General features: G+C 35.5%; 2 protein-coding genes, 2 long non-coding RNA genes and 1 other non-coding gene across 6 annotated transcripts; 2 read left to right on the top strand and 3 right to left on the bottom strand.

The window, feature by feature from the left end:
- Window positions 1-22,326: 22,326 nt before the first annotated feature.
- On the bottom strand, window positions 22,327-103,735 carry LOC127791655 (protein STRUBBELIG-RECEPTOR FAMILY 1-like). Its single transcript, XM_052321632.1, has 7 exons — window positions 103,347-103,735; window positions 102,498-102,627; window positions 102,336-102,407; window positions 102,118-102,183; window positions 22,691-22,751; window positions 22,532-22,603; window positions 22,327-22,437 (listed from the first exon to the last, which is right to left on the bottom strand). Exons 1-7 carry the CDS (start codon window positions 103,459-103,461, stop codon window positions 22,327-22,329), a joined length of 627 nt encoding a protein of 208 aa, XP_052177592.1. The 5' UTR covers window positions 103,462-103,735.
- Window positions 78,451-81,662, top strand: LOC127791936 (uncharacterized). 2 transcript variants are annotated; one of them, XR_008021030.1, is made up of 4 exons: window positions 78,451-78,868; window positions 80,289-80,432; window positions 80,523-80,600; window positions 81,370-81,662. It is a non-coding gene; the product is annotated as an uncharacterized LOC127791936 (long non-coding RNA). The 2 variants fall into 2 exon arrangements; XR_008021029.1 differs by having other exon boundaries at window positions 78,451-78,881.
- Window positions 101,403-101,810, bottom strand: LOC127791937 (uncharacterized). Its single transcript, XR_008021031.1, has 3 exons — window positions 101,752-101,810; window positions 101,592-101,663; window positions 101,403-101,507 (listed from the first exon to the last, which is right to left on the bottom strand). It is a non-coding gene; the product is annotated as an uncharacterized LOC127791937 (long non-coding RNA).
- Window positions 103,736-107,026: 3,291 nt separating the features above from the next.
- LOC127791654 (uncharacterized) lies at window positions 107,027-108,028 on the top strand. Its single transcript, XM_052321631.1, has 3 exons — window positions 107,027-107,460; window positions 107,593-107,767; window positions 107,831-108,028. Exons 1-3 carry the CDS (start codon window positions 107,027-107,029, stop codon window positions 108,026-108,028), a joined length of 807 nt encoding a protein of 268 aa, XP_052177591.1.
- Window positions 107,432-107,538, bottom strand: LOC127792711 (small nucleolar RNA R71). The gene has a single exon (XR_008021183.1). It is a non-coding gene; the product is annotated as a small nucleolar RNA R71 (small nucleolar RNA).
- Window positions 108,029-143,095: the final 35,067 nt, after the last annotated feature.

Below are 143,095 nucleotides of genomic sequence, written 5' to 3'. Positions count from 1 at the left end.
AGTTCGTTCCAACCCTGTCCCAAGTGAGTCACATAACATTAATTCTTAGCACACATCCCGAGTGCTATCACTCAAGTGCCACACACAGGTTGACAACCCACATCCCATATAGACAATCACTGTAATGCCCCATTTTTCAGGGCGCGTTATAACTTGGTACAATTCTGAGATAATAAATTTTTTCCTTTCAACTAATCCTAACTCTCATCATTCCTTGTATCTGTCCCAGAATTCCTGCACATATATCTCGAAAAAAAATCATTATACACATCAAATGTGGAAGCAAGGATTGAACCTGATATCTTAACATTATCGAAATTCAGATCTTACATCATTGTTCCTCAACATAACTTAATACAAAGCATAAGTCCTCAACTAACATTAATCCAAAATAAGGTTATACATCATCATTTCTTAAAACATTCAAAATTTTAAGTAGCAGAATCTAAATATATGGGCTATATAACATACATTTCAATCCTCATACACTCTACTAAGTGCCATTTCATGCCTCATTTATCCTCGTATATGTTACAATCTCCATATGGAACGTTTGAATATTCTACGGGTAAAACCCAAATTAGATGATGAATCATCTAAGTAAGGGTACAAAAAATATATTTCGTGCATGTATGCAATGTCTTACTCATCGTAGGTGTCAACTACACCCTTTGTGCTACTCACCATTTTTGCGACCACCTTTTTTGAAGCCGGGGTGTATGGGTGCACTCTTGGTAAAGTAGCGGTGCCAGTTCGTACTCCCTACGACCACAATGCCCGTGATCAATGATATCAACATGTACATATGCATTTCATAGCATATCATGTATGCAGTGTACGTGATGAATACATATCAGAGCATGTTAATATGATGAAAGCATTCTCGAGGATCAGGGTTTGAAGCATAAATCACCTACAACCAGCTATTTTCCATAAAACTAAATACAATTGGGAAGTATCATTTACCTTCTCAAGCTCATCGGAATATCTCGATATTCGCGCATGTCTTAAAATTCGTGCATCGCCTCGATTTGGGTGCCAATCTCAAAATTTCACAAGTCTCTTCAATCTTTAGCCTTAAAGCATCCTAATCACCATATTTATTTAAATAAGCATTAAAACCTACTTTTTTCATAATTTCTTGTATTTTCTTTATTTTTCTCTCTATTTTTTCCTCAATAAATCCAAACTAAATATTTTTAAAATATTTTCACAAATAATATTCTAGAATTTTTAAAATTTTCTAGAAAATTTTACTTACCTTGACTTAGCCTCTCCGGCTTTCTCGGTATGCGTGCCATATTCCCGAAAGGCGTGCTCAAACCATTTTCAAGTCTAAAATCTCTGAAATATTAATAATTATTCATTTCCTATTTTTTGGAATTTCTCGAGAATTTTTTCTATTTTTTCTCTATTTCTTTTATTTTCTTCTCTTTCTTCTTCTTCTTCTTCCTTCCTCTCTCCCACCTGCAACTTCCGCTTGCACGGCGCTCGTGACCCCTCTACTTGCCGGCCTTGCCACCGCCAACCGCCACCACGGCCACCACCTTCACCGTCGGTTGCACCCCGCTCCACTGCGCACAGCTGCAGCCACCACAGCAGCCAATCAGCCTCTCGCGCGTAGCTGCCCAGTCGCAACTACCATGGTTGTTTCCATGCACACCGGTAACCTCCTCGCCGGCCTCCGCTGCTGCCAGCGCCTCTGTGCTCCTCCGCTGCTCGCGGCTGTTTTCGCGCGGCCATGGCTACCGAACAACAGCTTTGCTGGTGTTGCCATGGTCGATTTTGGCAATTCCAGGCCTCTCCCTCTCGGCTCCAGCACACACACTCTCTCTCAATCTCACAAGCTCTCTCTGCATCTCTCTCTCGGCCATTGGCTTACCCGAGCTGGCTACCTTCATCTTCCATTTTCTTACTTCTTTCTTCTTCAATTCTCATCCTATTTATAGGTAAGTCAGCGCCCCAAACCTGCCATGGCCATTTCTCTTAGCGTGAGAAACACTCCAAAAATCTTGCAAAGGCGTGGCTATGAAATGTGGCATTGCAGGGCATGGAATGAATTACAGAGGTATGGGATGGGCATGGCACACATAGCACACGTACACACACGCAATCTATATACATATATATATAATTCTATATTACATCAATATATATAAAAATTACACTTCAAACCCTAATTTTCATTCTTATCATACTTGTACAATTTCTTAATCGCAACTATGCCCTTAAATCTCAATTTAATTTGCATTTCAATACCGAAAATCTACAATTAATAACTTTAAAGTTACTCGATAATGGCGATTTTGCCCCAGTGTCCTCATCGGGCTATCGTTTCATCCTGAAACCACTGAAGAATTGCTTATTACGAAAAATCGGAGCTCTCCTAGAGTTTCGTTGATTTCCCGAGAGTCTCTTACAACAATTCAGTTTTACAGCCTAAATGAAAGCTCTATTTTAGCTGTACCGAAACCTATTCTCGATCCAAATTCTTTTGACACCATAAATCTTATCTCGGAATGCTCATTGAGACCCTATTATTTTTCTTAGATAATTTCACTCTGAGACATTCCCTGCAGTTGATTTGGTACTTATAACTGCTATCAAACTAATTTTTCAGTATTCTAAACCCATCGAAATTACGTGACAACCTTATACGAACATGGAGTATTATAATCACATAACCATGCCAACGTCGCAACAAAACATACATCACATAAACTCAACATTTCAAAGCATGAATTTATAACGCACGAAATTCAATGCACATGCATAAAACGTTTAGGGATAAATCGCCCTCATGAAAACAACCATCACAGGTTAAACTGTTCACATGCGATAAAACACCTTTTGCATGTAATCAAATGAATTTTAGGGCAAGAACCCTCACAAAACCAGGTTTTTAGGTTAGAACACTAATCTTCGACAAATTTCAGAATGCCTCGATTAACATGCACAACCTTAATTTTCATGCCAACCTCAAAATTCGCATAAATCACTTCACCTTAAGCCTCAAACAACCCTAATCATAATATTTATTTAATAAACATAAAAAACCTAATTTTTCCTTAATTTCCTCTCATTTTCTCCCATTTTTTCCTCACTAATAGTCTAAAATAATTATCTCCCAAACTATTTTTCCCAAATCTTTTTGCACCAAAAATCCTAAAATAATTTTTTAAGAATTTTACAAAAAAAATTAGAAAATACCTCAATGGCACGCACCTTGTGAGTGAAACCAATATGTGAAGGCCACGCTTTGTCCTTCTTCTCCGGCGACGATGGATCTTTGTACCTCGAGAATCCTCACCCCCAGTTGATCCTAATGGCCTGCCTTGATGCTTGAAAGGATGGTCGGAAGGCCCCCAACCGGAGGCTTAAAGCCTCGGCTAGTCCGACCGCCTCGTTTTTTAGGTGAGCTTCAAAACCCACTCGATCCTTCTCTTTTGCTCACCAAACTCTTCAGAATTGATCTCCTACCTCAAAGGATCAAAATCCCTCTATCATGGATGCCTGATTCACCCTCTAACGCCCTTGATTTGAAGCTCCAATATACAAAAATTGTTGGCCACTTTGCTTCTATTTATAGGCAAAATCGACCTTCGAAACACCCATGGTCACTTGCACCGATGCCCTAAATTCCTCAAGTTCCCCTTGGATGACCCAAAAGTAGTGACAAATGGCCTCGAATACTCGATTACAGTGCCTAGACAATCCGGCCATGCTTTCAATCGAAAAATCTCAAAAATCCAGCACCCACGAGTTTGTTGACAGTCCAACTTGGGTCCTTGAGCTTCCTCAACTAGCCTTCTCGAGTTCCCGTGGTTGGATGGCTGTGCTCAGCTACCGGTAACAGCTGCTCGGCCATGGCAGCTTCCTACTTTGGCTTATTGCACTTTTGCCCCTCTAATTTTGATTTTTTCCATTTTGCCCATTTTCATCAATCCCTGAGTTTTCCATCATTTCCATTGAGACCCTTATGTTCTAAAATCTTCATTTCATCCCTGAAAATTCTGAAAAATCATCTTTTTGACCTCTCTCGGGCAGTTTTAAAAAATTACACTTAGACTCGAATTTTTATTTTGATTGCAAACCCTCCCGTTTCAACCCGAAATCACTCAAGTGTTGATCTACACAATAATTTGAAGTCTCTTAAGGTCTCCGATGCCTTCTTGAAAGTCTCCTATGATAATTCAATTTTTTAGCCTGATCCGAAGTTGTACCGAAAACTGTTATCTATCCAATTTATTTCGATGCCATAAATCACTTCTTAAAATGCTCGTTAATACTATATCATTTTCTTTCAATATCTAAGCTCCAAAGCACTTCCTGCAGTTGATTCGACGATTTATTTTACTATCTAACCCACTGTTTGGTATTTTAAACTCATCTCAATCATGTGACAACTTTACGCAGAAGTGGAGTATTACAGTCGTAGTCTTTTTAAAAAAGTAAAAGTAAAAAGGATTATTTTGGAAAAAAGTAAAATTTCATGAGATTCAAAGTTTATGAATTACATAATCAATTACATAATCAATTTATTTAATATCAGCAATAAAAGGGTATTGTGACTAATTTTAAAATATTTAAGTATTGATTAGATAAATTTTAGAATTTAACACATATCCAAGCCAAATACTAAACATTAAGGAGATATATAGTGAAAAGAATTGATTAAAAAGTGAAACAGATAGCTAATGTAAATTTAGTATCTAGGAGGGGTGAAAAAATAACATGAATTTTGTAAAATAGGAAATAATATAATTTCAGAACATGAGAATATTAATTAATATGCAATGAAGTCAAGTCAAGTCAAATATAGAGTGCAATTTATTTTAAATAATATAATATTAATTTTAAAATATACATCTTAACTTCTGACAATGATTTATTTTGAATTCATTTATAAAGTTGACAATAAAATCCAATTATCCCAAAAATTCAAGTAAAAAGAAATGCCCCTTTCGAATACTCAGTTCAGGAAAGTTGTTGTACATTACAAGAAAAATGTATTTTAACGATGGAATTTAGTAATAGAATTATTCTGTCACTAATTTTTTATTATTTTTTTTAATTTAGCGAAGAAAATCCCTTGGCTAAAAATAAAAAAATATTAAATAAAAAATTAAAATTTAACAAAGGAGTCAACCCCGTAGCTAAAAGATAAAAAAAATTAAAATTTAGCGACTGCCTCAACTCCGTTGCTAAAAAATAAAAAATATTAAATAAAAAATTAAAATTTAGCAACGGGGTCAACCTTGTCACTAAAAAATAAAAAAAATTAAAATTAAGCCCTGTCGTTAAAAAATAAAAAAAAATTAAATAAAGAATTAAAATTTAACTATGGACTAAATTTTAAATAAGATTAAAAATAATTTTTTTAAATAAAATTAAATAAAAAAATTAAAATTTTGCGACGGGCTCAACCCCATTGCTAAAAAGTAAAAAAAAATTAAAATTTAGCGATTGGGTCAACCCCGTCACTGATTCGCGATGGGTACAACCCCCGTCGCTAATTCCATCACTAAAAAAATTCCATCGCTAAATTTCAGCGACGCCCTTTTTAGCTACGAAAAGGTACCCGTCACTAAATCCATAGCTAAAAAATTTAGTGACGAATTTTGATATTTTAGTGACAGAATTTTTCGTTGCTAAAACGTTAATTTTTTGTAGTGGTAATTATTAATTTTGAACCTTCCAGGCTATTGCCATAGCTATCCATTACGTGGAAATTATTATTTTTTGTGATAGAGAAGGATAAGTAAGATAAAACTTGGGAGGGTTTGGGGGGTGGGCTTAACTAGGTTTTTGTCTCTAAGGTGAGGGTCAAATTCTTGATCTACTTGGGAGGGGGAGGGGGGTGGACTAGGTCTTTCGGGTTTTTTTTTTTTTTTTTTTTGGGGGGGAGGGGGTGTTGGGGAGGGGAGGGGGAGCCTCTAAGGTGATCGAATAACTATAGCATATCCTTTATATGATTGATCGACCAATACCCTTGGGGCAATGCCTCTGGCCTGCCTACTTCTAGCCCACTCCTTTGATCCCTTGGCATGGAAGGCAAAATTGCCAATACCAAAACTATAAATGATAACACCATCGCAACAGTTGACTTCCAAACCCTTGTTAGTAATTCAACAAATAGGAAAAATTTGAGACGATAAAAGTACAAGTATTATTCGAATTGATATATTTTAGATACGGTAAAAAATTCGATCAAATATTTTTCATACAAAAAATATTCGGGAGAGACTTAATTCGTGTTTAATATGTTCAAACTGAATAAATTCGTCAATAAAAATTCGGCATATTATATATATATGCTCACAAACATATTCTTGATAAAAAAACAAATAACTCATTAAACATAAAAATATAATTTATATTTTCACCAATATTATAAAATGAGAATTTCATTCATATATGCACACAAATATATTCTTGCTCAACAAGCAAATAACTCATCAAACACAAAAAATAACATTCAATACATATATTCAATACCTTTACAAAGGATCAAACTATGAGATAATACAACTACTCAAAAAGTCAAACCATAGATACTAATTCACCCACATTGATAGTTTTGGATGTTGCTAATGCTCAGTGCTGATGATATTTGCTGAACATGACGGATCCAAGTTCATCAACATCACCTAGGAATGGCCACTGATTGCTGCTAGTTTTGATTAAGTAATGTTGTGAACAAGCCTCTTGAAAATAAGAAAACGACACATTTTCTACAGGGATAACCGGATTTTCAAAATTCCAAATACGGTGTGGATCATCTACGAGTAAAGATCTATTGTCACAACATGGGTTTGAATTAGTTTATGGGTGAAATCAATTTTGAACATTGAGAGGATTTGTATAAGAGTTTGTAAATAATAATTCCTCTAATAAAGTTAGATGAAATTGCAAATTGATAACCTATTGTTGGAGGGAAAAAAATATAAGAGACACAACCGTAAATGAGATCTTGAAACCTAGTTAGAGCTTCAGTGAAACGGTGGCCCCATAGCGGTCATTTACCGGAAGCTATGCCAACAGCTTAGAGGCATTATTGACACCAAAAACCTTATGGATGGCTTCAAAATGAGTAGATCCTTCTTCATAGTAGAAGTAAAGGACAAAGACATATGATTAGGTATATTTTCTTCTTAATACTTTGCAGGCACTGCACGGAGAACCGGGTCCTAACATGATCTAGTTTTTTTTTTCGAAGACTAGGTAGATCTGGGTAGATTTATCTAGATCTGGGTACTGGATAGATCTAATCGGATCTAGGTAGATCTAGCTGTAATACCCCATGTTTGTATAAAGTTGCCACATAATTTCGATGTCTTTAGAATACCGAAAAATTGGTTTGATAGCAATTAAAAGTACCGAATTGACTGTAGGGAATGCCTTGGAGTGAAATTGTTTAAGGAAAATGATATGGTCTCGATATGCGTTCCAAGTTAAGATTTATGGTGGCGAAAGAAATCGAATTTAGAACGATTTTCGGTACAGCTAAAATAACAGCCGCCATTTAGGCTGTAAAACTGAATCGTTGTAGAAGACTCCTGGAAGAAATCAACGGAACCCTAGGGGGGCTTCGGTTTTGCATAATGAGCAACCCTTCAGTGGTTTTAGGATGAAATGACAGCCCGGTGAAGACACTGGGACAAAATCGTCTAAATCAAGTAAATTTAAAGTTATTAATTTTACATTTTCGATATTATAATGTAAATTAATTTGAGGTTTAGGACCGTAGTTGCAATTAGGAAATTAAAGAAGTGTAATAGGGATGAAATTTAAGATTTAATGTATAATTTTCTTAAATTAAAATGTAATATATAATTTATATAAACATATTTATATATATAAATGTGGCGCATATGTGCGGCCATTTATGGCCATGTCCTGCATATCTTCACCCCTATGCCCTACAACCTGAACCCATGCCCCTGCCACTTGATGACTGTCAATAGTGTGATCTCCACGTTAAGAGGGATGGGCAAGCGGATCCCTGGCAGTAGAAGCGGCTATAAAAGGGCGAAGAAGGAGAGGGAAGATGTGGGCTTCGGCTAAGGGAAATGGCCGAGAAGGAGAGTGGGGTAGGGAGCTTGAGGGAAGAGAGATTGAGAGAGAGAGAGAGCTTGAGTTGAGCATGGCCAAGGCAAAGAAGAAGATCGAGAGGACGAGCTGGGGTGGCCATGGCCGTAAGAAGCTCACAGCAGCTGCGATCGGCAGCCATGGCCGTAAGAAGCTCGCAGCAGCTGCGATCGGTAGCCATGGCAGCGGTTGGAAGTAGTTGTTGGACGCACGAAGTAGGCGGCGAGGCTGGTGGCAGCATCTAGGGTAGCTGGGGCGAAGTCGGCGCGATCGTGGGAGGCTCGGGAGGCGGCTGGGGAAGACAGGTGCGGCCATGGCAGCCATGGCCACAAGCGACGGCTAGCGGCGGCGCAGCAGCTGGGGAAGAAGGCGAAGGCTGGCGACGGCGATTGTGGTGGCCGGCGGGCGCTGGAAGGAAGGCCGGTGGAGCTCGGCCATGCGCGCGCATGGCAGCACACGCAGCAGGGGAGGAAGAAGAAGGAGGAGGGAGGAAGAAGAGAAGGAAAAGAAAAAAAAGAAAAAGAAAAGAAAAAGAAAAAGAAAAAGAAAAAAAGAAGAAAAAATAGGGAAATGATGGTAAAAATTCTAGAAAATTTTGAAAAAAATAGGAAATTATATTTCGATGATATTCCAGAGATTTTGGTGAGAAAAACAACCCGGGCACGCGTTTTGGGAATATAGCACGCATACCGAGGAAGTCAGAGATGCTAAGTCAAGGTGAGTAAAATTTTCTAAAAATTTCAGAAATTCAAAAATATTATTTTATGAATTTTCGTAGAGAAATATTTGAGAAAATAGTTTTGAAATAATTAGTTTGGATTTATTGAGGGAAATTAGGAAGAAATAGAAGGAAAATTAAATGAAATGCCAGAAATTATGGAAAAAATGGGTTTTAATATTTATTTAAATAATTATGGTGATTAGGATTCTTTGAGGCTAAAGTTGAAGAGACTTGTGCAAATTTTGAGGTTGGCACGCTAATCGAGGCAAGGCACGAATATCGAGGTAGTCCAATAAGTTTGAGAAAGTAAGTGGTACTTCCTCAAAAATATTTTCATCATATTGACATGCCTTGATAGGTATCTATCACGTAGACTGCATACATGACTATGAAATGCATAAATACACGTTGATATCATCGATCACGCGCATTTGAGGCTGTAGGGAGTACGAACTGGCACCACTGCTTTACCTTGGTGCACCCATACATCTCGGTCTCGAAAGAGGGGGCCACAAAAATGGTAGGCAGCATAAGGGTGCAGTTGACACCTACGATGAAAGACATTGCATACACACATGACATAGCATTATGTATCCTTACTTAAATGATTCATCATCTAACTTGGGCTTCGCCCCTAGAATATTCAAACGTTCCAAGTGGAGATGGTAGCAGATACAAGGATAAATGAGGCATGAAATGGCACTTAGCTGAGTGCATAAAGAGTGAAATGTATGTTGCACAATCCATGTATTTAAGTTCTGTTACTTTAGATTCTGAACGTTTGAGGAATGTTGAATTTATTTACGATTAATGTTAAGATAGCAGGTTTCGATCTTTACTTCCGCATTTGATGTGTATAGTGATTCTCTTTCGAGATTAATGTACGGGAATTCTGGAACGAATTCGAGGAATGATGCGGTTTAGCTATCGGGTTAAAAAAAAAAAAATTTGTCCCGGAATTGTCCCAAGTTTTAACGCTCCCGAAAAAGCGGGGCGTTACACTAGCTGGATGTTGGGACTTGGTAGATCTAGCTGGATCTGGGTAGATTGGGCTGGACAAATAGACAGACAGACTTAGAGGCCATATTTGGACAGATTTGGCTAATGAACATGCTGGATCTGGGTAGATCTAGCTAAAGGTGACACAATGGAGATGAGAAAGATGCTGGAGATTTGAGGGAGAGGCAAAGAAGGGACACCGTGGCTTTGATGGAACGGTGAACCACGCCATGGATCTGATGGAACGAAGAGGCGTTGAAAATACGATGAACCACTGCGGCAAATAGGATTGATTTGATCAATGGAACGATGAAGACACGATAACACACATCAAAACGAAACGAAAAAAATATATTTACTTGAGCCTGAAGATGGAACGGCTCGGGAATAGTAAAGATGATGACTGTGGCGTCAATCGATGAAGACAACGCTGATAACAAGAGAGGGAACGAAAGAGTGAGAGAGAGATAGGGGTATTCAGGTGAGTGGAGAGTGAGAGAACGACGGCGACAATCGGCGGGCTGATACCAGAGAAAACAGAGAGGGTTTTGAAGGAGAGAGGCCGAGAGAGAGGATCTGATGGAACTGTGAACCACACCGTGGAAATGGGTTGGCCTTTTAATTTTTTTTCTTTTTAAGAATAGAAACGAAATTTGCACAGTTTAAAATTCTAAGCTACCCAATATCACAAAATGAGAATTTTTAAAGTCCAAAATCCAAATACTTAAGTCAGTTCCTTGATTGAATTAAAAAAAATCATAATTAAATGATTGAGATATAGATGATCCATTGCTAAGTCTTCTATCAAGCCATGAAGTATCACCAACATCAATATTATCTGTTGCATTCTCCTCAAGACCTTCATTTGCAGCCTTCTCAAGTATTTCATTAACAGTTTCATAAAGCTCCACAAGATTTTCAAAATCAATTACTTTTCTATCATGCATCTCAAAATGAGAGGTGGGTGAAAAGTGGGAAACCGATGGAATCTTGTTAGCAGCAGAGCCATTAGCCATAGTCATAATGAGTCATCATGAGCCATTAATGTCATTACAATAATTAAATTTTTTTTTATTAGACAAGGTATTTTTGCTCTGCACATGGTTTTATGGGAACACGCAATTGATTTTTTAGCAGAATTTTTGAAAAATTCGGCTAATACATGTTTTATACTTTTTAGATTTAAAATACGTGATTTATTTCAAATATTTTAAAAATACGTGAGTATAATACTTTGAATAAAAATATGAAATAATTCACGTATAATACGCGAATAATTCGACGAATTACTAACAAGTCTTTCATTAACATTTTCATCTATCTCCACAAGATTTTCAAGATCAATTACTTTTCTATCGTTTGTCTCAAAATGAGAGGTGGGTGGAAAGTGGGAAATCGATGGAATCTTGTTAGCAGCATAGCCATTAGCTATTAGTCATAGTCATAATGAGTCATCATGAGCCATTAGTACCATTACAATAATTAAAAAACTTTTTTGATTAGACAAGGTCTTTTTGCTTTACACATGGTCTTATGGGAGCACACAACGGATTTTTCAGCTAAAGTTTTAAAAAATTCAACTAATACACGTTTTAAACTTTTAGATTTGAAATATGTGAATTATTCTGAATATTTTAAAAATACGTGAGTATAATACTTTGAATAAAAATAAGAAATAATTTGTGTATAATACGCGACTAATTGGCAAATTGCTAACAAGTCTTTCATTAATATTTTCATCTATCTCCACAAGATTTTCAAGATCAATTATTTTTCTATCATACATCTCAAAAGGAGAGATGGGTGAAAATGGGAAACCAATGGAATCTTATTAGCAGCAGAACCATTAAGCATTAGTTAGTCATAATGAGTCATTAAGAGCCATTAATGCCATTACAATAATTAAAAAACTTTTCTGATTAAACAAGGTATTTTTGCTCTGCACATGGTTTTATGGGAGCACGCAACGGATTTTTCAGTAGAATTTTTGAAAAATTTAACTAATACATGTTTTATATTTTTTAGATTTAAAATACGTGAATTATTTTGAATATTTCAAAAATATGTGAGTATAATACTTTGAATAAAAATATGAAATAATTCATGTATAATACGCAAATAACACTACAAAAAAATTAGCAATTAGCGGCGGTTATTCTAGCGATTTCTGAAAACTGCCACTAAATGCTCCGCGACGGCTAACTTAGCGGCGGTTTCAAAACTGCCACTAAAATTAAAATTTTATTTTTAAATATTTAAAAATAATAATATTTTAATTTTAGCGGCGGTTTCAAAATCGCCGCTAAAATTAATAAAAAATTAAATTGTTAATTTTAACGGCAGTTTTGAAATCGCCGCTAAAATAAAAAATTTAATTTTTTTACAACCCGCCCTGCGCCCGACCCCCCCTTGTGCGCCACATGGCGATGCTGGAAATTAAATCCAGTCATGCTCTCCCCAAACCGCCGCTAAAATTAAAAATTTAATTTTTTTACAGCCCGCACAAGCCAGCCCGCCTTGCGCTCGACCCACCCTTGCGCGCCACATGGCGATGCTGAAAATTAAATCCAATCATGCTCTCCCCAAGTTTCGAATCCAAGACCTCTTGTGCGCGCGCGCACACGCAAACCGCCTAATCTGCAAAGAACTCCTTAACATATATGCACATATATATATATTATATACTAATCTAACAACTAATTTTCAGAATTATATTTTATATTTTTTAATATATATTAAAAATATTTATTAATTGATTATTTTTAAAATAATAATAGAATAAATTAAAAATAAATTAATTGAGTTAAATTAAATAAATTAATTGATTAAAAATAAGAAAGAAGATTTTATATATATTTTAAAAATTATTAAAAAAAATTTAAATTTATTTTTATTTTTTAAATTATATTTTTAATGAATTTTTCTATTAATTTAAATGATTTTTTATATTTATTTTTAAGATTTTATATTTATTTAATTTTTAATTATTTTCTTAAGCAAAATTTAATTTTTTAATGAAAATAATGAATTTTAATATTTTAGATTTTTATTTAATTTTTTTCCCAATTTAGCAGTAGTTTTCGAAAATCGTTGCTAAATTTAATTTTTTAATAAATTATTTTATTTTATTTTTAATTTTAAATTATTTAATTTTTTAAATTTTGCGGCAGTTTTTGAAAACCGCTGCAAATGTTAATTTAATTTTAATTTTAAATTATTTAATTTTTTTAAATTTAGCGGCGATTTTTGAAAAAGCGCCTCTAAATTTAATTTTTTTTGAATTTTGCGGCGATTTCTAAGAAACCGCCGCGAGAAATATTTTTTTTTATTATTTAATTATTTTTTAAATTTAGCGACGGTTTTTTGAAAACCGCAGCAAAAAAACATGTTTTGCTGAATTTTGTGGCGATTTTTTGAAACCGCCACAAAATTTTAAAGAATTTGTCTCAAAAATCATATTTTGCGGCGGTTTCAAAACCGTCGCAAAATACCATGTTTTGCGGCAGTTTTTAGAACCGCCGTAAAAAATCAATTTTTTTGTAGTGTAATGCGACGAATTGCAAACAAGTCTTTCATTAACATTTTCATCTATCTCCATAAGATTTTCAAGATCAATTACTTTTCTATCATTCATCTCAAAAGGAAAGGTGGGTGAAAAGTGGGAAACAGATGGAATCTTGTTAGCAACATAGCCATTAGCCATTAGTCATAATTATAATGAGTCATCATGAGTCATTAGTGCCATTGCAATAATTAAAAAACTTTTTTAATCAAACAAGGTCTTTTTGCTCTACACATGGTCTTATGGGAGCACGCAACGGATTTTTCAATCGAAGTTTTAAAAAAATTGACTAATACACGTTTTATACTTTTAGATTTAAAATATATGAATTATTTCGAATATTTCAAAAATATGTGAGTATAATACTTTGAATAAAAATATGAAATAATTCGCGTATAAAACGCAACTAATTGATGAATTTCTAACAAGTCTTTCATTAACATTTTCATCTATCTCCACAAGATTTTCAAGATTAATTACTTTTCTATCATACATCTCAAAATGAGAGGTGGGTGAAAAGTGGGAAACCGATGGAATCTTGTTAACAGCAGAGCGATTAACCATTAGTCATAGTCATAATGAACCATTAGTGAAATTACAATAATTAAAAATCTTTTCTGATCAGACAAAATCTTTTTGCTCTGCACATGGTCTTATGAGAGCACGCAATGGATTTTTCAGCTGAAGTTTTGAAAAATTTGGCTAATACACGTTTTATATTTTTTAGATTTAAAGTACATGAATTATTTCGAATATTTCAAAAATATGTGAGTATAATATTTTTAATAAAAATAGAAAATAATTCACATATAATACGAAAATAATTTGGTAAATTGCTAATAAGGATCCAAACTACCCTATTGGTAGTTTTTTATTTTTTTTGCATCTTTTGGCATTTGATTCCTCACACGGTCCATCAACATTTCCCCCTGGAGCTTTTCCAGAACATGGTGGCCGAGGAAATGGAGGGGCTGGAGGTGATGGTGGCCCAGAAAATGGTGGGGGTGGAGGTGGTGTTGTTGGGGATGTGGCTGAAGGTAATGGAGCAATAGTAGTACTGTTGAATGGATTCCCATCTTTTTTGCAACACAAAATAAAATTGGAAATTACGAGTATAAAATAACAAATTTAGATTAATCCCTTAGGTGTCCCCTTTGCAGATCCTAAAAGCTTTGCGAAGACCAAAAATTAAAAATGAAAGAAAAAATCTGTATTCCATTCAAATTTCTGTGGTATTAGGAATCGACAGACCTATATTTTAATAATATAAAGCCTGCATCTATATGGTTTTAAATTTCTCTTTTGAAAGAAGAAGAAGAGGGGGTAAACTCACATGATGTCTTAGTTTTGAATTATTATTTACTAAAAGAATAACAGTAAGATGGATTTTGGAATTGTTTACCTCTTAGAGGTGTGTGTCTATGCACTTGAATGGGAGCAAAAATTCACTCTATTTAGTTTTAGGGAATATGTGAGTGAAGACTTATTCAGACCCTATTAGCTTATTTTTATATAATTATTTAATTTTAAGTTAATCATACTTGAGAAGGTCTAAAAATTAGGTTTAACAAGTCAATCCTTGACTCATATTCATGGAGAGTAAAAATGAAAATATGAAAAAGTTAAGACTTCAGTGTGTAGATTCACCCAATTTACTAGACAACTTTATTAACTGAAGCAACTTAGATGTATTAGGATTTCTCAGTAGTAATATAAAAGGTTTTCCATGCATTTTACATTTCATATTTCTCCAACAACCAAAATTAAAACATAAAATGGTATGGGTATTAAAACACCAATCTACAATAAAAAGGTAAAACACTTATACTCATGTTCTGGACTCATTCTGTAACAAATACAGTGAGCTCCCAAATTAACATTAGCCACCAAGGAACCCAGTTGACGAGGTAAATTGAATATTGAGAAATATTCTTAAGTGTTAAGATTTATGTATTTAAATTCATGAATTTGGTTGCTCATGTGGGCTAAGTGTTTAAGGTTCATGAATGTGTTGGGTTTAGAGAAATCATATGGGCCTAAAATGAATTGGGCAATTAATAAAGAGGGTATGGGAATTATTTATGAGTGCATATCTTGATGAGGCAAAAATTTATATAAATAAATGATGTAATAAATTTATGGATTGGTCTTTGGAATACTTGTGTTGAGCCAAGGGGAGACTTTTTATATGGCAAGTGTTAAATGGTTGTGAAGCCCATTGGGTTTAATGTTATGTTGATGCCCTTTTTGGTGGGCTAATGGAAATGAGCCATTATAATTAATTGAGCCAATGAGTTGGGCTTGGGCCTATGTAAGAATGTGAATGGATTTTTGAATTGGGCTTAGGCCCATGTGTAAAATGAGAGAGGATGGAAATTAATAAATGAAATTATATATATATATATATAAGGGTATTTGGTGGATTAAAAGAAAAAGAAGAAAAGAATTGTAAAATTGCAAAGTGACCAAATGGTCCTTGCTTTATTGAAAAAGGTAAGGGCAATTAGGGAATTTCATAAATGGTATTTATTATAAATGAATTTATGGATATTATGGAATAGAAAGGAAAATGAAAAAGAAAAGAAAATAAGGTAAATGACCAAAAGGGGTTTAATGAGTTGTGGATTGTGTTTAAAAGAGATGGGCAAAATGGTAATTTGGCTAAGGGGGTGGTTGGAAAACTGGTTGGTGCCCATCCCTCCCCCATGCTTTCTTTCTTTTCTTTGTCTTTTCTCTTTCTTTCCTCATTCTTCCGATCAGTTTTCTTCTTCTTCTTCTTCTTCATTTTTGATGTCCATGAAAGCTTGAAGTAAAGTTGCAGCTGGGTGCATTCTGCTCCTTGGATTTTTCTTCATCAAAGGCAAGTTCTTCTTGCATTTCTCTTTTGGTTATGCAAGTTATTACTTCTCCTATGTTTATTTCGTTGCAAAATTATGTTGATCTTCCTTGTTAATAAAGCCTTGGGCCCTTTTCTCTTGGGTCAAGTTGGTTTCCTTCTTGGTTTCCTTGTTTTTGAATCTTCTATTTTTTTAGGAGATCAAATCATGAGTTTATATTGATTGGTGGATTAGTTTCTCATTCCGTTAAAATCTTGTGTTTTGTCATCAATGGGTCTTTTTGTGAGTTTTCATTAGGGTTTAGTCCACCTTAAATTCTTAAAGGAATGACACTTGATTGATTAGGAATGTTAGAGAAGCAAGATTTAATGTATCTTGCTTGGGAGGTTGAATTTTGTGAGTCATCGTTGTTATTTTTAAGTTTCAGATCTCTGTTGGTCGACCAAGTATTTCTATCGGTCGACCAAGTATGTGTTTTGTTCTTCAGTTGGTCGACCAAGCATTTCGATCGGTCTACCAAGTAAGTATTTTGTTCTTTGGTTGGTCGACCAAACATTTCTATCGGTCAACCAAGTATATGTTTTGCCTTCTGTTAGTCGATCAAGTGATTCAATCGGTCAACCAAGTGTTTTAGTCGGTTGACCAAGTGGGCTATTAGTCGACCAAGTGGTTTCAGTCGGTCGACCAAGTGATAATATAAGTCTCTGTTAGTCGACCAAGTGTTTCAGTCGGTCGACCAAGTGACAATTTAAGCTTCTGTTAGTCGACCAAGTGTTTTATTTGGTCAACCAACAGAATGCATTGATCCTTTTTTTGTGGTCCGATTCTTTTCTAATGCTTGTAATTCTTCGCCAAAACTCTTGTGATGTTCTAGTTGGCGTCAAAAATCATCTCGTCAATATGTTAGTGTTCCAAAAATGGGGAAGTTATTTAATGGTGGGAATTAAAAATGAAAATCCTGAGTTTTAATGGTGAGTTCATGTAATCAATTTATTTGACCTTGGGGAATGAGTATGAAATGAATCTCAATGAATATTACCAAATCATATGATGAAAATATTATTGACTCATGAGAAAATAAAACCTTGAAATGTTTAAAGTGTGCATGGTGTCCATGATGAGAACATTTCTAATAATGAAGCATGCCAATATGTTACTTGAAAACCTTCATGACTATTGCATAGTACTATCCTTTGTGATATGGAAAATGAATCTCAAATAATGATGTGAAATCATGTGATGAAAATACCATTGGCTCATGTGAAGATATAATCTTGAAATGTTAAATGTGCATGATGATCATGATGAGAACATTGCTAATAATGAAGCATGTTTGATATGTTCATTTGAAATCTACATGAGCATTGCATGGTATTATAATTTGTGCACCTATTATTTTGTGCGGCGACTATGTACGGCGAGGGAGAAAGGATATCCTAAAGAGCGCCTGACGCGGGAAAGGTGGCCATAGACTCGGTCGGCGATGCTCAAGCCAAATGAATGGCTTAATGATGTTTCTATGTATATGTATACATGCATGTGAATGAAAGGCCTTAAGGGCCGATGTGATGCATAAAATGCATAATGATGATGGCATGGAAATGATCATATATTTATGAGAAATGAAATTGTAATACCCTATGTTCATATGAAGTTGCCACGTAATTTCGATGAGTTTAGGATACCAAAAAATTAATTTTATAGCATTTTCAAGTACCGAATCAACTGTAGGGAATGCCTCGGAGTGAAATTGTCTAAGGAAAATGATATGGTTTCGACGAGCGTTCCGAAATAGGATTTACGGTATCAAAAGAAATCGAATCGGGAACAGTTTTTGGTACAGCTATCATTTAGGCTAAAAAATCGAATCGTTGTAGGAGGCTCTGGTTTTGCGTAAGGATCAACTCTTCAGTGGTTTTGGGATTAATCGATAGCCCGGTGAGGACGCAAAGGCAAAATCGTCTATATTGAGTAAAATTTAAGTTATTAATTATGGATTTTTAGTATTGTAATGCAAATTAATTTGAGGATTAAGGGCATAATTATAATAAAAGAATTTTCCCTAATGATATTATGAGAAAATTAAAGATTAATATGCAATTTTTTATATTTATTATTGTAATATATAGTATATATATATATATATAAATGGATGTGTTGTGTGTGCATGGGATGGCAGTAACCCATTCCTCTGCAAATCCATATCTCTATCACCCCCCATACCCTGCAACTCTAATCAACCATGCCCCTTGCAAGATTGAGTCACGTCTCTACTTGATTTGGGAGATTTTGCATGCAAGGTAGAGAAATGGGCAGAGGGTTGGCATTGGCTATAAATAGAGGAGAGTTTGAGAGGGTTGGGCAGAGCAAGCAACAAAGAGTTGTAGAGAGAGAGAGAATGAGAGCCATGGTCGAGCGAAGCAGCAAGCATGTCGGTGGCAGTGGGCAGCTTTAAGCTGCTGATCGGCCAAGGGGGTGGCTCGTGGTGGCCCGAGGAGGCTTAAGGGACGAGCAGTGGCGGCCGAAGAAGCTCGAGCCAGCCGCACAGTTGTAGGCGGCCATGGCCGCGAGCTTCGCGGTTGGACGTGAGGAAGCTGCTGCGATGGCAGCTCGCAGTGGCGAGAGTAGCGCGGCTGGTGGAGGCACCAAAAGGCAGTGAGGAAGGCGATGCCGGCGATGGCAGCGAGGGCTGGCGGTGGCGGGCAGCCATACGCGAGCAGCCGTGGGAAAAGAAGAAGAAGAAGAAGAAAAAAAAAAAGAAAAAGAAGAGAAAAAGAAGAAATAAAGAAAGAAAGGAAAAAAAAAAAGAAAGAAAAAATGAAGGAAGAAAGAATGGAGAAGAAAGAAAAGGAGTTGCAGGCGCTGGAAGAGAAGCTGAGGTAGGAGATGGAGTGGAAAAAGAAAAAGAAAAAAATAAAAATAAAATAAAATAAAAGGAAAAAAGGAAAAATGAAATAGGAAAAAATATCAAAAAATTCTAGAAAAATCTCAAAAAATAGGAAATTATATTTCAGTAATATCCCAGAGATTTTAGCAAGGAAAATGACTAGGGCACGCTTTTCAGGGATATGGCACGCATATCGAGGAAACCGGAGATGGTAAGTCAAGGTGAGTAAAATTCTCTAGAAAATTTTAGAAATTCAAAAATATTAGTTTATGAATTTTCGTAATGAAATATTTGAGAAAATATTTTTAGAAATATTTAATTTGGATTTATTGAGGAAAAATAGGAAGAAATAGAGAGAAAATTATAGAAAATGCCAGAAATTATGAAAAAATAGGTTTTAATGCTTATTTAAATAAATATGGTGAATAGGATGATTTGAGGCTTGAATTGAAGTGGCTCGCACAAATTTTGAGGTTGGCACGCAAATCGAGGCAAGTCACGGATATCGAGGTAGCCCGATAAGCTCGAGAAGGTAAGTGGTACTTTCTTGAAAATGTTTTCATCATATTGACATGCCCTGATATGTATCCATCACGTAGACTGCATACATGATTATGAAATGCATAAATACACGTTGATATCATCGATCACACGCATATGAGGTCGTAGGGAGTACGAACTGTCACCGCTGCCTTACCAAGGGTGCACCCATACACCTCGGCTTCGAAAGAGGTGGTCACTAAAATGGTAGGTAGTATGAGAGGTGTAGTTGACACCTACGATGAAAGACATTGCATACACTCATGACATAGCATTATGTACCCTTACTTAGATGGTTCATCATCTAACTTGGGTCCGCCCCTGGAACATTCAACGTTCCAGTCGGGACTTGCAGAGATGATTCCGAGATTGGTGTTATGTAGTGACGTGAGACGTCAAGAAGCGAGTAAATGTACCATGTCATGTTGTAATATGAGTAGTTTAAGAATTATGTACATTGTATTTATTGTCAGACGCTTATGAATTAACTTTGTAATGAATATCATGTTGAGTTATTATTACCATGAGTAGGTTCGATTCAGCTTCCGCTTTGTATTTATTTTCTAGTGTAGATATCTCGCACTAGATAAGGTCTTAGGGAATTTCAGGATAATGTAAAGATAAAAAAAAAAAATAGACCAAATTTCCTAAGGCATAACACGCCCTGAAGAAGTGGGCTGTTACAGAAATGATGCATAAAATGCATAATGATCATGGCATGGGAATAAGCAAAATGAATGAGAAATGAAATAATGCATGAATTCCATAATGCCAATGGCATGGAAATGATCATAATGATTGAGAAATGAAATGATGCATGAATTGCATAATGCCAGTGGCATGGAAATGAACATAATGATTGAGAAATAAAATGATGCATGAATTGCATAATGCCAATGGCATGGAAATGATCATAATGATTGAGAAATGAAATGATGCATAAAATGCAAAATGCCAATGATCATAATGATTGAGAAACGAAATGATGCATGAAATGCTTAATGACAATGGCATGGAAATGACAATAATAATGGAATCAAATGGGAAATGTTACTCGTACTTGGGAAGTCGGGTTTATTCCATTTTGGCTTATCCATGCCTTGACTCTATTGTCTTTATTGTGGTATATATGTACTTGCTGAGCCTTATGGCTCACCTTGCTTATTCCTGTCATTCCAGGTAAGGGTAAGCTTTTGCTGAGGGCGATGTCCAAATGAGGCTAGAGCCCGGGTTTAGTTGTGTACAGGGATGTCCCAGCCTCAAGATCTATGGGGGTAATATTAAGGGCAGGAAGTAGAAGGTTCAATTTGTTGTTAGAACCTTAGTGCCATTTCTATTTGAAAAATGTATGGAATGTAAGCCCAAGATGAAAATGTTAAGAGTTGTAATATTTATTTTGAGCTCTTGTGGATAGTGAGCAAATGTGAAGATATTTTATTTTGACTCTTGATGATTAGTGAGCAAATAAAAAAAAAAGTAATATAATAAAATGGTGTTTATTTTGAGTTTATTGTTTTTGTATCCATTTTGTGACGACCTTCTTTCGGACGTCCTATGCTAGCGGAATGATCCGGGAAAGGGCTGCTACATTTCTCATAACATCTTCCAAATTTGAATCAAATGCTTCAGGAGAAATAAAAAATCTATCAGAAACTTGTCATATTTATTCCAGTGACTCAAAGAGAAGTCATAAAAGCCTGACTGAAATTTCTTGGTAGACCATGTCATAAACATCTCGCATGGTCTTAATATTGATAAACTACACACATAATGAGATGTAAGCCATAACAAAATGGTATTAGATAACATATTTTAATCAATTAGGAGAATATGAACGGTGACATTAGACCAAGTGCACCATTCTATTTGCAATGCAATTTTTCAGCAAAGCATGGAGCAAAAATGAATAAAAACAGTAAATTATAAAGGTACACATTTACATGTATGACTGGGTCAACATAAAACGACCTCTTTTTATTTATTCAGACAATTACACATAAGTGCACATTTTATGACATTGCTTATGTTCCGAGGAAAATGAATAAAAACAGTAAATTATAAAGGTACACATAAGTGTACACATAAGCTAGTCTACCAATAAGTGCACATGTTATGACATTGCATTCAACATAAAACATCTTTTTATTCATTCAGACAATTATATATATGACTAGGTCAGTATGAGAGTGCCCAAGGTCTAATGTGTCTACCTTGTGTTTTACGACACTTTACTTTTTTGAAACTCACTAACAGCACTCCAAAATTTGTTCATTCAGAAAATATGAAAGCTAGGAATCTCATATGCCATGAAGACTTCTACAAAATTGGGAAACAAAGAAAAGTGTTCTAACAAATGTTAAAATAATCTCCAGGCATCTAACTGCTTATCCTTTATTATGAGGTGCTTTCCATAACTACGCCCAGTACAAATAACGAAATTTTTAGAGAAAATAGAATATCAAACATCTACACCAACCTCATATGTTAAAGAATGCACAAAAAGAAGAAATAAGCCAAAATTTTAGAGCTAAGGCTCTTACTTGAAATTGGGAATGCTCAGCAACTTATCAAGTATAGGACCATTGAATAGATTATTCTATATATTCTTGTTCAAAAGAAAAGGAAAAGAAAATGTAGGTCAAGAAACTATAGGCTAGCGGTATCTCACCCTACTAACTTAGTTATACAGTTATTTTTCTGGGAACATAAGCATTCCATGAAAGTGTCCTGGTTGAGAAGAGTACAAATCTTTGAGTGTAAGATCTTGTAGAATATCAAGAGTCCTAGAAAGCTGATTATTCTGCAAATGACTATCAAGTCAATTACAATCTTAGCTTCATTCACACAGAAGGAATGGGTGCAAAGCAAGTGCATGAATGGGATAAATTACTCACAGAGTGGTCAGAGATGACAAATTTTCCAGTGAGGGTAGGAGTTGCCCGCTCAAATTGTTGCTCGATAAATCTCTGCATCAAGCTCAGTAGTCTAAGAATTACCAACAACTAGGAAGTAAAACATGACGATAGACATTTGCCAAAGAAATAAAACCTTACATATTGAACAACCCTATAAGGACTCGAAAGGCCTCCAGTCAATTGATTGCCATCGAGAGACCTGAAACATGAATAGAAATATTGTCAACAAACCAAGCTCTTTGCAACAAGCAACCTTGATAACATAGAGAAAAGTGGGAGAAATCCTACATAGCGAATAGTTGAGTTAGAGACGACAAAGAACTTGGGGTGCTTCCACTTAGCTCATTATCTGAAAGGAAACTGCCAAAGGTGAAGGCTATTATATGTTCTGCATAAATGGATAGAAAATGCTAAGGAAATTCAAGATCATAAATAACCTGAAGTACAAAATGAAAGAAATCCAACATAATATAATATGGCAAGGTCACTGGAAGATTGGAAGGAATGCTACCCCCAATGTTGTTGTTGCTCAGTTGTCTGCAACAAATAATAGCAAAAGCATTGGGATGTCATTAATAGAGAAATTAAAGTGCATGCATGCACACGCATCATACCCTCTGTGTGTGTGTGTGAGAGAGAGAGAGAGTTGCAACATACATTTCTTTGATCGAAGAAAATGAGCTTAAGCAGTCGCCTAGCTCTCCTCCCAAATTTGCATCGATAAGAATTCTGAAAAATTGTACAATTGTATGAGGATTGAAAGTTGACATTGTTGACAAAATCATATCTCAAGACGCAATAGCAGAAGGGTTTCCATACAATGAACTAATATCTGTATTGTTACATAGAACTCCTTGCCAAGACTCAGTGCATGGGTCTCCACCATTAGGAACCCATCCAGGAAGCAACGGGCATCCAAGTGCAGCATATAAACCATTAATTGCAGCAAGTGATCCAGCATAGAAAATGAAGGAATGTAGGAGGCAGTTAGGAGAACGTTCCCAGAAAGGCAGATAAAGTTTCGGGGAACGTGAAACATGAAAAAGAAAATGACATGCCATTCTTTTCATTCTCAAAGGAAAAAACAAGAGAAACAAAGGAAGATATAATACACCACGTTTGTGAGAAAATTTCAGTAACTTATCAACTTTAAACTCCAATGGAGGGCATAAAGCAACAACCAGGAAAATAAAAATAGCCAAAAAAAGAAAAAAAAATTACTCCAATTAAACTAAGCAAGCACCACCCTCTAGCTTACTATGCATGAGCCTTCGGTTTTAAGGAGGCATGGTAATAGAAGCCTCTCTCTTTCTTCCTTTTCTTTTCTTTTTTTGTTTTTGTTTATTTTCTTCCCCTTCAATTTCTAATCAACCAACCAGCACGAGAAAGTAAGAAGTACTTGAGTGAGTTCATCCTTACCGTCGGCAGGATTAGTTTATCCATGCAAAAGTCGTGCCGCATAGATCAATACAAACGTCGTAAAGACCTGTGCACAGCTCAGACAATTTATAGCAGATCTCTTGCTAGCCATCATTCAAACCCAGGCTTTCTCTTCAATTCCCTCTTTCCAAAAAGCCACCTCTCATCACACGCCCACGGTCCAACCTCCAATCTGAAAAAGCTAGCCAAGCAAAAACAGAAATTAAAGTGATCTCATCACAGCTCTACAAATGATGGCACTAACAGTGATTAGAGAATTGATTTGTTTCCACTAAGGCAGGTATTTTGGCAGAGATCAAGCACATAGACGCAAGAAGCAAGAAGCAAGAAGCAAGAAACAAGAAGCAAATTAAAGTACACCTGAAATTGCTCACAAACGCACATAAATTTTAAAGTCTTTAAAATTTATTCAGTTGAATTGTGCCATGGGTCTACAATTCAATCCATACTACCCTAATAAATAAACTTTTGTCATGTACTCGTGGAGATGAGTAAATTTGTTGTCCCTATGTTTAGATCAAATGGCAAGTCACAATTATAATAAAATAATATAAATTAATAATTTAATTAAAATTAGTTAGGCCTAAACATATTAAATAGTTGTACAATTCACTCCATATCTCTCTTACGAAACGAATGGTCCACAACAAATGTAATATCCCGAAGTTTGAAAATAAATAATAATTATTTAAATCGGTGTTTGAGGATATTATTGAATATTTGGGAATTAAAGAGGAAGTTTGTATTTATGTGGTTTTGAGGAAAATAAGGAAATATTAATTTATTTGAGTATTTGGTGATTTAAGAGAAATATATATTTATGTTGTTTAGAGAAAATAATTATTTAATTGGGAAGTATTTAGAAAAATAATAAAATAAATTAAAGTAGTGGAATTTATGGAAATTGTGGGGTGTTTGTGTAATTAAATGTGGGGTGCAAGTGAGATTTTTAAAAGTTCAAGAGTGTTGGTGTAAAATTCGAAAAGTGGCTGAAAGTCACTTTAAATTTAATGGAAGGCAGTATATAATCAGGGATGATAGCTAGCCAAGCGGTCACGAGCGCGAGGAAGGTGCCGAGGGTCGCGGGTTCGAGCCCTGCGTGTGTGCGCGCTGTGTTGGATTTTTGGCTGGAATTTTCCAGCCAAACCTTGCCCAAAACGACGTCATTTTGGGCAAGGCGGTGGATTAAATTGAGCCGCCATGCGGCAGCTTCTGGCAGCCCCTCATTTGCTTCTTTTTTTAATTCGTTTGCAGCGTGAATCAGCCAATTTCAACAGCAACAGTGAAGAGAAAAATTGGAGAAGATGAAGTCGTGCGCGGCCATGGAAATGAGGGGGGAAAAATCAAGAAAAAATAGAAAAGATGCAATTTAATTAAAGTTTATAAATTCAGGTAAGTTGTGTTAGTTATGTGAATAAATTTTTACGGTTAAAATTTAATTTAAAGTGCGAATTTATTAATTTTTAGTTAAATTAAACTAATTTGCAGCGTGTATTAATTTAGCAGCGAGTAAGCGTGTAAACACCGGGAACAATTAACTTAAGGCAAGCTCTTCACTCCCTTCGTGATTCTCATTTGATTTATGAATTTTATATGCTTCCTCAACCCGATTTGGTTATAGAAATTAATTGTGAATGTTATAGTTAATTATATATGTAAATTGAAGATGCTATTAGTGTTATTTAATTTTAAATAAATATAAGATATATTGAGATTTTATTTGTGGTATGCCTACGTGAGATTTTAGGCGGTTAAATCATTTATATTACACGATTAGAATTAATTAATGTGAGCCACGGGTTTTATTAATAGTTATTAAACGCTTTACTTCGCAGCGGGAGTGCAAGAAAAAGAGGAAATGGCCGTGTGAAGGCAAGTTTCTAACCCTCTCCCCGTGTTCTTTAATTCCCGTGAGAGACTTCGTAGTTTCTCGTATTTTATCATCTCCCTTACTTTAATTCGGCACCTGGCCTTATTTGTTGAATTATTATTTATTGGGTTTAATTTAAATTAAATCCAGGACTTTTAGAGTTTATTTGTTATGAGTCTACGGGGGTTTGTATCGCCCCCCATTCATTTGGGAATGATGCTGAACCAACTTGGGAACTAGGTTCCTAGACGTGCGGGTTTGTTTACGATTTTATCAGGTTTATTTACAATTTTTCTCGGGTTTATTTATGGTTCGGTTAGAGCTATCAAGCAGTAGGGCAGGGGTCGGTTGTTGGTGACATTAGGGTAGACTATTGTACGGCCTTGAAATGGACCGTTGGGTGGACACTCCTTGTCACTGGCCGTTGACCGGTGCTGGGCACTGCTGACTAGCTCTGCCAGTATGTGATTTTCTGCACGTTTAGATTTATTATATTACTGTCCATGATTTGATATGCACATGGGTACGGGTTGCATATTGGGATATTTATTTATTGAGTATGCTTGGACACGGACATGCTAGCTTGGTTAGGTTGCATCCAGCACGGGCATATGCATCGCGTGTAGTTTACTATGTGGGCGGAGCATGGCCTGATGCCTGGATGTATGGGCGCCTTGTATCACGTTGATGCTCACTACGCCATTGCATTTTATGTGCATTGCATGGCTACTGGTAGTATTTAGTTCTCGGATGGGAGTACCGTTCCGAGGGAGCCTATGGCTCGGCTGTCGGGAGTACCGACAGGGATACTGGTGACGGGAGTACCGACCCGGGATAGCGTGCACAGGATGCTGTAGGTATTTGTTACCGTCCAGGGCAGCGACAGGTTGGTATGGGACTTGGGTGCCAGGTATCTTATGTGGGCCCCAAGGACTGATATGTGCTTTGATTATGCTATACTAGTGTGTTGTAGCGTCTCATGGCTTGTGTGTATTTGGGGGTTAGTGTTCTGGGAGAAGTTTATTGGCTTTGTGTAGCCTTCAGCCTTTCGTTTCTTATGCTTGCTGAGTCTCTCGACTCATCTTGTTTTTCCATCATTCCAAGTAGTAGCAGTGTGGGCCATGGCTAGGGAGTCATCTTTTAGCGGCAGAGTCGGTATGGTGTACAGGCAGTCCCGTTAGTCTCGATCAACTCTGATGGTTGAGTAGAATTTACTCTATTATTCTTACTGTGCCAGGTTATTCCTCGAGTCTTGTGTATGTCGGCACAGGAGTCTGTATTCATTTAATTATCATGTGACCGTTGTGATAGCGGGGTACCCGTAGTGCATGCATGTGTCTAGCTTCGCTTCCGTTGTTTTTATTTTTGTGTATGCATGCCAGGGTGGTTTTTTGGTTGTGTCTCATTCTTTCTCCTCCCGTAAGCGCTTTCGTTCGGGTAGTCCGGGTGGTTGGGGATATCCGGGCGGGGGTGCTTACAACAAATATGACACGAATCTAAACAACTCAAACCTAATTAAACTAATCTACAATTATATTTTTTTAATAAATCAATTAAAGAACAATATTAAAATGTTTAAGCAACTTTTCAGATATCTACCATATATATTTGAATTTAAGGATATTTATATATATTTATGATAGCTGTTACGGGTTTTTCTCGCTCTACGCTGTGTGGGCTGGACTTAATGCAGTGATTCGACCCAAATGCTCAAGGCCCAGTAAACATCAAACTAAGTTTGTTAAAGTGAGCTCATATAGTGCGGGAACCAGGTTTCAAACGTCGAGACCAAGTGAGCTCTCGATAACACCCCTAATTCGTCAGCGTATTCGTGCGGGCTCCCAGCTATGTTCGGAGCAAGTTCCTAGCGATCTCTTTAGCTCGTCAACTCAACCCGTCAACTCACATTTTTGAAAGAACATATGTCACGATATAGCGGCAGGCCAAGGGCTGCCCTGGTTGGACCATTTGGGCCATTCTCTCGGTCCATTTGGCCGACCCATGCCAGTCCCATCCTGGTCTTCTAGCAACAATATCATTACAGTTGCACCTGGATTTTCAGATATCCATCTCAGATCCCATCCTCATTAATGAATGTCTCATCGACACCTCGCCGCGGCAGAGGCGCCCCAGCCCCATGCTATTCCGTCCCATCGCCTGTACAAGTACGAAGCATGCAAAGAGGCTTCTGCTCAAATATATATCGATCAGCCCTCTTGAGGGCCGGGGGTATGTACTCTTTTCTGCCAACTTACGAACACCTGATATACTTGCTTACTTGCTCACTAACTTGTGTTTCGATATACCTTGCAGGGACGGGCCGACGACTCAGCAAAGCAAGCTGGATACCTCACTACTCCTCTCTCGGATCTACCACACCAGTGCGGGCCAATGAATTTTCGTCGACCAATTCCAAACGTTGACAATACCAAATTACAAGATGTTTTAGTAAAATTTATGTAATTAATTATTGAAATTGATATGTCATATCAAAGCATGTAACCTCTTGAATAAAGACAATTATTATTCTCGTATGATTTAATGATGATTATTAAATTCAAATTTAATATAACAAAAAGCAATACATATATCCCTGATATCTCCACACATAAATATAAAATAATTTATTATGCATAAATGTTCTTAATGCTTAGTTATTAGGAAAAAAAATCAACTAGTTGATACCCTAGTTTCTAGTTGAAATTAGATGGAACCATTCGATGTGACTGAAAAATTAGTTACTAGTTGATACCCTAGTTTGGTTAACGTATAAAAATCAACTATCAAAATAAATGGTCTGATTCAATAGTTATTTATTCCTCAAATGACATTTCTCCTTCGTAGTTGAAAAATATGGCCATATTTTTCCTTACGTATTTTTATATATTTTTTTTCTTGTGATCATCTTAACTTTTTTTTTTTTTATTTTGATTATGTCATTATACTTGTATTTTTTAATCAATTTAACCCTCATGTATTTTGACATTTTTTCTTGTATAACAACTTGAATTTTTCATTATTTCAATTATATCCTTATATCTGCATTTTTGAATCAATTTAACTTTATAATTTGGTATATAAAAAAAAGGTAAAATAAGATGATTCAATACTTTGGACAACAACTTTGGTTGATTTGTCAAGTTAGAAACATTGCCAATAATTATTTTTTTTTTCTTTTTCATACTCTCTTACTTTTTTCATGAGAGATATTATGATCCTTTGGATATGATCAGGCAAAAAAGTATTAACCCATTGAAAAAAAAAATTGCAAGCATCATTCTTCGACATTTTTTTTATAAGATTACAATTTATTAATAAGAAAAACTTGATAGAATACGAGAATAACAATACAAGCTGAAATTACCCCATTTTTTACAACCGTAAAACCTTTTCCTAGGGTTCGTCTTATTATATAACACCTTCAATTGCAGTTACCCTATAGTGGGAAGTAACAAGTCAATATGTTTGATTATTTTCCATTGTTGTCAATGGTCGCCAAATCTAACTTCCAGTTAGCAGAGCTACTACTTTAATACTCCAGAGATTAGATGGAGAAGAGAGAGTAAGCTGAAAGAAGTAGAGGGAGACAAAGAGAGATAGAAACAAATTGCTGACTTATCTTACACTTTTTTTTTTTACACATCAAAATATAAGAATTAAATTGACTCAAAATTATAAGTAAATAGTATAATCGAAATAATGAAAAATTTGAGTTGACATAAAAAAAATTAAAATATAGAAATTAAATGACTTAAAAATGTAAGTGAAGAGATGTAATTGAATAAATGAAAAGTTCGAATAATTAAAAATAATAAACTTAAAAGTATAAAAATAAAAATATAAATTGTAATTAAAAAATATAATTGAAAGAAAGATGAAAAATGAAAAGACCCAAGACATGGCATTTACCAGTAATAATAGTGACTGTAACGCCCCATAAATGTCAAATTAATTTAATTTTGGGGTAATTGGATTTAAAAGAAATATTAAAATAAGTTGTTGGGATTAAATAAAAATTTAATTATATGATTTTATGGAAATAAGAAATTAGGATAATTAATTTTGTTATTTTAGGAATTTCTGGGATTTTAAAAAAAATTAAAATAAATTAAATTCTGTGATTTTTAGAAGTTTTGGGTGTTAGTGTAATTATTATAGGGGTGAGAGTGTAATTTATAAAAGTTTGGGGGTGCTGGCGTGATTCACGGAAAGGGCCAAAAATCACATTAAATATAACATAAGTTATATACAGGTTAAATAAGGCGTGTGGCGCGGGTGGTTTGCGGGTGGGACGGGCGGATGGGCGATCGTGGGTTCGAGCCCGCGGGTGTGCGCGCACGGCAAGGAGAATTTGGTTGATTACAGAGAGAATTTGGCTGATTTTTAATCAGCCTAGGCGTCAAAACGATGCCGTTTTGTTAATGAGGTGGTGGCCTCCTGCGGCTGCCACGTGGCGCCTCCTCCTCCTTTCATTTTTTGGCCAATTTAAGGCCGTTTTCTGCCTGATTCTTCGCTTAGTGATCAGCAAACAATTGTAGAAAAATTCCAGCGAGCGCGCGAGCGAAAAATTGGAAGATTTTGGAGAAAAATCAAGATTAAATCAGGTTTAATCAGTGATTTAAATTACCAGGTATGTAGAGCAGCTAATAATTGATATTCTGTACGGTCAGAATTTCTTTTAGGGCCCAATTTTATTAATTTTGGCAAATAATTGGGATATTGCAGTTGGTATAATTTTTGTCGTGTTTGGTTGAAACGAGCCTAAGGATATCTCTGTAAAGGCAAGTTCTTTGCACCCACCTTGTCGATTCTTTCGTTATCAAATTATTTGACCTCCCTTCGTTTGATTCGGTTGTTAATAAATTATTGAATTTTTAAACGGTGTGTTTTAAAAATTTAATTTATTAACCGGGCCTCGAGAGTTTTATTCATTGATTTCCTACGGGGGTTTGTATCACCCCTAAATATATGGGAATGATGTCGTACTCACCCAGTGCTAGGTTCTTAGCTATTGGGTATTATTATTGGATTTTTGGTTATTTATTGGCTAGAGCAGTTGTGCAGTGGGGGCAGGGATTGGCTGTTTGGTGTAGGTGTGACTATCGTACGGTCTGTCTTAGGCCGTCAGATGGTCCCTCCTAGTCACTGACCACTTACCGGTGCCAGGCACTGCCGACTAGCTCTGCCGTTATGTGATTATAGCATGCCTGTCTATATTTTATTCTTGTACATGGTTTGGTGTGCACATGGGTGCGGGCTGCATGTTGGGATTATCATGATTTGGCTATGATTGGTCATGGACATTCTAGTTGGCTAGGTTGCATCCAGCACGGGCATATGCATCGCGTGTGATTTACTATGTGGGCGGAGCATGACCTGATGCCTGAATGTATGGGCGCCTTGTATCACGTTGATGCTCACTACGCCATTGCATTTTATGTGCATTGCATGGATACTGGTAGTATTTAGTTCTCGGACGGGAGTACCATTCCGAGGGAGCCTTTGGCTCGGCTGTCAGGAGTACCGGCAGGAATACGGGTGAAGGAAGTACCGACCCGGGACAGTGCGCACAGACTTATGGAGATATATGTTGTCTTCCAGGGTAGCGACAGGTTGGTATGAGACTTGGGTGCCAGGTGTCTTATGTGGGCCCCAAGAACCGGTATGTGTTTTTATTACACGGCACTATTGTTTGGTTGCGTCACATGGCTTATGTGTACATGTGGGTTTGTATTTCGAGGTGATCTCTTCTTCGATTCTTGTTATAGCCTTCTTTTCCATATAAACTTGCTGAGTCTTATGACTCACCTTGCTTTCCATCATTCCAGATAAGGGTAAAGTGAAGGCCGAGGGCGAGGATCGCTTCACCTAACAGCCAGCCGTGTTGATAAGGTGTACAGTTAGCTGCCCCCGTCATCTCTGATGTCTTGATAGAGTTGCTGTCTTTTACTTTTGACTGTGCCAAGTTGTCACTTGTATCTCCTATTGTTGGCACAGGGTCAGTATTTATCTTTATATACTCCATGACCGCTGTTTCAGCGGGGTACTTGTGGGCATGCATATTTACCGTTTTGCTTCCGCTGTTAAATTTCTTATTTATGCATGTCAGGGTATTTCGTCTTGTGTTTATTTCTTTTCTCTTATGTAGGTACTTTCGTTCGGATAGACCGGGTGATTGGGATATCCGGGCGAGGGTGCTTACAGTGACAATCATTTATTGTTGAACAATGACAAATAAAAAGAGCTAAAAGAATCATTCTTGCCCAAATTAATCACTTCCACCTCTTATTTTGATCCACCAAATAGGTTTATCAAAACCTTTATCACTAAAGAGTGGAAGGAATTAAAGTCCAAAGAGAAGAAAGATTCTCAAAAAAGGCAATAGATTGTTCTATTTCATGAATTTTTCTGTACATGTAATGCATCCATGTAACATACATATATATAGGATTAGTAATAGTTTGATTTAATTTTGATTTTTATTAAAATCATAATTAAACTAAATTTAAACTACTAAAATTAAAACTAAATCATTACCCATTTGATTTTAAAAATTAAAAATCATAACCAAATCATTCAGTTTCGATTTTAATCATAATTTTTTTAGTTTGATCCATACTAACAAATAAAAATAAACTTTTACAAATAGTATTCATAAAAATTTTTGATAACTCCACAATCAACAAAGACAAATTCTAATAAATTTACCTTCTTTTTACATAAAGTTGCAAATTAACTTCAAACTTCTTAGATGAAAAATCATGTAACGCCCCATAAATGCCAATTTAATTTAATTTTGGGATAATTTAATTTAAAATAAATATTAAAATAAGTTGTTGGGATTAAATAAAAATTTAATTATATGATTTTATGGAAATAAGAAATTAGGATAATTAATTTTGTTATTTTAGGAATTTCTGGAATAAGAAAAAAATTAAAATAATATAGGGGGTGAAAGTGTGATTTCTGGAAATTGCAGGTAGCTGGCGTGAATTACAGAAAAGCCCAAAAATCACTTTAAATATAACTTAAGTTATATATATATCGAAGAAGCGTGCGGGTGCGAGCGGAGCGAGGGGCCGGTCGCGGGTTCGAGCCCGCGGGTGCGCCCGCGCGAGGCTGGAATTTTGGCTGATTTATTTCAGCCATTGGACGTCGAAACGACGTCGTTTCGACTGAGGCGATGGCCTCCTCAGCGGTCGCCCCAGCACTGCCACGTGGCTCCCTCTCATCCTTTCATTTTTTGCTTAAATTAAGCCCGATTTCGGGTGTGATTTGGTGCATTTGAACAGCAAGTAATTTTAGAAAGCAGCAGTGCGCATTCGAGAGAAATTTGGGATATTTTGGGGTCCAAAATTCAGATTAATTCAAGTTTAATTCAAGATTTAAATTGCCAGGTATGTAGAGCAGCTAGTAATTAATATTCTATACAGTCAGAATTTCTTTTAGAGCCCAATTTTATTAATTTTGGCAAATAATTGGATATTGCAGTTTGTATAAATTTTGTCGTGTTGAGTTGAAACGAGCCTAAGGATATCCTCGTAAAGGCAAGTTCTTTTCACCAACCTCATCGATTCTTCCGTTATCAATTTATTTGACCTCCCTTCGTTTGATTCGGCTGTTAATAAATTATGAGATTTTTAAACGGTGTGTTTTAAAAATTTAATTTATTAACCGGGTCTCGAGGATTTTATTCATTGATTACCTACGGGGGTTTGTACCACCCCCAAGTCTATGGGAATGATGCCGTACTCACCCGGGGCTAGGTTCTTAGCTGTTGGGTATTATTATTAGATTTTTGGTTATTTATTGACTAGAGCAATTGTGCAGTGGGGGCAGGGATTGGCTGTTCAGTGTAGGTGTGATTGTCGTACGGTCTGTCTTAGGCCGTCAGATGGTCCCTCCTAGTCACTGACTGCTGACCGGTGCTAGGCACTGCTGACTAGCTCTGCCGTTATGTAATTATAGCATGCCTGATTATATTTTATTCTTGTGCATGGTTTGGTGTGCACATGGGTATGGGTTGCATGTTGGGATTATCATGATTTGGTTATACTTGGTCACGGACATTCTAGTTTGGTTAGATTGCATCCAGCACGGGCATATGCATCGCGTGTGATTTACTATGTGAGTGGAGCATGGCCTGATGCTTGGATGTATGGGCGCTTTATATCACGTTGATGCTCATTACTCCATTGCATTTTATGTGCATTGCATGGATACTGGCAGTATTTAGTTCTCGGACGGGAGTACCGTTCCGAGGGAGCCTTTGGCTCGGCTGTCGGGAGTACCGGCAAGAATACGGGTGACGGGAGTACCGACCCGGGACAGTGCGCACAGGCTTATGGAGATATATGTTGCCTTTCAGGGCAGCAGGAGGCTGATATGGGACTTGGGTGCCAGGTGTCTTATGTGGGCCCCAAGGACCGGTATGTGTTTTTATTACACGACATTATTGTTTGGTTGAGTCACATGGCTTGTGTGTACATGTGGGTTTGTATTTGGGGTGATCTCTTCTTCGATTCGTGTTATAGCCTTCCTTTTCATATAAACTTGCTGAGTCTTGCGACTCACCTTGCTTTCCGTCATTCTAGGTAAGGGTAAAGGAAGGCCGAGGGCGAGGATTGCGCTAGTTAGAAGCCAACCGTGTTGGTAGGGTGTACAGTTAGCTGCCCCCATCATCTCTGATGTTTTGTTAGAGTTTCTGTCTTTTATTTTTGACTGTGCCAGGTTGTCCCTTGTATCTCCTATTTTAGCACAGGATCTGTATGTATTTTTATATACTCCATGACCGCTGTTACAGCGGGGTACTTGTGGGCATGCATGTTTACCGTATTGCTTCCGCTGTTAAATTTCTTATTTATGCATGTCAGGGTATTTTTGTCTTGTGTTATTTCTCTTCCCTTATGTAGGTGCTTTCGTTCGGATAGACCGGGTGGTTGGGATATTCGGGCGGGCGTGCTTACAAATCACATCTCCAAACCTATACTTATTAAGATTAATAAATTAATATTTGCATAATTAAATTGTAATTTAAGCTAAAAAATTTTAGTTACAAAAGTTAATACCTTCATCAACAACATTAATATATTATTCGTAAATTGATGCATATCCATTCGAAATGAATGAGCCAACTCCATCTAACAAAAATATAAATATAAAAAATCAATTAATATGAAAATGTTAAAGTCCTAACAATAAAAAATAACTACTAAATGAAATAAATTCACCTTTTCCACTTCATTTGACGACCAACTTTGGGCACACATCAATACTTCTATTGTCTTTGGATGAAGTAGATTACGATGAGGACTCACCAGTCTCCCACTAGAACTGAATGCCGACTCCGAAGCAACAATAGATATAGAAATGACTAATATATCTCTTGCAATAGTTTGCAAGGTAGGATACTTCACCCTATTCACTTTCCACCAAAGTAAAATTTCAAACTGACCATTATCAACTATAACATCTTCATCCAAGTAAAGCTCCAATTCAGTTCTGAAACTAGTAACCTTAGTAGTTTTCCTCTTTTTAAAAAAAGATTGATATTCATCATCAAAATAAATGAAATTTTCTCTTAGAGTGACGCTCTCATCCAATTTACATTCTTAGTTATTCACTTCACTTTATTTTTTTTTAATGTGATATTCCTCCATCAAATCATAACAAAGTTACTTGATATTGCTAATTTGTTCATCATAGTCATAAGGATAGACCTTATGAGAGTAAAAGTCAAGGAAAGTCATTTTATACCTAGGATCTAACACTGCAACAACACCCATCAACTTATGAATCACATTCCAAGATGCATCAAACTTATCTGACATGCCTTTTGTCATTGTAGTAATCACTTCATTAACAGACTTGACCTACTCATTCAATATCAACTTAACCTTACAAATTATTGAAAAGTACATATTAGCAGTTGGATATTTTGTCCCAAAAAATAACTCAATTATATTATAAAACAACTCTAATATTCTATCACAAACATCATTTGCAGTTTCCCAATCCCTGTCACTTGGCATATTCTTATACTGTGATTATACTGTGATTCAAATAATTTAAGTCGAGGAAACACAAACTTACAAACCAAAGCAGTTTTAAGTATCAAATAAGTAGAGTTCCATCTAGTAGAACAATCCAAACCCAACATTTTAGCATAAGACACTTTCATTTGTCGACAAACGTCCTCAAACTTTTCTATTATTTTTGGAGATAATGTCCAAAAAACTACACTTTCCCTCACATTATCAATGGCATGCTTAATCATATCTAAACAAATCTTGACAATAAGATTCAAGATATAAGCAGAACAACGTATATGCAATAAATATCCATCATTGAAAAAACATCCAACATTCAATTTTGCTTTAATCTTACTAATCATACTATCATTGGTAGAGCAATTATCCACTGTTATTGTGGATAATCTTGAGTCCACATTCCACCCAAGCATAGCATCAATTAACACATCGGTCAACACATCACTTGTATGAGGGCAAGGGACATAAATAAACTTAAATGACATACAATTATACATTATTAGTAAACTTAAAGTTTAAAACTACAATTATCAAATTTAACAACAATAAAACAATATAATAAATTAAAAAATGCTTGTCATACCTCAAAATTTTGCTATGCAATGTCCAAGACTTATCAATGAAATGTGCTATAACAGCCATAAAACCCTTTTTTTGGTTACTAAAAGTCCACATGTCCATTGTAATAGCCATCCTACTATCAATATTTTCAATCAAACTCATCACTTTATCCCTCTCTTTATTGTCAATCCTCACGATATCATTCTTCAAAGTATTAGGAGAATGACACTTGAAAAGAGGTTAAATGGTACTTGTGAAATCTTTGAATCCACTATGCTCCACCATCAAAAGAGGATAATCATGCATAATGACCATCTTTCTTAATTTCTCTCTTTTTTTTCTTTTTAATCATGTGGACTGGAAGAGATCTCTGCTTTCAAATTAGATTTTATAAACATTGCCTTATATCTCCTACTAATCTTCTCTTAGGACACCTATTGAGATGTTGCTTCATAGTAGATGTACCATTCGTTGATTTACCCACAAGTAATTTCTTACAATAGTTGCATTGGGACTTAATTTCTTTATTAATGATCACTCTTTGAAAATGTTTCCACACATCACTTCTAGTCCTACCACCAATTTCCTTATCAGAAGCATTTACCTCTTGAGAACTCTCCACCAGTATTGATTGATGAGTTCGTTCACTGGATGAAGATCCGCTCACAAAACATTGTTATGTGCTATCACTTTGAGAACATGCCATATTCTGTAAAAATTTGCTCAAAAAAGACAACAACTTCAACAACAAATCAAGCATAAGTAAGTAAAAAAAATATGGCCGAAAAATAGAAAAACTACCTAAATTTAGTTGTCAATTGAGAGAATCAAAGAACTAAAAGAAAAGAAACCATACCAGTTATACGGATTTGGGCATAAATGAAGCAGATCTGAAAGTTTGGAGGGGTAAAATGGAAACCTAAAATAGAGGCAACAAGCAAGAGTGATGTCGATCGGTCGAGCCGAGAGGCAGCGAGGGCCGGAGGGTGAACAAGAGCAAGAGAGAGCCAGTAAGGACAAGTGAGAGCAAGAGAGAGGCAAAGAGCGAGGGCGAGCACGAGCGGATGAGCAAGAGAGAAGGCAGAGAGCGAAAAATGAGCAAGGGCGATCAAGAAGGCAAAAGTCGAGAGGCAGCGAAGGCGAGTAAAAGCAAGAGAGGCAGAAAGCGAGGGCGAGGACGAGCAAGAGAGGCAGAGAGCGAGGACAAGCATGAGTAAGAGGGGTCGAGCCCTAGCGAGAGCAAGACGCAAGAGAGAGGCAGAGAGTGAGGGTGAGCGCGAGTGGACAAGCAAGAGAAAGGAGGCAGAGAGCGAGAGGCAGCGAGGGTGAGAGAGAGCGAGAGTGAGGTCGAGGTCGAGAGAGAAAGAAAAAGATAAGGGTTTTTAAGTGGGCTGGGTTGGGCTGGGTTTGCAGGCAAGTGAGCTGGGTTTCCCAACCGCCACTCTTATATATAATATATATTATATATATTTGGTTCAGTTTGGTTCAATTACCCATACATTTGGTTTAGTTTTGGTTCGGGTTTTGATTTGGATTTAATGAAAATGATAATCAAACCATACCTATTGAAATAGTGTTCGATTTTTCTTCAAACCAAATCATTACCCAGTCAAATAATTTTTAACCGCATTGACCGATTCAATTTCAATTATATTCCTTATGATTTCAGTTACAATTACCATCCCTATATAGAGAGAATGTGTAATACCCCAAGAGCCCAGAGAAGTTAGTATATATCGAGGATAGTGTAAGAAATGAAACAACACTAGCTGGATATCTTTTGGGCTGAATGTTGGCAAAGAACTCCCAAATTAAGAGTGCTTAACCTGGGGTAATCCAGGGATGGGTGACCCCCCTGGGAAGTTCGTGTAGGCCCATCAGGGTAAGTTGTTCTGGTCCTTCCTATCGCTCGATACGGGATGTTACAAATGGTATCAGAGCCGACCCCCGAGTCTCTGAGCGCGGTGGTGGGGCAAACCTCAGCGAGGAGGCTGAGTCCCGAGAGGGGCGTGAGGCCCCTATGGGGGGTGCGTGTAGGCACCTTAGGTGAATCCCACATCGGCCATGCAAGAGGGGAGAGATCTGGGACTGGTTGTAAGGTCGCATGACGGGGACGTCATGTGCTTAAGGGGGGGAGAATGTAATACCCCAAGAGCCCAGAGAAGTTAGTATATATCGAGGATAGTGTAAGAAATGAAACAACACCAGCTGGATACCTTTTTGGCTGAATATTGGCAAAGAACTCCCAAGTTAAGCGTGCTTAACCTGGGGTAATCTAGGGATGGGTGACCCCCCTGAGAAGTTCGTGTAGACCCATCAGGGTAAGTTATTTCGGTCCTTCATATCGCTCGATACGGGATGTTACAGAATGGGAGACTCTCAGTTGATGGTACACTCAATGCATTGATTATGCTACACCTGCCATCTAATGGTAGTTGCATATGCCCCAATATTTTTACTTGATCATTGATAATCACTCCTCTCCCTTTTTTTAATTGAATATTCGGTTTCATTTTTATAACAATAGTCATAATTTATTATAAATAATTAGCAACCCAACCTCAACCACGAGAGAACTCTATTGTCGTATACATTCTTATTATTCCTCTTTCTTTAATGGTAGTTTCTTCTACTATCTTGCGAGTTGTTTATTAGAGTTGATGTGATTCAATTTCAGCGTAAAAATTACTCTTGTTCGGATTTTAATTTGTGAAATTTTTTATAATCAGTTTTCACCCCTAGATTTTGGATTTTGATTCAAAATGAGAGACCATCCTGCCCTTTGTTTCAAAAAAAAAAATTGAAAAAATCATTATTTTAAAAAGGCAAAAATAAATGTAGGAAAATATTTATAATATCTACAAATACCAATACTCTATATAATACAAAACTAGTAATTTACGACACGAGAAATATATTATAAACACAAAAATATATCATACAACTATACGCATGTCACATTTTTACATCACAAGAAGATGTTTCATTTATATAATGCCCCATTTATATTGTACAAGATATTTTTTACATTACACCAAATACCAACTCGATTGGATGTCATAGAATTTCCAATAGGTGGAAGAAATTGGGAGTGAGTGAGGAAAAATAAAAATGTTCAAACCGACTTAAATCACCAAATCTTTAAATTGTAAAATAAGTGATCAATTATAATGAGGCCATTTTTAAAATTGCCTAAATTTATTTAGCTTATGTTTTGTGTTTTGATCGATCACAAAATTAAATTTTTTATTTAGTAAAATAATAGATTCATAATTAAAATAAAAGTTTTAAATGAATTAAAATATCATTGATTTTTTTTCCCTCACTATTAACTGAAAATAAAAATATTATTGCTGATATATTTCTTATTTTTTTATTAATTATTACTAATTATCATAATTAAAATGACTTAAATCTCTTAGACCACTAAACTATAATATGAGTAATTTCAAGTATAACTAATAATATATCAATGTCAATTCGATAGGTTGCAAGTTCGATATTTACTCTACGTAAGGTTCAAACATCTAATTTACGATTTACCTCTTCTAGTATAATCAAGGGAACGAGCACAGAAAATTGCGTAAGAACGGACATCTCAATTAATTTCAAGTATATAATAATTTAAATATAAATATAATTTAATTTAAACAGCACATTTTAAATCTACGAGTGGACAGTGAACACCCTATCTGCCTATCATTAGGATTAGTATTAGAGAAGGGGTAGGCGCAAGTGCATTGATTTGAGTGGTTGATGTTATTATTTGGTATAGCCGCCACATGAGCTGAACTCTGTTTATTTAACACCACCACATTTTTTTTATTATTATTATTTCTTTTTCTTACTCACATTTGAAGTAAAATTACTTCTCTCAATGATAAATTATTCACTTATTAAGATGAATTATAAATCATGACTGTATACTCATTAGCTAATTATGTTAATTAAAAATATACCTTATCTCATGTTGGTTTGAATATATAAAATTATTAGTATTATAGTTAAATTGACTAAACACTGTTTCAACTTTAGTTATATCTTTTGAATTTTAAATATTTTAAAATTAATCATAACACCGTTAAACTTTTGGTCCTTTAAATAGATGTTGCAACTAATCTTAAATAAATTTTAAAATTTATAAAAGTGCTTAAACTAAAAAATCAGGATTATGAATTTGGCCATCTATTATGGTAATTAGTTTTGCTCTATAATAATCAGGAGAGATGAAAATTACAGGAATCAAACTCTTAACGGTTTGGGATGTATATTTATTTGCTCAGAAAATTCAAAGTTTATGAGGTAATGTTTGTTAAAATGAGTAAGATAAAGTTGTATTAAGATAAATTTTGAATATTTTTTGAATTAAAATATAAAATAATCAAGATAAGATTGGGAAGCATTTTAAAATTTTTATTAAACTGTTTGTTAAAATTTTTAGAATACATTAAAGGACATATACGTTATTTTTTTTATTTGTAAAATCTAATATATGCTTATTTAGAAAGAATGAAAAATAAATATATTTAAAAAAATATCAGATAAGAAATTACGTGATTTCTTTTTCGAGAGTTGCTAAATAAGTTTAACAAATAGATTAAAAATGATAAAAATCTAAAATATTTATTTATATTTTAACTTTTTCAATCTATATATTAATTAATAAATAGTTTATAACATCTTAAAAAATGATCATATTAAACCCAATTGGGAGCAAGCAATTAAAAAAGTTTTCTCAAGAAAAAGCAACTTTTGCAAAGGATGGATGTAAAAAATCTCCCAACTTTTTTATGAGGAGAAAAACTACATTTAAAGAAAAGAAATTGGAAGATATTTCTTGGAGAGGAAAAGGGCTGCGACCATTCGTTGTCTTTTTCCCAACTTAACAGGGAATCTGTTTTTGCATTGGACACTGCCAAATCACCGAAGACGAAAAGCCTCGCCTTTGTGTTTTATCTCATGAAAATTTTATCCCTATAAAATTTCACATTTAATATTCCTCAACTACTCTGTATACTTTATTACCCTTTTAGCAGTTACTATATTGCTCTCCACAGTCCATACTTAATATTCATCAATTACTCTGTATTAAAAAAAATTTATTATCTTTTTTATAATCATTTTTTCTTTCTTTCTTATTTACCCTCTACAACCATTTCTCCGATCACTTGCATCGAGTTTTTTTTTGATAATTTACAGTCATTTCTCCTCTCTTTCTCATTTTTTTTTACTTTCTTCTAAACAATGAATAATTATATAAAAACATTGATGACATAGGAGCCCAAAATTCGAAAATAAAATGGGTTATCAATGTCGTTTCCTGTCTCTCACGAGAAAATGCTCGGAACCAGTATTGCCAGACCTTGGCCGAGGATGAACAGGTTCTCGACCTTGGACGTTGGGTGTAACATTTCGATAATTCAGAAATAATTAATAATTATTAATTTTATTAGGAACAACTGATAATTATTAATTTAAATTGAGAACATTTGATAATTATTAAATTATTGTATTTGAGATGATTATTGAAAATTTTTGAATTTAAAGGGAGATATTATTGTATTTGTTTTAACTGAAATGGGAGTTTATGGTATTTTTCGGGTGCAAGGCATAAGTCGGAAATTGAATAGTTAACTAGAATAAAATTAAATGTTGTGCTAATACCTGACAAGGGTTGTGGCAGCTAAGTGGTTGAGCATGCGCGGTAAGGGGAACGTCAGGGAATTGAATCTTGATGGATGCAACGCTGGAAATTTTTTTTTTTTTGAGTAAGGCAGTCATCAAAATAATAGCTTAAAATTAGTGGTTGCAGTATATATAACAAGGAAGCATGGCTCAGTTGGTTGATAGCCCCCATGCACACGTGGAGGGGCTGTGATCGATTCTCAGAGGGTTGCAGGCGCGCGGCTGGTTCTAGATTAAGGCTGGAATTTTCCAGCAATGAAGCACGGCGGTGTTGATGGCTGCCACGCGGCAGCCCCTTTCCTGCTTCATTTTTAACTTGATTTTCGACGTGAAATTGGCCGATTTTAACAGCAACAGTGAAGGGGGGAAAATTGAAGAAGAAGAAGCAATGGAAAAATGAGAGGAAAATTCAAAGAAAAATATAGTTAAATTAAAGTTTGACTATACAGGTAAGTTAAGAGATTTATGTGAATAAATTTGTATGGTTGGAATTTAATTTTGGGTGTGATTTCGTTAATTTTAAGAGATTATATTTTATTTTGCAACGTGTGGTAATTTGATGGTATGTGGGGATATAAACATCGAAATCAGTTAATTTAAGGCAATTTTCTTACTCCTTTGTGAGTTTCATTTGATTTATGGATTTCGTTTCTTTCCTTAACCTAATTTGATTTAGAAATTATTTACGTGTGTTGTGGGTATCTGTTGTATAAATTAAATTTAATTAAATTAAATAGAAGACTTCTGGGGTTTAATTTGGTAAGTGTTTACGGGGTATTGTATCGCCCATACTATATTGGAAATGATGTCGAACCTAGTTGGGACTAGGTTCCTAATGAGTCGGTTGTGGTTGTAGGTACCATCCGAGGTAAGTTATTGTAACTGAGAGTCTCGGTATATATTTGTGTGAGTTGTAGGGTATGGGGTACATGCTACTGACTGTTGACTATTGGGTCGTGATAGTCGATGGCTGGGTGTATGGGTGTCAGTTATCAGCTATTACGATAGACTATAGACGAGTCGGGCAAGCTAGTACCATCGGACACCCAACCTTGATGTGTGCGTATCATGATGTGGTTATTGTATCATGTAGGCGTGAGTGGTAATAACAGGTGGCATGAACTATCGTCCAGTGAGGTAACGAGTTGACTGTTGGTGACACTAGGGCGAATCGTCATCGAGCCGAGGGCGGCTATCAATTGGTTGTTCCTAGTCACAGATTGTAGACCGGTACTTGGTCACTGTCGATTGGCTATGCCATTATATGGCATTTTACATGATATTTGTAAGTACCCTCGCCCGGATATCCCCAACCACCCGGACTACCCGAACGAGAGCGCCTACGAAAGGAGAAAAGAGATGAAACACGAGGCAAAAACCACCCTGGCATGCATACACGAAAATAAGAATAGCGAAAACGTAGCTAAACACATGCATGCACTACGGATACCCCGCTATCACAGCGGTCACATGATAAATACATAAACATAGACTCCTGTGCCAACATACACGAGACTCGAGGAAAGACCTACCACAGTACAAAATAATAGAGTAAATCCTACTCAGACATCAGAGTTGATAGGGATTGACGGGACTGCCTGTACATCATACCGATTCTGCCGCTAAAAGCTAACTTTCTTGCCCATGGCCCACGCCGCGACTACCTGGAATGATGAAAAAACAAGGTGAGTCGAGAGACTCAGCAAGCATAAGAAAAGAAAGGCTGAAGACTGCACAAAGCCAATAAACTTCTCCCAGAACAACAACCCCCAAATATACACAAGTCATGAAACGGTACAACACAATAGTATAGCATAATCATAGCACATACCGGTCCTTGGGGCCCACATAAGACATCTGGCACCCAAGTCCCATACCAACCTGTCGCTGCCCTAGACGGTAACAAATACCTCCAGCATTCTACGTGCGCCATCCCGGGTCAGTGCTCCCACCACCCGTATGTCCGTGTCGGTACTCCCGACACTCGTCCATGTCGGTACTCCCGTCCAATAACTAAATACTACCAGTAATCATGCAATGCGCATAAGAATGCAATGACGTAGTGAGAATCAACGTGATACACTGACGCCTATACATCCAGGCATCAAGTCAGGCTCTGCCCACGTAGTAAACCACACGCGATGCATATGCCCGTGCTGGATGCAACCTAACCAAGCTAGCATGTTCGTGTCCAAGCATACTCAATAAATGAATATCCCAAGATGCAACCCGTACCCATGTGCATATCAAATCATGAACAACAATATAATGAATCTAAACATGTAGCAAATCACATGCTGGCAGAGCTAGTCAGCAATGCTCGGCACTAGTCGACAGCTAGTGACTAGGAGTGTCCACCCAACGGTCCACTTCAGGGCCGTACAATAGTCTACCCCAACGTCACCAACAACCGACCCCTGCCCTACTGTTCGATAGCTCTAACCGAACCATAAATAAATCCAAGAAAACCATAAATAAACCCGCACGTCTAGGAACCTAGTCCCTAAGCTGGGTCCAACATCATTCCCAAATGGAGTAGGGGCGGTACAAACCCCCGTAGGCTCACAACGAATAAAATTCTAGAAGTCTCGGATTTAATTTAAATTAAAATAATTGAATGAGAATTCAACAAATAATGCTAGGCGCCGAATTAAAGTAAGGGAGATGATAAAATACGAGAAATTACGGGGTCTTTCACGAGAATTGAAGAACACGAGGAGAGGGTTAGGAACTTGCCTTTACACGGTTGTTTTTTTTTGCATTCCTTGCACTCCCGCTGCAAAGTAAAAACATTTAATAATGATTAATAAAAATCCTGGCTCACATTAATTAAATTTAACCGTGTAATTTAAATAATTTAACCGTCTAAAATCCCATGTAGGCACACCGTAAATAAAACCCCAACAAGTCCTATATTTAATTTAAATTATATTACTCCAATAACATCCTTAATGTATATAATTATTTAATATATAATAATAACAACTCACTAATATACAACATCACTCTCTACTTAACATATATATATATATATCTTATTAATAGCATATGCATCTTTCTCCATTAACCTGTAGACACGGCTATGCCAATTCTTTCCTTTCCTTTTATCCTAATTTCATTGCATTCACACACTGTGTTTACACACACACATATATATATATATATACCTAGATATATAAATTGGCACACGACACACTCACTGCAACACAAACCCTCACACCCTCACAATCAAAATAATATACACTCACGCACACAGTGCACCAGTATGTATATATATATACTTGCACACCAAATTAATACACCCAACACAACATAATCACCCAAATTAACAAAATCACACTTATAATTAAAATCTAACTATACAAAATTATTAATACATAATAGCTTACTTACCCGCTAATTAAACCACAATTAAACTTGCTTTAATTCCTCAATTTCTCCTAATTTCCTCACCATTTCCAGCCTCAAAATGCCTTCTTCTTCTTCCGAAAGCCCTCTGTTTGCTCACTGTTTTAACTCAATTTTTAGTTTCAATTTGAAGCATATATAGTAGCAAAATTACCAGCCAATACCCAAGAAAAATTGGCCAAAAATAGAAGGCAAAGAAGCAGCCGCGCGGATGCACCAGCGCGCGCGACGTGGCAGCCAAGGGCTGCCCACCACCTTGCCGAAACGATGCCGTTTCGGGTGCCTGAGGCTTAACAAAAATCCCCCAAAATTCCTCCAGCGCACGCGCGTCACCCGCGTCCAGCATTTGGCCCTTCTCGCGCGCAGCCGCCTGCTCTACACGCTGCCTTCAGCCTTAATGTGCACCCATTTAATTTTAAGGTAAACTCACATAGCTTCTAAAAATTACATTTAAACCCACCACTTCCAGAAACTTTCACACACACCCCAATTTAAATTCCCACTTATTTCACTTCCACCCTGAAACTTTCAAAAATTCACCAATAAATTTATTTTACTATTCCCATAAATACTCTCCAATAATAATTATTTTCCTTAAATCCTCAAATATTTAATAATCACATTAATTACAATAATTAATAATAATTAACCATTCCCAATAATAATTTTAATTAATTACCTAAATTTCTTATTTCCTCACAATTACACAAATAAAAATTTTGTCTTAAATCTCCAAACAATTTAATTAATTACCTTTAATTTCTTATTTTTCTCAAAACCACATAAATAAATACTCTCTCTTAATTTCCCAAATATTCAATAATGTCCTCTACACCAGTTTGAATAATTATTATTTATTTCCAAATTTTGGGATATTACAACATTACAGTGCATGAGATTGGGGTTATATTCATTGGGGGCCATGCTTTATACATATGAGAAAGTGTACACATTGGCATAACTTGATTGGCCTGTTGAGTGTCGACGTGGGTACAATAGGCCAACATGTGCATCTAGAACATTTTCCCTGTGTGGGTTTCTATATGGCGTAGCATGGCCTAATGCTTAGCTTATAGGGGCTTTCTCATCATCTTAATACTGCAAGAGTCATTGCATTTATTATTTGTTCCATTGCATGATTACCGTTTGATTTGGTATGTGATTGTGGATCATGGTATGGAGTTAACCCTCGATAGCTATGAATGTGAGATGGGCTCCAGATAGCTATGATTCGAGAACTCCGGTATGTAATGGTGATGGAAGCCTAAGGCTTGTGTGGATCGTGTTGTGGGAGCCTCGGGCTCATGGGCTTATTGCCAACCAGTTGATGGCTATGAAAGGTTTGTATGCCGGGTCTTGGGTGCCAGGATGTGCATTTCTTATGTAGGTCTCAAGGACCGTTATGTGCATTGTTATATTTATGTGGAGTACTGGATTCTCTGTTGCATGGTATGGCATGGCATGTTCATATGCTGCATAGCACTTCGTGCGGGTGTATTCTGGGTGAGGGATGTATTTCTAACATTATCATTGTTATGTAGCGAGGCATATGTAGGGTATGGATATTTCTGGTTTTGGTCTGCCTTACCTGCATTTGGTGGGATGTACTTCAGTGTGGAAGGTCTACCTATATTTTTTTGTTATGTTTGCTGAGCCTTGTGGCTAATCTTATTTTTATCATCATTCCAAGTGTGGAGCTGACGCCGTGACTAGCCCGTTTGGCGTGTCAATTGTAAATAGTTGTGTGTATAGGGCAATCCCGACTCGAAAGATCCATAAAGTACAAGTTGTGATCAGGGGCTCGATTATTGTGGCTTGTTGGTTTGGTTGGTTGTGGTGTTATTATGGATGATTGAGTTCTTGAGTGGTGTGTTTCATATTTATTTGACTTCTGCTATTGTATTATTTAGGACAGAACCCCAACCCATGTATTTGAAATATTAACTGGATGTAATTTAATAGTGAGGTAATTTGCAGATCGCCGCATCGAGGTCGAGGAAATTAAGCTTCCCCAATATCTCGCAGTCGAGGAACCCAAGCTTCCCTGATCGTCCACAGTGGAAAACCTAGGGAACACGAGCTTCCCTAACTGCTAGGGATCGAAGAACCATTAGTATATATGAATGGTAGTAATCATGATTAATTGTCTTCATTAATCATAAGAAATAATTTATTAGATAAATAATTTAAAAGCAAAGAATGTACTAGTGACGGGAAAAGGGGGCGGAAGAAGTTGATTGAAAAGAAAGAGAATAATAAGGAATTGCAGTCTCGTCTCGTGTGTTTAAAGCTTGGCACTTATAATTTTAGATGGCCATTATGGTTGTATGGGAATAATACTTAATTAGATATCTTTAATTATTTTATGTTCTTTTGCTGTGACCTTTTACTTTTTACTTATCAACATCACTAAACTCAAGAGTTGCACATATCACATAATTGGGAAAGAAATAATTATAATTAATTAACTCCATGAATCCCCGACCACGGGCTATTGGGGACTCAAGGAACCCCCGATCGCCCAAAGTCGGGGGTTCCTCGAGTCCCTGACGAGCGATGGTTGGGGGTTTGGGCTGATCGGGGTTGCAGTTCCTCAAACCCTTGACGAGTGGTAGTTGGCGATCGGGAGTTTCTTGAACTCTCCATCCTTATCGGACGGCCATAAACCTTCAACTCAACCAAAAAAACACCTGTTCATGCACAACTATCTTTAATTTTGTAGTCTAACTATTTTGAAGCTTTGTTGTTGTCGATTAAATTTGTTAGGGTTTGAGAGATGAGTGTAAAAGGGAACATGTAGAAAAAGTGGGCAAATTTAGGACATTTAGGCTCCAATGAGCAATTGATGGTAACTACATAGAGTAAAAATGCAAATTGAATTGATGTGACATGTGAAGGACAATAACGTGGGTTGGGAATAGAATTTTCCTTTTATCTTATCTTTTACACTACCACTCCACCGCCTAAATTACTATTTTGGCCAAGTGAAAGGTCGTCAGTCATCCAGACGAAGAACCATTCATATACAGTTAGAAACCCACCAAATCAATTTGTTACCCAGACAAAGACAACTCACGTTGAGACATTGTTTTCAGCATTAATAATTAATTAAGGTGGTTGGGTTCCATTCACAATGCAGTGTGAATTTTCAGCGTGAGGGCATCCCATGCTACATGAAAATGATAATCGTACAAGTTGTTCACTATCAATTGATTGATTGTCGCCAATTAGGAAAGATAACATTCAAATTAAAACATGCCATGATATTGTAGGATTATAATAACGCTTTAGTATAGTAAAAAAATAAAAATAAAATTCAAATTATTGTTTTATTTTAAAAAACATGTTTTTTTTTTTTATTTTAAGATGATTAATGTAATTTTAGTTCATACAATATACAGTTCAACTATAAATTTATTAATTTTAATCCTCAATTTAGTACCGTTTATGGGTATAATGTGGAAATCTCTCATTTCGGATCTTCCTTAGACATGATTCATAAAAATGCACAATCTCCCATCTTTACTTTATTTTTCTTTTCATATCCTTTTATGGTTGCTTTTACGTGAAGAAATACAGCTAGTCGTTATTAACATTTCTTTTGTTTTATTTTATAAAGGTATTAAATATCTTTTATGTGAACCACAACCTCCATAGTCATGGCTATAGCCTCCCATCATCATATGACTTTTGAGAACATACACAAATATACACGATTAGAAGTCATAGCCATTGTTTACACAAATATACACAAATATAGTAAATCACTTAAAATTTTATATATAATATCAGAGTTTAAATTAATGTATCGATTTAAAAGATAGATTTATTATTAAAATATAACATTTAACTAAAATGTAACACTAACGTTGGAAGACAAGTTCCACATAGATTGTACCAAATATCTAATTTTGAGTGTGTATAAATTATGCCCGCATTTGAATTTAATCAAGAGAGTGCAGCAGAAGGAAAGATCACCCATTTCTAAAAATTAATCGGAAAAAATTCAGACAATTTATGTAAATTTAAAAAAAAAAATTATACATTTACAAAATTTGAACCAGAGGTACTAGTTATTGACATTGCCTTATCCCCAAGTCCACTCAAGTGTTAAAAGGGCTCTTTTTTTTGACAACATGTAAGACATTGTCCTTCCATTCGGTAGCTTTGAGAAGGTGTGTGATTAGGTTAACATTATTAAAATTATTATTGTTTTTTTGTTAAAAAATTAAATAAATAAATAAATAAATAAATAAAAGTTAAGTCCAACTGAAATGTTGCATATCAATCTGACAGTCTTACTCTCATTTTCATAGGATCAAATTAAGGAACAAAAATATGGCCCAAATTTTATGAAAAATTTGGATCAAATAGTAAAACCTGGAATGATGTTATTGACTTATTTTTCATGAAAAATTTCACTTAGAGGAGATGATTTTTATTTTCCATACAAGTTAAAAAATGTTTTCTTTTCCAACTAAATGTTATCAAACACATTCTTAGATCTTTATAAAATTATAAAAATAGACACAAAAATATTTAGTTCAAATCGATTCATTTTACGTTGCCAAATGTCTAATAATGTTAAAATGATAAATTGACTATATCCTTTAAACTTTAATAATTTAGTCTAAATATATGTTTTGAACTTTAAAATTTACTAAATCACCTTATTTAAAAAAAAAAAAAAAAGCCATGATACTATAAATAACGATATTAGGTAAATTGACCTAATATCGTTATTTGACTTAAACACTCCTTTTAAATTTTAAAAATTTGACTTAAACACCTCTTAATCTTTTATTTTACATCAAATTAATTTTTAATTTTTTAAAAATAGCCAGAACACCCTTTCATATCTGTCAACACTAATTAAACTAAATTAGATAAACTAACTTTATTTCTTACATATCGTTCAAGATTTAGGTTTAAGTGGTGTCCTAGTCTTTCTAGAAAAGTTGAAGGACTACTTTGGAAAAAAGTAAAAGTTGATAACATTCAAAATTTATGAAATATATAGTCAACTTACTTAATGTCAAAGTAATAGAAGGGTGTCGTGACTAATTTTAAAATATTTAAGTATTGAGTAGACAAATTTTAAAATTTAACACATAACTAAGCAATTGATTAAAAAGTGAAATGGATGGTTAATGTAAATTTAGGCCCCGTTTGATTGGCCACTTTTTCACCTAAATTTTAGATTTTGATGTGTTTGATTACTTAAATTTTTCATGAAAAATGATTTTCATCTTTTGGTCACGTGATGGCTAATTCTCACTTTTGTTGGAAAACAGATTTCAGGGGAGAAGCCTTGGAATTGATTTTCCATTAAAATAAAAAAACCCACTAAGCAATTGGTATTCCTCTTTTGCCACCGCCCATCAATGGAGACTTGTAGCGGTGACTGGAGAATGACAGTGGCGACGACCATTGGCCATGGGCGAGTAGTGACGACAGCCATCGGCCATGGGCGAACAACAATGACAACCATCGGCCATCAGCCATTTGCAAGCCATCAGCCATCGGAAAGCAGTGACGATGGCTATGACAGATTTCTATGGGTGTATGTATTTTTTTATGTATATTTAATTTATTTTTTTAAATATTTTGTGTATGTATATTAATTTATTTTTTGAATATGTATATATTGATTATTTTATGTAGTTAATTATTAATTATTTGTATGTGTGTGTAATTATTTTCATAAAAAATAATGACAATCAAATATCACAAGTTGAAAAAGTACAATAATTTTTAGATAGTAAATTAAACCAATTAAACACATTCTTAAGAGGCAATTGAATTTAATTTTAGGCAATTGAATTAATTGGAAAATAGTTTTTTATACAAATTTTATATTTGCAATGAAACACATCTCTAAGAGAGGTGAAAAAGTGACATAAATTTTGTAAAATAAAAAATAATATAATTTTAGAACGTGAGAATTACCAGTTACAAAGTCAAATGTAGAGTATAATTTATCTTAAATAATATAATATTAATTTTAATATATACGACATCTTGACCTCTCACAATGATTTATTTTGAATTCATTTATAAGGTTGACAATAAAATCCAATAATCCCAAAAATTCAGGGAAAAAAAAATGCCAAAACTTAGTTGTAATTATTAATTTTGAACTTTCCAAGCTATTGCAACAGCTATCCATTGCGTGGAAGTTAATAAAAAAATAAGATCAACTCAGAGAAAATAAAATGGTATTTTTATAGATTAATTTTTGTATACAAGAATATAAATTATTTAAAACTAAATGTTTTTCAAAAAAAAAAATTAACTTATTTTTTAATGAGATTTTATCGATGAATGTGTGAAGAATACTCCTTAGAGTTTATTTAATATATTTAGTTTTTAAGATTTGAATATTTTTATTAATTGATAAAATATTTTTAAATATAATAAAAATATTTAAATACCATAAAAAATACATTAAATGTATCTTAACACATCAACGAAAATCCTGGGAAAAAAAATCATACACATTACCGGAGAAAGTCTTTGTTATTTTTACTTAGCTTCAGAGTGATGGGCCAGTTCTAGTTTTAGGATCGTCGGCCTTTGTGTTAAAGCCCAATGTTGCCTCCCTTACTTCTAAAGATGTATTCTTATAACCGTAAGGTTATTTATACATTCATTTTTTATACTTATAAAATTATAATTATTTTTTTAAATAATTAATAACACTTCATTATAAATTATCAACTACATTTCATAAAAAGTGTTTATAATTTTTTAAAAATACACTTTTTATTATGTAAAAATGTTTATAATTTAAAAAAAATAAAAACATTTATAATTTTTGAAAATTATTTAATAATTTATGAATAAATGTTATTAATTTCTTAAAAAAGTATCTATGATTATGTAAGTGTTAAAAGTTAGTGTATAAATAAATTAGTGTTTTATAATTGAAATGTGTGAATTTTTAAGTCATAATTTTATAAACAAATTGATCATATTTGTTATCTTATGTATCTTAACATTAATGTGATTATTTGCTATATATTGCCACGTGGCACATTAATTTTCAATTTGGCCAAATAGGTCCAAGACAATGTTAGACTAAGTCTAACTAGATAGATATTGTAGATTATTTAAATATTAAAAAACTCGCAACAAGTATGTCTAAAATAATGTTAAACTCTTTTCATGAATTTATTATGAATATTCTAACTTATCTACTTAGTCCATACTAGTTTTTATCTCCCAATTACTCAAGGATTTTAATGTCATCAGATTCGTGAAGATGCAGATATAGACAACAGTGTGTGTAACAATAAAAATATAGCAACAACAAGCACTAAATGGGTTTGACTAAATAAATTATAATTGATCAATTATTACAAATTATAATTTTGGGAAGACTTGGAGGGTTCAATTCTTGGAAGTGTTGAGCCAACTTGCGTATATTAATTAAGTTTTAAGTTTTAATGATTAATAAAAATATTTTTATGATATAAATATTTTCTCTTACTCATACAAAAATAAATTTATTTTAAATTAAAAGAGAATTATTTTTAAATATATTTTCTTATTTTAATCATTTATGTTTCAAAAACTTATATTTAAATTTTCAAATCTTGATTTCTCATGCAAAAAATAAATTTATTTTGAACTAAAGGTGAGATATTTTCTTATTGTTTGAGAAAGTTTAAATATTTTTTAAATTTCAAAATTCATATTAATCCTTTCTTTAGTGGTTAAAATGCTTATAAATACCCCCCAAACTCATGTTTTTGAGAATCCAAGTACTTCCATTGCATATCCAAAACACTCGAAATCTCTCAAACACTCTCAAGCAAAACATCCAAGCAATTCGAGGCTCTCAAAGTATTATTGCACATCCACCGAGAGCTACAAGGCAAGAGGAGAAAAGTTATTCAAGTTTTCTACAACAAATTTGAACTTCTTAATTTGGATTATAAATTTGTTTATTTATTTAAATATTATTGTCTTGTATAATTTATTTTAATTGTTTATTTGTGCTCAAGTGTGGACAAATTATTTATAAACATTTAAATTATTATTGAGAATTATATAGGTTTCCTAGATCCGTTAAAATCTAGGTGAATCTAGCTTCTAAGATAAGTTAAGGAGAAAATCTTAGTGTAGTAGTTGTCTAGAATTAATTGTAATCTAGGTGTGTATCTAGTTTTCAAGGTGAGCTAGTATTGAAACGTTGGTGATTTTGATTTAGTGGAACCTCAAGGGTGGTTAGACCTTGGAAGAGTGGATTAGGTGTGTGTGAAAATACCGAACCACTATAAATTGTGTTGTGCTTTATATTATTTATTTTTCTTATATCCTGTGACTTATATTTATTATTAATCTTAAACATAATTTATTATACTTATCAAATATATTTTCCAATAAAATTTTTAAACAATAATATTTATTAAAATTGAAAAAAAAAATTACTCACTTAGTTCACCCCCTTCTTGAGTGTCATACCCTAAGGGATCAACAATTTGTATTAGAGCAAGTTCTAAAATATTTGTGTTTCATATATCAAATCTTAGGATAAAATCTTCCTCTTATTTTAGCCATTCCCTAGGTGATATCTCAATCCCCTCTATTTCTCTAATGCTCATTAGAAAGGATTTTGTTTTTTGGAAGATTATGATATAATTCTATATCATTTTCATAAGCTATGTTTTATGGAGACTTGTTAGAGATGGATTTGATATAATCTCTCAATATGAGGAACAATGGTCAAAGGAAAATCTAAGAAAAATATAAATGGACTTTTTAGTTTTTTAATGCCTAGTGAGTGAAAAATTGTCTTCATGCTCTACATCTCATGAATTATGGAAATAATTAGAGAAAATTCATAAAAGAACTAATAATTTTAAGATGCATTTTCTTATGTCTCAATATCAAAGATGTAAATTATGAATTAGTGAGATAATTAATATTTTGAATTGATGGTTCAAAAAAGCCTCAAATATTTTTAGAATGATAAGGAAAATGAATGAAGACATGAAGGGCAAGAAATATAAGAAAACCTCAGCCCTAAAAGTAAATGAAAAGAAATGATTTATGTCTATACAAGAAGATGAAAAAGAGGAAGATAATATGGATCTAGAAGAATTACAAAAAGTATACGAAAAACTATATATAAAATTTCTATCCACTAAGAAATAATTAAAAATTCTAAAAGATCCCACAAAGATGAAATCAAGAAATTAAAAAGCGAAATAAAGAACTTAAAAGAAAAATCACAAAAACTCAAGAAAAAAAATGAAGATAAATTAAAAGATCAATTAACTAATTTTTAAGAAGAAAATAAAATATTAAAAACTCAAAATAAAAAACTATTAGTGAAAAAGAATACAATAGAGAAAAGTTTAGCCACATTAATTTCAAAGAAAAATTCAAAACCAAACCAAGATACAAAACACCTAAGAGACAATGGAAACAACCTAGATGGAGATCCTAACCTAAGAGAAACAATATAGTACAAATGTGGATACCCAAAAGGGTAATACAAATAATGAAAGAATTAAATCATAAAATTTTAAATGTTGCTACTCATCCACATACATCTAGAATAATTAAATCATTTGATCCTAATGAAGAAAGATTCAAGGAACCCGTCTATAGATGGGTACCCAAACCTAAAACGTGATCTTATCAAATATGTAGATATGCATGAGGACCACAATGAGAAACAAATTGTATATGGATAATGGATGCTCATCGCACACAACTAGTGGAAGAGATCAATAGATTTCACTCCCAAAAAAAGAAGGTATGTCCCCTTCTAAAGATAATAGCTAATAGTAAAGAATGACAATATTCTTTTTGTGGCATAAAAGATATATTAGGTTATGTAAATCCAAATCTAATCAAGAAAATTTTGATCTAGTTATTAGACTCTCTAAGAATGAAATATCAACCAATAAGTCTCTACAACTATACTTAGATCTGTTTGAACCCATACAAACTAGAAGTTTGGGTGGAAAACATTATATGTTGTAGTAGAAAATTTCTCTAGAATTATTTAGTTGTGCTTTTGTTTTCAAATAATAAAAAATTTCAACTCTTTATAAAGAAAGCTAAGAAAATTAGATGATAAAATTGTCTCTCTAAGACGAGGATGAATTATGTATGCTTTTCAAGAATTATAAATTTATGCAAGATTATCCAATAGATCAAATAATAGGAGAATCAAGTCAAGGTGTAAGGACTATATGTTTTACAATGTGACATTCATATCTAATGATTGAGCCAACTTGCATGGATCAAGTCTTAGAAGATGAATTTTTGATCAATATTGTGCAGGAAAAATGAATATTGGAAATTTGTTCCAAAATCAAAAGATTTTTCTATATTTGGAACACAATGAATTTTCAAGAATAAATTAGAAGAAAATTAGGGATAATAAATCCCTTTGGGTAGCTTAGAATATTGAAATGGAAAAATTTCTTGTGCAAATTTCATTTTTGTTTAAAAAAAAATAATGAAAAAATAAAATAATAATAATAATAAAAATAAATTAATTAATTAAAAAAAACACAAAAAAAGGAAGAAAGAACAAGTCATCCTCGTTGAAACCTATCTGTTCTCTCTCTCTCTCTCTTTTTCTCGTCGCCTCTCCATCGTCTCCTCGTTCACTGCCGTCTCTAGCATCCCTTCATTGTATCCTTTAGATCCGCACCATTCACTGCTTTTCCATCATCATGGCCTTCAGATTTACCTCTCTGACGTCTCGGGCTTCAAATCGTGGCCTCTGTTGCCACCGCTTAGATTCGTGGTTGCCACAACTACTCGATCTGCCAAGCTTTAATGAGTCTCTCTCATTCAAACCCTCTCTACACTCCTCTGGTATCTCTCTCGTTTGTCGTCGCCTCTCCGTTGGTAGCCGATCAGATTCACGGGGCCGATAGAATTCACGGTGAGTCTCTGTTTGTTTTTTTTTTTCTGTCTTTGTGATTGTTCTTGTGAGGGTTTCTCGATTATTCGTTGTTCAGCCAGATTTATCCAGATTCGACCTCCAAATTTGTTCGTCTATTCGTCCGTCTGTAACGGCCCATGTAGCGACCCGTAAATCACACTTTAATTTAATTACTCGTTAGTGGGTAATTTAATTTAAAAGAAATATGTTATTAATAACTATAATGATAATAAATATGAGAATAATGACATTAACAATTATAATAATAAGTATAAGAATAAGTTCATTATCAAGCATAATAATAATAATTTATTATAAAAGTAAGGAATTGGAGGATGGAGGTGGCGTGAAGTCCTCCTGGAGTTGTTTAATTCCATAGAAGCTTTGACTTAGCATTTGAAATTAGAGTGAGAAGCAAAATTAATTGAAGGAGCAGCCAGTGCAGGCGGCAGCTTCTGCTGCTCACGTGGCTATTTCTCCACCAAGTTTTTTTCTTTAAATTAAAGCCACTAAATTGCTCCTTAAATGACCTAATTAAGTAGAAAATCGGCAACTAAATTAGAGGAGAAGCAGAAGCAGCAGCGCGCGTGCAAGCAACGGGAATTTTGGAAAAATTGGAATTTTTTTTTGTAGAAAATCTTACTTTTAATCGTAGTCCGAGGATGCCAAGTAATTCAGGGAGGCGAGTTCTACATTTTGTACGGTTGGAATTTCGTTTAGAGGCCAATTTTATTAATTTTGGCAAGTTATTAGGGTGTTGCAGTTTATATAATTTTTACCGTATTTGGCCAAAACGAGCCTAAGGATATCTTCGTAAAGGCAAGTTCTTTATATCCTCTACAACGTTCCTTTTGTTGTCAATTCATTTAACCTCCCTGCGTTTGTTTCGACTGTTAATTAATTATGAAATTTTGAATGGTTTGCTTTAAATTTAATTTATTAAACTGGCCTCAAGAATTTTATTCGTTGGTTGCCTACGGAGGTTCGAGCCACCCCCATGCCTGTGAGAATGATGTCGTACTCACCCGGGGCTAGGTTCTTAGTTGTTCGGGTATTACTATGCATTTTGGTTGTTCATAGGTTAGAGCGGTTGGGCAGTGGGGGCAAGGATCGGCTGTTCGGTGATGGTGTGACTGTTGTATGGTCTATCTTAAGCTGTTGGCTGGTCACTCCTATTTACTGACCATTGACCGGTGTCAGGCACTGCTGACTAGCTCTGCCGTTACGTGATTGTAGCATGCCTGCTCACATTTTATTCTTGTTGCATGGTTTGGTGTGCACATGGGTTCGGGCTGTATGTTGGGGTTATCATGGTTTGGTTATGCTTGGTCATGAACATTTTAGCTTGGTTATGTTGCATCCAGCACGAGCATATGCATTACGTGTGATTTACTATGTGGGCGAAGCATCTACTTGATGCCTAGATGTATGGGCGCCAGTGTATCTAACTGATGCTTACTATGCCTTGCATTTTATATGCGCATTGCATGGTTACTATGGATACAGTGGTCTCGGATGGGAGTACCATTCCGAGGGAGCCTAGGGCTCAGTTATTCATTGGCTCGGGTGTTGGGAGTACCGACTCGAGGAGTGCGCACAAGTTTGTTGAAGACATTTGTTGCTTTTTAGGGTAGCGGCAGGTTGGTATGGGACTTGGGGGCCATGTGTCTTTTGTGGGCCCCAAGGATCGGTATGTGCTTTTATTATGCTGCATTATTGTATTGTTGCGTCTCATGGCTTGTGTGTACGTGCAGGACTATGTTGGGTTGATCTCCTCGTCTGTTTTATTTATGGCCTTTTCCTTCTTTATGCTTGCTGAGTCTTGCGACTCACCTTGCTTTCCATCATTCCAGGTAAGGGTAAAGTGAAGTTCGAGGGCGAGAACCGTTCCACCTAGTAGCCAGCCGTGTCAGTAGGATGTATATTTGGCTTGCCCCCATTGTCTCTGATATTTTGTCAGGATTATGTTTCTTATTTTTTACTGTGTCGGGTCGTTCCTTGTGTTTTTATTTGCTGGCACAGGTGACTGTATATATTCTTATATACTTCGTGACCGCGGTTCTAGCAGGGTACTTGTGTGCGTGCATGTTCATTATTTTGCTTCCGTTATTATTTTCCTTACGTATGCATGCCAGGGTATTTTTGTCTTGTGTTTAATTTTCTTTCTTTATGTGAGCGTTTTCGTTCGGATAGACCGGGTGGTTGGGATATCCGAGCAAGGGTGCTTACAGCCCACCTCCCGGAGCCTCTCTATGCACAAAAAGGATCCGTGAGAGGGTCATTGTAATACCCTGAGAGCCCAGAGAAGTTAGTATATATCAAGGATAGTGTAAGAAATGAAACAACACCAGCTGGATACCTTTTGGGCTGAATGTTGGCAAAGAACTCTCAAGTTAAGCGTGCTTAACCTGGGGCAATCCAAGGATGGGTGACCCCCCTGGGAAGTTCGTGTAGGCCCATCAGGGTAAGTTGTTCCGGTCCTTCCTATCGCTCGAACGGGATGTTACAAGTGGTATCAGAGCCGACCCCCGAGCCTCTGAGCGCGGTGGTGGGGCAAACCTCAACGAGGAGGCGGAGTCCCGAGGGGGGTGTGTGTAGGCCCCTATTGGGGGTGCGTGTAGACACCTTAGGCGAATCCCACATCGGTCATGCAAGGGGGAGATCTGGGACCTGTTGTAAGGTCGCATGACAAGGACGTCATGTGCTTAAGGGGGGGAGAATGTAATACCCCAAGAGCCTAGAGAAGTTAGTATATATCGATGATAGTGTAAGAAAGGAAACAACATCAGCTGGATACCTTTTGGGCTGAATGTTGGCAAAGAACTCCCAAGTTAAGCATGCTTAACCTGGGCAATCCAAGGATGGGTGACCCCCATGGGAAGTTCGTGTAGGCTCATCAGGGTAAGTTGTTCTGGTCCTTCCTATCGCTCGAACGGGATGTTACAGTCATCACTTAAATGATACTGAACAATAACGCAATTACAACTCAAACACCATCCTTATTGAAACCATAATCTTTTTATCATATAACAACTCATAATCATCTTTACATAACCATTCACCGCTTGGGTCCATCGAGGCTTATATAACATACACTTGACTGGAAATATAAAGGCATTCCTCTGACCCAGACACACGACACCCAGGATCTAGTTTCGAGAGAGCTCTGCACTTGCTATCATGACTCGACTATTTGGACCCAACTCCGCCGTACGCACCTGCGGTCTCCGGATACTCTTACCTGAAATGATGGAAAACAAAAAAGAGTCACAAGACTCAGCAAGCTCATGAAAGAAAGGCAATTGGTTACGGATAGGGCTTTTCCCAACATCCCATGCAATTCATGCCAATGCAACCACACCATGTCATGATCCATACATGTGCCTTACTTCTAAATGCATAACATAAAATCAACTGCACATAAAGGGTCCTTGGGGCCCACATAAGCCACACATTGGCACCCAAGTCCCGCATACAAACCTATTGGAAACCTTTTATAGGCTACCATATCATCACTATTCCAAACATGCTCTCTCATGTCATCATATCATCTTATCCTGCCATTATCGTGGGACTCTAACCCCCGGTCTTGTTGTTGCCGGGGGACTCGAACCCTTGGTCTTGCTATTGCTATGGGTCTCACCTTAAGGTCTTTCCCTTAGGCTTCCCCCGAGCTAATCTCTAAGTCGAGCTGAAGCTCCCCTGAGTCGGTACTCCCACCCAGAATAACAGTAATAATAGAACCATGCAATGCAACACATAAGAAATGCAATAGCTTCTGTAGCATAAACGTAATGGAAAGGCCCCCATAAACCAAGCATCAGGTCATGTTATGCCCACATAGGAATACACATGCGACATGCTCTAAATGCATATGTTCATCTAGGGTACCCAAATTGGCTCTCAGACCAACCGGGTCAGGCAAAATGCTTACACATCCTATCACACACAAAGCATGTTTTCCCAAATGAATGCAACCTAGTCCCTATACCGCACACACATCATGATATGCACAAACAAAGGCGGGAATCTGGCAGTACTAGCTTTTCTGGCCCGTCTAGCGCTTATCGTAACAGTTGATTACTTACACCCATACATCGAGCCATCCACTGCTACGACCTATGGTCGACAGTCCGTGGCTTGTACCCCATACCCTTAAGACACACATTAGATTTAGTCACTTAAACCTATCATTTCACACACTTTATTCATAACAACATAGACACCATTATGTCATTCACATTCTCATCTCTTCTCAAATGCAAGAATCCATTTCCACATTTATAATAAATTATTAACATAACCCCATAATCTTGGTCACATTCATTTTCTAGGAACCTAGCCCCAATGGGTTCGGCATCATTCTCAAGGGAAGCAGAGTGATACGAGGCTTCGTGACGGTCGAAATGAACGACACCACGACATCACTGTTTAGCTCAATCCATTATCAATAAACCCATTAATAAAATATAAGTCATAAAGTGGTTACCACGCAGATTATTATTATTAATGCGTGGAACCGAGTCACGGTGAAGGAGGAAATAAAGTACGAAAAACCACGGAGACTTTTATGGGAAATAAAAAATACAAAGAAAGGGTTAGGAGCTTGCTTGTAGATAGCTGATTCTAGTTTCTCTCGTACTCTCGCTGCGAAGTAAAATGTTTAACATAAAATAATAAGTTTACAGCGTATATTAAGCAAATATAACCGTATAAAATAGAGGCTAGCTATTACAGGTATAAGAGGTTGCTAAAAATTAGAAAATAAAGAGAGCTTGCTTTATTTTGTAAATTTCTGGCCCTAAATGCCTACACACTGCAAAATAATAATAACTCTAAAATAAACCCAAAATACAGCCTAAAAATATGATTTAATCTATAGAAAATATTTAATACAAGCTGATTAACCTACCTCGTCCTTCAGATCTTCAATTGCACGGAGAAAAATTAATTTTCCTAAAGATCGTATCTACACTTAGAAATAAATACAAGCGGAAGCTGAATCGAACCTGATTGCCTTTTTTTTTTTTTTTTGAAATTCGCTAAGATCGTATCTACACTTAGAAATAAATACAAACGGAAGCTGAATCGAACCTGTTCATGGCAATAATAATAACTGGACATGGTATTCATTACAAAATTAATACAATGTACAAAATTCTTAAACTATTCTTATTACAACATAACTTGGTACATGTACTCGCATCTCGACGTCTCATGTCCCTACTCTTCACTAACCTCGGAATCATCTCTGCAAGTCCCGGCTGGAATGTTGAATGTTCCAGGGGCGAACCCATGTTAGATGATAAACCATCTAAGTAAGGGTACCAAATGCAATGTCATGTGTGTATGCAATGTCTTTCATCGTAGGTGTCAACTGCACCCCTCATGCTGCTTATCATTTTAGCGGCCACCTCTTTCAAAGCCAGGGTGTATGGGTGCACCCTTGATAAGGCAGCAACGCCAGTTCGTACTCCATACGGCCTCATATGCTTGTGATCAACAATTTCAATGTGTATTTATGCATTTCATAATTATGTCATTGATGCAGTCTACGTGATGATTTCATATCATAGCATGTCAATATGATAAAATCATTTCTGAAATTAAACATTTATAACTGTACTAAACTTGAAACAGTGCACTTACAGTTACGTCGCCTTGAAAGACATGTCAGTCTCGAAATTCGTGTCGAGCGGCTACTTCTCGCCCTCAAAGACTCCTAGACATTAAATTTATTTTTAGAATACTATTCTACTATTTTTCATAGTTTCCATAATTTCTCTTTATTTCTAAATCTTATTTCTTAAAGAATTGTATAAAAATTGTCTAGTACTTCAAAAATCTAATTTATATTTACCAATATTCCTTATATAATATTTCTATTATTCTGGAATTTTCATGGCATTTTCCAACTTAAATTCCTTTTTTTTTTCTAATAGCCAAATATATAATCATTACATAATAATTATCTAGTCTTTTATTTTATTCAATTTCTCTTCACTAATATTTCTTAAATAATACTTCTAACATCTTGAAATTTTCTTAGAATTTTTCTGAATTAAAATCTCATTTTTCTTTATGTCCATAATAGAAAATCTACTTAAATAATTAATAAATTTAGCATTTTCCAGAAAATTCTTCACAAAATAAATCATAAATAGCTTTCCAGATCTAATAAAATTTTTGCAAAATTTATTTCTTTTATTTTTTATTTCTTTTCTTTTCTTTTCTTTTCTTTTCTTTTTATTTTATTTCTCTAGCGGGCGCGTGGGCAGCATGCGCCTTCTTCCTACTCGCGGGCGCGTGCAGCCATGCGCCCGATCTGGTCCGCCTTCTCCGGCAGTCTTCTCGCCGCCGACGATGCTGCCAAGCCCGAAGCTTCAAACGAAGCTTCCTCTCCCCCCATATTCGACCCCCTGATTCCGAAAACAACCTTAAAAACTAGAAAAAGCATTAAAAATACCTCGATTCGTCGATTGAAGGCGCAGCTCCGGCAAGTTACGCGTTTTCCGGCGAGCTTCGATTCTCCCTCCTTGCTGCTTCGTTGGCCACCAAAGTTTCCAGAAATGTTGCCCACGACCCACAGACCAAGACCCCGCTCTCAAATCTCTCAAACACTCTCCCAATCAACTGATCTAAGCTATGAAACTTTCGGATGAATGGGCAAGCGCGAACTTGGCTATTTATAGCCAAAACTCCGCCGCGAACGTCCCATCTATGGTGCCACGAGTCCTAAAAGCCATACCCAACGTCCTTGCTAGCATTAAAACCCCCCCCACCCTGACGGCCGATTGCAGGTGCGGCCATGCTCTAGCCGCGCGTCTGCTCTGCAAAATCCAGAAAGTCTGGATTTTTTTTTTATATATGGATATTTATGTATATATAAATATATATCTTTATGTCATACGCATACATTATACGTAACCTATTCATATATATTTATGTCATACTAACATTTACATTTATATTTACATTATTACACACTTATACATACATAATTTCTGACATACTTTAATAAATTAGTTACATATCATATTAAATTAAATAAATATATCATATAAGCATAATTTATTTAATCTAAAACTAAATAAATTAATTGCATAAGCATAACTTAGTTAAACTAAATATACTATTTATTCATAAAGACTTAGGGTATTACATTCTCCCCTCCTTACAAAAATTTCGTCCTCGAAATTTGATCATTCCTCACTCATTCTAACTATAGGGTCTTCGAATAGGTATGAAAAATTGATCTTCATGTCTTCTTCTCATTCCCAAGTTATCTCTTCACTCACTGGGTTTCTCCATAAAACTTGCACCAGGGGAATTGACTTATTCCTTAGGACTTGATCCCTACGATCCAGAATGCTGACTGGTTTCTCCACGTACGAGAGATTTTCTTGAATCTCGATAGCTTCAGCTGGCATTACTTGGGAGGGATCTGGCTCATGCTTACGAAGTTGCGATATATGAAACACGTCGTGGAGGTTTGATAGAGGCAAGGGTAGAGCGAGTCGATAAGCGACTGGTCCAATTCTTTCCACTATATCGTATGGTCCTATATACCGGGGGCTTAACTTACCCTTTTTCTTGTTGCTTCTAGTCACCATTCTCAGTGGAGATATCTTTAGGTATACTTTGTTGCCTACTTGGAACTCCAATTTCCTTCTTCTTGTATCTGCGTAGGACTTCTGGCGATTCTGAGCTTCCTTAATTCTCTCTTGAATGATTTTTATTTTCTCTATCGTTTTCTGAACTATCTCGGGTCCCAAAATTTGACGTTCACCTACCTCAGTCCAGCATATTGGGGATCTACATTTTCGTCCGTACAGGGCTTCATAGGGAGCCATTCCAATGCTACTGTGGTAGTTGTTATTGTAAGCGAATTCTACTAATGGAAAATGCTCCTCCCATGTACCTGGAAAATCAATAGCACAAGCTCGCAGCATGTCTTCTAGGGTTTGAATAGTTCTTTTTGATTGGCTATCAGTCTGGGGATGATAAGTTGTACTTAGCCTAAGCTGAGTACCTAAATTCTCTTGTAAATTTTCCCAAAATCTAGAAGTGAACCTTGGGTCGCGATCTGATACAATGCTTACAGGTACTCCATGTAACCTGACAATCTCGTTTACATATTGTTGAGCTAATTTGCTGATCGGTTGGCTTACTTTCATGGCCAAGAAATGAGCAGACTTAGATAGTCTGTCAACTATTACCCAGATAACATCATTTCCCTTAGGACTTTTTGGCAACCCAGTTACGAAATCCATCATAATGTGTTCCCATTTCCACTCCGAAATTTCTAACGGTTGCAAACTTCCACCTGGCTTCTGATGCTCGATCTTGATTCTCTGACACGTGTCGCATTGACTTACGTATCTTGCCACACTTTTCTTCATTCCTGGCCACTAGTACACAGCCCTCAAGTCTTGGTACATCTTGGTGGCGCCGGGGTGTATCGAATATCTAGATCGATGAGCTTCTCCCAAAATTGCTTGTCGTAACTCCCTCACACGAGGTACATATATTCTTCCTTGAAAACGAAAGATGTTTTCTCTTACCTCACATTCTGCTTTCTTTGCTTGTCTAAGTTTGTCAACCCACATTTTTATTCGAGAGTCTTCCGAGTAGGCTTGTCGTATCTGATCCATTAATTCCGATTACAGAGTGAGATTGGCTGCGTAGGCTGAGTTTCCTCGGGAAACTACTCCTACCGTCTTTAAGCTGAAAGCTTCAACTAGCTTCCACTCTGCCATCATCATTCCGGCCATACAAGGGGTTTCTTTCCTACTTAGGGCATCTGCTACGACATTAGCTTTACCGGGATGGTATTGAATAGTACAGTCGTAATCTTTTAACAGCTCCATCCATCTCCGTTGCCTCATGTTTAATTCTTTTTGTGAGAAGACATATTGTAGACTCTTGTGATCAGTAAAAATTTCAAACTTCTCGCCATATAGATAATGCCTCCAAATTTTAAGGCAAACACTACTGCAGCCAACTCCAAATCGTGAGTCGGGTAGTTTCGCTCGTGGATCTTGAGCTGTCGAGATCCATAGGCAATGACCCTACCGTGCTGCATCAGTACACACCCTAAACCGTTTCTCGAGGCGTCAGTGGAGACCATGAATCCTCCTGATCCATTTGGCATAGCTAGTACTGGAGCGGTTGTTAGCTTATCCTTAAGTGTCTGAAAACTTTCTTCGCACCATTTACTCCAATCGAACTTCACCCCTTTTTGAGTTAGCTTGGTGAGAGGTGTTGCAATCCTGGAAAACCCTTCCACGAACTTCTTGTAGTAGCCGGCTAATCCCAAGAAGCTCTTGATTTCAATAACTGACCGAGGTTGCTTCCAATTCGACATAGCTACTATCTTGGCCGGGTCAACCGATATTCCTTCGGCTGATATTACATGCCCCAAGAATGCCATCTGGTACAACCAAAATTCGCATTTCAAAAATTTGGCATATAACTTATGTTCCTACAATGTTTGTAAGACCACTCTCAAGTATGTCTCGTGCTCTTCCTCTGAGGAAGAGTATATCAATATGTCGTCTATAAACACGATCATAAACTTATCCAAGAATGGCCTGAAGACTCAATTCATAGTATCCATAAAAGCTGCTGGGGCGTTGGTCAGTCCAAATGGCATTACTAGGAATTCGTAGTGCCTGTATCGGGAACGAAAAGCTGTCTTGGGTACATCTTCTGCCTTGATCCTCAGTTGGTAGTACTCTGATCTTAAATCGATTTTCGAGAAGACCTTGGCTCCTTGTAACTGGTCAAACAACTCCTCGATTCTAGGAAGTGGATACTTATTCTTGACCGTTATCTTGTTTAATTAGCGGTAGTCGATACACATCCTCAGGCTTCCATCATTTTTCTTAACAAAGAGTACTGGTGCTCCCCATGGCGACATACTTGGCCTAATGAATCCATTGTCCAGTAAATCTTGTAATTGGGTCTTTAGTTCCCTTAACTCATCAGGGGCCATTTTATACGGGGGTATCGAAATCGGTCCTGCCCCTGGCACGATTTCTATTGCAAATTCGATCTCTCGCTTAGGTGGCAATCCAGGCAATTCATCTGGAAACACATCCCTGAACTCTCTAACGATTCGTACCTCCTCGATCTTTAACGGTTCCATGCCTTTTTCTTGGACACAAGACAAGTATACTTGTGCTCCTTGTCGTAATAATTTCTCAGCCTTTAGAGCCGAGATCCACTTCCGATCACTTGCCCTCTTCTGCCCTTGAAACTTGACGTTCAAGTCTCTGCTCCTGAGATAGACTGTTTTATCTTTACAGTCCAATGTCGCATTGTACTTGTTTAGGAAGTCCATTCCTAGGATCACGTTAAAATCTTGAAATTCCAGAAGGATTAAATCCACCAGGAACTCAACCTCTCCTATCCGAATCCTTCTATTTTTGAATCCTGATGAAGTTTCTATAGACTTCCCCATTGGGGTTGCGACAATCATGCGACAATTCAAATTTTCTGGTTTGCCTCCTAATACTTTAGCAAATGCATGCGAAATGAATGAGTGACTTGCACCTGAATCTATTAATGCATGCATGGGAATACCAGATAATAGTATGGTACCTTCAATTATGGCTGGGTCTCCTGCCGTATCTTGCCGTGTCAGATGAAACACCCTTCCCTGCTGAACTCTAGCATTTCCGATCGTCCCTTGAGGTTGACTTGTTAGTCGCGACTTGGGACAGTCCTTTGCAAAATGACCGGTCTGCTGGCAGTTGTAACAAGTGATTTCCTTCTTTGGGCATTTCTGGTTGAGGTGTCTCATTTCTCCACAGTTGTAACAACCCTTTGTTCCAAACCGGCACGGCCTTCCAGGGTGTTGCTTTTGGCATTTAGTGCACGGAATACTAGGCTTGAACTTTGGCTTCTAAAGTTCCAGCTTCTTACTCGCTTTATGACTGCTTCCTTGCCGATTTTCTCCTTAAATAGCTTCAATTTGATTGAGGTTGGCCTCAGTGGTAAAAGCTTGCAGCACCACTTCTGAATAGGACTGAGTATTTATACTACTCAATGCCCTCTAAAGTTTTGGGTTTAGCCCCCCCAAAAACTTTTGAGCCTTGATCATTTCGTCTCCTTCATAAATGGGCATATACCGGATCAATCGGCTAAAAGCATATTCATATTGGGCGACAGTCATGTCCCCAGTCTGTTTTAACTCCATGAATTCTCTTTCCTTTTTCATCCTCAAATTCAGGGGAAAGTATTTTTCATTAAAGAGCTCCTTAAATCGCTCCCAAGAGATGTAGGGTGCCCTGGCCCGAGGGGTCATTACCCTCTTGACTCCCTTCCACCATCTATCCGCTTCATCTTGTAGCATGAAGGTGGCACAATTGACCTTCTCTTCTTCTCTGCAGTGCAGGTGGTCTAGTAGCTTCTCTGTCTACTCGATCCAAAATTCCCCTTCGCTGGGGTCCGCACCAAGCTTCCCTTGAAAAATGGCAGGGTTCTGTCGCCGATAAAGATCAAGCATGCTGACCACGTGGCGGTCTCGGGAGTGAGTTACTTGTATGAATCCCACCATACTTCCCAAAATTCGCTCTATCTGATCCAACCGACTACTCTTGGCCTCCTGGCTGGAGTTGCCTTCCAAATGTTCACTAGTGTTTCCTTGTTGGTTGGGCGTCCTAGGCCCCACTGCTAATCTCCTTTGTGTATTCACCATCTGAAAAGAAAGTAACATTCTCGATTAGATAACAGGGTTTTGCCATCCGATAAGGTAGGTGCTTCATTAATTCTATAGATATTACACATTCAGTTGCAAAACGCCATAGATTCTACATAGGTCACATAGATCTTAGATACTATACAAGTCACGTAGGTAGTTAGGATATTTTTCGTTAAATCTACTTAGGTCTTGATGACCTCCAAATCCAACCATTCTTCTCATCCTCAGATTCGTATGGAGGTGCCTCGGGGTCGTTCATCATCACTTCTGTCTCTTCCTCGTCTTTAGAATCGGTGTCCTCGAACTCGAGAAGGTCATCTTCAGCCCAGAATATGGATATGTCGTCTTCTTTTCTCTGCTTCAATTGGATCTGCCACCTCCTCAGGCTCGATCGGGTTCTCCATATCTGCGGCCTCTTATTCTTCGAGTGGGTTCTCCATCTCTTTGTCGGGCTCATCTGCTAGCACTGGCTCGTATAATTCCACTAGAAGCTCATGAATCCGTGCGCAATAAAGTCGAAACTCAGGAAACTGCTCTCCTTGTCGTACCCAATCTGCGAAATCCTCCTGGTCTCCCTCCAAAACACCAACCATCATGTCAATCTGAAGTTGAACTAGGTCGGGCCAAAATCGATAACTTGGTGGTACATCATCTAGGATTTCTTCCATCTGAACTAAGTGCTCCATGATACCCTCGTTCGATAGCGGGACCCGATTTTCCAGACGGTGTGCCCAATGGTCGACTAAGATTTGCTCTGAAAAATTTCCAGCCATCCTGTTACCACAACTCCCGTTAGTACCCCTAACTATCCTCATATTGGTACTAAGTTTTCCTTCCTAGGTATTCTACTTGGTTTAGGCTCTGATACCAATTGTAACAGCTCGCCTTCTGGGACGTGTTATGTCTTAGGAAATTTGGTCTATTTTTTTTTTTTTTTTTTGAAATTCCCTAAGATCGTATCTACACTTAGAAATAAATACAAGCGGAAGCTGAATCGAACCTGTTCATGGCAATAATAATAACTGGACATGGCATTCATTACAAAATTAATACAATGTACAAAATTCTTAAACTATTCTTATTACAACATAACTCGGTACATGTACTCGTATCTCGACGTCTCATGTCCCTACTCTTCACCAACCTCGGAATCATCTCTGCAAGTCCCGGCTAGAACGTTGAATGTTCTAGGGGCGAACCCATGTTAGATGATGAACCATCTAAGTAAAGGTACTAAATGCAATGTCATGTGTGTATGCAATATCTTTAATCGTAGGTGTCAACTGCACCCATCATGCTGCCTATCATTTTAGCGGCCACCTCTTTCAAAGCCGGGGTGTATGGGTGTACCCTTGATAAGGTAGCGACGCCAGTTCGTACTCCCTACGGCCTCATATGCGTGTGATCAACAGTTTCAATGTGTATTTATGCATTTCATAATTATATCATTGATGCAGTCTACGTGGTGATTTCATATCATAGCATGCCAATATGATAAAATCATTTCTGAAATTAAACATTTATAACTGTACTAAACTCGAAACAGTGCACTTACAATTACGTTGCCTCCAAAGACATGTTAATCTCGAAATTCGTGTCGAGCGGCTACTTCTCACCCTCAAAGAGTCCTAGACATTAAATTTATTTTTAGAATACTATTCTACTATTTTTCATAGTTTCCATAATTTCTCTTTATTTCTAAATCTTATTTCTTAAAGAATTGTATAAAAATTGTCTAGTACTTCAAAAATCTAATTTATCTTTACCAATATTCCTTATATAATATTTCTATTATTCTGGAATTTTCATGGAATTTTCCAACTTAAATTCCTATTTTTTTTCCTAATAGTCAAATATATAATTATTACATAATAATTATCTAGTCTTTTATTTTATTCAATTTCTCTTCACTAATATTTCTTAAATAATACTTCTAACATCTTGAAATTTTCTTGGAATTTTTCTGAATTAAAATCTCATTTTTCTTTATTTCCATAATAGAAAATCTACTTAAATAATTAATAAATTTAGCATTTTCCAAAAAATTCTTCACAAAATAAATCATAAATAGCTTTCCAGATCTAATAAAATTTTTGTAAAATTTATTTCTTTTATTTTTTATTTCTTTTCTTTTCTTTTCTTTTTATTTTATTTCTCTAGCTGGCGCGTGGGCAGCATGCGCCTTCTTCCTACTCGCGGGCGCGTGCAGCCATGCGCCCGATCTGGTCCGCCTTATCGGGCGGTCTTCTCGCCGCCGGCGATGCTGCCGAGCCCGAAGCTTCAAACGAAGCTTCCTCTGCCCCCATATCCGACCCTCTGATTTCGAAAACAGCCTTAAAAACTAGAAAAAAGTATTAAAAATACCTCGATTCGTCGATTGAAGGCGCGACTCCGGCGAGTTGTGCGTTTTCCGGCGAGCTTCGATTCTCCCTCATTGCTGCTCTGTTGGCCACCAAAGTTTCCAGAAATGTTGCCCATGACCCACAGACCAAGACCCCATTCTCAAATCTCTCAAACACTCTCCCAATCGACTGATCTAAGCTATGAAACTTTCGGATGAATGGGCAAGCGTGAACTCGGCTATTTATAGCCAAAACTCCGCCGTGAACGTCCCATCGACGGTGCCACACGTCCTAGAAGCCATACCCGATGTCCTTGCTAGCATTAAAACCCCCCTCACCCTGACGGCCGATTGCAGGCGCGGCCATGCTCTGGCCGCGCGTCTGCTCTGCAAAATCCAAAAGGTCTGGATTTTTTTTTTTATATACAGATATTTATATATATATACATATATATATATCTTTATGTCATATGCATACATTATACCTAACCTATTCATATATATTTATGTCATACTAACATTTACATTTACATTTATATTTACATTATTACACACTTATACATACATAATTTCTGACATACTTTAATAAATTAATTACATATCATATTAAATTAAATAAATATATCATATAAGCATAATTTATTTAATCTAAAACTAAATAAATTAATTACATAAGCATAACTTAGTTAAACTAAATATACTATTTATTCATAAAGACTTAGGGTATTACAATGGGAGAGCAGCCGCATGGGCGTGCCAGCGCGCGCCATGTGGCTGCGCAATGGGCTGGCACTAGCACCCCTAAAACGGCGCCTTTTTGGCCCCCTTTGCTGCCCAAAAATATTTATTTCTTCCCCAGGCCCGAGCGCGCCTCCCTCAGCTCGATACCGCGTCCCCCTTGCCTTCCTCGCGCCCGCATGCCACTCGGCCAGCTACTTCTTCTTTACACATATGCATACTTTATTAAACTTAAGTTAAACCATAGCCACTTTCGCAAATCACATTTAAACCCTCAACTTCCAAAAACTTCCACATACACCCTAATTTCTATTTTCACTTATTACACTTGTACCCTAAACATTCCAGAAATTCTCCCAAATTACTCTATTTTAATCTTTTCCTAAATACTGCCCAATTAAATAATTATTTTCTAACAATACATAAATAAACATTTTCTTAAATCTCTAAACATACAAATAAATTAATATTTCCTTTTAACCACTACCAAATAATTTAATTAGCTATCCTTAATTTCCTATTTCCTCAAAACAACATAAACATTTATTTTTCCTTAATTCCTCAAATATTACATAATGACTTCAAACACCAAAATTAATTGTTATCATTTATCCCAAATTTCGGGATGTTACACTATCTGTCTATTTGTCCGGCTAGATCTACCCAGACCTAACATCCAACCAAATCTTCCAGATCTATCCAAATCTGGCCAAATCTACCAATTACCTAGATCTAGCTAAATCTATCCAGATCTACTAAGTTTAAAAAAAATTAAAATTAAAATTAAAATAAAATTAAAAAAATAAATTAAATTAAATTAAAAAAATTTAGAAGATCATCTTAGGACCCGATTCTCCATGCGATGCTTGCAAAGTCTTGAGAAGAAGATATATCCAATCATGCATTTTTGCCCCTTTCTTCTGCTATGAAGAAAGACCAACTGATTTTGTAACTATCCATAAGGTTTTTGGTGCTAGTAATGTCTCAAAACTCCTAGCCTAACTTTCGGTTAGTGACCATTATGGGGCTATCGCTACACTATTGTTTGAAACTCAAACTAGTTTTCAAAATCTTATTTATGGCTATGTAACCTATATTTTTACCCTCCAACAGTAAGTCATCGATCTTCAATTTCATCTAACTTTCTTGGAGGAATTACTATTTACAAACTCTTATGCAAACCCTCTCGATATTCAAAATTGGTTTCACCCAGCAACCAATTCAAACCCATATTACGACAATGGATCTTTCCTCGTAGATGATCCAAATTCTATTTGGAATTTTGAAAACCAGTCATCCAAGAAGAAAATAAGAAAATGTGTCGTTTCCTTATTTGCAAGAGGCTAGTTCGCAACCTTACCCAGTCGAAACTAGCAGCAGCCAGTTGCCATTCCCAGATAATATCAATGAACTTGGATCCATCGTGTTCGAGAACCATCATTAACATTGAGTATCGGCGAAATCCAAAGCTATCAACGTGGGTGACTTAGATTACTACTTTGTAGATTATGTAATACTACTATACCCATTGATTATTGACTATTCTATGACTACTTTCTTTATAGATATATTTTATGTTGTGTAATCTTAGATTTATGGTTGGAATGGTTAGCGCGGAATTCTATGATGGATATGTTGTACTATTTTTAATACTTAATGTTACATCTATATTGTCAGTGCTTTCTATTTATCATCCATCATATTATTTATGTGAATTATTCTTGTTAAATCTTTTTCATGAACTGTATTGTTTAAATTTTTATTTTCTTCGTTAACAATGTCTTTTTGATTATGATAAAAAGGTAGAGAAGAATAAAATATTATGAGATGAGATATTGTATGTATGAGAGTGTAAATTGTATATTATTTTTGTATCAGGAAAAAAATGTATTATGATATTTTTTCATATATATGAGGAAATAATATATCTGAGAGATAGGACATCAAGGAGGTGCAATCAAGGCAATCAAATTTGGCAACCATGTTTGGTATTTAAAACTCTTAAAAGTTATTTTATTTATTAAACTATATCCAAAACATTTTTATGCTATTAGTATTTTTGAAAGGGAGAGCTTATAGTATAAAATTAAGGGGGAGTTAAAAAATATTTTATCATTAATCGCCTCATAAATCATGTCTTTTTGTCATTATAAAAAATGGGGAGAATGTTAAGCCAATTTGCTCATATTAATTAAGTTTTGATGATTAACAAAAATATTTTTATGATATAAATATTTTCTCTTACTCATGCAAAAAATAAATTTATTTTAAATTAAAAAAAATTGCTTTTAGACATGTTTTTTTGTTTTAATCATTTATTTCTCAAAAGTTTATATTTGAATTTTCAAATTTTGAATTAAAGAAGAATTGGTTTTAAACATGTTTTTTCTTACTCATACAAAAAGTAAATTTATTTTAAATTAAAGGAGATTATTTTTAGAAATATTTTCTTATTTTAATCATTTATGTCTCAAAATCTTATATTTGAATTTTCAAATCTTGATTTCTCATGCAAAAAGTAAATGTATTTTGAATTAAATGTGAGACATATTTTCTTATTGTTTGAGAAAGTCTAAATATTTTTTGAATTTCAAACTTCATATTAACTCATTTTTTAGTGGCTAAAATGCTTATAAATACCCCCAAACTCATTTTTTTTGAGAATCCAAGTATTTTCATTGCACATTCAAAGCACCCGAAAGCTCTCAAACACTCTTAAGCAAAACATCCAAGCAATCCGAGGCTCTCGAAGCATTATTGCACATCCACCGAAGAGCCACAAGGCAAGAGAAGAAAAGTTCTTTAAGTCTTCTATAACAAATCTAAACTTCTCCATTTGATGTTACAAATTTATATACTTATTTAAATATTATTGCCTTGTATAATTTTTTCTTAATTGTTTATTTGTGTCCAAGTATGGACAAATTATTTGTAAATATTTAAATTATTATTGATGATTGTATAGGTTTATTAGATTCATTAAAATCTAGGTGAATCTAGTTTTCAAGGTAAAATAGAGAGAAAACCTTGATGTAGTCGTTGCCTAGAATCTATTGTAATTTAGGTGTGTATCTAGTTTCCAATGTGAGCTAATGTGGAAACCTTGGTGATTTTGATTTAGTGGAAGCTCAAGGGTGGTTAGACATTGTGAGAGTGGATTAGATGTGTGTGGAAATACCGAACCACTATAAATTGCGTTGTACTTCATATTATTTATTTTTCTTATATCTTGTGACTTACATTTATTATTAATCTTAAACATAATTTATTATACTTATCAAATATATTTTACAATAAAATCTTTAATCAATAATATTTATTAAAATTGAGAAAAAATTTAATCACACAATTCAACCCCCCTTCTTGAGTGGCCATACCCTAAGGGACCAACAAAGGGTTTAGGAGTTTTTTTGGAGACGAAGAAAAGGAAGAACCGAAAAAGAAATGAGGAGACTTGAAGAACTCAACTGTTTGGTTGTATTTTTCTGTTCCTTCTTCTATTCCAGATCATGATCTTCGTTTTTATTGTTCTATCATTGATTGAAATCATGTTAGGCTATGTGTTTTGTAACTAGGGTGAATGATGAAACCTCACTCATTGTTGGTTTAATTCAAAGTATTCGATTTTTGCTATAATTTTGTCTCTTGGGTTGATTGTTTATTATACTCTTATTCCCTTTGATGCTTAATCACCATTAAAACGTGTTTGTGAGTTATATTATTTTAGAGAGATTCAATACGAATTAACACCTAGTAATAAACAACATAAGGTCTGATAACAGGTAGAGATATTATTATACTTTGTGAAATCGAATGAAGATGATCACTGAGGGTAAATGCATGTCTATATATTCGTAAGCATCATTCAAACCCAACCTTTCTCTTCAATTCCCTCTTTCCATCAAGCCACCTCTCATCACATTGCCTTGGACATTTGGCAGGATTAATATAATTTTAGTTTAGTGGCAAAAATTAGAACCAGATTGACTACTCATTCACATTGCCGTATCCCCATGTCCATTCAAGTGTTGAAAAGACCTTTTATTTTGACAATCTGTAAGATACTATCATTCGGTTTGGTATCCTTGAGAAAGTGCGATTTTGTTCACTCCTTTAACGAGGGTTATTTTAACTCCCGTGAAAAACTAATGGCCTCTCCTCTCTCTGCTTCCCTCTTCTTCTCCAAATCTCTGTCTTTCATCTCTTCTCTCCCCCTTTCCTCTTCTTCTCTATCCAACCTCATGTCGCTGTCGCCTTCTCTCGCAGGTCGACCACCGAGGTTTCCTAGTACACCGATCGCCTTAGCTTGTTGTTGCATCCTTACCTCGTCGACCGCAAAATGGCGAGGCTGCGATGCAACGTCGAGGCAGAGCAAGGCGGCAATGTAGAAGTTAAACGAGGTGCTCGACGATGAGAAGAAGGTAGTGAGAGGGTTGGCAGCGAGAGCAAGGGAATGGGAGAGAGAGGAGAGTTAAAAACGGGATGCGTATAGACCCCCCCGAAATGACATTTTTACTCCCCAAACTAACAGGGATAAAGTTATCCCGTTAAAGGGGGTGAACAAAATCGCACTCACCTTGAGAGGGGGTGTGATTAGATTAGTATTATCAAAATTATTGTTTTTCCTTTGTCAAAAAGATAAATAAATAAAGAAAATTAAGTCCAAACTACAGGCTAATGCATCACATCCAAATTAGGGTCATGCTATTCATACAAGAAGACTTCTATAGATTGTGTTACATGGTGATATTATCGCAATAAATTGAAGATATTTTGGATCTAAATTGAAGCAATTTATTGCGATAAATTGGATAACTCAAATGGCAGCGACGGTCTACAAAAGGCAAGGGGGTGAGGCAGCTGCCCGTGGCTGTCGTCAAGGTGGCGACGAGGATGTAACGGCGAGGGGCGAGAAGGTGAGGAGGCGGTAGCAAGGGGGCAGTGAGTTGCAGTGACGGGGACGAGGCGGCGACGGTCGAGAAATGAAGATGCAGCGGCAACAGTCAACAGTAATGGCAGCTTAAAGCCTGGCTGCTGGAAGGGAACGAGAAAGAGATGAGAGATGGGAGGAAGGGCAAAATGGTACATGAAAATGACAATCGTACATGTTTTTTACTATCAATTGATTATAGCCAATTAGGAAAGATAAAATTCAAATTAAAACATGGCATGATATTATTGGATTATGATAATGCTTTAGTATAGTAAAAATAATAAAATTCAAATTAAAAATATAAAAAACATATTTTTTTATTTTAAAAATAAAATTAAGAAAATTAACGTAATTTTAGTTTAGTGGCAAAAATTGAGTCCCTTAAAATTTAGAAGTTTCAAGTTGAATTATTGTTATATAAGTTTTTTTTATAATTTTAAAACTTGTGTTATGTAATTGTGGTTGAAATATTCTAATATTTATAAAAAAAAGTAAAAATAAAAATAAAAACAGAAGTCTCTACTGTGAGCATGTAGTGAAAAAGCGAATTCAAAACTGACACGTATGCAAAAATGAATTCAATTAAAGAATAATTAATTATTTATCGTAATGTGTTAGAAGAGCTATTTTATTATTTTTGAAACGTTTTTCATTCTCATTTTAAACTTCATTTATCCCTATTTTTTTAGTGGAATATCTATTTCTAAGTTTTCATTTCGTATCACAAGTATTTTTCATTTCTTTTTTCATATAACTTAACTTATGACATTAGTTCTTAATTTTTTATAAAAATGTAAAAATAAAAATATTTAATTCAAATCAATTTATTTTACGTTGCCAAATGTCTAATAATGCTCGTGTTAATTTTTGTAAATATTATAATTGTTAAAAGAGTAATGCTATTTGTACAGAAAGAGTTTTACAGAATAGTTTACAGGTGCAATTAAATGACGATTTTGCCTCTGTGATAAATGGCGGACAACTCCAACAACACTACTCCAGCAGCCTCCTCCTCTTGTTCATTGCTCTTCGCAAAAGCTTCTGCTCCAACCTCGCCCTTTTCCGCTCAATTCGAGCCAAGCATCGAAAGCTTCCATTGCCCAAATTTCAATTCTATGCAGGATCACTTTATATTGTGAATCTTGCTTCAGAACAGCGAATCAAATGCACAGAGATACTCGAAACCAATGTTCTCACCGGAAGAAGACGATTCCATTATTCTCATGAACTATGGTGGACCTCGATTGCCTCTGGAATTACTAAGTAAATAGAGCAGAACATAACGAGGGAAAGGAAATATTATGATATTGAAGTAATTAGTATTGCTGTCAAATTATTGTGAGTACAGATTTTTATTTTTTTTTCTTAACTTCTTGAGTTCTGCGAAGAACATCATCACCCTATCACATACGAAACCAAATTCACTTAACATTGCTTCGTTTTCTATGTTCCTCTAATTACTCCAAAAAGGGCATCGATGGCCACTTGAGGTGAATCCACATAGAGATAGAGAGGGAGAGGTTAGTGATGGAGATGACTGGTCGTTCTGCAGTGGCGACACCTTCACGGGGAGCTTGGAGGCGATAGCTATGGCGATATCGGGAGGAGAACGGTGGGGAAGTGGTCTCAGGAAAGCCGGAGACAGAAGGTTGAGGAACGACGGAGACGAGAGCAATCAGTTACAGACAGATCGGCCGAAACAATGGTGCTGATCCAATGACGAGAGACGGGAGCAGTGGCTTCGTCGGTGGAGAATGGTGGCTTCTTGAAGAAGAAGGGTTTGGCCATTTCCGCTTGTCCCGCCTATTGTCTTCCTCTTTTCACTTAAATTCATTTTCTTGTGATAAATTATTCCTATTTGTATCTAAAATAATTTCAATTTATCTCAATATATCCTCACCTGTAACCCAATTTGTAAAGGCCCATCTGTACAAATAGCATAACTCTTGTTAAAATGGTAAATTGATTATATCCTTTAAACTTTAATAATTTAATCTAAATGTATGTTTTGAACTTTAAAATTTGCTTAATCACATTTTTTTTAAAAACATTATGACTATAAACAATGATATTAGATATTAGGTAAATTGACCACGCACTCCTTTTAAATTTTGAATAGTTGACTTAAATACCTCTTAACTTTTTATTTTACATCAAATCAATCTCTAATTTTTTCGGTAAGAACCCAAATAAAACTTGAAAATATAACTTAAAATTAGCCTCCTCCCAAATTTTTGCATCTCGTGCAAACCCACCAAAGCCTTCAATTGCTTCATCCCAGCGAATACCCACCAAAACCTTCAATTGCTTCATCTCCAGTGAAGAACCCACCAAAACCAAAATGCTTCATCCCCGCTAAATCCAAATTAGCCTCCCCAAACCCACCATTTTTTGCTCCAAAGCCTTCAAATTCCAGCAAAGAACCAAATCCCTTATCCCTGCCAAATCCAAATTAACCTCCTAACACGGAATCTGTTTCTTCCCCAAGATAAACCAACGCCGCGATTTTGCGCAAATTGCTGATTCTTTGCAAATTGTTGATACCGTTTCTTCCCACAACAAATTTTTTCAAAGCCAGTCTCCAGTTCCTTTTGATGTGACCCACTCGAAGACTCCTCCGACATCATCTCCATAATTTCCAGTTTGAACATCTCTTCATCTTTGTCAACGTATGTCAATCTGGTTTGTGTTTTTCCTCCTTATAATAATCTTTGTCCAGAATTGATTATTTTTTTCCCTAAATTGGGTTTGCCCTTATTGCTTGGATTCATTGTTTTTGTTTTAGTTGTACAAGCATACCATATGTTTGATAAAGGGCCTATGTTTCATCTCTGTTTTCACCTCTGCTTAATTTTTTTCCTTGAACCAATTCATGCGCATAGGCCGACTTAGTGTCTGATTATAATAAAAAACTACATTTTAGCATAAAAAACATAATCAGTTGTGGCAAAGCCCCCTGTTTGATTGTTTTTCCTTGAATCAATTCGTGTCTAATTTTTTCCTTAATTTAGATAGTTAGATTATGTTGGTTTAAGTGTCTTAATTTGTCTTGTTTTTGTTTTTAATGTGTATTAGCTCTGTTTGATAGCAGTGATCTGATCACTCTTGTAAGTAGCTAGTGACATGCATATCCAATATGGCTGTAAGACAAGTGTCAAATAGGTCGTGATATGCAAGACAAGTAAATAGGTTGGTGCATGTGAAGAAACATGTTGCTTAATTTTAGATAAATGGTTTCTGCATGTCATGTGTACATAAGCAAACTAACTACTGGCTTTATTTTTTGATTTGCCATCGTACTATTTTTTATACTTGTTTCTGTCTTGATACCTCCACATAAAGTAACCATCATAACTTCTTATACCTAAGGTTATAACTCTCTTGGGATGGGGTTGTGGGCACACTTATAAATTCAATCAACAATCATAAACAAGCAAGACTCTAAAATAAAGGCCCAACACAAAATAAAAGACTCTAAGATAACTAAAAAACTGCATTTTAGTATAAAAGGAAAATTCAAATGGCGAAAAAACATAATCGATAGTCGCAAGGCGACTAGTTGCATCCGTCTCGTCGAGCTACCGCAAAAGCATATATTATGTGCTGAAATCAGAGTCTGTAAGCAAATTCTATTCCTATTTCTTCGAAGATGCACAATCAAGTTTATACCCTCATTTGCATCAGGTTTATTGAGTTTATAATTGACTTCGTTTTGTCTTACACTTTCAATGGCCTATTATGCATAGCAGGTTTAACTATTTAATTATTGTTGTTTAAAAATGTTTTAGAATCAGAGCTTGGTTGCCATTATAAACCAATTTAATTATCCATAATGTGAAACCCAACCTTCTGGAGGGTTTGATTACATACAAAACAACAAAAATAAATGTTTCATTATGGGATCAGGTTGGGCTAGTTGTGTGTAGCATTTCCCGTTCTGTTTTTTAGTGTTATCTTGTTGTTCTGTTCTTCCATTTTGGGGATTGAAGCACAAAATAGGAACACGTTGCTGGCCCTAAAGTGGCATTGTGGAAGGCCAAGGAACACGTTGCTGGCCCTAAGCTTGATGGGTGTGTTTTACTATTTCAGGTAGAACAAGGTTCAAAGGTAGAGCTTCCCTTTTGGCTTGCCAGTGAGCTGCACCTAAGAAAAGCAACCATGAACTTGCCCAACTGACCAGTTGCATTCTCCTAATGCCCTCTGAACTGGGACAAAAAGGGGCAACTATTTCAGGTAGTTGTTTTAACATTTTGATTTCTGGATTTAATAATTTCTCTTGTTCCACTATTCTGATTTCAATTTTTACTCTCTGGAATTGTGTAGAATCATCATCAGGATTTCCATTTCATGTTACAGGAAGTGTTCTTGGACGGTTGTCAGAAATTCCCAAAGCACAATTTAGTAAGCTTTTACAGCAGGCATGTCTTGTTTGTTGGCTTCATATGCTCCTTGTCTGTTTTCTCCCCTTCCTCTACATGAAAAAGAAATAAGGCTTAATACATCTTGCCACTGTTCATCTGTGATATCCTAATCAAATGTTCTGATATTGTATTTGATGTTCCCATAGTATTTTCCTCTTTTATGTGCTCACAGTGATTTTACCTCTACATCCTCTATTTGGGGTATATTTCCACTTCAGGACCTTAAAAGTAAATGGACAAACATGTTTGTACGTAGACACTGAAGAAACTCTGGAATTTGAATTTGAACTACTATTGAAGTTCTTGCTGATCATTTATTATCTAGCTGTTTTATAGAGTTGGTAGAAAAAATGGAAAAAAGATCAGTGGATAGTTGTTTCCTTGCGTTTCCCCCTCTTTCAAATTTTGTAAATACATTGTGTTTCCTATGAAGCTTTGAGGTGTCATCTTCCAATTATCTGTAATGGTTAAATATTGAGGATTGCTATTGTGAATAGTACCAGCAATGTCCTTTCTTATATGTATCTTTTGGCACTCATTTGATGTATGATACCTTGAAAGTTATCATCCATAAAAATTCTTCAATTCAGCTCATACCTACTAGAGGAAGTCTCTTGTACAAAGTTAAAAATAAGAAATAATAATTTTTGAAATTTTTGTTGCTAGTAGTGTAACTTCTTCTGATATAGTTTTATCTTGAGAGGCAAAATGTTGTTTTATGCTAATGCATGTTTCCTTTTGATGGACAGAGTGGGAGATAAAACCATTGCATTGCTGGTCTTAGCTGCATTTATGATCTGAAATAAGGAAGTCCTGATCAGGGTGCAAACTATAGCGTTGGTAGTGGCATGCGTGAGTAGCAGAGGAAGAGAAGAAAATAAACACTTGAAGATAAATTTTTATATTACGTTAATTTTTAACTATTTTCATTTTAGGATTTATTGTTGCTATCATTACATATATTGGTATTATGTACTAGTCACATTCAAAGCAGTTGAAGATTGTGGTTTACATTAGTTTTATTTTATGTGATTAATTGAAAATTTTCAAAGTTATATATTGTGTTTTAAATTTCATCTAAATTCTAAAGGTTGGTGTAGGTTTAGAGAAAAAATATTATTCCCAAAAAAGGGTTTTTTTTTTTGCTATGAAATTGAATTTAGTGATATCGTAGTGGTTTATTAGTTACATATAAAATTAATTATGAAAATTTAATTTTTTATTACAAATATATTGATAGAGAAAATTAATTTGCTACGAAAATTGTTTTGTGAAAATTAATTTACTACAAAAATTGGTATGTGAATCAATTTGCTACGAAAATTAGTATGATTAGTTATGATTTGATGTAGTTAAAAATAAGTGCTTTCTCTACAATTTGATATTCGTAGAAAAAGTTGTGTTATTTACTACGAAAATTGCAACCATCAACTATGAAAATCAGTATTATCACCTACAAAAATTAGTATAATTAGCTACAATATATGTCGTAATAAAAAATCAATACTTTCTCTACGTTTCTTTGATCGTAGCAAAAACTGTATTATTCTCTATGAAACCTTAAATCGTAGCTAAATACTATTAGTTACAAGCCTTTAGCTACGATTCATGCTACGAATAAAATTTCGTAGTTAATTAGTTTTTGCTATGAAAATTGGATTTAACTACGAAAAATTTTGTAGATAAAACCAAAATTTGTTGTAGTTGTGATTGGTATGAGAATGCTCACTTGGGTTCTAATTGTATGCAGACTGAGGAAGCTCAGTATATTTTGAATTCTAACAAGCAGAACCAGCAAAATAACCCATATTCTAACAGCTATAATACAGGTTGAAGAAATTACCCCAATTTTTCTTGGAGGGATCAGGGTGACAGTAGCAGTTCTAGGCCTGACAATCCTCCTGTGGATTTCAACTGAGACCTCAAGTAGTGATGCAGCAGCAACAAGAAATCAAGTCGTCTTGGGAGTTAGCAATTGAAAAGTTATCAAATGCCACTACAGATAGATTTGAAAAGCTGGAGGTAAAAGTAGACCAAATGGCTAGTTTCAACAGAAATCTAGAAGTTCAATTGGGGCAAATATCAAATGCCATAAATTCGAGAGATCAAAGTAAATTGTCTAGCAAAACTAAGGTGAATCCAAGAGATGAAGTCAAGGCAGTAACATTGAGAAGTGGTAGGCAACTTGGTGAGGTAAGTACCGAACATGTTACAGGGGATGTTAATAAAAAGAATAATGTTGAGATTAGTGATGATCAGAATAAGTAAAATGAGATACCACCCCTAACACCACCTGTTAAACCTTATGTTCCTTCTATCACTTTTCCTCAAAGGCTTAAACATAATAAGGTTAACAAACAGTTTGAAAATTTTCTTGAAGTTTTTAAGCAATTGCGTATTAACATTCCATTTGCAGATGTTTTAGCTCAGATTCCTACTTATGCAAAATTTTTGAAAGAAATTATGTCAAACAAGAGGAAGCTAGAGGATTATAAGACTATTGCCTTGACTGAAGAATGCAATGTTGTGATTCAGAAGAAGCTGCCACCAAACCTAAGAGATCCAGGGAGTTTTTCTATCCCTTGTACTATTTGTGATATTGATTTTTCTAAAGATTTGCGTGATTTAGGTGCAAATGTTTCATTGATGTCTTTATTTGTGTGTAGGAAACTTAAACTAAAGAAGATTCATCCAATGATTGGTTGGTGAGGTACCCATCGGGAATTCTAGAAAATGTGTTTATAAAGGTAAAAAAAATTATTATTCTAGTTGATTTCATTATTCCGGATATGGATGAAGACATGGAAGTCCCTATCATTCTTGGACGTCCTTTCTTAGCCATAGCATGATCAGCTGTTATCGATGTGAAAAATGGTAGGTTAACATTGAAAATAGGTGAAGAAAAGGTAGAGTTTGATCTATTTAAAGAAGGTAAATACCCTTCTTTCATTGATCATGTATTAAGAATAGATTCTATTGATGAGCTAACTATAGAGGTTTTTCAGACAAAAATGCCTAAGGAATCTCTCGAGAATTGTTTAGTGCGTACAGGAACAACAAGAGATGACAATGTGGAGATTGCACAAGTAGCAACTGCTTTGGAGAGTCCATGTGCCAAGTTTGTAACGCCCCGTTTTCTCAGAACGAGCATTACCTCAAGATTTCGGGAATAATTTTTTTTTTTCAATATTCTCATATACACAACATAAGTCTCTCGATACACATCATTTCCCGACAATCCCAATCGTACCTTCTCAGTATATCAAAATTTAATAATTAATAGACTAAGACAGGTATTATCAATCACATCAGCGGAAGCAAGATTTAAACCTCAATGATATATAACCGACAATTCCTTTTACAATAACCAAATCGATGCTTCATATGAAAATATCAAAATATTACATAACCTCTGAACATCGTAATCATAAAAAAAAAACCTACGAAAACTAAACATAGTAGCTACATCTCGATGACATTCTTTCCCTTGGCGCCACTGCATTCACCTGAAACGTTTGAATATTTCAGGGACATAGTCCAAATTAGATGCTGAATCATCTAAGTGAGAGTTCAAAAACATTTTCATACAGATATGCAAGATTATATATAAAACCGATAGATCCCGACATGCCCCAGCCTAAGAGAATCCCACATAGCACTTAGCCCTAACCGGGGAAAATGCAATCTCTCTAAAGGCGACACGACCACACCGACCCATTGGCAAACCAATCCTACTTAAGAGGGATAACCTCAACATATGAACCCGAGAATCACCCCATTGTCATTGTTAGGCTTTACGCTCCTACTCAAAAGCATTCCAAAACCCAACGTAACCCTAGCCCCAAGAGTGTCACATCAGCACTATCCCCGAAATCCACGACACCTCGGCCTTAATGCTATTGCTCAAAGGAACCTAGGGTGGTGTCCACTCTCAGCCCCGCCACTTGAGCCAACAATCGGGGTGGTGTCCACTCTCAGCCCCGCCACTTGAGTACCGTAGGGTGAAGTCCGTCTCAACCTCGTCCCAAGTGGGTCACATAGCATTAACCCTTGGCACGCATTCCGAGTGCTGACACTCGAGAGTTACGTCACAGGTTAACAACCCACGTCCCACATGGACAACACAACATGCCAATGCCGAAAAATCATAACATGCATAACTTAAAATCAACAGTTCGATGTATGCAATCGTACGAAATTTAATGCATGTGTAAATAACCGTTTGGACAGACCATCACAATAAACCAAGCCTTAGGGATGAACACTCACAGTAAACCATTCACATGCTACTATAAGTCTTTTCGGGTAGAACCACTCACCTTTGGCGAAATTTCAAATTCTTCTCGACAAGCGCGGTACGTCTCGATTTGCGTGCTTGCCTCAATTTGCCTGCCCTCTTTGAACTTCACACGAGTCACTTCATCTCAACCCCCAAGGCACCCTAATCATCACATTTATCCAACAATTATAATTTTCCTTAATTTTCTCACATTTTTCCTATTTTTCTCCCATTTTCTTCTCTAACAATCCAAAATAAATATCTACACAACTATTTTCTCAAATATTTTTACATAATAATTCATAAAATAATTTTCCAAGAATTTTGGAAAAAAAAATCAAAAATTACCTATGTGGCACGCGCCCCCACGCGCCTAGGCGCGTTTCTACGAGTAAGGACAGCGCGTGCACTGCACACGCATTGTCTTCTCCGGCGAGCTGGTCGCCGGCAGTTTCTCCGATGCCCCTGAAACCGTTACCCCCTGAAAGCCCACGAAGAGTCGATCCCAACCCCATTGGTTTCAGGCCGAAAGGACACCGGGAAGGCCCCCGATCAGGCGTTTACAGGTGCGGTGCGGCGGTCCACCTTCCTTTTCCGGCCACCTTCGAAACTCCCTCAAACCAGCTTGAAAACTCACGAAAATCATCAGAAATGCTCCCCTCACCTCAAGGATCAAAAGCCCCTTATTGGATTCCCTCGATTCGCCCTCAAACCCGAGCTATTTGGTGCTTCAAATTTGGCCGAAATCCTTGGCTATTTATAGGCTAAAACCCACCCCCACGTGGCCGATTTCTGGCCAAAACTCTTCCCACACGCCTCCTAGACCGTCCTTACCCATGCCCTGACGAAAATAGGCTGCCAAATTGCTGGATTTTCTGGCCAAATCCGCGGCCAGATCTGCCATCTCTGAGCAATTTTTTGAAAATTGCAGTTTGACCCCCTTTGAACTTCCTTTTACATTTTGGCCCTTATCCTCAAGCCCCTGATCTTTCCAACACCATCACTAAGACCCTCAAGATTAGTACTTCTCATTTCTCCTTTGAAACTTTCGAAATGTTACCATTTTGACCTCCCTCGGGCAATTTTAGAAAATTACACTTAGACCCGATTGATTGATTTGACCTCAAATCCACTCAATTCAACCTGAAACCACTTAAGGGTTGTTCTATACATCAAATATTAGTCCTAGACACACTCCGTTGATTTTTGGACATCGTCTATAACAATTCGGTAATACGACCTAATTGGCAGCTGTATTTTTGTTGTACCGAAAATTATTCCCAATCTCATTTCTTTTATCACTAAAAATCATACTTTAAATCACTCGTCGATACTATATCATTTTCCTTGGCTATCTAGGGTCCGGGGTACCCCCTCTGACTAATTTGGTCGTCCAAAGCTGCGTTAGTGTACCCTATAGTCTTATTTTTTCCAAAATTCCATTTATGCCCTTTATCAAATATCATTTTTATCCTCAAATTATTCCCGGGTATTACAAAGTTTAAGCACAAAGGTAAGTATTTTAAAGAGTTAGGAAAAGGTAAGCCACTCCCTCCCCTTTTTAATGTGCAAGCACTAGTTCTTGAGTTGAAACCATTACCATTGCATCTCAGGTATGTGTTTTTAGTAGAAAATGATACTTTACCTGTAATTGTAAATGCTTCTTTATCTAATAGTTAACTTGACAAACTGTTGCATGTCTTGAGATTGAAAAAGAATACCATAGGATGGACAATTACTAACTTTAAGGGGATTAGCCCTTCAGTGTGTGTACATAAAATATTAATGGAGGATAACCATAAACCTATCATTGAAAATCAAAGACGCTTAAATCCTAATATGAAAGAAATAGTGAGGGCTGAAATTCTAAAATGGTTAGATGCAAGAATTGTTTATCCTATCTCTGATAGTGTATGGGTTAGTCCAGTGCAGATGGTACCTAAAAAGAGTGGGATGACTATTGTGCATAACGAGAATAATTGTAACGCCCTGCTTTCCCGTTCGCGTTATAAATTGGGACAATAATTTTTTTCTTTCAAATACTAAAGTTAAACCACATCATTCCTCGAATCCATCCCATAATTCCCATACATTAATCTCGAAAGAGAATCATTATATACATCATATACGGAAGCAAAGATCGAAACCTGATATCTTAACATTGATCATAAATCAATTCTTACATCTTGATTAACCACAAGGATATACATCAACATTCTCAAAACATTCAGAATTCAAAGTAGAAGAACTTAAATACATGGGCTACATAACATACGTTTCACTCTTCATGCACTCTGCTAAGTGCCATTTCATGCCTTATTTATCCTTGTATCTGCTACAATCTCCACTTGGAACGTTTGAATATTCTAGGGGTAAAGCCCAAGTTAGATGATGAATCATCTAAGTAAGGGTACATAATGCTATATCCTGTGTGTATGTAATGTCTTTTGTCGTAGGTGTCAATTGCACCCCTCATGCTGTCTACCATTTTTGCGGCCACCTCTTTCGAACCCGAGGTGTATGGGTGCACCCTTGGTAAAGCAGCGGTGCCAGTTCGTACTCCTACGGCCTCAATGCTAGTGATCAATGATATCAACGTGTATTTATGCATTTCTTAGTTATGTCATGTATGCAGTCTACGTGATGGGTACATATCAGAGAATGCCAATATGATGAAAGCATTTTCGATGAACATAATTCACTTACAATCAAGCATTTTACATAAAACTAACTTTAATTGGGAAGTACCACTTATCTTCTCAAACTTATAGGACTACCTCAATATCCGTGCCTTGCTCGTACATCACCTCGATTTGCGTGCCAATCTCAAAATTTAACAAGTCACTTCAACTTAAGCCTCAAAGCATCCAACCACCATAATTATTTAAATAAATATTAAAACCTATTTTCCATAATTTATGGCATTTTCTTTAATTTTTTTTATTTCTTCCTAATTTTCCTCAATAAATCCAAACTAAATATTTCTAAAATATTTTCTCAAATATTTTACTACGAAAATTCATAGAATAATATTCTTGAATTTCTGAAATTTTCTAGGGAATTTTACTTACCTTAACTTAGCATTTCTGGCTTTCTCGATATGCGTGTCATATTCTCGAAACACGTGCCCGAACTATTTTCTCACCCAAAATCTTCGTAATATTAGTAAATATCCAATCCCTATTTTTTGGAATTTTTCCGAGAGCTTTTCCTATTTTTCTTCTTTTTCTTTCTTTTCTTTTTTCACTCCATCTTCTACCTCCAGCTTCTCTCTCCCGCGCCTGCAACTCCCTCTTTTTTTTTTTTTCTTTTTTCTTCTTATTTCTTTTCTTTCTTTCTTTCTTCTTCTTCTTCTTCTTCTTCTTCCTCCAATCTGCGCGCTGCCTGCAACTCGTGCATGGCCGCCCGCCATTGCCAGCTCCCGCTGCCTTCGTCGGTTGCATCTCACTGCCGCACGACCCTCGCCGCTCATGGTTGCCCCACACCAGCTAGCCCACCGCCCTGCTCCGCTCGGCCGTGGCTATGGCTGACCTTCGCATGCGCTGCCATGGCCACGGCTTGAGGCCATGGTGGCTGATCACCCGTTACAACTGCTTCCGGCTATCCCCGCGGCTGCCTCCAGCCATCATTGAGAGCTCCCAGCTTTCTCTTGATTTCCCTCAATCTCTCTTCCTTCTCTCGGCCAAGCTCGATGCCGCCTTGCTTCCATCTCCATTCTTGCTTCTCTTCCTTCATTCTCTCCCTATTTATAGCCAATACGCGAGCTGCCTGGCCATCCCTCTTTGCGTATAGCACACTCAATTTGCTGCCACACATTTGCAGAGGAAGGAGGTTGAGAGTTGCAGGGCATGGAGATTTGCAGATTTGCAGGGCGTGGCCATTGCGTGCCTCTTCATGCATAGTTATATATATATATAAAATTATATATTACACTATTAAATTACACATTTAAACTAAAAATTACCCATAAATCACAAATTCCATCTCCATTACACTTGTGTAATTTCTTTATTGCAACTGTGCTCTCAAACCTCAAATTAATTTGCATTACAACACCGAAAATCCACAATTAATAACTTAAATTTTACTCAATATAGATGATTTTGTTCTAGTGTCCTCATCGGGTTGTTGTTTCATCCCGAAACCATTGAAGGGTTGCTCATTAAGCAAAATTGGAGCCCCCCCAAGGTTCCATTGAATTTTTGGGAGCCTCCTACAACGATTCGATTTTTCAGCCTAAATGGCAGTTGTATTTTAGTTGTACCGAAAATTATTCCCGATCCGATTTCTTTCGATACCATAAATTCTATCTCTGAATGCTCATCGAAACCATATTATTTTCTTTAGACAATTTCACTCCGAGGCATTCTCTACAATCGATTCCGTACTGATAATTACTATTAAGCTAATTTTTCAGTATTCTAAACTTATCGAAATTACGTGGTAACGTCATACGAATATGGGGTATTACAATAATGAATTAATTCCCACGAGGACAGTAACTAGTTGGAAAGTTTGCATAGATTATAGAAAATTGAATAATGCAACCCAGAAAGATCATTTTCCTTTACCTTTTCTTGATCAAATGCTTGAAAGAGTTGCTGGATATGACTATTATTGTTTTCTTGATAGTTATTCAGGGTATAACTAGATTCCAGTAACCCCCGAAGACTAAGAGAAAACCACTTTTACTTGTCCATACGGCACTTTTGCATTTTGTATGATGCCTTTTGGATTATGCAATGCACCTGCTACATTCCAACATTGTATGATAGCCATTTTTTCTAATTTCGTTAAGTGCATTCACTACAAGAAATTCAGGATTTAGCGACGGAAATATTCTGTCGCTAAATCCAAAAATCCGTCGCTAAATTAATTTAGCGACGAATTAGCGACATATTTTTTCCGTCGCTGAAATCGTCGTCGCAAAACTTTTTTGCGACGGATCAGCGACGAAAATTTCCGTTGCTAAATATATTTTTTTTAAAACTTGCGACGGAAATTTCTGTGGCTATTTTCTAAAAAAAAAATTATTAAAAAAATAAAAATTTATTTTAGTGACGAAATATTCCGTCGCTATTTTTAAATTTTTTTATTTTTTAATATAAAATAAAAATAATAAAATTAAAAAATAGTTAGCAACAGTATCATTCCGTCAGCGTGTGGAATGGCCGAGAGCGGACCTTTTTGGATATTTAATCCAAGTCGAGAGTAGAGTTACGGGCGTAATGGTAGTTGCCTGCCTGCTGAATAGCCAAACAGGTCCCACTATGAATCAGAGAAAAGTCTAGACTTTCTTGTTTCGACCCTTCTCTTTAGAGATTAGAGAATCACTGTCAGAGCATTGACATCGAAAAAAGGCCAATGAACATAGGCTTAGCGTCTTCCACTGAATTTCTGAGTCAGGGCTTAGGTAAGGAAGCCTAGCAGCTCAATTGAATTAGGTGCAAGAAGCTTCAGTTACGCCGCTTGACCTAGTCATCGCAGGGGCTCAGCGCTTAGTTGAAAGACACTGTGCCTCAAAAGAGATCTGAGCCCAGCCCAATAAGGGGGATTGCTTATCTCACCAGTAGGCGAACAGAGCTTTCAGGCATCGGGATCAGAGTGTCACCTATGACTAAGCTCCGTGACTAGCTCCATTGTCATCTCGTCTTGACTGGTGATAGTTCATCATCTTCCAACTCTCAAGAGTCTTCATCCAAAAAGATGAATGAGTCCCCTTCGACGAAAGGGCTCTCTGTGGCTGGGATGTCGCTAACATATCTTAAAAAGTAAAAAAAAAAATAAATAAAATAACTAAAAAAATAATAACAATTAGAAATTAAAAAAATATTTTCATCACGTTAGAAAAAAAACACTACAATCCTAACAAACATAAAATTATTAAAAAATAAGATAATTAATTAATATTAAAAATTAATACTTAAATATTAAAATTTTAAATATAACCAAAAATATAATAAAATACAATCCTAAGAAACATTTCTAATAATTCACTAAAAATAAATAAAATATATTAACAAATAAGATAACACACCAAAAAAAACATAAAAAATATATGAACAGAAAACAACACAATAAATAAATTTTTAATAAAATAACATAAAAAATATATATATAAAAGAAATCAAAGAACATTTTTAATAATTCATTGAAAAAACACAACAGCAAACACTACAAATCTACAAAATTTAACATGAGCAGCAAAAAAAAAAAAAAAAGAAAGAAAAATAAAAAAAATTAAACCAAAAAAACTAATGCTGAAAACATCACAAATTTACAAAATTTAACATAAAATGTAAAATAAATATCTACAAAATTAAGAAAAAATAATTAAACCCGCGAGAGAGAGCGAGCCATGACCGGGCGAGCAAGCGAGAGAAGATGGCGAGCTGTCGCGAGCGAGAGATGAGGGCGAGACAGCGAAGGCGAGGGCGAGGGCGAGCAACTGAGAGACGAGGGCGAGACAGCGAGGGCGAGGGCAAGCAATTGAGAGGCGAGGGCGAGCCGCGAGCGAGAGACGAGGGCGAGACAGTGAGAGCGAGGGCGAGGAGCGAGTGAGAGCGAGACAATGAGGGCGAGTAACGAGTGAGAGATGAGGGCGAGGAGCAAGCAAGAGCGAGACAGCAAGGGCGAGCAACTAAGAGGAGATGGCGAGTCGTGAGCGAGAGACGAGGGCGAGACAACGAGTGAGAGCGAGACAGCGAGGGCGAGCAACTGAGAGGCAAGGGTGAGCAGCGAGCGAGAGACAAGGGTGAGACAGCGAGAGCGAGGGTGAGGAGCGAGCGAGAGTGAGACAGTGAGGGCGAGCAACTGAGAGGCGATGGCGAGTCACGAGCGAGAGACAAGGGCGAGACAGTGAGAGCGATGACGATGGCGAGGCAACTAAAGAGAACGAGGCAGCGAGCGAGAACGAAGCAGAGAGCGAGAGCGAGGGAGGGCGAGGTAGAAGCGAGATGAGAGAACGAGGGCGAGAGGTGAGGGTGAGAGAGCTAGAGAGCCAGAGAGGGTTAGAGATTTGGGGGGGGAGGAGTTAGGGATTTTTGGGGGGGAATGAGGGGATTTGGCAGGAAAGAGGCAGGGAGATTCCCGCGCTCTTGAATTTATTTTATTTTTTAATATTTTAATTATATACAAAATAATATAACTTATAAAAATAATATTAATAATTATTTAATTGATAAAAATAATGTAATTTAAATAAAAATTTATTGTAATTATTTAAAATGTGATAATAAAATAATTTAAATTATTGTATTTAAAATTAATATTTATTTAAAAATTAATTTGATATATTGTATTATTTATTAATAGTTTGTTATATTAAAAAATTAATTTTTCTATAAATAAAAATTATATTAAGTGAAATCTACATAACATCTATAAATTTTTAGGGTAAATTTCGAATTTTATAAAAAAATATAAAAAATAAAAATTCAAAACATCCACCGAACTTAGGATTCTCAATTATAGAGTAGAACAATACTAATGGCAAAACCCATCTAATCAACACAGTAGATTTCATATTGTTGAATTTCATTTATAACTTAGAGACAAAATTAGAGAGCACAAATGAACAGATATATTTATTTTTTTCTTAGTCAACATTAATGTTTATACATAACACTTATATTAGATAGTGACATATGATATTATTATTAAGTATAAGACACAATGTCGTCAATATATTATGGTTTTTAAACTTTTTAACTTAGCGAAAAATTCTCCTATTTATAAAGAGAAAGAGACAGAGCCAGCTCCATAGTGAAGCCAACTATGCGGCTACTTTGGGCCTCCAAATTTGAGAGGCCCCATAGTCTTAAAAAATTATAATTTTGTGACGTATTATTTTACTAAACAATTAAATATAAAATTTATCTTTCCCATTATCTTCCAACGTTTCTAGACCCACTAAACTTCCTTTTCTCTCCCACTAAACCCCATTTCCCTTCTCAATTAAACTCCCTTTTCTCTCTCTTTCTCTCTCTCACAGTAATTTGCGTCACTGGTTGTTTGCTCATTTATTGCATGTTCTTCTTCTTCACTTCTTCACTTCCTTCTCACTTCTCGCTTCAACTTCAATCTTCTTCAGGCTTCGTCGTTTCGACAGACTGCATCTATTCGGTAATTTTAATTTCTTTTTACTTTAATTTTGTTTTTGGGTGCGTAAAGTGTTTTATTTTTTAGGTTTTCGTATTGTTGTGATATTTTTGTTGGCTTTAATTTGTTGATTGTTGTTGTGTTGTGAAATTGTGATTATTGATTAATAGTTAAGGTAGTTGTCTTTTTTTTTTTTTTTTTTTTTTTTATGATGTATCTCAAACCATTTTTATTTAGCATAGATAATTTGAGATGGGGTTTAATATAAATTTATAATACATTTTTCATAGGGCTAATATAAATTTAAAAAAAAAATTTGCATATCATAACGCAAAAAAAAAAAAAAAAATTGATTTTACATATAGTTGAACATAGTTCAACATATGTTTGTCAAATGAAAATTGCTCATTATTGGTGAATTTTAACTTATCTACATTTTGTAGTTGATTAAACTTTATTTTTTTAATTTAATAAAATGATATTTTTTCATAAAAATATATATTATTTATTTTTTTATAAAAAAATTAATTTAAAATAATGTTTGTTTTCTAAAATTTAAAATAAAGAAAATTTCAATAATATTATGATTTTTAAACTTTTTATTTAATTTTCAAATATAGTGTTTCTTTACATTTTGTACACATTTAATAAATATTACAAATAATTAATTATTATATATTTAATATTTTTTTTATTTTATGCACATAAAATATATTAATTGATATAGTTAGAATTTAGCAATATTATGATTTTTAATATTAATATATTTATTTAAATTTTATAAATTAATTTTTTATATTCATCTCATGGTTAAATGTATATTTAATTTTTTATAAAATTTAAATATTTATATATTTAAATATTTATTCCAAAATTAAATATTTATAAATTAATTAAATAAAAAATTAAAAATTAAAAATTAATGGTAGTGACGGATTGAATATTCTGTTGCTAATTTAGCGACGAATTTGGATAATTCGTCGCTAATTTTATTTATTTTTATTTTTTTAATTTAAAATAATTTTAAATTTAAATTTTTTATTTTAAAGTTAGTGACGGAAATATTTACTTCACTAATTTTAGTGACGTAAAGATATTTCCGTCGCTAAATTTTAATAATATAAAATTTAAATTTAAAATTTTATTTTAATTATTTAAACTAATATTAAAATTAAATTTTTTTTTAAATGTTGTGACAGAATTTTATTTCCGTCGCTAAAAATAGCAACAAAAATAAATTTCGTCGCTATATAAAAATTTAATTTTTATTTTTTTTTTATTATTAAAATTTAACGATGGAAAATTATTTCCGTCGCGATTCCGTCACTGTTCCGTCACAAAATAGCGAAGGAAATATCCATCGCTAAATCCCGAATTTTTTGTAGTGTTAGACACACACCTACACCTCTAAGAGGTAAACTATTCCAAAATCCATCTTACTGTTATTCTTTCAGTAAATAATTCAAAACTAAGAAATGATGTGAGTTTACCCTCTCTTCTTCTTCTTTCAAAAGAGAAATTTAAAACCATATAGATGCAGGCTTTATTATATTATTAAAATTTAAAGCCTGCACCTAATTTTAATATATAGGTCCATCCATTCCTAATGCCACAGAAATTTGAATGGAGTGTAGATTTTTTCTTTCATTTTTAATTTTATCATCACTGTCCACATACCTACCCTGTATAGGTTTCTAAAGCACTAATTAATCAGAATCATAGGGCTCTCTGCAGACTGTTATTTTCAATTTAAGCTGTTGCTTCAAGTCATATCTGATATACAAATCAATTAAGTGTTCTCATCTTTTGGGTCTTCGCAAACTTTTTAGGATCTACAGAGGGGACACCTAAGGGATCAATCTAAATTTGTTATTTTATACCCATAATTTCCAATTTTATTTTTGTCTTGTAGAAAAGATAGGAATCCATTCAACAGTACTACTATTGCTGCATTACCTTCAGCCACATCCTCGACAACACCACCTTCACCCCCACCATTTTCTGGGCCACCATCACCTCCAACCCCACCATTTCCTTGGCCACCATGTTGTGGAAAAGCTCCATGGGAAGAGGCTGATGGACCATGTGAGGAATCAAAGGCCAAAAGATGCAAAAAAACTACCAATATGGTAGTTTGGATAGCAACTGCTGGGGTGGTGTTATCACTTATAGTTTTGGTATTAGCAATTTTGCTTCTCATATCAGGGAATCGACAAGAAAGAGAGGGACATAAGTTGAGCAAAAACATGAACGATATACTGGTGTTAGTTTAGAAAATCTCGAATTTAATCTCCAACCTAGGCAGTCAAATAAAAACCCAATTCTCTAGCGTAGGCAGTCAGATGAAAACCCATTTCCCCAACCTAGACGGTGAGATAAAAACCCAATTCTCCAATCTAGACGGTAAGATAAAAACTCAATTCAATGAGATAAAAACCCAAATCTCCAACCTAGACTACCCCTATCCTTGCGCCTGCCCCCGCCCCTACTATGTACCCTCGTGCTAAGTTTTATCTTGCTTATGCTTTTTCTCTTTCACAAAAAGAAGTAACTTCCATGCAATGGATAGCTATTGTAATAGCCTAGAATGTTCAAAATTAATAATTACAACGACTTACTTAAACTGAGTATTTGAAAAGGGCGTTTATTTTGACTTGAATTTTTGGGATTATTGGATTTTATTGTCAACTTTATAAATGAATTCAAAATAAATCATTTTTAGAGGTTAAAATGTCATATATTTTAAAATTAATATTATATTATTTAAAATAAATTACACTCTATGTTTGACTTGACTTGACTTTATTGCATATTAATTAATATTCTCATGTTCTGAAATTATATTATTTCTTATTTTATAAAATTCATGTCATTTTTTCACCCTTCCTACCTAGAGATGGGAAATGGGCAGGCCGGCCCAGCCCGGCCTGCATCCCGCTTGGCCCACCCATTTGGTGGGCCGGGCAGAATATGGCCCATGAGAGAGACGGACTAGGCCGGGCTGGGTCCGGCCAAGGAAATGGAAACTTGGGCCCAGCACGGCCCTGTTACCCTTAATAAATTGGCCAAAGTGGGCTAGGCCGGCCCGTGGGCCTGGCTGTTTGGGCTGGCCCGTTAGTCATTTATTTTTAATTTTTTTATATATAATTTTTTAAATATATTTTTTTATTTTTTCCCAAACGTAACTAATATTTTTTAAAATATGTTTATTAATGTTATACTTTTGATGTTTGTAAAATTATGATGTTTACAGACTGTGAATGTGAGATTCATGTTTGTGAATTAAAATTATGAATGTGAGTTAAAATTATGATACATTATGTTTACAAAAATTACACTAAAATTATGCTTACAAACATAATAAACATTATGTTTACAAACATAATTATGTTTACAAACATTACAATAAAATTATGTTTACAAGAAACATAATTTTTAATTATTATGTTTATAATTATTAAATACAAACATAATTTTTTAAATATTTTTTTATTTTTTGGTGGGTCGGGTCGGGCCATTTTAGCGAGCCAGTTGGTGGGCCGGCCCACAGGCAATTTTGGTGGGCCGGGCTGCGGGCCACATACTGCTGGCCCGGCACGATCCTTATTTTGCTAGGCGGGCCAACCCGGCCCATTTGCTACAGTAACAAGCCGGGCTATGAGGTGGGCCGCTCGGCCCATTTCCCATCTCTACTCCTACCCACTAAATTTACATTAACTATTTGTTTCACTTTTTAATCAATTATTTTCACTATATATCTCCTTAATATTTAGTATTTGGCTTGGATATGTGCTAAATTTTAAAATTTATCTAATCAATACTTAAATATTTTAAAATTAGTCACAATACCCTTTTATTACTGACATTAAGTAAATTGATTATGTAATTCATAAACTTTGACTCTCATGAACTTTTACTTTTTTCCAAAATAATCCCTTTTACTTTTACTTTTTTAAAAAGACTACAATAGCACTTAAACGTAAAACTTAAATGACATATAAGAAATAAAGTTAGTTTACCTAATTCAGTTTAATTAGTGTTGATAGATATATATATATATAAGGGTGTTCTGGTTATTTTAAAAAAAATAGAGATTGATTTGATGTAGAATAAAAGGGTATGAGGTATTTAAGTCAACTATTCAAAATGTAAAAGGAGTGTGTCGTCTATTTACCTAATATCGTTATTTATAGAGTTATTATTATTTTTTTAAAAAAAGGTGATTAAGTAAATTTTAAAGTTCAAAACATATATTTAGATTAAATTATTAAAGTTTAAAGGATATAATCAATTTACAAAATTAACAATCATAATATTTACAAAATTAATACAAGAGCATTATTAGACATTTGGCAACGTGAAATGAATCGATTTGAACTAAATATTTATGTTTTTATTTTTACATTTTTATAAAAATTTAAGAAGTAGTGTCACGAGCTAAATTACACAGAAATAGAAACGAGAAATGTTTCTGATACGAAATGAAAACCCAGAAATAGACATTCTACTAAAAAAATAGACATAAATAAAGTTTAAAATGAGAATGAACAATATTTCGAAAACAAAAAAATGACTCCTCTTAACCGTTTCGATGCAACATAGGTCACGAGTAGATTGAGACATCGAACAAGGATGGGAGAATCCACGATGGTATTAATTGGCTAAATGAGGAACCAATCATAATCAATAGCAAAAAGCTAAAATGACAATCCAACACGAATTATTCTACATTGCCCGATGCACTTACTGAATGGGGTCAAAAAGACCCAAATGCCCTCGCCCAGCTTCGCCTTTCTCCTCTCTCTCTTCTCCCATGGTCGGGCGCCCAGCCCTCGTCTCTCTCCTCTATCCCTTCTCCCATGGTTGCGCGACCGCCTCGCCTCGTCGCCTTACAGTGCCTCGCCTCACTGACGGTCGGCGAGGCGACGAGGTGAGATGCGGCGAGGCAACAATGTTGACGGCAAGGCGCGGTGGTCGCGAGACCATGGGAGAAGGGAGAGAGAAGAGATGCGAGGGCTAGGCTATGCAATGACATCCGTTGTAAATTTGTATTTTGGGCGAGGGTATTTTGGTCTTTTCAACCCTATTCTATAAGCCTCTCGGTGAGACTTTCTGGCCCTGTAGTAGAACTCATCTAACAAACACATTACGGCAAATAATTAATTATTCTTTGATTGAATTTACTTTTGCATACGTGTTAGTTTTTGACTAGCTAACTCTAGGCACTAACAAGTCGCCTTATCTTTTCTCCTCTCATAAAGCATCAAATGTGGGGGGCTCATCACATGTTCACAATCAAAGGCTTCTTTTTTTATTTTTATTTTTTTATAAATATTAGAATATTTCAACCACAATTACATAACACAAAGTTGTAAAATTATAAAAAAAAAGAAGAAAACCTATATAACAATAATTCAACTCGAAACTTTTGAATTTTAAGGGACTCGTAATTTTTGCCACTAAACTAAAATTACATTAATCATCTTAATTTTATTTTTAAAATAAAAATATGTTTTTTATATTTTTAATTTGAATTTTATTATTTTTACTATACTAAAGTGTTATTATAATCCAATAATATCAAATTCTTGCAACAACAAACCGACCGAATCAAATGTGGTTTGGCATCTTTCTTGGTCAACATGTACTTGATTGCTGAATGGTCCGTATACACGATCACCTTGGAACCTACAAGATAAGATCGGAATTTATCAAAAGCAAACACAACAGTAAGCAATTCTTTTTCAGTAGTTGCATAATTCAACTGAACATCATTTAAAACTCTACTAACATAATAAGTAACATGCAACTTCCTGTTTCTTCTTTGACCAAGAACAGCTCCCAAAGCAAAATCACTTGCATCACACATTAATTCAAATGGCAAGCTCCAATTTGGCAGCGCCATGATAGGTGCCAACACCAACTCTTTTTTCAACTTGTCGAAAGCATTTAAACAATTAGTATTAAAATCAAAGACAACGTCCTTATTCAACAGGTTACATGAAGGTTTAGCAATTTTAGAAAAATCTTTAATGACATGTCAGTAAAATCCTACATGCCTAAGGAAACTCCTAACTCCCTTCATGGTAGGTGATGACAGTTTTTCAATAATATCAATCTTTGCCCTATCCACCTCAATTCCCCTTGCAGAAATTTTATAACCTAAAACAATGCTTTCCTGCACCATAAAATGACATTTTTCCTAGTTTAAAACTAGATTGGTTTTTTCACAACGCTGCAAAACTTGAGACAAGTTAGCTAAATAATCATCAAAAGAAGAGCCAAAAACAGAAAAATCATCCATGAAAATTTCCATATAAGCAGTCGAATGGGAGCAAAAATTCACTCTATTTAGTTTTAGGGAATATGTGAGTGAAGACTCCTATTAGCTTATTTTTATATAATTATTTAATTTTAAGTTACTCATACTTGAGAAGGTCAAAAAATTAGGTTTAACAAGTCAATCCTTGACTCATAGAGAGTAAAAATGTTAATATAAAAAAGTTAAAGACTTCAGAATGTAGATCCACCCAACTTACTAGACAACTTCATTAACTGAAACAACTCAAATATTTTAGGATTTCTCAATAGTAATATAAAAGGTTTTCCATACATTTCACATTTCATATTTCTCCAATAGCCAAAACTAAAACATAAAATGGTATTTAGGGTTGGCAATAATTTCATTTGGTTTCGATTTTTATCAAAACCATAACCAAACTAAACTTAAACTACTAAAACTAAAACCAAACGATTACCCGTTGATTTTAAAAATTAAAAACCATAACCAAACCATTCAGTTTCGGTTTTAATCATAATTTTTTTAGTTTGATCCATACCAACAAATAAAAACAAACTCTTACAAAGCATTCATAAAATTTTTGATAACTCCATGACAAACAAAGATAAACTCTAATAAAGTTACATTCTTCTTACATAAAGTTACAAATTAACTTCAAACTTCTTAGATATAAATATTTGATTGAACAAAATAAAATAATTTAAGATTAAATTTTATTTTTATTTGTTAATTACTTTATAAATGTTAAATATTTATATATTTGTAATGCATTAGTTAAAATACTTGTAAAAAATGTATTAGTCAATATATAATATATTAAATAAATAAATATATTATATATATGTATATTCGGTTTAGTTCGATTCGATTTAATTTAGTTACCTACACATTCGATTCGAGTTTTTATTTAGATTTAGTGAAAATCATAACTAAATTATATCCATTGAAACAGTTTTCTCAAACTAAATCATTATTCAGTTAAATAATTTTTAATTATGTTAACTAGTCAAACTATAAAAAGGTAAAACACTTATACTCATGTTCTGGACACATTTTGCGATAACAAATACGTACACTGAGCTCCCAATTAACATTAGCCACCAGGAACCTAGTTGACGAGGTAAGTCATTTCTCAGAACAATCTTCCAAATTTCAATCAAATGCTTGAGGAGAAATAGAAAATCTATCAAAAACTTATCATATATATTTATTCCAGTGACTCAAAGAGAAGCCATAAAAGCCTGACTCAAAAACTATAATGGTACTAGCTAGTCTACCAATAATTAGTGCACATGTTATGACACTGCATTCAACATAAAATAACCTTTTTTTATCCATTCAAATAATTATATGTATGACCGGGTCTGTATGGGAGTACCCAAAATTTAACGTGTCTACCTGTTCTTTTATGATCACTTTACTTTTTTGGAACTTACTAACAGCACTCCAAAATTTGTTCTTTTAAAAAATATGAAAGCTAGGAATCTCATATGCCATGAAGACTTCTACAAAATTGGTAAACAAAGATGAAGTGTTTTAACAAATTGTAAAATGATCTCTAGCTGGGTGGATCTAGAAATTTATTTATGGGGAGGTTGAAATATATATATATTTTTTGAGATATAAAACTGTACATCACAGATTTTGGGAGGAGTTGAAAAATTTTTTGGACTAATTTATTATTTAAAATTATTTTTTTACATTAAAAATTAATTTTAATTATGGACTAGCCCAGGACAGCTCACATGTAAATCCGTCACTGATCTCCAAGCATCTAATTGCTTATCCTTTATTATGAGGTGTTTTCCATAAGTACACCCACTACAAATAATAAAATTTTCAAAGAGAATTGAATATCAAACATCTAGACCAACCTCATATGTTAAAGTATGCACAAAAAGAAGAAATAAGCCAAAATTTTAGAGCTAAAGCTCTTACTTGAAATTGGAAATGCTTAGCAACTTATTGGGTATAGGCCCATTGAACAGATTATTCTCTATGTTCCTGTTCAAAAGAAAGGAAAAAGAAAATGTAGGTCAAGAAACTATGGGCAGTATCTCACCCTACCAACTAATTAGTTATATAGTTATTTTCCTCAAAACATAAGCATTCCACAAAAGTGTCATGGTTGAGAAGAGTACAAATCTTTAAGTTTAAGATCTTGTAGAACATCAAGAGTCCTAGAAAGCTGATTATTCTGCAAATGACTGTCAAGTCAATTACAATGTTAGCTTCATTCACACAGATGGAATGGGTGCAAAGCAAGTGCATGAATGAGATAAATTACTCACAGAGTGGTCAGAGATGACAAATTCTCCAGTGAGGGTGGGAGTTGCCCGCTCAAATTGTTGTTGGATAAATCTCTGCATCAAGATCAATAGTCTAAGAATTACCAATAATTGGGGAAGTAAAATGTGACAGTAGACACTTGCCAAAGAAATAAAGTCTTACAGATTGAACAACTCTATAAGGCCTTGAAAGGCGTAAGGTATTTCTCCAGTCAATTGATTACCATTGAGAAACCTGAAACATGAAAAGAAATATTGTCAGCCTACCAAGCTCTTTGCAACAAGCAACCTTGATAAAATATATAGAGAAAAGAGGGAGAAAACCTACATAGCGAACAGTTGAGTTAGAGACGACAAAGAACTTGGGATGCTTCCACTTAGCTCATTACCTGAAAGGAAACTGCCAAAGGTAAAGGCTATTATATGTTCTGCATAAATGGATAGAAAATGCCAAGGAAAATCAAGATCATAAATAACTTGAAGTACAAAATGAAACAAATCCAACATAATATAATATGGCATTACGTACAGCATCTGCAAGGTCACTGGAAGATTGGAAGGAATGCTACCCCCAATGTTGTTGTTGCCCAGTTGTCTGCAGCAAATTGTAGCGAAAGCATTGGGATGGCATTAATAGAGAAATTAAATTGCATGCATGCACACGCATCATACTGTGTGTGTGTGTGTGTGCGTGTGTGTGTGTGTGTGAGAGAGAGAGAGAGAGAGAGAGAGAGAGTTGCAACATACATTTCTTTGATAGAAGAAAATGAGCTTAAGCAGTCGCCTAGCTCCCCTCCCAAATTTGCATCAATAAGAATTCTGAAAAAATGTACAATTATATGAGGATTGAAAGTTGACATTGTTGACAAAATCATATCTCAAGATGCAATAGCGGAAGGGTTTCCATACATTGAACTAATATTTGTATTGTTACATAGAACTCCTTGCCAAGACTCAGTGCATAGGTCTCCACCATTGGGAACCCATCCAGGAAGCGACGGGTATCCAAGTGCAGCATATAAACAATTAATTGCAGCAACTGATCCACCATTGAGAAATTCCATAGGAAAAGAGGCAGCAATGGGAAAAATTTTAGTGAAGCATCAAAGATGCCGCAAGAAGGAATCTAGGAGGCAGTTAGGAGAAAGTTCCCAGAAAGGCAGATATAGTTTCGGGGAATGTGAAACATGAAAAAGAAAATGACAAGCCATTCTTTTCATTCTCAACGGAAAAAACAAGAGAAAACAAAGGAAGATATAATACAGCAGGTTTGTGAGAAAATTTCAGTAACTTACCAACTTTAAACTCCAATGGAGGGCATAAAGACAACCAGTTATACAATCCAAAAGTTGTAGAAAATGCACACATAAAACAAGAAGAAATTCAAAAGCAAAAATGCTTTAGAGAGGGAATGCATCAGAATTTTAAGACTATCACTCAGGAGCTGTAGCCGAAGCAGGAAGACAATAATTCAAAGTAAATATTACACCATTCATTTAACGCCACCCCAGGAAAATAAAAATAGCCAAAAAAATGAAAAAAAAAAAAAAAATCACTGATCCAATTGAACTAAGAAAGTACTACCCTCTAGCTTACTGTGCATGAGCTTTCGATTTTAATTAGGGAGGCATGGTAACAGAAGCCTCTCTCTTTCTTCCTTTTCTTTTCTTTTTTTTGTTTTTGTTTATTTTCTTCCCCTTCAATTTCTAATCAACCAACCAGCACAAGAAAGTAAGAAATACTTGAGCGAGTCCTTACCGTCGGCAGGATTAGTATATCCATGCAAAAGTCGTGCCACATAGATAAATACAAACACCGTAAAGACCTGTGCACAGCTCAGACAATTTATAGCAGATCTCTTGTTAGCCATCATTCAAACCCAGCCTCTCTCTTCAATTCCCTCTTTCCAACAAGCTCCCTCTCATCACACGCCAACGGCCCAACCTCCAATGATCTGAAAAGCCAAGCAAAAACAGAACTAATGTCAGTGATCTCATCATAGTTCTACAATTCACAAGCACCACTCGCCTCGCAAAATCGAAATCCCTCGAAATCCAGCAGACAATAAACTAGAATTACATTCCAAGCAGGTACACAGTAGGAGACAGAAAAAGGAAAAACAAGTCAAACCTGGGAACAGAAATGATCGTAAAGAGAACTTGAACTTGGAGGAGGACGAAGACAGATTTATACACTTATTTTCGTCTACAAATTTAGTATTTATTTATTTAATGGGTATAATTTTTATTTAATTTGGTTTTATGTGTGATTATATAACTAATAAACTCATTTGAATATATTTAAAATGGAAATGATTACTTTCATGTACAATTGGAGGTGAACCCGACATGGAAGGCATAGATGGACAACTACTCAGGGTCGAGGTAGAGGAAGTCACAAAGCACGAGATAAAAATAGAAATTGAAGCGTTGAGAGGTCAAGTTATTATAACTTACGGTCTTAAAGCGGAATGCATTCCACGGTAGGATCGTTGTGAAAAAAAGTTACTAGAGCTTACACTCCTAACGTGGTAAGCATACCGCAGTTGGACATTTTTGCTGGAGCTCATGGTCCTGCCGCAGTACCACAACAAGACTACAGTGGGACTCAAAGTTTCGCTAAAAGGCTGTTTCGAGCCCGTTTTCTTTCAAATCAATTGGGGATGGACTCTTTCAAGGTGCATGATTCTGAAGACTTAAAAAGCACAATATAAATATTAATCCTTGGAGGGTTTAGGAGTTTTTTGGAGACAAAGGAAAAGAAGAACCGAAGAAGAACAGAGGAGACTTGAAGAACTTAATTGTTTGGTTGTATTTTTTTGTTCCTTTTTCTATTCCAGATCATGATTTTCGTTTTTATTGTTCTATCATTGATCGAAAATCATGTTAGGTTAGATGTTTTGTAACTAGGGTGAATGATGAAACCTCATTCATTGTTGGTTTAATTCAAAGTATTCGATTTTTGTAGTAATCTTGTCTCTTGGGTTTATTGTTTATTATATTCTTATTCTGTTTGATATTTGATCACTAAGAAAACGTGTTTGCAATTCATATTATTTTCTAGAGATTCAATATGAATTAACACATGAGAATAAATAATATAAGATCAGATAATAGATAGATATATCATTATACTTTGTGAAATCGTATGAAGATGATCAGCGAAGGTAAGTGCATGTCTATATATTAATTTGTAGGCATCATTCAAAAGTGCATGTCTATATATTAATTCGTAGGCATCATTAAAACCCACCATTTTTCTCCAATTCCCTTTTTCCAACAAGCCACATCTCATCACATTGCCTTGGACATTCGGTAGGATTAATATAATTTTAGTTTAGTCTAAAAAATTAGAACCAGATTTACTACTCATTCACATTGCCTTATCCTCATGTCCATTCAAGTGTTGAAAAGATCTTTTTTTTAACAATCTATAAGATACTGTCCTTCGATTTGATATCCTTGAGAAAGTGCGATTTTGTTCACCCTTTTAATGGGGGGTTATTTTAACTCCTATGAAAAACTAACGACCTCTCATCTCTTTGCTTCTTTCTTTTTCTCCAAGTCTCCATCCCTCATCTCTTTTCTCCCCCTTTCCTCTTCTTTTCTAGCAAACCTCATGCCATTACCGCCTCTTCGAATAGGCCAACCATTGAGGTTTCCTAGCGTGCTGACCGCCTCGCCTCGCTTCTACATCCTTGCCTCGTTGATCGCAAAGTGGCTAGCTGCGATGCAACGACGAGGCCAGGCGAGGCGGTCGACGGTGAGAGGAAGTCGACGAGAGCAAGGGAATGGGAGATAGAGGAGAGAGAGAAACGGGATGGGTATAGATCCCCTCGAGATGACCTTTTTACCCCCCAAACTAACCGGGGGGTAAAGTTATTGATAGGAGTTAATTGTATGCATATTTTTATCTATTTTTCATCGTAACCTTGTGTGATTTTTTCTATATAAAATGTGTTTATATGGATTTTACATCATTTTAATATCTTTTTGTAGGAATTCAGTAAAGCATATTATTTCGAAGATTTGGGTGTAAATAGAAAAGAAAAAAATATTATAAAGTTAATTTTAAAATAATATTTTAATATAAAAAAATATTTTATATAATTATTATTAATATAATATAATCAAAGTTATTATAATTAATAGTATATTAGATATTATATATTATACTATATATTAAATTATAATCTTTATATATATTATATATTATATTATATTATTTATATATAATAATGTGGCGGTGGCGTGGGTTTGAAAAAGACTGCCAAATGCATCTTTTATATATATATATATAATTGGAGAAGGCATGGGATTGGAAGCAGCGGCTGGGCGGCGCACCAGAAATTGAGGATATTGGTGAGACTCAGCCGCGCACAGTAGATGCAATTGAAGAAATTGGAGGCGCACACAAGGATTTGAAGATTGGAGAAAGCCGCTGCACACACAATATATATATATATATATATATTGTATTAAAGCAGCGTACAGGGAGCTCTTATTTTCTTTTCAACCACTGTTATTCTGGGTTTTATTAATTTCATCATAAACTAATTCTATTTAACTAGGGTTTGAGATGAAACTTGTTATTAAATCTTAATTTTTATTAATTGGATTTTTTTCCATGATTTCAATTATTTATTACTTGTTCTTAATGCGATTAAGTGATTTAACTATCATTTAATTAATTTTGTATTATGATTTGAGACCGAGAGGTGATTTTTGTAATAGGTTGAAGTAATAAATTTCATAAGATAGATAGTTGATAAGGGATTTGATACTTGAATCTTATGCGGGATAATGAATTGGAACTTAACAATGAATTTCGGTTTGTTATAACTATTGGAAAATAGGTTGATCGTTAACAAATTGAGATTTAATTAGGTTAGTAAATCTTGGGAAAGAAGCTAACCAATTTAGATATTCGCCCCATTGAATTAATAGAAACCCAATTGATTGAAAATTAAGATGGATTAATAAGTGGATTCGAAATACCCTAGTTACCTCCATTTTATCCAAGTTAAGTTGCTTTTAAATTTGCATTTAATTTTAGTTCTCATTAGTTTAATTTATTCAAATTCATTTCTTTGTATAGTCTAAATAATATTAAAGTTAATCAAATTTTGATACTTAATCCAATCCTCGTGGGTTCAACACTCTATTCATTCATTATATTACTTGCGCGATTCATACGCTTGCAAATTAGCTTAACAAGTTTTTGGTGCCGTTGCTGGGAATTGGTATTAATATCAATACTAATTAACTTGAATATTAGTTTAGACATTAATTGTTTTTAGTTGTTTGTTTTCATTTTTGTGTTCTCTTTTATTGAATTTTTTAGTGTTCAAAAATAATAATAATATAAAAAAAATCAAGTTTTAACCGTTGTGATATTCTATTTTTTCTTTGTAGGTCACATTGGAATTTCAACTAAACATGGGAGAGGAAATTGTGGATCAAAGGAATGGGCAAGCTAGAGCTTTAAGGGATTATGCTATGCCCTCTATTCAAGAAACACCCTCCGGCATCACCAGACCAAGCATAGGGGCAAATAATTTTGAGATTAAGCCAGCTATTATTCAAATGATTCAAATCTCTGTTCAATTTAGCGGGTTACCGAACGATGACCCCAATGCTCACATAGCTAATTTTTTAGAGATTTGTGATACTTTTAAGCAAAATGGTGTCTCTAATGATGCAATTAGACTTAGGCTATTTCCTTTTTCATTAAGAGATAAAGCTAAGTATTGGTTGAACTCTTTGCCTGCAGGGTCCATTACAACATGGGATGATTTGGCACAGAAATTTCTCAATAAATTCTTTCCACCTGCGAAAACTACAAAGATGAGGAATGATAAAACCAATTTCATGTAGGCAAACATGGAGAATTTATATGAAGCATGGGAGCGGTTTAAAGAGTTGTTAAGAAGATGTCCTCATCATGGGCTTCCAAAGTGGTTAGTGGTTCAAACATTTTATAATGGTTTAAATCATAACACTAGGATTACTATTGATGCAGCTGCAGGAGGAGCTTTAATGGGAAAAGAGATTGATGAAGCGTATAACCTTCTAGATGAGATGGCCAACAATAGCTATCAATGGTCATCTGAAAGATCTATGCCAAGAAGAACAACTGGAGTACATGAGATTGATGTGATGACATCATTGAATGCAAAGGTAGATAATCTTTTTAAGAAAATCGATCAGTTGAATATTAACTCTATTCAATCTTGTGTGCAGGTATGTGAGATTTGTGCGGGTCCTCATGTTACCCATGAGTGTCAAGCCGAGATATCTTTTATACCTCAACTATCTGAGCAAGTCAACTATGTGGCTAATCAAGGAGGAAGACAATTTAATCCCAATGCAAAAACACTTACAATCCAGGATGGAGGAATCACCCCAACTTTTCATGGTCCAACAATCAGAATGTGTTGAAGCCTCCAATAGGATTCCAACAGCAGGAAAAGAAGCCTTCATTGGAAGATTTAGTGGCTACCATGACTAAGACGACTTCTGATTATATGGCTAGGACAGACACTATGTTTCAAAATCAACAAGCTGCCATTAGAAATCTGGAAATGCAAATTGGCCAAATAGCTAATATGATGAACAATAGAGCTCAAGGAACACTGCCAAGCACAACAGAAAATAATCCAAAAGAGTAGTGCAAAGTAATAAAGCTGAGGAGTGGAAAGCAAGTGGGGCAAGATGAAGAAGAAAATGTTGAACTAGAAGAAGCTGGACAAAATTTTTCAGAAACAGTCGATTGGGCCATCAGCCATCGCGATCTAAATGCGATTGAATCAGAACAGTTAAAATTTGAAGATCAGCATTTGACTGAAACTACAAAGTGGATACCGAAGTGGAAAACAGTACAAGAAGAAAAGAAACCAAAAGAAGAGGAAGATGCAAGGCAGGTTGAAAATATGAAGAAATATGTTCCCTTCCCTCAGAGATTGCAAAAGCGAAATGAAGATAAGAATTTTCTCAAATTTCTTGATGTGTTTAAAAAATTGCATATTAACATTCCTTTTGCAGATGCATTGGCTAAAATGCCAAGTTATGCGAAGTTCTTAAAGGAAATTCTATCAAAGAAAAGGCGTCTAGATGAGAATGAAACAGTGATGCTTATTGAGGAGTGTAGCGCCATTATCCAAAACAAGATGCCTCAAAAATTGAAAGATCCAAGGAGTTTTACTATACCATGCATTATTGGAAATTGTGAATTTTAATAAAGCTCTTTGTGATCTAGGTGCTAGTGTAATACCCTATGTTTGTATAAGGCCGCCACATAATTTTAATAAGTTTAGAATACCGAAAAATTGAATTGGTAGTAGTTATAAGTACCAAATCGACTGCAGGGAGTGTCTCGGAGTGAAATTGTCTAAAAAAAATTATATGGTCTCGATGAGGGTATCGAGGTAAGATTTATGGTATCGAAAGAAATCGGATCGGGAATAGTTTTTGGTACAGTTAAAATACAGCTGCCATTTAGGCTGAAAAACTGAATTGTTGCAGGAGGCTCCCGAAAAGTCAACGGAACCCTAGGGGGGCTCCGGTTTTGCATAATGAACAATATTTCAATGGTTTTGGGATGAAACAACAGCCTAGTAAGGACACTAGGGCGAAATCGTCATTTTCAACTAAGAATTGGATTATTAATTTTGCGTTTTTTGTATTAAGATGCAATTTAATTCAATGTTCGAGGATATAATTGAAATTACGAAATTGCCCAAGTGATATAAGAAGAAAATTGGGATTTATGTGTAATTAAATGTGTAATATAGTATAAAACATAATATATATATATATATGGACGCAGAGGCCAGTAAAGCAACCAAGGCACGCAATGGCCATGCCCTGCAACTCCAAATTTGCCACATCTCTGCAACCGAAGCCAAGCCTCTGTAATGGACTGATTCTCACGCCAAGAGTAGGGAAGGATTTACACGCAATGAAGTATGGGCAAAAGCGCAAGGTGAGGCGATGGGAATTGGTTATAAAAAGGGGGAGGCTGTGAGCAAATGGAAATGGGAAGTAGCAGGGAGATCGAGAGAGAGAGAGAGAGAGAACGCTTGATCGAGAGATTGAGAGGAAGCTGCTGGTGGCCGAAGCAAGCCGCAACAGCAAGCGGCAGCCATGGCCGCAAGCTGTTGCGGCGATGAAGTAACCAGCCACGACCAGCAGCGGCCGTGGCTAGCTTCCAGCGAGTGGAGGGCAGCTCATCAAGGGTCGTGGTGGTGTCTAGGAAGGCCGGCGGAGGCGCCCGCGTGCAATGAGGGAGGAAACAGTCGGCAGCGGAGGCGCTGGAAATGGCTCACGGCGGCGGCTGGTTCATGCGAGGAAGAAGGAGCAGAGGCGCAAGAGAAAGAAGAAGAAGAAGAAGAAGAAAAGAAGAAAGAAAGAAAACAAGAAGAAAAAAAAAAGAGAGAAAGAGAGTTGCAGGCAGCACGCAGGCGGGAGGAGGAAGAAGAAGAGAGGAAGAAGGAGGGAAAAAAGAAAAGGAAAGAAAAAAAGAAAAGAAAAAAGAAAAGAAAAAGAAAGAAAAGGAAAATGAAAGAAAAAATAGAAGAAAATAGAAGAAATGTGGAAAAAAAATGAAAAATAGGAAATAGAGTTTTATGGTCATTCCAGAGATTTTGGGCGAAAAAAAATGTTTTGGGCATGCGTTTCGGGAATATGGCACGCATACCGAGGAAGCCGAAGAGGCTAAGTCAAGGTAAGTAAAATTCTGTAAAAAATTTTAAAAATTCAAGAATATTATTTTATGAATTTTCGTAGTGAAATATTTGAGAAAATATTTTTAGAAATATTTAAATTGGAATTATTGAGGAAAAATAGGAAGAAATAGAGAGAAAATTATAGAAAATGCTAGAAATTATGGAAAAATAGGTTTTAATATTTATTTAAATAATTGTGGTGATTAGGATATCTTGAGACTTAAGTTGAAGTGATTGGTGCGAATTTTGAGGATGGCACGCAAATCGAGGTGATACATGAAATTTCAAGATAGGCGCGAATATCGAGATAGCTTGATAAGCTTGAGAATGTAAGTGGTACTTCTTCGAAAATGTCTTCATCATATTGACATGCCCTGATATGTGTCCATCACGTAGACTGCATACATGACTATTAAATGCATAAATACACATTGATATCATCGATCACGCGCATTTGTGGCCGTAGGGAGTACAAACTGGCACTGCTGCTTTACTAAAGGTGCACCTATACACCTCGGTCTCGAAAGAGGGGGCCGCAAAAATGGTAGGCAGCATAAGGGGTGCAGTTGACACCTACGATGAAAAACATTGCATACACACATGACATAACATTATATACCCTTAGTTAGATGATTCATCATCTAACTTGGGTTTTTCCCCTGGAATATTCAAATATTCCAGGTGGAGATGGTAGCAGATACAAGGATAAATGAGGCATGAAATGGCACTTATCTGAGTGCATGAAGAATGAAATGTATGTTATGTAGCCCATGTATTTAAGTTCTGCTACTTTGAATTCTGAATGTTTTGAGAAATGTTGATGTATATCTTTGTGGTTAATGAAGATGTAAGAATTGATTTATGATCAATGTTAAGGTATCAGGTTTCGATTTTTGCTTCCGCATTTGATATGTATAGTGATTCTCTTTCGAGATTAATGTATGGGAATTCTGGGACAGATTTGAGGAATCATGTGATTTAGCTTTAGCGTTTGAAAAAAAAAAAATTTATTGTCCCGGAATTGTCCCAATTTATAACGCACCCGGGAAAGCAGGCCGTTACAGTTGGTATCAGAGCTTTAGATTATTGGAAGCCCTAAGTGACTAGGATGTAGTTGATATCGGAGTTAAATCCTATTTGAAGATTAGGGAATAACAATTTGGAGACTTAAGGGTATCCGGTATTGATGGAACCAATTAGTAGGAACCCCAAGTAGAGGCTTAGGGAAAAGAGACAAGGGCTCGTAAGACGAAATCTCTATTTAGGAGATTCGGGGATTGTCTGTTGAAGGTTTAGAGGTTACTGAATTTCAGTGTTGAGTAATGGAAGTGCATGTCTAGGCAAGTTCTGGCTAAGGAAAGACTTGATATTTAAGTGTGTCCATTTGTGACCCACCTCTCTTTCCTGGAAACTTACCTGGTGTACTATTCACTTACAGATACTATTTCAGTATACGATTACTATTCTCGGTGAATAGTAAATGCCTGATGGAAGCTAATACAATGATCTAGCTATTGAAGTTAGGATCCGATGATATGATTCGGGTGTAAGGTTGACTCGGTAACCGTGATTATGGATCCCAGAGATTTAGAGACTGTTGATTTGAGGTCATTAGTAAGAATCATAGCGAGAAATGATAGGGTAACTGTGGTTATTAAGGATGTTCAAATCATGGATGATTAGTCTAATGTGGCATAACCTAGTTAAAAAGTTAGGATCAAATGATAAGTATTTCGAGGATCATTTAATATCTCGGAAATAGGATGTGTAGATCAGAGATCCAACGGATTAAGTCAAGCGAGAGGCCGAAGATGGTCAAATGATGGTGTATGAGTTATGTCAGTCGATGAGCAGCAGTGGTGTAACCAATGTGACAAGATAAGGAACTCTAGCAGCGTGACGGCACTACTAGTTCGATGTTCACAGTGACAAATCTGGGTTTAGGGACCCACGTGTAGATGGTTGATGGATGGCTTGCGATAAGGTACGGGAAGCCCGTCGATCGAAGCATCATAGTAGACTGCCTAGGAGACGATCAGATGATGAAGATCTGGGACAGCCCAGTAGGGTCTGTACCTTGTATGGGTTTAAGTCCCAATGGTCTAGGGTGCGAGGTGTGCCACTAGCTAAGGTTAAAAGAGGCCGGAAGCCTAGGGAATCAACCCGAATGAAATGGATTGAATATGGACTGAGTGACTTATTTAAAGAATTGTATCGGGGTTCGTGGTCATCCTGGGAATGGGTGACACGACAAACAATGTGAAGCTCGAGGAGTAAAACACCTCAGTATTTAGTGAGGCAATGGGATCATGAGATGGTAGCCTCGGTTTAAAGTAGAATTCAGGTACCGAAAAGTGAAAGAGTTGCTTGACAGGTCGTATCGACCGTAAAGGAATGATGAGGAGACCTAGTCAACAGAGGTTGTGACTACGGTTCAGTGTGCCAAATAGACTTGCGGAATCAGGTAAACTTATCGGTGGTTGACACGACGAGGAGAACTCGGAAACACCATTATGAATGGTGGATTAAGAGTAATAGTTGCAAGGAAATAAAGTTTATGGAAGATGATTGGAACCAGATATCGTGATCTAATTCGAGATTTTTTGGAGATAAATCGGTTTGGGATTCTTAAGGAATTTCTTGAAAAAAATGATTGAAGATCTAGGGATTCATGAAGAAACTTTAGAGTTGTTAGGAAGAAATCTAGCAAGAATTGGAGTACCGTAGGTGATGAAAGTAAGTACCTACCTACCCTAGCTGACAGTATAGTTACGGATTGTTGTCTTGAAGATTATGCGAATCTTAGACGTGATTGAGAGAATCAAGTGACGTCAAATGTGCCAGGATAACGGGTTGCAGTAAGAAAAGCTGCAAACCTAGATTAATTAGAAATCCAAGATCTCCGATTTTGGAGAATGGAACTCGTATGGCTAGACGGTTAGTCTAAGTAGCCTAGTAGGAAAATTTGGAGATGTATAGATAGATAATCATTAAAGTGATGTTAGCAAGTTATGATTACAAAAAGCCTATTGATCTATTGTACAAGCAATTGCTGTCAGTGAAAAGCCATAAGAAAAATGAAAAATACCATCAGATATTCTCGAAAGATTTAATAGGATTATTTCTTAATTGCCAATAAATAGCTTGAGGTTATTAGATGCTTAGTTATAAGTAGCTTGAATGAGGATGTAAATTATTGAGCTTTGAAAGAGGTGATAATTAACAGTCGATATCTTTACCTCAAATTTGATGAATTATAAAATAGTTGCAAGAGGTTGAGATATTTCTATGAACGATGTGCGATCGAGGGATTAAGGCATTCCGAAAATTGGCAATAGAGTCATGATTTAATGATTTAACCAAAGTACCATCTGCATTGAAGACGCTTTGGTGATTGTGTTTATCGAGGATATATTGGTCTACCCTTCGGATAAGGAGACACATGAGAAACATTAAGGATAATGTTAGGGAACATCACGATAGATGTTGAGATTGGCTTGCTAGATCGTGAGCGAATCAAGAAAGAAATGATGAGAGCATGAGGCTCCGTGTCAGGAACGTGAGATCAAAGATGGTTGTCGTAAGCACCGTAAACTTATGAAGTTCCGAAAAGTAGGATGTTTTGATTCGGGAGACAAATCAAAAGTTTTTGAAAAAGTTAGTTCGAGCAAAGATCGGTAACCTGAGTGAGTAGCTCTGAAAAGAATCGAGCATATTTAGAGCCAATTGATATGAAATGTTATCGCTCAGGGATTAATTCAAAAAAAAAAAAAAATAGAGGATCAAATGGTTGATTTGATGATATATAAAAAAAAAAGTTATTTGAGGATCACTTTGAAGAGTGCGAGGACTTATTTGAGTTATGAGTATAGATATTAGTACTGCTAGATTTGGAAGACAATGTAAGATTTCAATTAAAAGTGAAGTTACAGAAGGAAGTTTTGGAGACAAATAGAAGCTATTAATAAATTTTTTTGAGGAAATAGTTACATGACATGATTAGAAGATGATTATGGTCAATTGTCAGAAACTTGAGATTATATCAGGTGATGAATACCTACAAGAATGGAGAAACAACATAAATCTCGAATAGATTAGCACAAGTAAAGATTGAGAAAATGAATAAGTTTGAGATCACCTAGAGTGAGGCATAGCTAGTTTTGAGGATATGTGATGACGTATAGTTGTGATGTTTTTGGATCCAAGGGTACGTGAAATAGTTTGATAACATAAAAATATTTTCTTTGACGATCAATTTGATAAAGGTCAAAATGTATCTAGATCAAGGACTTTTGTGTTAAGGTTGGAAGATTGTCAAAGCATGATTGATTAGTACAAGATGGATGGCATCGTAGGAAATCGGAATTAGAGAAGTATCGTGATTAAGGATACCGATTGGATGACTTAGTGAAAAGTAAATTAAAAATTGATGTTATGAGAGTTGCAGGCGCATTACGACGATATGTGCACCGACTTGGATTGGAACTCGAGATAAGACTCGTGACCCAAGGACCGAGTTATGTGGTTAGTGGCTTTGAAAGAGAAATCCGAAAGGAACATGTGGTTGACAAATGGATTGTCTAGGGATTGATAAATGTAGTCAGCCCAACAGTTCTAATTTTAAGATTTAAGACATGTGGCAAATTTCGAGGACGAAATTTTTGTAAGGGGAGAATGTAATACCCTATGTTTGTATAAGGCCGCCACGTAATTTTAATAAGTTTAGAATTCCGAAAAATTAAATTGATAGTAGTTATAAGTACCGAATCGACTGCAGGGAGTGCCTCGGAGTGAAATTGTCTAAGGAAAATTATATGGCCTCGACAAGGGTATCGAGATAAGATTTATGGTATCGAAAGAAATTGGATCAGGAATAGTTTTCGGTACAGCTAAAATACAGCTGCCATTTAGGCTGAAAAACTGAATCGTGTAGAAGGCTCCTGAAAAATTAACGGAACCATAGGGGGGCTTCGGTTTTGCATAATGAACAACCTTTCAATGGTTTTGGGATGAAACAACAGCCCAGTAAGGGCACTGGGGCGAAATCGTCATTTTCAACTAAGAATTGGATTATTAATTTTGCGTTTTTTGTATTAAGATGCAATTTAATTCAATGTTCGAGGATATAATTGAAATTACGAAATTGCCCAAGTGATATAAGAAGAAAATTGGGATTTATGTGTAATTAAATGTGTAATATAGTATAAAACATAATATATATATATGGATGCAGAGGCCAGTAAAGCAACCAAGGCACACAATGGCCATGCCCTGCAACTCCAAATTTGTCGCGTCTCTGCAACCAAAGCCATGCCTCTGCAATGGACTGATTCTCACGCCAAGAGTAGGGAAGGATTTGCACGCAATGAAGTATGGGCAAAAGCGCAAGGTGAGGCGATGGGAATTGGCTATAAAAAGGGGGAGGCTGTGAGCAAATGGAAATGGGAAGCAGCAGGGAGATTGAGAGAGAGAGAGAGAGAGAATGCTTGATCGAGAGATTGAGAGGGAGCTGCTGGTGGCCGAAGGCAGCCTCAAGGAAGGCCGAAGCAAGCCACAACAGCAAGCGGTAGCCATGGCCGCAAGCTGTTGCGGCGATGAAGTAACCAGCCACGGCTAGCAGCGGCCGTGGCTAGCTTCCAGCGAGTGGAGGGCGGCCCACCAAGGGTCGTGGTGGTGTTTGGGAAGGCTGGCGGAGGCGCCCGCGTGCAGTGAGGGAGGAAACAGCCGGCGGCGAAGGCGCTGGAAATGGCTCGCAGTGGCGGCTGGTTCACGCGAGGAAGAAGGAGTAGAGGCGCAAGAGAAGGAAAAAGAAGAAGAAAGAAAGAAAAGAAGAAGAAGAAAAAAAAAAAAAGAAAGAAAGAGAGTTGCAGGCAGCACGCAGGCGGGAGGAGGAAGAAGAAGAGAGGAAGAAGAAGGAGGGAAAAAAAAAAAGGAAAGAAAAAAAGAAAAGAAATAGAAAGAAAAGGAAAATGAAAGAAAAAATAGAAGAAAATAGAAGAAATGTGGAAAAAAAAATGAAAAATAGGAAATAGAGTTTTATGGTCATTCCGGAGATTTTGGGCAAAAAAAAAATGCTTTAGGCACGTGTTTCGGGAATATGACACGCATACTGAGGAAGCCGGAGAGGCTAAGTCAAGGTAAGTAAAATTCTCTAAAAAATTTCAGAAATTCAGGAATATTATTTTATGAATTTTCGTAGTGAAATATTTGAGAAAATATTTTTAGAAATATTTAATTTAGAATTATTGAGGAAAAATAGGAAGAAATAGAGAGAAAATTATAGAAAATGCCAGCAATTATGGAAAAATAGGTTTTAATATTTATTTAAATAATTGTGGTGATTAGGATGTTTTGAGGCTTAAGTTGAAGTGATTGGTGCGAATTTTGAGGATGGCACGCAAATCGAGGTGATACATGAAATTTCGAGATAGGCGCGAATATCGAGATAGCTTGATAAGCTTGAGAATGTAAGTGGTACTTCCTCGAAAATGTCTTCATCATATTAACATGCCCTGATATGTATCCATCACGTAGACTGCATACATGACTATGAAATGCATAAATACACGTTGATATCATCGATCACGCGCATTTGTGGCCGTAGGGAGTACGAATTGGCACTGCTGCTTTACCAAAGGTGCACCCATACACCTCGGTCTCGAAAGAGGGGGCCGCAAAAATGGTAGGCAGCATAAGGGGTGCAGTTGACACCTACGATGAAAGACATTGCATACACACATGACATAACATTATATACCCTTACTTAGATGATTCATCATCTAACTTGGGTTTTACCCCTAGAATATTCAAATATTCCAGGTGGAGATGGTAGCAGATACAAGGATAAATGAGGTATGAAATGGCACTTAGCTGAGTGCATGAAGAGTGAAATGTATGTTATGTAGCCCATGTATTTAAGTTCTGCTACTTTGAATTCTGAATGTTTTGAGAAATGTTGATGTATATCCTTGTGGTTAATGAAGATGTAAGAATTGATTTATGATCAATGTTAAGGTATCAGGTTTCGATTTTTGCTTCCGCATTTGATATGTATAGTGATTCTCTTTCGAGATTAATGTATGGGAATTCTATGACGGATTCGAGGAATCATGTGATTTAGCTTTAGCGTTTGAAAAAAAAAATTATTATCCCGGAATTATCCCAATTTATAACGCACCCGGGAAAGCGGGCCGTTACAGCTAGCATAAATTTGATACCATATTCGTTGTTTAAAAAGCTAGGCCTTGGTGAAATTAAGCATACTTCTGTTTCATTGCAACTTGTTGACAGGTCCATTAAGCATCCCATGGGAATGATAGAAGATGTCCTTGTTAAAGTTGCTAAATTTATTTTTTCTGTGGATTTTATTGTGCTTGAAATGGAAAAGGATAGGGAAATACCATTGATTTTGGGAAGACCATTCCTTGCAACAGGTAGAGCATTAATTGATCTTGAACAAGGTAAGTTAACTTTGAGAATAGGGTCTGAAGAGGTGAATTTTAATGTTTTTCAGGCTTCTAAAGGATTGAATGATGATGACTCTTGTTTAAGAATTGATGTTCTTGATCATTGTGTAGATGAATATGTTGATAGTTTGCATGAGCTATTAGATGAAAAACTACTAACTATTGAAAGTGGTGACATGTAGGAACTGGAACATGCGCAAAACACTATTATAAAGCCCAATGGAACTAATCGGTTCAGTGAAGATGAAAAGAGGGCTTTTAAGCAGCGAAGGAAAGAATCTCGACCTTCTATTGAGGTACCTCCTAAGCTTGAATTAAAACCGTTACCATCACATTTGAGGTATGTATTCCTAGGTAAGTCTTCTACTCTTCCCATTTTTATTTGTGCACATTTGACAAAAGAAGAGGAAGAAGAACTTTTGAATGTATTAAGAAGGCATATTAGAGCTTTAGGGTGGTCCATTGCGGATATCAAAAGTATTAGTCCTTCATTTTGCATGCATAAGATCTTAATGGAAGATAATTTTAAGCCATCTATTGAACATCAAAGAAGATTAAATCCAAACATGCAAGAAGTTATTAGGGCAGAAATTATTAAATGGCTTGATGCTGGAATTATCTATCATATTTCTGATAGCAATTGGGTGAGTCCAATTCAAGTAGTACCGAAGAAGGAAGGTATGACTGTGGTTAAATGAAAATAATGAATTGATTCCTACTAGGACAGTCATAGGGTGGCGTGTTTGCATTGATTATAGAAAATTAAATAACGCCACTGGAAAAGATCACTTTCCTCTGCCTTTTATTTATCAAATGCTTGAAAGACTTGCTGGAAATAAATTTTATTGCTTCTTAGATGGATATTCTGGTTATACACAAATTCCTATTGCACCTGAAGACAAAGAAAAGACTACTTTTACATGTCCATATGGCACGTTTGCTTTTAGGAGAATGCCATTTGGTTTGTGTAACGCACCTGCTACTTTCCAGTAATGTATGATGGCAATTTTCCATGATATGATTAGAAATTTTATTGAAGTCTTTATGGATGATTTTTCAGTCTTTGGTGTTTCTTTTGATAATTGTTTGGCTAACCTCTCCCGAGTTTTGCAGTGATGTGAAGACACCAATTTAGTGTTAAATTGGGAAAATAGTCATTTTATGGTGCAGGAAGGAATTGTGTTGGGTCATAAGGTTTCCGAAAGAGGAACTGAGGTGGATAGAGCAAAAGTTGAAGCAATGGAAAATTTACCACCTCCGACCACAGTTAAAGGAGTGAGAAGTTTCTTGGGGCATGTAGGGTTCTACAGAAGATTTATAAGAGATTTCTCTAAAATCACTAAGCCTCTTTGTAATTTGTTGATTAAAGATATACAATTTGAATTTACTAATGAGTGTTTATTTCCTTTTAATAGGATAAAGGACGAATTGACTTCAGCACCTATCATGACTTCACTTGATTGGACTCTTCCTTTTAAATTGATGTGCGATGCTAGTGACTATGCAGTTGGAGCCGTATTGGGGCAAAGAAAAGACAAGAAATTACATGTCATATATTATGCTAGCAGGACCTTAAATGATGCGCAATTGAATTATGCCACCATTGAAAAGGAGTTGTTAGCTATTGTTTTCGCTTTTGATAAATTTAGATCATATCTTGTAGGAGCTAAAACAATAGTATACACTGATCATTCTGCAATTAAATGTTTGTTAGCAAAGAAAGATGCTAAACCAAGGTTGATTAGATGGATTTTATTATTGCAGGAATTTGACTTGGAAATTAAAGATAAAAAGGGAGCTGAAATTTTGGTAGCTGACCATTTGTCAAGACTTGAAAAAGAGAACGCTCATGAAGAGGAAAGTCTACCCATCAATGAATCCTTCCCTAATGAACAATTGTATGCACTTCTAATTTCATCATCGCCCTAGTATGCTGATTATGTGAATTATTTAGCAAGTGGTATTGTTCCTCATGATCTAACTTATCAACAGAAAAAAAAATTCTTTTCTGAAGTGAAAAATTATTTTTAGGATGATCCATACTTGTTTAAATATTGCTCTGATCAACTTATTAGAAGATGTGTGAATGAAGATGAGGTTGTTAGTGTGCTTACTCATTGTCATTCTTTAGAAACAGGAGGTCACTTTGGACCCTCCAAAACAGCGGCTAAGGTGCTTCAAAGTGGTTTTTATTGGCCCACCGTATTTAAAGATGCATATGCATTTGTTCATTCATGTGATAGGTGCCAAAGAACAGGTAATGTGTCTCGTAGGAATGAAATGCCTTTAACTAACATTTTAGAAGTTGAGTTATTTGATGTCTAGGGTATTAACTTTATGGGACCTTTTCCTTCATCATTTAAAAACCAATACATTCTTGTTACTGTTGATTATGTTTCTAAATGGGTAGAAGCAGTTGCACTTCCTTCAAATGATTCTAAAAGTGTGATTAAGTTTTTTAAGAAGAATATCTTCTCTCGTTTTGGAGTTCCTAGGGAAATTATAAGTGATGGAGGTAAACATTTCTATAATCGCTTACTAGATTCTTTACTAGCCAAATATGGGGTTACCCACAAGGTTGCTACACCATACCATCCTCAAACTAGTGGCCAGGTAGAGATTTCTAACAGAGAAATTAAGAGCATATTGGAGAAAACAGTAAATGCCTCTAGAAAAGATTGGTCTCATAAATTGGATGATGCATTATGGGCATATAGGACCGCATTTAAAACACCTATTGGTATGTCCCCTTATCGTCTAGTTTATGGAAAAACATGTCACTTGCCTGTGGAATTAGAGCATAAAGCATATTGGGCTATTAAATTTTTGAATTTTGATATGACTGCTTGCGGGAAGAAAAGATTGTTGCAACTAAATGAGATTGATGAGTTTAGATTGAATGCTTATGAGAATGCTAGGATTTATAAGGAGAGAACTAAGAAATGGCATGATAAGCATATTGTAAAGCGTGCTTTTCAAATTGGTCAAATGGTGTTATTATATAATTCTTGTTTGAGATTGTTTCCAGGAAAATTAAAATCACGATGGTCAGGCCCTTTTACTATCACCTGAATTTTTCCTCATGGTGTAATTGAAGTTCAACGTGGTGATAAAGTTTTCAAGGTTAATGGACAACACTTGAAGCCATACATCAATGGAAGTCTAATTCCACTAAAGACTTCCATCCAGCTCACTTGAAGACCAAAGCTCCAAAAGTCTAGCTTTAGACTATAAATTAAGCATGTTTTGTTTGTTTGTTTGTTTTGTCTCTTAATTTTGTCTTCTTGTTATTATTTCTTTTCTCATTGATTTTTCTTTTTCTTCTTTTGCAGGTTTGAAAGTAGACGACAAGAAGAATTTTTGTGGGCATTTCTTCGCATTTCAGGGGAGTATTTCTTTCATGTTCTTTTGGTTCACATTGAGGGCAATGTGTTAAATAAGTTTTGGGGGGGGTAACATTATTAATTGTTATGTGTTGTTTTTGTTGCATATGGGTGTTTTGATGTAAAAATTTTTGTGGAACTTATATCAAGTGCACATTTGGCCAACCCCAAGCCTAAAAAATAAAAAAAATAATAAAAAAATAAAAAAAATAAAATATAAAATAACAAAACTTGTTATTTGGAATCATGATTTGCATTTGGGTTCTTTATTGTGTTTAACATTGAGTCTTTGATTTGGAATGAACAATATCTTTTAAAGCAAGATTAAGCATACTTGGGTTTTTATGATTGTTGAAATACATGTTCTTTGCGAAGTCATGTAAGTTGTGTGACTAGGCATGAAAGATAGATGCAATGCTTTTCTTGTGATTGTTCCCTTTGAGGTAGGCCTAAACAAGGTTTAAGTAAGTGGGGAGAATAATGTAGAGCGAGATGGAGTATAAAATGCACTCGTTCAACAGTTAAAAAAAAAAAACGAGATGGAGCATAAAATGCACTTGTTAAATATATATATATCTTAAAAACTTAAAAAAAAAAAAACCCTAATTTGCTACCTTTGTTTGTAGTAGTGAGAATGGATGATTATAAGAATGAGTGTTGCATCATTTGATTGTGATGGGTACATGACAAAGCATGATTGAGCTTAGAATTTTGTATGAATTCTTGAGCTAAGAAATGTGAGTATGCTCAATTTCTCTTTATTTGCTATTGTTGCATTCTCTATTGAGAATTTAGATGTGGGCATAACAAAAGGGTTTGAATGTGATGAATGATGCCAAATACATGTTTTGAGTATGGAATTTCTCTGCTTTGCTTGAGGACAAGCAAAAGGTTAAGTGTGAGGGTATTTGATAGGGGTTAATTATATGCATATTTTTATCTATTTTTCATCGTAATCTTGTGTGATTTTTCCTACATAAAATGTGTTTATATGAATTTTACATCATTTTAATCTCTTTTTGTAGGAATTCAGCAAAGCATATTATTTCAAAGATTTGGGTGTAAATAGAAAAGAAAAAAATATTATAAAGTTAATTTTAAAATAAATATTTTAATATAAAAAATATTTTATATAATTATTATTAATATAATATAATCAAAGTTATTATAATTAATAGTATATTAGATATTATATATTATACTATATATTAAATTATAATCTTTATATATATATATTATATTATATTATTTATATATAATAATGTTGCAGTGGCGTGGGTTTGAAAAAGATGGACTAGGGCTGCCATATGCATCTTTTCAACCACTGTTATTCTGGGTTTTATTAATTTCATCATGAACTAATTTTATTTAACTAGGGTTTGAGATGAAGCTTGTTATTAAATCTTGATTTTTATTAATTGGGTTTCTTTCCATGATTTCAATTATTTATTACTTGTTTTAATGCGATTAAATGATTTAATCATCATTTAATTAATTTTGTATTATGATTTGAAACCGAGAGATAATTTTTGTAATAAGTTGAAGTAATAAATTTCATAAGATAGATAGTTGATAAGGGATTTGATAGTTGAATCTTATGAGGGATAATGAATTGGAACTTAACAATAAATTTCAGTTTGTTATAACTATTGGGAAATAGGTTAATCATTAACAAATTGAGATTTAATTAGGTAAGTAAATCTTGGGAAAGAAGCTAACCAATTTAGATATTCGCCCCATTGAATTGATAGAAACCCAATTGATTGAAAATTAAGATGGATTAATAAGTGGATTTGACATACCCTAGTTGCCTTCATTTTATCCAAGTTAAGTTGCTTTTAAATTTACATTTAATTTTAGTTCTCATTAGTTTAATTTATTCAAATTCTTCTTCTTTTTATAGTCTAAATAATATTAAAGTTAATCCAATTTTGGTACTTAATCCAATTCTCGTGGATTTGACACTTTACTCATTCATTATATTACTTACGCGATTCATACGCTTGCGAATTAGCCTAACAGTTACCCCTGTTAAATGGGGGTGAACAAAATTGCACTCGCCTTGAGAAGGTGTATGATTTGATTAGTATTATCAAAATCATTATTCTTCCTCAGTCAAAAAGACAAATAAATAAAGAAAATTAAGTCCAAACTATAGGCTGATGCATCACATCCAAATTAAGGTCATGCTATTTGTACATGAAGACTTCTATAGATTGGGTTACATGGGGATATTATCACAATAAATTGAAGATATTTTGAATCTAAATTGAAGTAATTTATGGCGATAAATTGGATAACTCAAATGGCAATGGCTTGCGGCGGTCTACGAAGGGCGAGGGGGTGAGGTAATTGCTAGCAGTGGTAGTCGAGGTGGTGGCGAGAATGCAACGACGAGGGGCGATGAGGTAAGGAGGCGGCGATTAGGGGGCAATGAGATGCAACAACGAGTACGAGGCTACAGTTGTCGGGCAATGAAAATGACAATCGTACAAGTTTTTCACTATCAATTGATTGTAGCCAATTAGGAAAGATAAAATTCAAATTAAAACATGGCATGATATTATTATTGGATTATAATAGCACTTTAGTATAGTAAAAAAAATAAAATTTAAATTAAAAATAAAAAAAAACATGTTTTTTTTATTTTAAAAATAAAATTATGACAATTAATGTAATTTTAATTTAGTGACAAAAATTACAAGTCCCTTAAAATTCAGCAGTTTCAAGTTGAATTATTGTTATATAGGCTTTTTTTTTATAATTTTAAAACTTGTGTTATGTAATTGTGGTTGAAATATTCTAATATTTATAAAAAAAACTAAAAATAAAAATAAAAAAAGAAGTCTCTCAGTGTGAACATGTGATGATCCCCCCACACTTGATGATTACGGAGAGGAGAAAAGATAAGGCAAATTGTTGGTGTCCAAGGATAGCCAGTCAAAAGCTGACATTATGCAAACGTGAATTCAATCAAACAATAATTGATTATTTGCCGTAATGTGGTGAGTCCTTGTTAGTTGTCTGAAATCTTTTCGTGATATTATTTTTTAGATTTTTATAAAAATATAAAAATAGAAACAAAAATATTTAGTTCAAATGGAATCATCTTACCTTGCCAAATGTCTAATAATGCTCTTGTGTTAATTTTGTAAATATTATGATTGTTAAAATGGTAAATTGATTATATCCTTTAAATTTTAATAATTTAGTCTAAATATATGTTTTGAACTTTAAAATTTATTTCTTACATATCGTTTGAGCCCATCCCATGCTACATTAAAATGACAATAGTACAAGTTGTTCACTATCAATTGATTGTAGCCAATTAAGAAGATAAAATTCAAATTAAAACATGGCATAATATTATTGGATAATAATAACGCTTTAGTATAGTAAAAAGAATAAAATTCAAATTAAAAATGTAAAAAAAATATTTTTTAATTTTAAAAATAAAATTAAGATGATTAATGTAATTTTAGTTTAGTGACAAAAATTAAAACCAAATTTACTACTCATTCACATTGTCTTATCCCCATGTCCACTCAAGTGTTGAAAGGACATATTTTTTTTGACAATCTACTCAAGTGTTGAAAGGACATATTTTTTTGACAATCTGTAAGATATTGTCCTTCGGTTCGATAGCCTTGAGAGTGCGATTTTGTTCATCCTTTTAACGGGGGTTATTTTAACTCCCATGAAAAACTAACGACCTCTTCTCTCTCTGCTTCCCTCTTCTTCTCCAAGCCTCCCTCTCTCCTCTCCCCCTTTCCTTTTCTTCTCCAGCCAGCCTTATGTTATTGCCGCCTCCGTTTGCTCGTCAACCACCTAGGTTTTCTCACTCCCCGATCACTTCCCTTCGCAGCTGATCCCATGCAGTGGCGAGGCTGTGGTGAGGCGGCGATGCAACTGTGAGATGGGGTGAGGCAGCGATGTGGTGACGAGGAGGTGATCGAGGCAATCGATGATGAGAGAAAGATGGTGAGAAGGTTGGTGACAAGAGTAAAGGAAGGGGAGAGAGATGAGAGAGAGAGAAACGAAATAGGTATAAACCTCCCAAAATGACCTTTTTACCCTCCAAAACTAACTGGGGGTAAAGTTATCTCGTTAAAGGGGGGTGAACAAAGTCGCACTTTCCTTGAGAGGGTGTGTGATTAGATTAGCATTATCAAAATCATTGTTTTTCTTTAGGCAAGGGACGAGGGGGTGAGGAGGTAGTGGTGAAGAGGTGAGAAGGCAATGAGATGTAGTGACGAGGTCGGGCGGTGAAGATGCAATGATGAGGGGGCGAGACAATGACGAGGTGGTGAGATGCATCGTTGAGGGGTGAGGAGGCAGCGCAGGGCGATAAAGGAGAGGAAAGGCAAAATGGTTAACAAAAAAATGGGAGAGAGGGAGAGATGAGAGAAACGGATAAAATAATCTTTTCAACACCCTATAAGTCTTATGTAAAAACTCTTTCTGTACAAATAACTTTTTTCTCCAAATTAATGATCACAACAGCAACATTGGATATCAATCCGAGAGTCTCACTCTCATTTTGGTTGGATTAAATTGAGGAAAAAAATATGGTCTCGCACAAATTAATTTAGACATTCGATTTGATTTGATGACAGGGGCAATTGAGCCCTCAGAAAACATGACAATATAGACAAAGACATCCAACTTTGAGACACTGTTTTCAGCATTAATCATTAATTAAGGTTGAATTTTCAGCGTGAGCCCATCCCATGCTACATGAAATTGACACTTGCACATGTAGTTCGCTATCAATTGATTGTAGCCAACTAGGAAAGATAAAATTCAAATTAAAATATGGCATGATATTATTGGGTTATTATAATAACGCTTTAGTGTAGGAAAAAAAATAAAATCTAAATTAAAAATATAAAAAATATGTTTTTTATTTTAAAAATAAAATTAAAATAATTAATATAATTTTAATTTAGTGACAAAAATTAAAATCAGACTTATTGCTCATTCACATTGCCTTATCCTTATATCCACTAAAGTGTTGAAAGAATCTCTTCTTTTGATAATATGTAAGATATTATTTTTTGGTTCGATAATCTCCATAAGGTGTGTAATTAGATTAGATTATCAAAATTATTATTTTTCTTTAATCAAAAAGATAAATAAAGAAAAAAATTAAGTCCAAACTGCAGAATGATACATTATATCTAAATTAATGATCACAACTGCAACTTTGCATATTAATCACACTCTCTCACTCTCATTTTCATAAGATTGAATTAAAAAACAAAAATATGTTTTTTATTTTAAAAATAAAAGTAAGACAATTAATTTGATGCTTTGGAATAAAAAAAAAAGACGTCTATGCTATGAACATGTGGTGAGCCCGCCACATTTGATGCTTTTGAAGAGGAGAAAAGTCTAGAGAGCCAAGAAAGGTGACCAACGAGAATATTGAAAAGGGATAAAATGATGAAATTGCCTCCGCCCACTTTGTAAATTTATAAAGTGGGCCACTGCCCTCTTCTTTCCCCTCCCATGAACGTTGCCTCGCCTCTGCCTTCGCTTCGTCGCTACGCCTCACTATCATGCCACCGTTGCCACGTTGCCTTGTCATCGTCGCTGCATCACTGTAACGAAGTGACAGTGGCATGGTAGCAAGGCGAGGGTAAAGACGAGGCGACAACCATTAGAGGGGAGAGAAGAGAGTAGGGGCAGTGACTCACTTTACAAATTTGCAAAGTGGGCGGGAGCAATTTTGTTTTTCTGCTCCCATTTTGTAAGTCTATCTGTCATCCTCTCTAGCTCTAACCTCATAGTAGAATAAGACAACTTTTTGGTGCCCCAGAGATAATCAGTCAAAAACTAACATGTGTGCAAAAGAAAATTCAATCAAAGAATAATTAATTATTTATCGTAATGTGTTGGATTGTCATTTTGGCTTTTGGCCGTTGATTATTTGTAGTAATGTGTTAGATTGTCGTAATGTGTAAGAATAATTAACAAAGACTCACCACATGTGTGAACCTCTTAGATTTTTATAAAAATGTAAAACTAGGAACAAAAAATATTTAGTTCAAATCAAATCATTTTGTGTTGCCAAATGTCTAATAATGCTCTTATGTTAATTTTGTAAATATTATGATTGTTAAAATGGTATATTGATTATATCCTTTAAACTTTACTAATTTAATCTAAATATATGTTTTGAACTTTAAAATTTACTTAATCACCTTATTTTTTAAAAAAAAAATCATGACTATAAATAACAATATTAGGTAAATTGACCACACACTCCTTTTAAATTTTGAATAGTTAACTTAAATACCTCTTAACCTTTTATTTTACATCAAATCAACCTCTGTTTTTTTTTTTAAATAACCAGAACACCCTTACATATCTATCAACACTAATTAAATTGAATTAGGTAAACTAACTTTATTTCTTACATATCATTTAAGTATTAGGTTTAAGTGGTGTCGTTGCAACGCTCCATTTCCCAAAACGTGCGTTAACTCGAAATTTTGGGAATATATTTTTTTTTTCAACAATCACACAACATAAACTAAAACCCGACAATTCCAATCTACCATCTCCGCATATTAACTTAAAAGAACAAGTTAAGACTTGTAATATCATCACATCAGCGGAAGTAGAATAAAAATCTCGAATATTACATAACCGAATTCACTTTATTTATAACATAGAAATCGTTTGACAAGATATTTCAAAACAAAATACATCGAGTCTCATCTTTCAACAACAACTACTAACACCTAGAGCATAAAAAAAATATATACTAACGATTACCAATGAAATCAACAACTACATCTCAAGAACCCCATTTTTTTCGGCGCCACTAATTTCACCTGGAACGTTTAATCAATATTCTAGGGGTATAGTCCAAATTAAATGATGAATCATCTAAGTAAGAGTTCAAAAACATTTTCATGAATATATATAGACTATGAATAAAACCTACATATCCCAATCCAAGAGAATCTCACACAGCACTTTACCCTAACTAGGGAAATTGCAATCTCTCTAAAGACAATACAACCACATCGACACATTAGCACAATGCAATCCTGTTTATGAGGGACAACCTCAACGCATGAATCCGAGTATCACCCCTATATCATGTTAAGTATTATGCTCCCACTCAAAAGCATTTCGGATCTCTACACAATCCTAGCCACAAGATGATCAACACTATCTCCGGAATCAACGTCGACCTAGATAATAATGCTATTTCTTAAAGGCTCCTAGGGTGGTGTCCACTCTTAGCCCCTACCACTTGAGCCAACAACCAGGGTGGTGTCCACTCTTAGCCCCTACCACTTGAGCCAACAACCAGGGTGGTGTCCACTCTCAGCCTTGCCACTTGAGTACCGTAGGGTGAAGTTTGTTTCAGCCCTATCCCAAGTGGGTCACATAACACTAATTCTTAGCACGCATCCTGAGTGTTATCACTCAAGTGCCACACACAGGTTGACAACTCATATCCCACATGGACAATCACTGTAACGCCCCATTTTTCCGAGCGCGTTATACTTGCGACAATTCTGAGATAATAAATTTTTTCCTTTCAACTAATCCTAACTCTCATCATTCCTCGTATCTGTCCCAGAATTCCCATACATTTATCTTGAAAAAGAATCATTATACACATCAAATGCGGAAGCAAGGATCGAACCTGATATCTTAACATTAATCGAAATTCAGATCTTACATCATCGTTCCTCAACATAACTTAATACAAAGCATAAGTCTTCAACTAACATTAACCCTAAATAAGGTTATACATCATTATTCCTTAAAACGTTCAGAATTTAAAGTAGTAGAATCTAAATACATGGGCTATATAACATACATTTCATTCCTCATGCACTCTGTTAAGTGCCATTTCATGCCTTATTTATCCTCGTATGTGCTACAATCTCCGTCCGGAACGTTTGAATATTCCAAGGGCAAAGCCCAAGTTAGATGATAAATCATCTAAGTAAGGGTACAAAAAACATATTTCGTGCATGTATGCAATGTCTTACTCATCGTAGGTGTCAACTGCACCCTTTGTGCTACTCACCATTTTTGCGGCCACCTCTTTCGAAGCTGGGGTGTATGGGTGCACCCTTGGTAAAGAAACGATGCCAATTTATACTCCCTACGGCCACAATGCGCATGATCAACGATATCAACGTGTACATATGCATTTCATAGCATATCATGTATGCAGTCTACTTGATGGATACATATCAGAGCATATCAATATGACGAAAGCATTCCCGAGGATCGGGGTTTCAAACATAAATCACCTACAACTAGCTATTTTCCATAAAACTAAATCCAATTGGAAAGTACCACTTACCTTCTCAAGCTCATCGGGATATCTCGATATTCGCGCTTGTCTTAAAATTCGTGCATCGCCTCAATTTGTGTGCCAACCTCAAAATTTGCACAAGTCTCTTCAATCTTTAGCCTTAAAGCATCCTAATCACCATATTTATTTAAATAAGTATTAAAACCTATTTTTCCATAATTTCTTACATTTTCTTCATTTTTTTCTCTATTTCTTCCTATTTTTTCCTCAATAAATCCAAACTAAATATTTCTAAAATATTTTTACAAATATTTCACTACGAAATTTCATAAAATAATATTCTTGAATTTCTGAAATTTTCTAGGAAATTTTACTTGACTTAGCATCTTCGGCTTCCTCGGTATGCGTGTCATATTCTCGAAAAGCATGCCTTAACCGTTTTCAAGTCCAAAATCTCCAAAATATTAATAATTATTCATTTCCTAATTTTTGAAAAATTTTGAGAATTTTTCCTATTTTTTCTCCATTTCTTTTCTTTTCTTTTCTTTTCTTTTTTCTTTTCATTTCTTCTCCTTCTTCTTCTTCTTCCTTCATTCCTCTCGCCTGCAACTTCCGCTCGAACAGTGCTTGTGGCCCCTCTGCCTACCGACCTTGCTGCTGCCAGCCGCCACCATGGCCAGCACCTTCGCCGTCTGTTGTACCTCGCTCCACTGCGCACAGCTGCAGCCACCGCAGCAGCCAATCGACCTCCCGCCCGCAGCCGCCCAGCTGCAACAGTCGTGGCTGCCATGGCTGTTTCCACGCATGCTGACAGCCTCCTCGCCGGCCTCCACTGCTGCCAGTGCCACTGTGCACCTCCGCTGCTTGCGGCAGCCTCTAATCGCCATTCACGGCTGTTTCCGCGCGGCCATGGCTGCTGAACAACAGCTTTGCTACTGCTGCTGCCATAGCCGATTTCGGCCATTCCAGGCTCCTCCCTCTCGGCTCCAGCACTCTCTCTCTCTCTCTCTTGATCTCACAAGCTCTCTCTGCCTCTCTCTCTAGGCCATTGGCTTGCCCGAGCTGGCTGCCTTTATGTTCCATTTTCTTGCTTCTTTCTTCTTCAATTCTCATCCTATTTATAGGCAAGTCAGCGCCTCAAACTTGCCATGGCCATATCTCTAGGCGTGAGAAACACTCTAAAAATCTTGCAAAGACGTGGCTATGAAATGTGGCATTACAGGGCATGGAATGAATTACAGAGGTATGGGATGGGCATGGCACACACAACACACGTACACACACGCAATCTATATACATATATATATAATTCTATATTACATCAATATATATAAAAATTACACATTAAACCCTAATTTTCATTCTTATCATACTTGTACAATTCCTTAATTGCAACTATGCTCTTAAATCTCAAATTAATTTGCATTACAATATTGAAAATCCACAATTAATAACTTTAAAGTTACTCGATAATGACGATTTTGTCCTAGTGTCCTCACCGGGCTATCGTTTTATCCTGAAACCACTGAAGGGTTGTTTATTACGAAAAATCGGAGCCCCCTAGGGTTCCGTTGACTTCCTGGGAGTCTCCTACAATGATTCGGTTTTGCAGTCTAAATGACAGCTCTATTTTAGCTGTACCGAAAACTGTTCCCGATCTAATTTCTTTCGACACCATAAATCTTATCTCGGAACGCTCATCGAGACCCTATCATTTTCCTTAGACAATTTCACTTCGAGGCATTCCCTGCAGTTGATTTGGTGCTTATAACTGCTATCAAACTAATTTTTCGATATTATAAACTCATCGAAATTACATGATAACCTTATACGAACATGGGGTATTATAATCACATAACCATGCCAATGCCACAATAAAACATACATCACATAAACTCAACATTTCAAAGCATGAATTTATAACGCATGAAATTCAATGTACATGCATAAAACGTTTAGGGATAAATTGCCCTCATGAAAACAACCATCACAGGTTAAACCATTCACATGCTATAAAACACCTTTTGCATGTAATCAAATGAAGTTTAGGGAAAGAACCCTCACAAAACTAGGTTTTTAGGTTAGAACACTCATCTTCAACAAATTTCAGAATACCTCGATTAGCGTGCATAACCTTGATTTTCGTGCCAACCTCAAAATTCGCACAAATCACTTCACCTTAAGCCTCTAAGCACCCTAATCATCATATTTATTTAATAAACATCAAAAACTTAATTTTTCCTTAATTTCCTCTCATTTTCTCCCATTTTTCCTCACTAATAGTCTAAAATAATTATCTCCCAAACTATTTTTCCCAAATCTTTTTGCACAAAAAATCCTAAAATAATTTTTTTAATAATTTTACAAAAAAAAAAAAATAGAAATTACCTCAATGGCACACGTCCTCACGCACCTTGCGAGTGAAGCCAACGTGTGAAGGCCACGTTCTGTCCTTCTTCTCCAGCGACGGCACACCAGCGACGATGGATCTTTGCACCTCTGGAATCCTCTCCCCCAATCGATCCTAATGGCCTGCCTTGATGCTTGAAAGGATGGTCGGAAGGCCCCCAACCAGAGGCTTAAAGCCTCGACCAGTCCGACCGCCTCGTTTTTTCGGTGAGCTTCAAAACCCACTCGATCCTTCTCTTTTGCTCACCAAACTCTTTAGAATTGATCTCCTACCGCCAAGGATCAAAATCCCTCTATCATGGATGCCCGATTCACCCTCTAACGCCCTTGATTTGAAGCTCCAATATACAAAAACCCTCAGCCACTTTGCTTCTATTTATAGGCAAAATCAACCTTCGAAACGCCCGTGGTCGCTTGCACCAATGCCCTAAATTCCTCAAGCTCCCCGTGGATGACCCAAAACAGTGACAAATGGCCTCAAATACCCGATTACAGTGCCTCGACAATCCGACCATGCTTTCGGTCGAAAAATCTCAAAAATCCGGCCACCCACGAGTTTGCTGACAGTCCAACTTGTGTCCTTAAGCTTCCTCAACTAGCCTTCTCAAGTTCCCGTGGTCGGATGGCCGTGTTCAGCGATCGGCAACGGCTGGTTGGCCATGGCAGCTTCCTACTTTGGCTTATTGCATTTTTACCCCTCCAATTTTTGACTTTTTCCATTTTGCCCATTTTCATCAACCCCTGAGTTTTCCATCATTTCCATTAAGACTCTCATGTTCTAAAATCTTCATTTCATCCCCAAAGATTCTGAAAAATCATCCTTTTGACCTCTCTTGGGAAATTTTAAAAAATTACACTTAGACCCGAATTTTTGTTTTGATTGCAAACCCTCCCATTTCAACCCGAAATCGCTCAAGGGTTGATCTACATAATAATTTGAAGTCTCTTCAGGTCTTCGATGCCTTCTTGAAAGTGTCATACGATAATTCAATTTTTCAGCCTGATCCAAAGTTGTACCGAAAACTATTCTCTATCCAATTTCTTTTGATGCCATAAATCACTTCTTGAAATACTCGTTAATACTATATCATTTTCTGTCAATATCTAAGCTCCAAAGCACTCCCTGCAGTTGATTCGACGATTTATTTTACTATCAAACCCACTGTTTGGTATTTTAAACTCATCTAAATCACGTGGCAACTTTACGCAAAAACGGGGTATTACAGTCGTAGTCTTTTTAAAAAAGTAAAAGTAAAAAGGATTATTTTGGAAAAAAGTAAAAGTTCATGAGATTCAAAGTTTATGAATTACATAATCAATTTATTTAATATCATCAATAAAAGGGTATTGTGACTAATTTTAAAATATTTAAGTATTCATTAGATAAATTTTAGAATTTAACACATATCCAAGCCAAATACTAAACATTAAGGAGATATATAGCGAAAGGAATTGATTAAAAAGTGAAACAGACAGCTAATGTAAATTTAGTAGCTAGGAGGGGTGAAAAAATAACATGAATTTTGTAAAATAGGAAATAATATAATTTCAGAACATGAGAATATTAATTAATATGCAATGAAGTCAAGTCAAGTCAAATATATAGTGCAATTTATTTTAAATAATATAATATTAATTTTAAAATATACATCTTAACTTTGACAATGATTTATTTTGAATTCATTTATAAAGTTGACAATAAAATCCAATAATCCCAAAAATTCAAGTCAAAAGAAATGCCCCTTTCGAATACTCAGTTTAGGAAAGTTGTTGTACATTACAAGAAAAATGTATTTTAACGACGGAATTTAGTGACGAAATTATTCCGTCACTAATTTTTTTAAATAGTTTTTTAATTTAGTGACGAAAATCCCGTCGCTAAAAATAAAAAATATTAAATAAAAAATTAAAATTTAGCGACTGCCTCAACTCCGTCCCTAAAAAATAAAAAATATTAAATAAAAAATTAAAATTTAGCAATGGGGTCAACCCCGCCACCCAAAAATAAAAAGAATTATAAAATTAAAATTTAACCCCGTCGCTAAAAAATAAAAAAATTAAATAAAGAATTAAAATTTAGCTATGGGCTAAATTTTAAATAAAATTAAAAATAATTTTTTTTAAATAAAAGTAAATAAAAAATTAAAATTTAGCTATGGGCTCAACCCCGTTGCTAAAAAATAAAAAAAAAATTAATAAAAAAAATAAAATTTAGCGATAGGGTCAACCCCGTCGTTGATTAGCGATGGGTACAACCCCCGTCGCTGATTCCATCGCTAAAAAAATTCCGTCGCTAAATTTTAGCAACGGAAAGGTACCCATCACTAAATCCGTAGCTAAAAAGTTTAGCGACGAATTTTGATATTTTAGTGATGGAATTTTTCGTTGCTAAAACATTGGTTTTTTGTAGTGGTAATTATTAATTTTGAACCTTCCAGGCTATTACCGTAGCTATCCATTGCGTGGAAGTTATTATTTTTTGTGATAGAGAAACATAAGTAAGATAAAACTTGGGAGGGTTTGGGGGGCAGGCTTAACTAGGTTTTTGTCTCTAAGGCGAGGGTTAAATTCTTGATCCACTTGGGAGGGGGGGTGGACTAGGTTTTTTGGGTTTTTTTTTTTTTGGGGGGGGGGGGAGGGGGAGCCTCTAAGGTGATTGAATAACTATATCATATCCTTTATATGATTAATCGACCAATACCCTTGGGGCAATACCTCTGGCCTGCCTACTTCTTGCCCACTCCTTTGATCCCTTGGTATGGAAAGCAAAATTGTTAATAGCAAAACTATAAATGATAACACCACCCCAGCAGTTGACATCCAAACCCTTGTTAGTAATTCAACGAACAGGAAAAATTTGGGACGGTAAAAGTATAAGTATTATTCGAATTGATATATTTTAAATACGGTCAAATATTTGTCATACGAAAAATATTCAGGAGAGACTTAATTCGTGTTTAATATGTTCAAACTGAATAAATTCGTCAATAAAAATTTGGCATATTATATATATATGCTCACAAACATATTCTTGATAAAAAAATAAATAACTCATTAAACATAAAAACATAATTTATATTTTCACCAATATTATAAAGTGAGAATTTCATTCATATATGTACACAAATATATTCTTGCTCAATAAGCAAATAACTCATCAAACACAAAAAATAACATTCAATCCATATATTCAATACCTTTACAAAAGATCAAACCATGAGATAATACAACTACTCAAAAAGTCAAACCATAGATACTAATTCACCCACATTGAAAGTTTTGGATGTCGTTAATGCTCAGTGCTGATGATATTTGCTGAACATGACGAATCCAAGTTCATCAACATCACCTGGGAATGGCCATTGACTGCTGCTAGTTTTGATTGGGTAATGTTGCGAACAAGCCTCTTGAAAATAAGAAAACGACACATTTTCTACTAGGATAACTGGATTTTTAAAATTCCAAATATGGTATGGATCATCCACGGGTAAAGATCCATTGTCACAATATGGGTTTGAATTAGTTTCTGGGTGAAACCAATTTTGAACATTGAGAGGGTTTGTATAAAAGTTTGTAAATATTAATTCCTCCAATAAAGTTAGATGAAATTGCAAATTGATAACCTGTTGTTGGAGGGAAAAAATATAAGAGACACAACCGTAAATGAGATCTTGAAACCTAGTTAGAGCTTCAGTGAAATGGTGGCCCCATAGCGGTTATTTACTGGAAGCTATGCCAACAATTTGGAGGCATTATTGGCACCAAAAATCTTGTGGATGGCTTCAAAATAAGTATATCCTTCTTCATGGAAGAAGTAAAGGGCAAAGACGTATGATTGGGTACATTTTCTTCTCAATACTTTGCAAGCACCACACGGAGAACCGGGTCCTGACATGATCTTCTAGTTTTTTTTCGAAGACTAGGTAGATCTGGGTAGATTTATCTAGATCTGGGTACTGGATAGATTTAATCGGATATGGGTAGATCTAGCTGGATGTCAGGACTTGGTAGATCTAGTTGGATCTGGGTAGATCGGGCTAGATAAATAGATGGACAGACTTAGAGGCCAGATCTGGACAGATTTGGCTGGTGAGCATGCTAGATCTGGGTAGATCTAGCTGAAGGTGACACAATGGAGACGAGAAAGATGCTAGAGATTTAAGGGAGAGGCAAAGAAGGGACACCATGGATTTGATGGAATGGTGAACCACGCCATGGATCTGATGGAACGAAGAGGCGTTGAAAATACGATGAACCACTACGATAAATAGGATTGATTTGATCAATGGAATGATGAAGACACGATAACACACATCAACACAAAACGAGAAAAATATATTTACCTGAGCCCGAAGATGGAACGGTGCGGGAATAGTAGAGGTGATGACGGCGGCGTCAATCGACGAAGACAACGCCGACAACAAGAGAGGGAACGAAAGAGTGAGAGAGATGGGGGGTATTCAGGTGAGTGGAGAGTGAGAGAACGACAACGACAATTGGCGGGCTGATACTAGAGAAAACAGAGAAGGTTTTGAAGGGGAGAGGCCGAGAGAGAGGATCTGATGGAACTGTGAACCACACCGTGGATATGGGTTGGCCTTTTAATTTTTTTTCTTTTTAAGAATAGAAACGAAATTTGCATAGTTTAAAATTCTAAGCTACCCAATATCACAAAATGAGAATTTTTATAATCCAAAATCCAAATACTCAAGTCAGTTCCTTGATTGAATTTAAAAAAATCATAATTAAATGATTGAGAAATAGATCATCCATTGCCATGTCTTTTATCAAGCCATGAAGTATCACCAACATCAATATTATCTGTTGCATTCTCCTCAAGACCTTCATCTGCAGCCTTCTTAAGTATTTCATTAACAGTTTCATAAAGCTCCACAAGATTTTCAAAATCAATTACTTTTCTATCATGCATCTCAAAATGAGAGGTGGGTGAAAAGTGGGAAACCGATGGAATCTTGTTAGCAGCAGAGCCATTAGCCATTAGTCATTAGCCATAGTCATAATGAGTCATCATGAGCCATTAGTGCCATTATAATAATTAAAAAACTTTCCTAATTAGACAAGGTATTTTTGCTCTGCACATGGTTTTATGGGAGCACGCAACGAATTTTTCAACAGAATTTTTGAAAAATTCGGCTAATACATGTTTTATACTTTTTAGATTTAAAATATGTGAATTATTTCAAATATTTCAAAAATATGTGAGTATAATACTTTGAATAAAAATAAAAAATAATTCACATATAATATGCGAATAGTTCGGCGAATTGCTAACAAGTCTTTCATTAACATTTTCATCTATCTTCACAAGATTTTCAAGATCAATTATTTTTTTATCATTCATCTCAAAAGGAGAGGTGGGTGAAAAGTGGGAAACAAATGGAATCTTATTAGTAGCATAGCCATTAGCCATTAATAATAGTCATAATGAGTCATCATGAGTCATTAGTGCCATTACAATAATTAAAGAACTTTTCTGATCAGATAGGGTCTTTTTGCTTTGCACATGGTCTTATGGGAGCACGCAATGGATTTTTCAGCTGAAGTTTTAAAAAATTCGGCTAATACACGTTTTATACTTTTAGATTTAAAATACGTGAATTATTCCCAATATTTCAAAAATACGTGAGTATAATACTTTGAATAAAAATATGAAATAATTCACATATAATACATGACTAATTGGCGAATTGCTAACAAGTCTTTTATTAATATTTTCATCTATCTCCACAAGATTTTCAAGATCAATTACTTTTCTATCATACATCTCAAAAGGAGAGGTGGGTGAAAAGTGGAAAACCGATGGAATCTTGTTAGCAGCAGAGCCATTAACCATTAGTCATAGTCATAATGAGTCATCATTAGCCATTAGTGCCATTACAATAATTAAAAAACTTTTCTAATTGGACAAGGTATTTTTACTCTGCACATGGTTTTATGGGAGCACGCAACGGATTTTTCAGCATAATTTTTGAAACATTCGACTAATACATGTTTTATATTTTTTAAATTTAAAATACGTGAATTATTCTTAATATTTCAAAAATACGTGAGTATAATACTTTGAATAAAAATATGAAATAATTCACGTATAATACGTAAATAATTCAACGAATTGCTAACAAGTCTTTCATTAACATTTTCATCTATCTCCACAAGATTTTCAAGATCAATTACTTTTCTATCATTCATCTCAAAAGGAGAGGTGGGTGAAAAGTGGAAAACGGATGGAATCTTGTTAGCAACATAGCCATTAGCCATTAGTCATAGTCATAATGAGTTGAGCCATTAGTGCCATTACAATAATTAAAAAACTTTTTTGATCAAACAAGATCTTTTTGCTCTGCACATAGTCTTATGGGAGCATGCAAGGGATTTTTCAGCCGAAGTTTTAAAAAATTCGACTAATACACGTTTTATACTTTTAGATTTAAAATATTTGAATTATTTCGAATATTTCAAAAATACATGAGTATAATACTTTGAATAAAAATATGAAATAATTCGTGTATAATATATATGCAACTAATTAATGAATTGCTAACAAGTCTTTCATTAACATTTTCATCTATCTCTACAAGATTTTCAAGATCAATTACTTTTCTATCATACATCTCAAAATGAGAGGTGGGTGAAAAGTGGGAAACCGATGGAATCTTATTAGCAGCAGAGCCATTAACCGTTAGTCATAGTCATAATAAGTCATCATGAGCCATTAGTGCCGTTACAATAATTAAAAATCTTTTTTAATCAAACAAGATCTTTTTGCTCTGCACATAGTCTTATGGGAGCACGCAACAAATTTTTCAGTTGAAGTTTTGAAAAATTCGGCTAATACACATTTTATATTTTTTAGATTTAAAGTACATGAATTATTTTGAATATTTCAAAAATACGTGAATATAATACTTTTAATAAAAATAGGAAATAATTCACATATAATACGCGAATAATTTGGTAAATTGCTAACAAGCATCCAAACTACCCTATTGGTAGTTTTTTTTTTTTGCATCTTTTGGCATTTGATTCCTTACACGGTCCATCAGCCTTTCCCCCTGGAGCTTTCCTAGAACATGGTGGCCAAGAAAATGGAGGGGCTGGAGGTGATGGTGGCCCAGAAAATGGTGGGGGGTGGAGGTGGTGTTGTTAGGGATGTGGCCGAAGGTAATGGAGCAATAGTAGTACTGTTGAATGGATTCCCATCTTTTCTGCAACACAAAAATAAAATTGGAAATTACGAGTATAAAATAACAAATTTAGATTGATCCCTTAGGTGTCCCCTCTGCAGATCCTAAAAAGTTTGCGAAGACCAAAAATTAAAAATGAAAGAAAAACTCTGCATTCCATTCAAATTTCTGTGGTATTAGGAATGGACGAACCTATATTTTAAATTTTAATAATATAAAGCCTGCATCTAATCTCACATGATTGTAATAATATAAAGCCTGCATCTATATGGTTTCAAATTTCTCTTTTGAAAGAAGAAGAAGAGAGGGTAAACTCACATCATTTCTTAGTTTTGAATTCTTTATTGAAAGAATAACAGTAAGATGGATTTTGGAATAGTTTACCTCTTAGAGGTGTGTGTCTAAGCACTTGAATGGGAGCAAAAATTCACTCTATTTAGTTTTAGGGAATATGTGAGTGAAGACTTATTCAGACCCTATTAGCTTATTTTTATATAATTATTTAATTTTAAGTTAATCATACTTTAGAAGGTCTAAAAATTAGGTTTAACAAGCCAATCCTTAACTCATATTCATGGAGAGTAAAAATGATAATATGAAAAAAGTTAAGACTTCAGAGTGTAGATTCACCCAGTTTACTAGACAACTTTATTAACTGAAGCAACTTAGATGTTTTAGGATTTCTCAATACTAATATAAAAGGTTTTCCACGCATTTTACATTTCATATTTCTCCAACAACCAAAATTAAAACACCAATCTACAATAAATACACTGAGCTCCCAAATTAACATTAGCCACCAAGCTAGGAACCCAGTTGACGAGGTAAGTCATTTCTCATAACATCTTCCAAATTTCAATCAAATGCTTCAGGAGAAATAAAAAATCTATCAGAAACTTGTCATATTTATTCCAGTGACTCAAAGAGAAGTCATAAAAGCCTGACTGAAATTTCTTGGTAGACCATGTCATAAACATCTCGCATGGTCTTAATATTGATAAACTACACACATAATGAGATGTAAGCCATAACAAAATGGTATTAGATAACATATTTTAATCAATTAGGAGAATATGAACGGTGACATTAGGTCACTAAGACCAAGTGCACCATTCTATTTGCAATGCAATTTTTCAGCAAAGCATGGAGCAAAAATGAATAAAAACAGTAAATTATAAAGGTACACATAAGTGTATTACATGTACGACATTGCTTATGTTCCGAGGAAAATGAATAAAAACAGTAAATTATAAAGGTACACATGAGTGTACACATAAGCTAGTCTACCAATAAGTGCACATGTCATGACATTGCATTCAACATAAAACAACATCTTTTTATTCATTCAGACAATTATATGTATGACTGGGTCAGTATGAGAGTGCCCAAGGTCTAATGTGTCTACCTGTTCTTTTACGACAACTTTACTTTTTTGAAACTCACTAACAGCACTCCAAAATTTGTTCATTCAGAAAATATGAAAGCTAGGAATCTCATATACCATGAAGACTTCTACAAAATTGGGAAACAAAGATGAAGTGTTCTAACAAATGGTAAAATGATCTCCAGGCATCTAACTGCTTATCTTTTATTATGAGGTGTTTCTCATAAGTACGCCCAGTACAAATAACGAAATTTTTAGAGAGAATAGAATATCAAACATCTACACCAACCTCATATGTTAAAGTATGCACAAAAAGAAGAAATAAGCCAAAATTTTAGAGCTAAGGCTCTTACTTGAAATTGGGAATGCTCAGCAACTTATCAGGTATAGGACCATTGAATAGATTATTCTCTATGTTCCCGTTCAAAAGAAAGGGAAAAGAAAATGTAGGTCAAGAAACTATAGGCTGGCAGTATCTCACCCTACCAACTTAGTTATACAATTATTTTTCTCGGAACATAAGCATTCCACGAAAGTGTCCTGGTTGAGAAGAGTATAAATTTTTGAGTGTAAGATCTTGTAGAACATCAAGAGTCCCAGAAAGCTGATTATTCTGCAAATGACTGTCAAGTCAATTACAATCTTAGCTTCATTCACACAGAAGGAATGGGTGTAAAGCAAGTGCATGAATGAGATAAATTACTCACAGAGTGGTCAGAAATGATAAATTCTCCATTGAGGGTAGGAGTTGCCTGCTCAAATTGTTGCTAGATAAATCTCTGCATCAAGCTCAGTAGTCTAAGAATTACCAACAACTGGGAAGTAAAATGTGACGGTAGACACTTGTCAAAGAAATAAAGCCTTACAGATTGAACAACACTATAAGGCCTCGAAAGGCGTCAGGTATTTCTCCAGTCAATTGATTGCCATCGAGAGACCTGAAACATGAATAGAAATATTGTCAACGAACCAAGCTCTTTGCAACAAGCAACCTTGATAACATAGAAAAAAATGGGAGAAATCCTACATAGCGAACAGTTGAGTTAGAGACGACAAAGAACTTGTGGTGCTTCCACTTAGCTCATTATCTGAAAGGAAACTTCCAAAGGTAAAGGCTATTATATGTTCTGCATAAATGGATAGAAAATGCTAAGGAAATTCAAGATCATAAATAACCTGAAGTACAAAATGAAAGAAATCCAACATAATATAATATGGCATTACGTACAGGGTCTGCAAGGTCACTGGAAGATTGGAAGGAATGCCACCCCCAATGTTGTTATTGCTCAGTTGTCTGCAACAAATAATAGCAAAAGCATTGGGATGGCATTAATAGAGAAATTAAAGTGCATGCACGCACACGCATCATACCCTGTGTGTGTGTGTGTGAGAGAGAGAGAGAGTTGCAACATACATTTCTTTGATCGAAGAAAATGAGCTTAAGCAGTCACCTAGCTCTCCTCCCAAATTTGCATCGATAAGAATTCTGAAAATTGTACAATTGTATGAGGATTGAAAGTTGACATTGTTGACAAAATCATATCTCAAGACGCAATAGCAGAAGGGTTTCCATACAATGAACTAATATCTGTATTGTTACATAGAACTCCTTGCCAAGACTCAGTCCATGGGTCTCCACCATTAGGAACCCATCCAGGAAGCAACGGGCATCCAAGTGCAGCATATAAACCATTAATTGCAGCAAGTGATCCAGCATAGAAAATGAATCCAGTGAAAAATGATAGAGAAATTCCATAGGAAAAGAGGCAGCAATAGGAAAAATTTTAGCAAAGCATCAAAGATGCCGCAAGAAGGAATGTAGGAGGCAGTTAGGAGAAAGTTCCCAGAAAGGCAGATATATCAAGCCATTCCTTTCATTCTCAACGGAAAAAACAAGAGAAACAAAGGAAGATATAATACACCACGTTTGTGAGAAAATTTCAGTAACTTATCAACTTTAAACTCCAATGGAGGGCATAAAGCAACAACCAGTTATACAATCCAAAAGTTGTAGAAAACGCCACCCCAGAAGAAATTCAAAAGCAAAAATGCTTTAGAGAGGGAATGCATCAGAATTTTAAGACTATCACTCAGGAGATGTAGCCGAGGCAGGAAGACAATAATATTCAAAGTAAATATTACACCATTCATTTAACGCCACCCCAGGAAAATAAAAATAGCCAAAAAAAGAAAAAAAAAATTACTCCAATTAAACTAAGCAAGCACTACCCTCTAGCTTACTATGCATGAGCCTTCGGTTTTAAGGAGGCATGGTTACAGAAGCCTCTCTCTTTCTTCCTTTTCTTTTCTTTTTTTGTTTTTGTTTATTTTCTTCCCTTTCAATTTCTAATCAACCAACCAGCACAAGAAAGTAAGAAGTACTTGAGTGAGTTCATCCTTACCGTCGGCAGGATTAGTTTATCCATGCAAAAGTCGTGCCGCATAGATCAATACAAACGCCGTAAAGACCTGTGCACAGCTCAGACAATTTATAGCAGATCTCTTGCTAGCCATCATTCAAACCCAGCCTTTCTCTTCAATTCCCTCTTTCCAACAAAACACCTCTCATCACATTGCCTTGGACATTCGGCAGGATTTATATAATTTTAGTTTAGTGGCAAACATTAGAACCAGATTTACTA

The sequence above is a fragment of the Diospyros lotus genome, chromosome 15, assembly GCF_014633365.1.
Source record: "Diospyros lotus cultivar Yz01 chromosome 15, ASM1463336v1, whole genome shotgun sequence".
NCBI classification, from domain to species: Eukaryota; Viridiplantae; Streptophyta; class Magnoliopsida; order Ericales; family Ebenaceae; genus Diospyros; species Diospyros lotus.
Note: the sequence above shows the minus strand (reverse complement) of the source record. Positions and strands in the feature narration are given on the sequence as shown.

Coding starts and splice junctions, on each gene's coding strand:
- LOC127791655 (XM_052321632.1), bottom strand. CDS start 103,461: ATGATGGCTAACAAGAGATCTGCTATAAATTGTCTGAGCTGTGCACAG. Junction 102,184..102,335: donor TTTTCTTCTATCAAAGAAAT/GTATGTTGCAAC, acceptor AATTTGCTGCAG/ACAACTGGGCAACAACAACA. Junction 22,752..102,117: donor CCAGTGACCTTGCAGATGCT/GTACGTAATGCC, acceptor TTCATGTTTCAG/GTCTCTCGATGGCAATCAAT.
- LOC127791654 (XM_052321631.1), top strand. CDS start 107,027: ATGGGAGAGGAAATTGTGGATCAAAGGAATGGGCAAGCTAGAGCTTTA. Junction 107,461..107,592: donor AATGATAAAACCAATTTCAT/GTAGGCAAACAT, acceptor TCATAACACTAG/GATTACTATTGATGCAGCTG. Junction 107,768..107,830: donor TGACATCATTGAATGCAAAG/GTAGATAATCTT, acceptor TCTTGTGTGCAG/GTATGTGAGATTTGTGCGGG.